This window comes from Saccoglossus kowalevskii, chromosome 11 (assembly GCF_978046115.1).
Source record: "Saccoglossus kowalevskii chromosome 11, keSacKowa6.1, whole genome shotgun sequence".
Classification (NCBI taxonomy): Eukaryota; Metazoa; Hemichordata; class Enteropneusta; family Harrimaniidae; genus Saccoglossus; species Saccoglossus kowalevskii.
This window is the reverse complement of record NC_140651.1, coordinates 18,360,976-18,505,154: the sequence shown is the minus strand read 5'-3', so window position 1 is coordinate 18,505,154 and position 144,179 is coordinate 18,360,976. Positions and strand designations below refer to the sequence as shown.

At 34.3% G+C, this 144,179-nt stretch overlaps 6 protein-coding genes across 7 annotated transcripts; 3 read left to right on the top strand and 3 right to left on the bottom strand.

The window, feature by feature from the left end:
* Positions 1-36,419: 36,419 nt before the first annotated feature.
* Positions 36,420-91,302, bottom strand: LOC100372015 (uncharacterized). 2 transcript variants are annotated; one of them, XM_085504969.1, is made up of 5 exons: positions 90,906-91,302; positions 58,488-58,762; positions 45,008-45,716; positions 42,757-43,875; positions 36,420-41,924 (listed from the first exon to the last, which is right to left on the bottom strand). In XM_085504969.1, exons 1-5 carry the CDS (start codon positions 91,174-91,176, stop codon positions 39,586-39,588), a joined length of 4,713 nt encoding a protein of 1,570 aa, XP_085361095.1. In that variant the 5' UTR covers positions 91,177-91,302; the 3' UTR covers positions 36,420-39,585. The 2 variants fall into 2 exon arrangements, with proteins under 2 accessions (XP_085361095.1, XP_085361096.1); XM_085504970.1 differs by having other exon boundaries at positions 45,008-45,686.
* A 2,099-nt stretch (positions 91,303-93,401) lies between these two features.
* On the bottom strand, positions 93,402-95,667 carry LOC100371864 (uncharacterized). Its single transcript, XM_002733607.4, has 2 exons — positions 95,497-95,667; positions 93,402-95,130 (listed from the first exon to the last, which is right to left on the bottom strand). The coding sequence occupies exons 1-2, from the start codon at positions 95,578-95,580 to the stop codon at positions 94,174-94,176; spliced, it is 1,041 nt and encodes a 346-aa protein (XP_002733653.2). The 5' UTR covers positions 95,581-95,667; the 3' UTR covers positions 93,402-94,173.
* Positions 95,668-95,961: 294 nt separating this feature from the next.
* On the top strand, positions 95,962-98,207 carry LOC144349938 (ubiquitin-conjugating enzyme E2 D4-like). The gene is made up of 5 exons (XM_078008278.2): positions 95,962-96,140; positions 96,429-96,553; positions 96,845-96,875; positions 97,008-97,035; positions 97,400-98,207. The coding sequence occupies exons 1-5, from the start codon at positions 96,112-96,114 to the stop codon at positions 97,646-97,648; spliced, it is 462 nt and encodes a 153-aa protein (XP_077864404.1). The 5' UTR covers positions 95,962-96,111; the 3' UTR covers positions 97,649-98,207.
* A 3,461-nt stretch (positions 98,208-101,668) lies between these two features.
* LOC146736259 (uncharacterized) lies at positions 101,669-106,944 on the top strand. Its single transcript, XM_085504973.1, has 3 exons — positions 101,669-101,879; positions 102,220-102,277; positions 103,211-106,944. Exons 1-3 carry the CDS (start codon positions 101,873-101,875, stop codon positions 104,121-104,123), a joined length of 978 nt encoding a protein of 325 aa, XP_085361099.1. The 5' UTR covers positions 101,669-101,872; the 3' UTR covers positions 104,124-106,944.
* Positions 106,945-108,665: 1,721 nt separating this feature from the next.
* Positions 108,666-123,383, bottom strand: LOC102802223 (tRNA-splicing ligase complex subunit ASW-like). Its single transcript, XM_006815053.3, has 4 exons — positions 123,235-123,383; positions 122,022-122,224; positions 116,261-116,693; positions 108,666-111,927 (listed from the first exon to the last, which is right to left on the bottom strand). Exons 1-4 carry the CDS (start codon positions 123,325-123,327, stop codon positions 111,850-111,852), a joined length of 807 nt encoding a protein of 268 aa, XP_006815116.2. The 5' UTR covers positions 123,328-123,383; the 3' UTR covers positions 108,666-111,849.
* A 244-nt stretch (positions 123,384-123,627) lies between these two features.
* LOC100371714 (proteasome assembly chaperone 1-like) lies at positions 123,628-141,262 on the top strand. The gene is made up of 6 exons (XM_002733606.4): positions 123,628-123,885; positions 130,314-130,423; positions 130,936-131,147; positions 132,785-132,974; positions 134,027-134,163; positions 138,844-141,262. The coding sequence occupies exons 1-6, from the start codon at positions 123,791-123,793 to the stop codon at positions 138,916-138,918; spliced, it is 819 nt and encodes a 272-aa protein (XP_002733652.1). The 5' UTR covers positions 123,628-123,790; the 3' UTR covers positions 138,919-141,262.
* Positions 141,263-144,179: the final 2,917 nt, after the last annotated feature.

The window sequence follows — 144,179 nt, the reverse complement described above, 5'->3', positions numbered from 1 at the left end:
TACCAATATATGACAGCAGCCCGAAGACAATGTTTAGTTCACTGTTTTCAATCATCTGTAGATTGTCTGCAATCCTACATGTAAAAAAACTTATTACATATAATATGGAGGTGTGTATCATAAAATCTACACATGATCGGTTGGTATTGTACCGCGAATACGTGTAATTAATATTTCCTTCATACATGAAGTTGGTCTTTTATATCAATTATCTTAATTAAATCGATAAATCTATGCATAAAACCGGGTAACATATATTCATAACTACAATCAATCACTTGTCAACGTGAAAATATTTGTCATAGGCCGGCATCATATACATTTCATCATATTCATTTATTCAACATTTGTATTGCGGATTCTGAAATTCGAAACTCGTTTAATCGACGCCGAGCAGCCTATTATTCCTCATTTCCGAATACTGCAAACGAAATTCCATGTTCAAAATAATACGAATGAAAACGTGGCATCTTTTAAATATATTGTTGTATGATACATGTTCTTGAATACGCTAGAATATGATTACTTGTGAACTAAACCATGCTATAATTGTAACACACGCCCAAGTATTAATGAACCGATGATATTTCCATATTACGCATGTGGATTATATTACAGGTCAGCAGTGGTGAAGAGATTGCCGTTTTGTCGTTTAAACCATGTGTTTTATGTTGTGATATATGTGAATTAGTTTGCTTGTACAATTTATCAATATAGATATTATGGACTATGTGCAAGTAACATGATGAGTTCACAAACACGTAATGTAACGTACAAACTCCTTGAACGTGAATCTATATCAGTGATATTCAACACAGATGCATGTGTACAATTAACATCATAATCACGGCATGTACACCCTCCTGGACAAAGGAACTCTGAAATATATTGACAAGAAATGATTAATGTCAGACTACAGTCAGCGTTGTTTGCATAGTTGTCTTCGTCGAAAGTATCAGGATTGTATTAACTCACCGCAATATAATTCGTCATCGCCATTCTTACACTGACGCACATCATCGCATATATGTGAAGGGGACACAAATATATTGCTGTGTTTACACTTGTAAGTACCATTTACATATAATGTAGAGTTATCCCCTAAAACACAATTTGAAAACTTAATATTGATTAAAATTTGATTAGGATCTAGATTAGAACAGTCCGAAATAATTTGTGTTATTACAATGTTAAATCGCTCATTTGCATCAACTTGCCACAGTTTATTTCATCCTCGCCATAAGGACAGTTGTTTTCTCCATTGCATCTAAGATAGGTTGGGATGCAATAGCTGTCCGGGCATTTGTATGTGTGTGTTGGACACGTGTATCGGTCTGTAGAACGTAAACAAAATTATGTTAATATATGACTCTTTTCAGGACACATGACATCATCCTTTAAATGTTCATCTTGAGCTCTATGTATATTCTTTGAAAATGAATTGTCTAGGTAATGTGATTATTATTTACACTGTAATAACATTTATATTATACAAATGAATACATACGACAACTCTCCAAATGTGTTGTGTCTCTACAACCAATCTGGTATCCAAGCTCATCAACATCATATAAACACCACCTATTTATATCAATGCATGCACCATTTTTACAGCGCAATTGATTTTTGGAACATGATATCTTGTATTCTACAAAAAAACGTAACTAATGACACGACATTTTTAATAATTGACCTGACAGCCAAAATAGCTTCGTTTCGAGTGTTGCCCGAATGCACGAAAATATCTTATATACGTCCGAGTTACACATGTAAAACTGTATCAACGCATTTGGACTAGCGTTTTTAAAGAAGGAATCAACATTAACATTTTTTAACAAAATCATCACAAAATGAAAAATCGAACAAGGTCAATCCAAGGTACAAGATTTAAATAAAAAGCCAAAAATATCATTTCATTTACTAAAAATGACAAGATACCGTAACAAAATGAACAAAGTATAAAATCAATTGAACTGGTAGTTTTCAAAAAGAATGTGGAAATGTAGTTTTTGATGGACGTATGACGTATAGACAGCTGAAGAACGGACGTCGACGGACAATCACCCAGTTATTGCAAATGTTTTAATTATCCATAATAATTTTTAAATTGTGACTTTCGAAGTGGAATAACCAAGGAAGCACATAACAAGGCAGAGAAGTCACAACATGTTTGAGATTATAAATAATGTTCCATATTAAAGTTTCATAATGTCTGTTTATAGTTGAAAATATTAAAGGAGTTCCGACCAGAAACCGAATGGTTATTAAAATAAGAAGGTATTTAAAGAGTTACCCGGTTCATTGTTATATGGCTGACGTTTATATTGTTGAACATTTCCGAGGCCAGACGTAATGAGTGCCAATAATTATTGGTCTCTGAATCCGTCCAATCTCTGACTGACTTGACTTTTTTGTAAAGTATATATGTTGAAATGACACTAATAATATTGTCTCGTTTATATTCAACTTCCGGTTTTCCAAATAATAATGTGTGGAAATCATGGAAACAATTATGCTTTATTATATAGTGTAACAAACTTTTGAATTTAATGAATAATTTTACATTACCGCAGTTAGCCTCATCGGGAGCGGTTTCCCTTTCGCAGTAAACGCAGTCAGTTGCGCCATCACATTTCAATGAAGATGGTATGCATGTTTCATCAAGGCATCTAACTGCATTACACGTGTCTACAATAAAATGATAGTCATAATTAGTCTATTCGAGGTACATAGGCCACCGGCCTTTAAGTGAAGAAAAATAGCTAATAAATGCAATATATATATATGGCTAACTGGTTGACCGACAAATGAATGGCAGGTCACATGTACAATCAAGCCTAACTGCTGAAGTACGTTTCCTTGTTGCATTGAAGATAGAAGTAGGGATGCGTCGTTTAGGCTAATAGATGATTTACGTAGTAAACAACAGTTATTTGTAAAACTGTATAATTCAAAATGTGCGTGTAAGATATAAAATACATTTCGTGGGCCTCAAAACACAATAATAATATAATAATAATATTTGAAATATTTCAATACATTATTTTTGCATGTTTGGATCTTTAGAATAAGATTATTAATTTTGTGATACTTATTTTGCTTTAACGTCTGGGAGAATAAATTGTGATTGCACGCATACTACTGATTCAGTATTTGATTCACTTACTGTTTTCTGTACAACTCTTTTCGTCACTACCATCATAACAGTCCTTTACCATATCACACTGCTTATTTGAGTCAATGCATTGACCGCTGTCACACTGAAAACTTCCAGTCCTGTTTCTACAGGCACGATGATCTTTACAGAATACAACAATACAATTAATATGTTTAACATAAAGAAGATTATTGAATCACATAACAAGAAACTTTTCAATATTCCCATGTTTATTTAAATCACTCACCACAGTTTTTCTCGTCAGACAAGTCTTTGCAATCATCAATTATGTCGCAGTATTTTGAAAAGGGAATGCATTTAGTCTCATCGCATTGAAACCCTTTACACGTCCCTGAAATACGATAAAACGAATCATTTATGAGATTTCCATCTGGACCCTAGAACATAAAGTTTTTTATAGGTTTCACTGTAACATATCGTAGATAGAATGAACCGGCTATAAAAATCAATCAGTTTATTTTTGTGAATATTTCTTGATAGGTCCTACATACCACATTCTAATTCATCGCTACCATCAGTGCAATCAATTTCCAAATCACACACGTCTGATAAATGAACACATTCCCCGCTACTACATTGAAATAAGCTTCTGGGACAGAGATAGTAATCTACATAGAATGTTACACAAATATATCTTTATGAATAATGTATTGTTATTATATATCATGCGGTTTTCATTTAGGTCAATAACACTCGTTTTATTTAGTACACTGCACGAGTAGTGATCACTGTGTTAAATACACACATCATAATGTAATCTATGATATACTGCAAGCCAATTTTCATGTTGTGCTATGTTATTTCAAAATACACACGTGCATACGTGACACTAATTTGTTTTAAAATAAGAGAATAATTATAGTGTATAAATAAAGTTCAATATCTTCAATACTCGTTATGAAGTAAATATTTTAGTTTTGCCACTGAGTTAAGGTCACACAATCTAACCTGGTTTGGATATACTGAGACCGGTATTTGAATATAATAACGGCGATGCTGTAAATGAAAATATTTTATTCGTAATATTATTATTTACAATGTCTGTATAATATAACTATGCATGACAACATGAAGTATTAATTCAATACTGTTTGTAAATAAAAATTAATTTTAAAAATAATAATTTTGATCTATATCAAAGATACCTGGAACGCCCGTGTGGAAATATATAATAACACGAAGAGCAGATACTATTATTTCGTTTTAAAAATTCAAAATATCAACAGAAATCTGAATAGAATGTTTTGAGTCATTATGATACATTGGTTATCACTGTATGAACAAGTAAAAGACCAACTGACCAGGGTAATAACGTGTAAGCGTGATTGAACATAATAAATGAGTATTCGATACTATATAAACTATGATATTAATATAGAATAAATGAGATGGTTACAATTTTCTCCACTTACCACGACTTTCAGGTTTGTTGGCAGGTTTCTTACAAATAAATCGATCAGTTATATGGATGTCACACATTGTATCATGCCAGTGTGCCGAGGAATATAAATTGGTTAAATATATCGCCACGCAGTTTCCATATTGTCCACTGTCAGGTTGATAACTAAAATACAGTGAAAGAAAGCATATCAAATATTTGTTTCGAAACAATACATCTGCACACAAAAATAGTGCATTACATTAATCATATCCAATGTATACTAAAATAGAAATAATAGGTCTAACTGGGAAAAGTCCACGGACAAAAAACGCTGTACAAGAGACGCAAACAATACAACACAAACACAGACAAGTCAGTGAAAGATGACATATGAACCACAAGGTATACAGCCATGAAGTGATGTCAGATGTTTCAAAAAGAAGAGCACATCCTGCTCCATATGTGGCACCCGCCATATATCGATCTAAGTCTTATTTATGTAGTGGTCTTCTTCCTACATGGGACAAATGATATCACAAATTCTCTGTTTAACAGTATGATTATATTTTCTCACAAGCTCCTGATACCTGCCAAAAAATCTTTTGAATGTCCTGGCAAGATACTCTCTAGAGAAGCCGTGCTCTTAATGCTTGAAATAGAGAAGTCTATGGCGCTTCATAAATTCAGTATATGTGCTACATGCTCTAGCATAGCCAACAAGTTGTAAAATGTGGAATGTTACTGGAAATGTGTGGAAAATTAATGATGGCAAAATTAAAATCATCTCTTTTGTCTTATGGTCTAGTAGAGATGTGAGTCAAATTCTAGATAAATGTCAAATAATGATACAGAATTATTTGATTCTATTGTTTCTTTTATTTCTAGCTTGGGTGGATATATCCTAGACAGATAATCAATGAAAGTAGGTTTGTTTGATAGTACATCATCTATGTACTTGAACGTCAAATTAGCCTTTTTGTGATTTTTATCTTTTAACAATTTTTTAAGAAATTTTGCTTTATATAAATAATAAATAAATCATCCAACAAGGGTACACAATGTTCCATTGGAATGCCGCCAATGGTTTGTTGAAAGATATGTCCCCCTAACTCTACACATATGTTGTCAAATAAGAATCCAAGCATACTAACATAACTATACTCTGTATAGAATGTCTTTGCATCAGTTTAGTTGTTGACAAAATAAGTGCATTTGTAGCCTAACTCTTTGATAATACATAGTTGTGTGTTTTTATTTTGATATAATCACTAAAGCTAGAACTCTTCTACTACATACCCTTCAATGTCCCAATCAGTATATCTCATTGTTTGATGGTCCGTCCATTTGTATAGCCCTTCAGTGTCGGCATCAGTTAGACCTAGATTTACAGAACAAACAAATGCTAGATTTAAAAATCTCTTATAATAAACATACCCAAATTGAAATTGTCAACCATTACCCATTAGTCTATGAAAACAAAACACAGGAATATATATATGACAAATCATAGTTACATATAACTCTTATGACTAAACACAACGAGTCATATATCAAAGAATTGATGTCATGAGTGTAACACATGTACAACCTATGTAAGTCAATGACATATGTCTGTCAGATGCCATAGCATGTATGAACTCTGATTCCTCTCTGGATAAGACACTAGTCAAATGTGCACTCTGAACTTGACATGTGTCTTCTGCTTCATTCCATGATATATCGTGTCCTACTTCATAAAGTCGGTAGCATGAACCATCGAATAGCTCCCAGAATGGATTACAGAATATACCTGAAATAATAATACTGTAGAAGTCGAAAAACTAATATGTCAGTACAGTGGACTTGAGCCACTATGTAGTATTTGGTAATGTAATGAGACCCTGATTCTTCCAACCATCAAAACAAACAGTTTTCTAGTACAATTCGTTGCATTACCTGCACTATCTGTTAACTCAAATGTTATTTTTTTGAATTTATATACAGCAATGAATCCTTTGCTATCGTCATCATAAATATCTGACAGAAATATGATATACAGGTGATTGAAGTCCGAGAGAATTGGAATCGTCGGATAATGTCCGTTGCAGTATCGACCACGTCGTTTTCCCTCTATAGACTGGCCACTGTACACCTCAACGTAATCACTGTTACATGCGTATTGACTTCGGCCAATGTCAAATTCCTTGAATGTCAGTTCAATATATGAACCATGAGGTGATTCCAAAATCCACGAACATAGGTAAGCTTTTTGGTATGATGTTGGATAATCTATTGTTGAAATAATTCCATATGGATGGTTGCACAATAATTTCATTGGGCATATTCTACTGATATCGTCACATTTGATCACATCTGAATAAACACAGGTAAAATAATAGATAAAATATATTAACAAACAAGATACGCTTTTGATGGTGAAGGCCATTCTCCGTATTGCAAGCAAAATTTAATTTTAAAAGTTTTATAAAACATAGTCTTTATTGAAAAAAATATGCTCAATATGCCAAATAATATTCCTTTTCAATTTATTAATATATAATTAGACTACATTTTATTTATGGTCGAGGAAAAAGTGACATATATTTGCTGATTTGAGCCGAAATACTACATATAGTTGCAACTACGTGAACATAATATGTATATCCAAAGATGTCACTAGTAATAGTTTGTGTTCCTTACCGTCTAATAGACGTATGTAATAATCCCATTGACGAGCCTCTCTCAGCTGATACATCGTACCGTTCATCCAGTGTGTGATATTTCCGAAAATACAATAGTTTTTCACGGTGGAATATGACATGTATCGACATAAAAATGTTGGTTCCTCGAAACACAAATGTAAACATTCTTGTAGAGACACATATAAATAATGTCTTGGCAATGTGTCATCACTTTCCAGATGAAACATATTGCTTCTCTTGAAAAATGTAGACGATATACTACCTTCAAAAAGAATATATATTGTATACTTTATCAATATTTTAAACCTTGTTCTTGTCATTAATTTACATGTATGTCAATGGTGAACTTATTAGTTCAACAACTACAATAGTAAGTATGTTAATTTAAAATTGACAACCACAAGATATATGATTATGCCTAATAAGATATTGAGTTAGCATGAAGTTATTTTGTGATGCATGAATATGTACGCGAGAACATGGCGTTATTTTATTAGTACGTAAGTTCTTCAAATATCAAAATTCTTAACAACTTCTAATCTATTTTGAAACTTGTACAATGATTGGTTAATCTGGCGTTCCATTCTGACCATACGTGAATATTTACAGACGCGCTCTCGTTGCTGTGTTTGTTATATTGTAAGCAACGAAAATACCTACCGAAAATTAAAACAGAAAACTAGTCAAAACAAGCACAATGCAGCCTTTTTCTTGAGATATTGGGCGTCGTCATGTATATTTTAACATTGACATCAATCACGAAATGGAAAATCTATTCCAATCTAGACACGGAATTCAGAGAGTACGTGTCTGGCGGGATATTTTCAAATTTGCTTCGTTTTCAGGCGATCCAGGTTTTTGATGCATTAAAAGCTACACAATTTGCTGATTATTATTTTTGACTTGGTTTTGCCTTTATGTTTAGGTTTTAGCTTGGTTTTGACATTTTTTCAATTAGAATATTATAATAAATAATACAGCAAAACCTATGTAATAATTTATTTTAATGAATTGAATGACGTAATCGCTACACGTCATTCAATAAAAACAAGTTGAATTTTCACCCACAATTCAAAGGCTCGACTCTTAATCAGATCTCCCTTGATGGCATGGAGATGTGTGTGTGGTATGCCATATCAGCCAAAAATTAACCTTACCGTTACGCAGTTTAACAGGTCCATATATTTCAATTAATCCTCCAACAAGAACATCTGTTGTACGAAAAGGCCGTATGAAATCTAATACGATGGAGGCGGCTTGAATTGTTGGACATAGCGAGGTGAAGCTTATGGAGCTGACGCCACGGGAAACAATGACCTGAGCAGTGATTACATACAAAGAATAAGTACTTCTGTGATTCATTACCTATACTCAAACAATATAATTGAAAGTTGTATCATCATTTACAAATATAATCACGATTGAATTCATAACCACGCTGGTCCATATATACAATTGGTCTGCTATATGTAAATCCGTCCATTTATGATGAAATTGTTTTCGCGTATCTGTTAATCGACTTAATTAGCTGATTACGAGTGAATTGCTGTGTTATGTCTGTCACCGTTTAGGCCATGTGAAGTTTTGAACGGAACTCGACTCAGTGATTTGGAACTAATTACGAGATAACCGTAGCTATTCGGACTATTAATTCTGACAGTTGGTATTCGTAGTTATTAATGTAGTGAACGATTAATCAAAAGATATGACGTATTCAGTACTTAGTGTGATTGGCTTTATGATTGAAGGTTACACCCTAGAGTCTTTTTACTGTTTTGTAATTGGTTAGAGTTTTGAAAATGAATAAAGAGAGTTTGAGTTGGTCTTGGCGAGTACAGCACGACAGACGCAGTCCAGTCCTGGACTTGGGCTAGTCTTGGGACAGCTTTGCGATGGTCTTGGGGACTTTTCCCCAGGGCGATGTGTCTTATAGAGTGCTCGACTGTCCGACTAAGACGAGAGTTGAAACGTATTTCGTTGTGTGTGTCTTATTTGACTGTATAGCTTAAATGACTTTCCTGATCCCGTACCTCAAGGGGACGCGATAGAGAGACGAGACGAGATTCCCCCCTGGCACGTGTGAAGAACCCCAGAGAGAAGAATCCCCCCCCTGATACATTATTGAAAAATCGCCCCGCTACTTGAAAATCACAGTAACAACAATTATTCAATTAAAAACCAAGAGAAATAAAACGGCAAACAGTCGAATGTATGCACCCCAGTGAGCTGACGATGAGGCTTTGGGTGGGTTATTATAGTTATGATGCACAAAACAACTTAAAAATATTGTGCTACACGTACAATGAGGATTTGAAAGTTAAATCCACAGAAATTGCTTGACATAAACACGGAGATCTTTAACTTAATTTAACGTAACGTGACATTGAGTTGAAATACCTTTTAATTTAAAATTTAAATTAATACTATTGTTGTTTAAGAGTTAAATAAAATTAAAATGGTATAGATAAGCATATTGTTTTGCATTTATGAATTATCATCATCACCGGGTACCGGTTTTGGGGTGGTTTTAATCGTCAGTTGATCAACAGTACCTTCACCCGGTTTGTTTCTACTATACGATATAGTATAACTTGTATATAGTACTCGAGATTCTGTCATCGTTTTTAATATCCAAATTATATGAATAGTTTTTATACATTCTTGAGTATTACAAATAATAATACTTCGTATACAAATATTTTGTTTATTCCAAATAGTGTTTCATATAAATATTATAGTGCGTTTAACAACTAGTTGGAGGGAGTCAGTGACTACATATTCGTTAAAGACTACTCCCCCAACTCTAAATATTTTAAACATGTAGAATTTTTCAAAGTGGAAAAATCTGACTCTTTCTCGAATAAAACTGTGCACTCGTAATCGTGAACACACACACTGTTACGACTCGTCAAGACCTGACGAGCTTCCCGGAGCACCAAGTTATTGACGTTATAGGACATATTTTTATAGATCCATTGGTAAGGCTGTTTCAACCAAATTTCCAAATTCTTGCCTCGTCATAGACCATTTGAATGTGAAAGGTATATCGCATTTATCGCAAATTATGATTAAGTCAACCGCATTATAGACCGAACCATGACCATTTTTGTATGGGATTTATGGGCGAGATTGTACTTAAATGTTTTCTCTTTCTTTTGTATTTTATAATTCATTAGTGCCATATATTTACTTTATGATAAATCAAAATTTCGACACTCCGAATTACAGCACCTCCCCATAACGTTATTTGTAGAGATCCCACGAGTGTAACTCATGCATACCCACGGTATACGTTCAATTTCATTAGCATAATGTATGGCAAAGCAGACGAGTGAAGTCTTACAAATTGTATAATAATTTATCAGTTATCTTTTGTTGTAGAAATAGCAGACCTTGAGGTTTACGTGGAGATTTACATATCACCTTGGAAATTATCCGTCGAATCCAATACGCTCGAATTTCAATCGTCTGTTTATTACATATCTGTCAGATAATTATATATGATTCTTTACCCGATGAAGGAGAATTGTTCGTTGAAGCGAACTTACTTGTTTTTCTGCCAACTTAAGTGAGTCTAATGAAGTTTTCCCGTAATAAAGTCGGTATCTGTGTACATTAGCATAAATTTCTTCTGGGCCGTCGTTTATGTAAGTGATGCTTATCCCAGTGATATGAATAGACTCTGCAAATTGGACTGTCAGTCTGGGACTGGGATCGGTCGGTTCTGCAGCCCAGCCATACAGTCCATATGGCGGATGATAATCCGATATAACAAGGTGTTTCTTATATGATTTCCATAGATATTTACCAACATACACAGATGAAGCCAAGATTGTCGGGTTTATTCTTCCATCGACAAGTCCATATGGAAAATGTTCTGAAGAGCAGGTAGAGTCTTTGAATAAATAAATAAATAAATAAATAAATAAATAAATAAACAAATAAATAAATAAATAAATAAATAAATAAATAAATAAACAAATAAATAAATAAATAAATAAATAAATAAATAAATAAATAAATAAATAAATAAATAAATAAATAAATAAATGTGCCCTTTCAATTGGGAATTAAATTTAAATTGTTAAAGAAAATTGTTCAATTGATGAACAGGGGTACTCCTTCCACTTTCAAACTATCAATACATTGTCTACCAATTCCTTCACTCTAAAACCTCTCTCACACGCATATGCGAATGTAACAGTGTCGATCCCATTTCAATCATCTCGCTTACTTGATTTCACAGTTGAATCCCCTCGCTACTCACCACTATCTCTATTAAGTAAAATGGTTTAACTGACCAGTCACAAGATCTCTTCAACACAACAATGCCATAAAATAAAATCGCTGATGCAATGGAGGAAACAGCCATTGAATCTAGCGAAAATCATAGAGCTACCATCTCAAATGTCTTAACATATTCTGATATTAGTGAATCAACAATATCAAACGCAAATATCAAAACTTTCTTGTTCTTTTGAATCGTAAAATCTTGTAAACTACCACAATACCCAGCAGTTTAACACGTCTGTTAAAACACGTATGCACCGACTCATTACAAAAATAGCTAATCTAATCGGGTAACTTTATCGCTAATTTTTTAATCTCACTTTCATGATGGCAAACTCAATCATGCACAACGTACAATGTTAATGATTTCCGGGATGCCCTTAAAAGTACATTGTTTTGCATTATCTTAAGCGTGACCATTCCTGAAACCGATTCTCTTATCGCGAAAACAAAATATTTGGCGATTGGCGCAGCACGGGCATTTTTCACATGGCACTGCTAATCGCGACTGCGTGGTTTTATTGTGCCGCTCATTTTTAAATTGATGATAACCATATTCACATAATAAATTTCTATGCACCCATTAATGGTGGTGAGCGCATTGAATAATTTAAGTGAACTAAATAATGATGGACGGTACTACTGAATCTGACATGAAACGTAATACGAACCTGACATTCGCATTGCAAATCCGAAGAATTAATTGTCAACCGAGGCGACGCCGAACCTGTTTCCATTTCAGTGTCAATGTATTTTGCATCTTCAAGGAATTAATTGAATCAGTTATATCAACGTCTTTGTTGTGTCAGGATAATTTAAATTAGTAAATTCATTCACTTGTTGGGAGTTTGTTGTAGAGGTACTTTGAACACAATTGTTTTCATCAAATACATTTGCATATCCATAGTTTCAGAGTTTGGGCACGTTTTGGTGTGTATGCCGCTTTATATAACACAACACGACGAAACGTAAATATTGTACGTCTGACCTTGAAGAGTGATTTGTAATAAACCATTGATATTGAAATATTTGTAATGTACATAAACCTGGCGGAAAAAAGACATGCACCGCGCTCATCCCACGGCCGCATTTAGCTAAGGCGTCCGTAATGAAAATTGCCAGGAAACATGGGGACATTTGATAAAATAATTTTCGTTGAGGGCGGACAAAAGTTTAAACAGAAACGTGAAGATCTTCAATGTCAAAGCTAGTGGCGTAAACCATGTCGACTTGTGTAACCTTATTTAAAAATAGAAGGGAGGATGCCACAGTATTATTAGCGCCGAATAAAACCGCAACCGACTCCACATATGTTTCAACCGAAATACTATCAATATTTTTACATCGTACCGCATATTTTCTAGTGAGATGTTTCTGGCGATGACCTTGTGGGACGGAAGGAAGGCCTCGAAAATCACCCTCAATAACCAAATAAAAATAATAAGCTACTCATGAATAACAAAAACAACCCAGCTCATACGGTTCGGATAGAAGCACAGAGCTCTAAACCAACCAGTGTAATATTGTATTATATTGTGCTTTTTGGTTTACGGGAAAAATAAAATAAAAGACGATCATGTAGAAGTACAAAACGCCATGAAACCCCGCAGATAGAACGTTGACACCGGTTCGCACTTTAAGGGTACCCCCTGCTACATTCCAAAGGAAAATATAATAGTATTTTATTGTTTATTAAACACACCTGATATGAAGGAACAATACACGCCGTCTTTTGCATGGATAGATTCTTCTCGTCCATCTGCACTGATAACTGCATATGCTCCAGTTGCAGTTCCTCTAAAACTTAATATATCACTTGATAATTTCCGACGAACTCCACTTTCAGTCCAAAAAAATTCATCATCGCTTATTCCAAACCAATATGCATCTCTGACCGTTTTAAATGGCGCCAGTGTTGCATCCAATCTTGAACATACGGTTTTGGCTTCTTTGAAATTAAATTGTCCTTGAACTGGAAACGCGATGGCTGCAATCACATTTAAAGTAAAACAGTCATACGCAACGTATGTGACGCCTTTGCAGCACCATTTTCCTCGTCGTTCGCCTTATATAGTTCACTCGAATTAAAATATTAATTGTGTTATTTTCTGTCATATAAAATTAACCGATGTGAAGGCGATGAATAACTTTATCTTTATATGAAAATAGCATACGGATGGGAATACAATAGTCCTACTTAACTGTAGAGGAAAAAAAGTGATATATATATATATATATATATATATATATATATATATATATATATATATATATATATATATATATATATATATATATATATCATATAAACAGACTATTATAACTATTATAACTCATTGGATACTACAATATATTCTTACCTGTTTCGCACTTACTTCCACTAAAACCGATTGCACATACACAAGTATGTTTGTCATATAATTGTACACATGTTCCCCCATTGTTGCAGTTAACATCGAGACACAGGTCATTCGTATGATGAACTGTGGAAATAGAAAAATGGTGACACATTCCATGCGAGATAATAAGTTATTAAGAGTAATTGTAACAATGTGTTGAGGTAACATTGTCCATTATATTTTGATTGTTGTATTGTATATGCATACAACAAATATATGAAAACTCGTTTTAGTTTAGTTTGCTGGGGTAACACACATATACATTATTAGTTACTGTACACGATATATGCGGAATGAGATGATGTCGGTTATCATGTTGGAAAACAACTCGAGTAACGACAAATGAAGTTCGTTTTCCTGTATTATGATGCTACTAGTATCAAGTAGACTGATATGAAGCACAAGCAGTAAGAACAGAACAAAAAAATTAAAGACATTTTAGTAAGTTGAGCTGAAATGTAACAATGAGAAGAAATACATTTACAAGTAGAATATCTCACCACAATATTCTCCAGGATTTCCTATGTTGCATTTACCCAGCATCAAGACATTATTTGAAACGAAATAACACGCAACGCTTTCTGTCATAAAGTGGCAAAAGTTGTGTTCATATCCCATTTGTCGTATGACAGGTATTTGGTCAGCCATACCAGCCAATTCAAACAGGTTTTCCCAGTTTAAACACGGTTCGCCGCTGCTAGTTGTATTCACAGACCCATGGTAGTCCTCTGCATTTTCAAGAAGGTAACACTCATCCACCCCACCTGTTGGAATAAACAACAACTTGCATAATTGACAATGATTTTTTGTTATATTCAGTCGTCGTCGACGTTTCTCAACTTCGACTCGCTCGGACAAAACACTTACTTACTTACTTACTAAACTCATCCCACACAAATGCACTCGCCATATCCAATGACATTTATGGTACTTTGCTAGCACCAGCAATATTTACAGTATCCTGCTGGCACTCACCATCTCCAGCAACATTTACAGTACCATGTTGGCACTCACCACCTCCAACAACAGGTTGCTGACCCTTCCAACCTTCTGTGACATAACCATCAGTATTCCAATAGATGTTTAATATCACTTTATTGGGGATTCTTTTATTATATGTACTGTTAAAAAAGTGAAGATTCTGTATGAATATTTCATTGAACATTATATTTTATTGCACACATAAACAATTGTCCTAATAAATAAGTCATCTCAGTCAAAGTACATAATTTCCTGGCTAAGTATAATGTTCTTAAGTCCAATTTCTGTGTTCTAGGCTTTGTGAGTTCTTCCATCACGTCAGGATCATTCTGCCAAACATAACCCTTTCTTGAGACATCATGGAGTGAGTGTTTCCCATCTGCAAGAACAATATATTCTCATTGAGTTTTAATTGTTGTGACTGCAACATCACACCCCTCCATGTGAGCTGGTAATAGTCAGATAAGTATTGACATTCAGCACAAGCTACGACAACATGGTTTGGTCAATGTAGCAATATTTGCATATATTATGCTTTTTGGACTAGATACGGCTTTTCAGCACGAGGTCGTGCGGCGGGAGCACCCTAGCTGGCGAGAGTGCATTTCCCATAGTGTTACGCGGTCGGGCAATACAAGGTGTATGGTAAATAACAGAACCTAATGTCACATGATCAGACTTGGGAAGCTGAATTATATTAGACATTCTTTTGAATTGGCACTGCATATCAAACTAAGCACTCCTATTCTAGACAGTCATTACTGCAATAAAACATGTGTATGTTCTGTATTTGAAATGTAGTTAGGCATTGCCAGTCATTATGCCATATCAGAGCATCACAAAAATGCCAGATTTCTCGAATTTAGACAATTATATCAACCAAATAAAATCTGCACGACTAAATCATAGGAAACAAGTCATTGTCAATGACACGTCCCCGTTCCGTTCATATTTGAGTGACATATACATTCAAAGCAGATCATGACCAAAATGCACCTGCATATGTACAACACATTGTGCTAAATCTGAACAAAATCCATCCATGCATGACTGAGATCCGGTTCTGGAATTGTGAAAATACGTGATTTTGATGCATTTTCGGCCTTAAAATGGCCATCATTCCGCTATTGTTAAGCAGATCATGAAACAAATGCACATATCTATTTGTGACATGATGTACCATGTGTGTGTGAAGTTTGAACTTGATCAATCCAGACATGTCTTGGATACGGATCCAGAACTGAATTCTTTAACAAAATGGCCGCCAGTCGGCCATTTCGAACTTGATCCGAAAAAAAGACGTGCATCAAGGTCCTATTATGTTTAATGTATGTACCAAATTTGAACAAAATCCATCCATGCATAACTGAGATACGGGTCCGAAATGGTGAAAATGTGCGATTTCAATGCATTTTCGGCCTTAAAGCGGCCCCCATTTGGCTATCGTTAATGAGATCATGAAACAAATGCACATACATATTTGTGACATGATGTACCTTGTGTGTGTGAAGTTTGAACTTGATCAATCCAGACATGTCTCGGATACGGATCCAGAACTGAATTCTTTAAAACAAAATGACCGCCAGTCGGCTATTTCGAACTTGATCCGAAAAAAAAAATGACGTGCATCAAGGTCCTATTATGTTTAATGTATGTACCAAATTTGAATGAAATCCGTCCATGCATAACTGAGATCCGGGTCCGGAATGGTGAAAATGTGCGATTTCAATGCATTTTCGGCCTTAAAGCGGCCGCCATTTGGCTATCGTTAATGAGATCATGAAACAAATGCACATACATATTTGTGACATGATGTACCTTGTGTGTGTGAAGTTTGAACTCGATCAATCCAAGCATGTCTCAGATACGGATCCAGAACTGAATTCTTTAAAACAAAATGGCCGCCAGTCGGCCATTTCGAACCCGATCCAAAAAAAATGACGTGCATCAAGGTCCTATTATGTTTAATGTATGTACCAAATTTGAACAAAATCCGTCCATGCATAACTGAGATCCGGGTCCGGAATGGTGAAATGTGCGATTTTGATGCATTTTCGGCCTTAAAATGGCCGCTATTCGGCTATCGTTAATCGGATCATGAAAAAAATGCATGTGCATATGTCCCATATAATGTGTGATGTATGAGTGAAGTTTGAACTTAATCGGTCCATGCATGTTCGAGATATAGGTGATCACGGACGCACGGACGCACGGACGGACGCACACAGGGCAAAACATAAGTCCCCGTTTTCGGACTGCGTCCGAACGGGGACTAAAAATATCATGAAAAATAATTGAAGGGAAAACAAAAATTGTGCAAAGTTTTTCTTTCCATCGACCTACTAGGTTCGTTATGTGAGGCTAGGCGATTATGTGCTGTACGCGAGCGTCGATTTGAGACACACACGCAGTACATGTTTACTTTGATTTGACATGATATTTTCCATGCCGTTTATTCAATACTATTTACAGAGTTTCTAATGGGCCACTTGTTAAGTTTTCATGAAACTTCGTTATTTGTTTTGAACCAAAAAAGCTTTTTTTTTAATCCAGAGCACTTCTTATCAACAGCTTCTATATTAGTCGTCACCTGAAAAGTATGTCATTAAAAGCCCAGCAAAATGTCATCACCAAATTAGTCGCATTTTTAATGTGATAAATTAATTACAACTATTCATGAAATAAATATTTTACGTTGAGTATAAAACGAAACAATACATCGGTCAGAGGAAATGTCCAGCACGAGTCGTCAACTGAAACTAGAACCATTAATGATCGTCACTGCATGGCGTTCGAGTCCATCCAACCAGATAAACATAATTATCCGTGACACTACCAACAAAATACATCACTAAAATGAAAGTGTGCATGTTGTTGATACGATTTCCTGCGTTTATGAAGTGAGACATTAAAAATGATAGTCATCGCCAAACTAATGATGAATCATCATAAAAAACACCACAATTATTACTTCATCAGTGCAATCTTACAAAACACAATCATACAGAAACCAACAATATTTCAAAAAAATAAGATAACTCACCATGAAATTGAACACAGTTCTGAAGATGTTGTGCTTCAAATAAATACGTTTGGCAAATCGAGTCAAATCATAATGGCACTGTTTGTAATATCATCACTTCCATCCGGCTTACCGCTGGTCAGTGCACGCGTTGTCTCAGCAGCTGGACGGATGGCTGACCATGTTTTTGACACGTGATGTTTACATCTTGCGATGACCACGACCCTGTATCGACTTCACCTAATTCTGTTCGTGCCTGGTACAACAAAACTACTGGGCATTCGTAGAAGATTTTTTGGTCTTTGCATTCAACATTATATTGACGAGGAAGTACAGCTAGACCATGTTTCCCAGCGATTTAAACACAATATTTAGTCGTTGACATATGACAAATTGCCATCCATGTTGTTTTGCATAAAATAGCATCCTCATAAGTAGCAGATGGTGTCTGCCACCAATGAGCGGTTTTTAGAACAACTACTATATAATTTCCGAAACGCGTTTGAAAACTATGTATTTCCCCAAAGCTAAAGCTTTGAGAATAATTATTTTTACAATTTTACAATATGTATTGTAGGCGATAGACTATTTATATATTCTTAACAGTAATTTAAATGTAGCTGAGACATACCGTCTTTCTTTCTAGTCAGTAGTCGAACACACTGGACAAAGATGTCATCCTCAAATTCAATTTTGAATACACCAGGGTTCTGATAAAATGGCCTTTCGCTTGCGGTTACTGACCACCATTTGTTCATTACACATTGCTGTGTATTCCAATCAGTGTCAAAATTCCCAGGAGAAAAATCCGTTGAAGGTGACAAAAAGGGAAGAGTGATAGTTGCAGCGACGTGACCTGTCATATTGTACACACCATTCTCTGGGTAACGCCCGTCATTGATCGCCCATGGGTGCCGTACCCATCCTAATACTATTCTGTTAATTGCAGCATTATAAATACCTGAAATGTGACATAACATATTTGTATTACATATGTGTATCTGAATTAAATTGTATTATAGTTATTATTATTAACGAAACGAACATAAATACTTACTGACGGTTGATTTTTTATAACAAGTAATATTGTACGTATCCCAACAACAGTCATTGTCCATGCAAGTCAAATATGTTACTGGCCATATGTTACACGATGTCCGTTGATCTGGTGTCACCCAACAAGGTGATCCTGTAAATGTGTCAATAATTGTTGTTATTTAAGAATTTGTCATATAACTGGGGTATACCTAATGAATATTATAATATCAAAAAAAATTGTTCATAACGTATTACCTTGGTGTGGTGATATACTCATAATCCCAGTTATGTATTGGAACGAAGACAAAACAGTTATCACAACATATAATCGAATTACCATTTTCTTATTATTAGGCAGGATTGGTGATTTGAATTCCTTTCTACGAATATATAAACTATAGAATATGTAAATTAAAACAAGTACATTTCTATTTATCACGAGAAAAACATTATTATTTAGAATATCTAATTGATATTTAATTATGAATTACGTAGTTCGAACCTGCCCATCTCATAGGCATCTACTGTTTGGTACTAAAAACCCTTCGTTTGTGCCTAAAACAGAATAAACCAGTTCAAATTTTTAACCAAATCGCTTGCTTTCCGTCGTGTTGGCAACTCTTTTAATTATGTCATGTAATTTTCCACAACTATTGGAATTATAGAATGACCCATAAGTGGCAAAGATAAATTATATGTGCGCATGCGCTACAATAATGTATCCATTAATATAATAGTAAATAAAGGGGCTACTTGTAGCAGTTGATTGAGATCAGAATATCATCCATCTCTGACCAAAATAGTGTATGCTGTTTTTCACAATATGAACGTGAGTGTGAGCTCATATTTGAATAAATATTTTTTGCAACAATGTGCCTGTTATTTTTATTGACAGTTAACTTACTTCTCTAACCAACCAGTCTAAATTCTAAATTCAAAAATTGTGGGCACTCGCCTGTGCAATTGTCACCGACATAAACAACGACTATATTAAAGACTGAAAGAAAAAGTTTATCATATCCCACCTCATATTTACTGTTTTTATTATTTGTATTATTAATATAATTACTGTCAGTCGACTTGAATCTTGCATAACCATTATAATTAAATTCCAGCCTGAATGTTAAATTTCAGAAATTCTGTGCAACCAATATATGAGTTCTCAACTTTTAAGACAAATCCATACAATTGTTATAGACTCAGTCGCCACATTAGTCAAAATATAAAGATAAACAACGAATGAAGTTGAAATCTTTACTTCTTTCAAAATTGTTTGTCATGAAAATCATTATATCTTTAACCCAATAATCGAGCAAAATTAAACAAGTTTCAGAAATCAAATAATTAAATTTAGAGGCCAAAGAATAATGGCATATGTTTCGTGTTGCCTATTATCTATCTGTACATACCTACAACATCAAAACTACTGGGTACCGAGGTATTATCGAGCCCTCGGCTACAAATTTACTATTTGTACTATTGTTGTTACCTGCGTCTTAACCAACAATTCTGTCCGTGAAATTGTTATCGACTTCACAAAATAATTTAACAAAATTTAAAGCAAAAAAAATGAAATTCGACAGAATTGTTAGCCGTAGAAATCAATATACCTATAACCTAATAGTCAAACAAAATGTCAGAAGTCAAGCAATGAGATAAATAATTCATTTCTTATTTGCGATGCTGAATACTTCTGCAGTTGCTCAAAGTATACTGCGGTATGTTTCGTGCTCCCTATTATTAATCTGTTCATACACAAAACAGAACAACAAATGAAATTGTACGGTGGTTTACTATGAAACAAAATCTTCATATAATAACATAATATTCAAGCAAAACTAAACAAGTTTCAAAAACCAAACAATGAGTGTACCTAGTAATCATTATTATCTAATCTACTAGGATATAATATAACTTACTGAATTCATTTCTTACTTGCAATCTGAATATGTGACCAGTGTCCCAAATATAATGACATGTGTTTCGTATTGCCTATTATTTATCTGTACATACGTACAACATCAAAAGAACTAGTTGCCATGGTATTATCGAGTACTAGGGTAATAATTTACTATTTGTGTTTTACTAATTTACTAATTGTTTTACTGTCAGTAAACTTGCTTCTAAACTGACAATTTTGTCATAATTCAAAAGTTATGGCCAAACTTCCGTGCAATTGTTTTCGATTTCACAAGCTCATTCATAAAAACATGAAGCAGAAAAACAAATAAAATTTTACAGTAGTTTACTATGCAAATAATTGTACACATAAACGAATATTCGGCAAAATTAAACAAGTTTGAAAAATCAAACAATGAGATTGAGTGTACTTAGTAAACATTATTACTTAATCTACTAGGATACGATATAACTTAGTGAATTAAGTTCATATTTGGAATGCTGAATGCGTCTGCGGTTGTCCAAAATATAATGATATGTGTTTCGTATTGCCTATTATTTAATCTGCACATACGTACAAAATCAAATTTAGTAGTTGCCATGGTATTATCAAGCCCTAGGCTCAAATTTTAATATTTGTATTTTACTAATTTACCAATTTCTTTTACTGTCAGTAAACTTGCTTCTTAACTAACAATTTTGTATAAACGCAAAAATTGTGGGCATCCATCCGTGCAATTGTTCTCGATTTCGCTAGTTCGTTCATCGTAACCTAAAGCAGAAAAACAAATAAACTTTTACAGTAGTTTACTGTGAAAAATAATTCTACATGTAACCTACCATTCAAGCAAAATTAACAAGTTACAGAAATCAAACAATGAGATTGAGTGTACTTAGTAAACATTATAACTTAATCTTCTAGGATACAATATAATTTACTGAATTCATTTCTTACTTGGAATGCTGAATACGTCTGCAGTTATTCAAAATATAATGACATATGTTTCGTATTGCCTATTATTTATCTGTACATACGTACAACATCAAAACTACTAGTTGACATTTTACTATTTGTGTTTTACTAATTTACCAATTGCTTTTGCTGTTAGTAAACTTGCTTCTTAAATAACAATTTTGTCTAAATTCAAGAATTATGGGCACCCATTCGTGCAATTGTTCTCGATTTCACGAGTTCATTCAGCGAAACCTAAAGCAGAAAAAAATAAACTTTATAGTAGTTTACTGCGAAAATAATTCAACATATAACCTAATATTCAAGCAAAATTAAACAAGTTTTAGAATTCAAACAATGAGATTTCATTTACCGATTAAACATTATAACTTAATCTTCTAGGATACAATATAACTCAGTGAATTAATTCCTTACTTGCAATGCTGAATACGTCTGCAGTTGTCTAAAATATAATGACATGTGTTTCGTATTACATATTATTTATCTATACATACGTACAACATCAAAACTACTAGTTGCCATGGTATTATTGAGCCTTAGGGTAAAATTTTAATATTTGTGTTTTACTAATTTACTAATTGTTTTTACTGTCAGTAAACTTGCTTCTCAACTATCAATTTTGTTATAATTGAAAAATTTTGGGCAACCTTCCGTGCAATTGTTCTCGATTTCACAAGTCTATTCATCGGAACCTATAAGCAGAAATTTTTTTTTACAGTAGTTTACTGTGAAAATAATTCAACATATAATCTAAAATTCAAGCAAAATTAAAAAAGTTTCAGAAATTAAACAACGAGATTGAGTGTACCTAGTAAACATAATTACTTAATCTACTGGAATAGAATATAACTCAGTGAATTAATTTCTAAATTGGAATGCTGAATACGTCTGCAGTTGTACAAAATATAATGACATGTGTTTCGTATTGCCTATTATTTAATGTACATACGTACAACATCAAAGCTACTAGTTGCCATGGTATTATCGAGCCTCCCTAGGGTAACATATTAAATATTTGTGTTTTACTAATTGTTTTTACTTGGAATGCTGAATACGTCTGCAGTTATTCAAAATATAATGACATATGTTTCGTATTGCCTGTTATTTATCTGTACATACGTACAACATCAAAACTACTAGTTGACATTTTACTATTTGTGTTTTACTAATTCACCAATTGCTTTTACTGTTAGTAAACTTGCTTCTTAAATAACAATTTTGTCTAAATTCAAAAATTGTAGACATCAATCCATGTCATTGTTCCCGATTTCACAAGCTCATTTTCAAAATCTAAAGCAGAAAAACAAACACAATTTTACAGTAGTTTACTTTTAAAAATAGTTATACTTATAAACGAATATTCAGCTAAATTAAACAAGTTTCAGAAACAAGCAATGAGTTTGAGTGTACCTAGTAAACATTATTACTTAGTCTACTAGAATACAATATAACTTAATGAATTCATTTCTTACTTGCAATGCTGAATACGTCTGCAGTTGTCAAAAATATAATGACATGTGTTTCGTATTGCCCATTATTTATCTGTACATACGTACAACATCAAATTTACTAGTTGCCATGGTATTATCGAGTCCTAGGGTCAAATATTAATATTTGTGTTTTACTATTTGTTTTTACTGTCAGTAAACTTGCTTCTTAACTAAAAAAATTGTATAAATTCAACAATTGTGGGCATCCATCCATGTAATTGTTCTCGATTTCACAAGTTCATTCATCGAAACCTAAAGCAGAAAAACAAATAAAATTTTACAGTAGTTTACTGTGAAAAATAATTCTACATATAACCTAATATTCAAGCAAAATTAAACAAGTTTCAGAAATCAAACAATGAGATTGAGTGTACCTACTCATTATTACTTATTCTACTAGGATACAATATAACTTAGTGAATTCATTTCTTACTTGCAATGTTGAATACGTCTGTAGTTGTCCAAAATAAAATGACATGTGTTTCGTATTGCCTATTACTCATCTGTACATACGTACAACATCAAAACTACTAGTTGCCATGGTATTATTGCGCCCTAGGTTACACATTTACTATTTGTCTTTTACTAATTTACTAATTGTTTTACTGCCAGTAAAACTTGCTTCTCAACTAACAATTTTGTTATAATTGAAACATTTTGGGCAACCTTCCGTGCAATTGCTCTCGATTTCACAAGTTCAATTATCGAAAACAAAAGCAGAAGAACAAATACTTTCACGGTAATTTCCTGTGGAAATAATACTACGTATAACCTAATATTCAAGCTAAATTAAACAAGTTTCAGAAATCAAACAATAAGTTTGAGTGTATCTAGTAAACAGTATTACTTAATCTACTAGGATACCATATAACTTAGTGAATTCATTTCTTACTTGCAATGCTGAATACGTCTGCAGTTGTCGAAAATATAATGACATGTGTTTCGTATTGCCTATTATTTATCTGCACATACGTACAATATAAAAACTACTAGTTGCCATGGTATTATCGAGCCCTAGCGTGAAATTTAAATATTTGTGTTTTACTAATTTACTAATTGTTGTTACTGTTAGTAAACTTGCTTCTTAACTAACAATGATGTTTAAATTCAAGAATTATGGGCATCCATTCGTGCAATTGTTCTCGATTTCACAAGTTCATTCATCGAAACCTAAAGCATAAAAAAATAAACTTTATAGTAGTATACTGTGAAAATAATTCAACATATAACCTAATTAATTCCTTACTTGCAATGCTGAATACGTCTGCAGTTGTCTAAAATATAATGATATGTGTTTCGAATTACCTGTTATTTATCTATACATACGTACAACATCAAAACTACTAGTTGCCATGGTATTATTGAGCCTTAGGGTAAAATTTTAATATTTGTGTTTTACTAATTCACTATTTGTTTTTACTGTCAGTAAACTTGCTTCTCAACTAACAATATTGTTATAATTGAAAAATTTTGGGCAACCTTCCGTGCAATTGTTCTCGATTTCACAAGTCTATTCATCGGAACCTAAAGCAGAATTTTTTTACAGTAGTTTACTGTGATAATAATTCAACATATAACCTAAAATTCAAGCAAAATTAAACAAGTTTCAGAAATCAAACAACGAGATTGAGTGTACCTAGTAAACATAATTACTTAATCTACTGGAATAGAATATAACTCAGTGAATTAATTTCTTAATTGGAATGCTGAATACGTCTGCAGTTGTACAAAATATAATGACATGTGTTTCGTATTGCCTATTATTTAATGTGCATACGAACAACATCAAAGCTACTAGTTGCCATGGTATTATCGAGCCCCCTAGGGTAACATATTAAATATTTGTGTTTTACTAATTGTTTTTACTGTCAGTAAACTTGCTTCTTAACTAACAATTTTGTCTAAATTCAAAAATTGTAGGCATCAATCCATGTCACTGTTCCCGATTTCACAAGCTCATTTTCAAAATCTAAAGCAGAAAAACAAACACAATTTTACAGTAGTTTAATTTTAAAAATAGTTATACTTATAAACGAATATTCAGCAAAATTAAACTTGTTTTAGAAACAAGCAATGAGTTTGAGTGTACCTAGTAAACATTATTACTTAGTCTACTAGAATACAATATAACTTAATGAATTCATTTCTTACTTGCAATGCTGAATACGTCTGCAGTTGTCAAAAATATAATGACATGTGTTTCGTATTGCCAATTATTTCTCTGTACATACGTAAAACATCAAATTTACTAGTTGCCATGGTATTATCGAGTCCTAGGGTCAAATATTAATATTTGTGTTTTACTAATTGTTTTTACTGTCAGTAAACTTGCTTCTTAACTAAAAAAAAATGTATAAATTCAACAATTGTGGGCATCCATCCATGTAATTGTTCTCGATTTCACAAGTTCATTCATCGAAACCTAAAGCAGAAAAACAAATAAACGTTTACAGTAGTTTACTGTGAAAAATAATTCTACATATAACCTAATATTCAAGCTAAATTAAACAAGTTTCAGAAATCAAACAATAAGTTTGAGTGTACCTAGTAAACATTATTACTTAATCTACTAGGATACCATATAACTTAGTGAATTAATTTCTTACTTGCAATGCTGAATACGTCTGCAGTTGTCGAAAATATAATGACATGTGTTTCTTATTGCCTATCATTTATCTGCACATACGTACAATATAAAAACTACTAGTTGCCATGGTATTATCGAGCCCTAGCGTGAAATTTAAATATTTGTGTTTTACTAATTTACTAATTGTTGTTACTGTTAGTAAACTTGCTTCTTAACTAACAATGATGTTTAAATTCAAGAATTATGGGCATCCATTCGTGCAATTGTTCTCGATTTCACAAGTTCATTCATCGAAACCTAAAGCATAAAAAAATAAACTTTATAGTAGTATACTGTGAAAATAATTCAACATATAACCTAATTAATTCCTTACTTGCAATGCTGAATACGTCTGCAGTTGTCTAAAATATAATGATATGTGTTTCGAATTACCTGTTATTTATCTATACATACGTACAACATCAAAACTACTAGTTGCCATGGTATTATTGAGCCTTAGGGTAAAATTTTAATATTTGTGTTTTACTAATTCACTATTTGTTTTTACTGTCAGTAAACTTGCTTCTCAACTAACAATATTGTTATAATTGAAAAATTTTGGGCAACCTTCCGTGCAATTGTTCTCGATTTCACAAGTCTATTCATCGGAACCTAAAGCAGATTTTTTTTACAGTAGTTTACTGTGAAAATAATTCAACATATAATCTAAAATTCAAGCAAAATTAAACAAGTTTCGGAAATCAAACAACGAGATTGAGTGTACCTAGTAAACATAATTACTTAATCTACTGGAATAGAATATAACTCAGTGAATTAATTTCTTAATTGGAATGCTGAATACGTCTGCAGTTGTACAAAATATAATGACATGTGTTTCGTATTGCCTATTATTTAATGTACATACGAACAACATCAAAGCTACTAGTTGCCATGGTATTATCGAGCCCCCCTAGGGTAACATATTAAATATTTGTGTTTTACTAATTGTTTTTACTGTCAGTAAACTTGCTTCTTAACTAACAATTTTGTCTAAATTCAAAAATTGTTGTCATCAATCCATGTCATTGTTCCCGATTTCACAAGCTCATTTTCAAAATCTAAAGCAGAAAAACAAACACAATTTTACAGTAGTTTACTTTTAAAAATAGTTATACTTATAAACGAATATTCAGCAAAATTAAACAAGTTTCAGAAACAAGCAATGAGTTTGAGTGTACCAAGTAAACATTATTACTTAATCTACTAGAATACAATATAACTTAATGAATTCATTTCTTACTTGCAATGCTGAATACGTCTGCAGTTGTCGAAAATATAATGACATGTGTTTCGTATTGCCTATTACTCATCTGTACATACGTACAACATCAAAACTACTAGTTGCCATGGTATTATTGCGCCCTAGGTTACACATTTACTATTTGTCTTTTACTAATTTACTAATTGTTTTACTGCCAGTAAAACTTGCTTCTCAACTAACAATTTTGTTATAATTGAAAAATTTTGGGCAACCTTCCGTGCAATTGTTCTCGATTTCACAAGTTCAATTATCGAAAACAAAAGCAGAAGAACAAATTCTTTCACGGTAATTTCCCGTGGAAATAATACTACGTATAACCTAATATTCAAGCTAAATTAAACAAGTTTCAGAAATCAAACAATAAGTTTGAGTGTACCTAGTAAACATTATTACTTAATCTACTAGGATACTATAGAACTTAGTGAATTCATTTCTTACTTGCAATGCTGAATACGTCTGCAGTTGTCGAAAATATAATGACATGTGTTTCTTATTGCCTATCATTTATCTGCACATACGTACAATATAAAAACTACTAGTTGCCATGGTATTATCGAGCCCTAGCGTAAAATTTTAATATTTGTGTTTTACTAATTTACTAATTGTTGTTACTGTTAGTAAACTTGCTTCTTAACTAACAATTATCTCTAAATTCAAGAATTATGGGCATCCATTCGTGCAATTGTTCTCGATTTCACAAGTTCATTCATCGAAACCTAAAGCATAAAAAATAAACTTTAAAGTAGTTTACTGTGAAAATAATTCAACATATAACCTAATTAATTCCTTACTTGCAATGCTGAATACGTCTGAAGTTGTCTAAAATATAATGACATGTGTTTCGTATTACCTATTATTTATCTATACATACGTACAACATCAAAACTACTAGTTGCCATGGTATTATTGAGCCTTAGGGTAAAATTTTAATATTTGTGTTTTACTAATTCACTATTTGTTTTTACTGTCAGTAAACTTGCTTCTCAACTAACAATATTGTTATAATTGAAAAATTTTGGGCAACCTTCCGTGCAATTGTTCTCGATTTCACAAGTCTATTCATCGGAACCTAAAGCAGAATTTTTTTTACAGTAGTTTACTGTGAAAATAATTCAACATATAACCTAAAATTCAAGCAAAATTAAACAAGTTTCAAAAATCAAACAACGAGATTGAGTGTACCTAGTAAACATAATTACTTAATCTACTGGAATAGAATATAACTCAGTGAATTAATTTCTTAATTGGAATGCTGAATACGTCTGCAGTTGTACAAAATATAATGACATGTGTTTCGTATTGCCTATTATTTAATGTACATACAAACAACATCAAAGCTACTAGTTGCCATGGTATTATCGAGCCCTAGGGTAAAATTTTTATATTTGTGTTTTACTAATTGTTTTTACTGTCAGTAAACTTGCTTCTTAACTAACAATTTTGTCTAAATTCAACAATTGTGGGCATCCATCCATGTAATTGTTCTCGATTTCACAAGTTCATTCATCGAAACCTAAAGCAGAAAAACAAATAAACTTTAACAGTAGTTTACTGTGAAAAATAATTCTACATATAACCTAATATTCAAGCAAAATTAAACAAGTTTCAGAAATCAAACAATGAGATTGAGTGTACCTACTCATTATTACTTATTCTACTAGGATACAATATAACTTAGTGAATTCATTTCTTACTTGCAATGTTGAATACGTCTGTAGTTGTCCAAAATAAAATGACATGTGTTTCGTATTGCCTATTACTCATCTGTACATACGTACAACATCAAAACTACTAGTTGCCATGGTATTATTGCGCCCTAGGTTACACATTTACTATTTGTCTTTTACTAATTTACTAATTGTTTTACTGCCAGTAAAACTTGCTTCTCAACTAACAATTTTGTTATAATTGAAAAATTTTGGGCAACCTTCCGTGCAATTGTTCTCGATTTCACAAGTTCAATTATCGAAAACAAAAGCAGAAGAACAAATACTTTCACGGTAATTTCCTGTGGAAATAATACTACGTATAACCTAATATTCAAGCTAAATTAAACAAGTTTCAGAAATCAAACAATAAGTTTGAGTGTACCAAGTAAACATTATTACTTAATCTACTAGGATACCATATAACTTAGTGAATTCATTTCTTACTTGCAATGCTGAATACGTCTGCAGTTGTCGAAAATATAATGACATGTGTTTCGTATTGCCAATTATTTATCTGCACATACGTACAATATAAAAACTACTAGTTGCCATGGTATTATCGAGCCCTAGCGTAAAATTTTAATATTTGTGTTTTACTAATTTACTAATTGTTGTTACTGTTAGTAAACTTGCTTCTTAACTAACAATTATGTCTAAATTCAAGAATTATGGGCATCCATTCGTGCAATTGTTCTCGATTTCACAAGTTCATTCATCGAAAAGTAAAGCATAAAAAAATAAACTTTATAGTTGTATACTGTGAAAATAATTCAACATATAACCTAATTAATTCCTTACTTGCAATGCTGAATACGTCTGCAGTTGTCTAAAATATAATGACATGTGTTTCGAATTACCTATTATTTATCTATACATACGTACAACATCAAAACTACTAGTTGCCATGGTATTATTGAGCCTTAGGGTAAAATTTTAATATTTGTGTTTTACTAATTCACTATTTGTTTTTACTGTCAGTAAACTTGCTTCTCAACTAACAATATTGTTATAATTGAAAAATTTTGGGCAACCTTCCGTGCAATTGTTCTCGATTTCACAAGTCTATTCATCGGAACCTAAAGCAGAATTTTTTTTACAGTAGTTTACTGTGAAAATAATTCAACATATGACCTAAAATTCAAGAAAATTAAACAAGTTTCAGAAATCAAACAACGAGATTGAGTGTACCTAGTAAACACAATTACTTAATCTACTGGAATAGAATATAACTCAGTGAATTAATTTCTTAATTGGAATGCTGAATACGTCTGCAGTTGTACAAAATATAATGACATGTGTTTTGTATTGCCTATTATTTAATGTACATACGAACAACATCAAAGCTACTAGTTGCCATGGTATTATCGAGCCCCCCCTAGGGTAGCATATTAAATATTTGTGTTTTACTAATTGTTTTTACTGTCAGTAAACTTGCTTCTTAACTAACAATTTTGTCTAAATTCAAAAATTGTAGACATCAATCCATGTCATTGTTCCCGATTTCACAAGCTCATTTTCAAAATCTAAAGCAGAAAAACAAACACAATTTTACAGTAGTTTACTTTTAAAAATAGTTATACTTATAAACGAATATTCAGCAAAATTAAACAAGTTTCAGAAACAAGCAATGAGTTTGAGTGTACCAAGTAAACATTATTACTTAATCTACTAGAATACAATATAACTTAATGAATTCATTTCTTACTTGCAATGCTGAATACGTCTGCAGTTGTCGAAAATATAATGACATGTGTTTCGTATTGCCCATTATTTATCTGTACATACGTACAACATCAAATTTACTAGTTGCCATGGTATTATCAAGTCCTAGGGTCAAATATTAATATTTGTGTTTTACTAATTGTTTTTACTGTCAGTAAACTTGCTTCTTAACTAAAAAAATTGTATAAATTCAACAATTGTGAGCATCCATCCATGTAATTGTTCTCGATTTCACAAGTTCATTCATCGAAACCTAAAGCAGAAAAACAAATAAACGTTTACAGTAGTTTACTGTGAAAAATAATTCTACATATAACCTAATATTCAAGCAAAATTAAACAAGTTTCAGAAATCAAACAATGAGATTGAGTGTACCTACTCATTATTACTTATTCTACTAGGATACAATATAACTTAGTGAATTCATTTCTTACTTGCAATGCTGAATACGTCGGTAGTTGTCCAAAATAAAATGACATGTGTTTCGTATTGCCCATTATTTATCTGTACATACGTACAACATCAAATTTACTAGTTGCCATCGTATTATCGAGTCTTAGGGTCAAATATTAATATTTGTGTTTTACTATTTGTTTTTACTGTCAGTAAACTTGCTTCTTAACTAAAAAATTGTATAAATTCAACAATTGTGGGCATCCATCCATGTAATTGTTCTCGATTTCACAAGTTCATTCATCGAAACCTAAAGCAGAAAAACAAATAAACGTTTAGAGTAGTTTACTGTGAAAAATAATTCTACATATAACCTAATATTCAAGCAAAATTAAACAAGTTTCAGAAATCAAACAATAAGATTGAGTGTACCTACTCATTATTACTTATTCTACTAGGATACAAAATAACTTAGTGAATTCATTTCTTACTTGCAATGTTGAATACGTCTGTAGTTGTCCAAAATAAAATGACATGTGTTTCGTATTGCCTATTACTCATCTGTACATACGTACAACATCAAAACTACTAGTTGCCATGGTATTATTGCGCCCTAGGTTACACATTTACTATTTGTCTTTTACTAATTTACTAATTGTTTTACTGCCAGTAAAACTTGCTTCTCAACTAACAATTTTGTTATAATTGAAAAATTTTGGGCAACCTTCCGTGCAATTGTTCTCGATTTCACAAGTTCAATTATCGAAAACAAAAGCAGAAGAACAAATACTTTCACGGTAATTTCCCGTGGAAATAATACTACGTATAACCTAATATTCAAGCTAAATTAAACAAGTTTCAGAAATCAAACAATAAGTTTGAGTGTACCTAGTAAACATTATTACTTAATCTACTAGGATACTATAGAACTTAGTGAATTCATTTCTTACTTGCAATGCTGAATACGTCTGCAGTTGTCGAAAATATAATGACATGTGTTTCTTATTGCCTATCATTTATCTGCACATACGTACAATATAAAAACTACTAGTTGCCATGGTATTATCGAGCCCTAGCGTAAAATTTTAATATTTGTGTTTTACTAATTTACTAATTGTTGTTACTGTTAGTAAACTTGCTTCTTAACTAACAATTATCTCTAAATTCAAGAATTATGGGCATCCATTCGTGCAATTGTTCTCGATTTCACAAGTTCATTCATCGAAACCTAAAGCATAAAAAAATAAACTTTAAAGTAGTTTACTGTGAAAATAATTCAACATATAACCTAATTAATTCCTTACTTGCAATGCTGAATACGTCTGCAGTTGTCTAAAATATAATGACATGTGTTTCGTATTACCTATTATTTATCTATACATACGTACAACATCAAAACTACTAGTTGCCATGGTATTATTGAGCCTTAGGGTAAAATTTTAATATTTGTGTTTTACTAATTCACTATTTGTTTTTACTGTCAGTAAACTTGCTTCTCAACTAACAATTTTGTTATAATTGAAAAATTTTGGGCAACCTTCCGTGCAATTGTTCTCGGTTTCACAAGTCTATTCATCGGAACCTAAAGCAGAATTTTTTTTACAGTAGTTTACTGTAAAAATAATTCAACATATAACCTAAAATTCAAGCAAAATTAAACAAGTTTCAGAAATCAAACAACGAGATTGAGTGTACCTAGTAAACATAATTACTTAATCTACTGGAATAGAATATAACTCAGTGAATTAATTTCTTAATTGGAATGCTGAATACGTCTGCAGTTGTACAAAATATAATGACATGTGTTTCGTATTGCCTATTATTTAATGTACATACGAACAACATCAAAGCTACTAGTTGCCATGGTATTATCGAGCCCTAGGGTAAAATTTTTATATTTGTGTTTTACTAATTGTTTTTACTGTCAATAAACTTGCTTCTTAACTAACAATTTTGTCTAAATTCAACAATTGTGGGCATCCATCCATGTAATTGTTCTCGATTTCACAATGTCATTCATCGAAACCTAAAGCAGAAAAACAAATAAACTTTTACAGTAGTTTACTGTGAAAAATAATTCTACATATAACCTAATATTCAAGCAAAATTAAACAAGTTTCAGAAATCAAACAATGAGATTGAGTGTACCTACTCATTATTACTTATTCTACTAGGATACAATATAACTTAGTGAATTCATTTCTTACTTGCAATGTTGAATACGTCTGTAGTTGTCCAAAATAAAATGACATGTGTTTCGTATTGCCTATTACTCATCTGTACATACGTACAACATCAAAACTACTAGTTGCCATGGTATTATTGCGCCCTAGGTTACACATTTACTATTTGTCTTTTACTAATTTACTAATAGTTTTACTGCCAGTAAAACTTGCTTCTCAACTAACAATTTTGTTATAATTGAAAAATTTTGGGCAACCTTCCGTGCAATTGCTCTCGATTTCACAAGTTCAATTATCGAAAACAAAAGCAGAAGAACAAATACTTTCACGGTAATTTCCTGTGGAAATAATACTACGTATAACCTAATATTCAAGCTAAATTAAACAAGTTTCAGAAATCAAACAATAAGTTTGAGTGTACCAAGTAAACATTATTACTTAATCTACTAGGATACCATATAACTTAATGAATTCATTTCTTACTTGCAATGCTGAATACGTCTGCAGTTGTCGAAAATATAATGACATGTGTTTCGTATTGCCTATTTATCTGCACATACGTACAATATAAAAACTACTAGTTGCCATGGTATTATCGAGCCCTAGCGTAAAATTTTAATATTTGTGTTTTACTAATTTACTAATTGTTGTTACTGTTAGTAAACTTGCTTCTTAACTAACAATTATGTCTAAATTCAAGAATTATGGGCATCCATTCGTGCAATTGTTCTCGATTTCACAAGTTCATTCATCGAAACCTAAAGCATAAAAAAATAAACTTTATAGTTGTATACTGTGAAAATAATTCAACATATAACCTAATTAATTCCTTACTTGCAATGCTGAATACGTCTGCAGTTGTCTAAAATATAATAACATGTGTTTCGAATTACCTATTATTTATCTATACATACGTACAACATCAAAACTACTAGTTGCCATGGTATTATTGAGCCTTAGGGTAAAATTTTAATATTTGTGTTTTACTAATTCACTATTTGTTTTTACTGTCAGTAAACTTGCTTCTCAACTAACAATATTGTTATAATTGAAAAATTTTGGGCAACCTTCCGTGCAATTGTTCTCGATTTCACAAGTCTATTCATCGGAACCTAAAGCAGAATTTTTTTTACAGTAGTTTACTGTGAAAATAATTCAACATATAACCTAAAATTCAAGCAAAATTAAACAAGTTTCAGAAATCAAACAACGAGATTGAGTGTACCTAGTAAACATAATTACTTAATCTACTGGAATAGAATATAACTCAGTGAATTAATTTCTTAATTGGAATGCTGAATACGTCTGCAGTTGTACAAAATATAATGACATGTGTTTCGTATTGCCTATTATTTAATGTACATACGAACAACATCAAAGCTACTAGTTGCCATGGTATTATCGAGCCCCCCTAGGGTAACATATTAAATATTTGTGTTTTACTAATTGTTTTTACTGTCAGTAAACTTGCTTCTTAACTAACAATTTTGTCTAAATTCAAAAATTGTAGGCATCAATCCATGTCATTGTTCCCGATTTCACAAGCTCATTTTCAAAATCTAAAGCAGAAAAACAAACACAATTTTACAGTAGTTTACTTTTAAAAATAGTTATACTTATAAACGAATATTCAGCAAAATTAAACAAGTTTCAGAAACAAGCAATGAGTTTGAGTGTACCAAGTAAACATTATTACTTAATCTACTAGAATACAATATAACTTAATGAATTAATTTCTTACTTGCAATGCTGAATACGTCTGCAGTTGTCGAAAATATGACATGTGTTTCGTATTGCCCATTATTTATCTGTACATACGTACAACATCAAATTTACTAGTTGCCATGGTATTATCGAGTCCTAGGGTCAAATATTAATATTTGTGTTTTACTAATTGTTTTTACTGTCAGTAAACTTGCTTCTTAACTAAAAAAATTGTATAAATTCAACAATTGTGGGCATCCATCCATGTAATTGTTCTCGATTTCACAAGTTCATTCATCGAAACCTAAAGCAGAAAAACAAATAAACGTTTACAGTAGTTTACTGTGAAAAATAATTCTACATATAACCTAATATTCAAGCAAAATTAAACAAGTTTCAGAAATCAAACGAGATTGAGTGTACCTAGTAAACATAATTACTTAATCTACTAGAATACAATATAACTCAGTGAATTAATTTCTTAATTGGAATGCTGCATACATCTGCAGTTGTCCAAAATATAATGACATGTGTTTCGTATTGCCTATTATTTATCTGTACATACGTACAACATCAAAAGAACTAGTTGTCATGGTATTATCGAGCGCTAGGGTAATAATTTACTATTTGTGTTTTACTAATTTACTAATTGTTTTACTGTCAGTAAACTTGCTTTTTAACTAACAATTTTGTCTAAATTCAAAAATTGTAGTTTTGATGTTGTACGTATATTGCTTAATATGCATTTTTTATGCATTGTTTTTGATTTGATAACTTTGAACTAAACAGATTTTCTATTAGCTTCAGATCTTGACCAAAGTTTGGCACCCAGTTCATAGGAGTGCTTATATTAATTTTCTGACATCTTGTTTTCTGTAAAGTGTTTATTGGTAGGTTTGCAAATGTGTATCAGACTGTGCAAAAAACTCTCTCTGCGTTGGTTTTGAAATCCAGTATTCCCATGGGATTTGGGAGATACATTACCAATGATATTGATACAAGATAAATGATTTGTTTCATTGAACACATACAACAATGCATATTTCCACTGAGATCAGTGACCTTTGAATGTGCATCACCACAATAACAATAAACGATGACAGAAATTTTTGCCTTAATATACCTTTCATCTTTGATGGTACTGGCAAGGTAAAAATCAGACTAAGGGCATTCAAGGTGTGTAAATATGAAATATCAGAGCAATCAAGCTAACTATTTTTAAGAAGTCGAAGATATTACTTTTTACCAAAAATAGTCATCAAAATTTGAAGATATGTCGAAATGAACAAATCTGAGAGGTCCATCCAAGATGCATGTACACCAAGGTACTACCTTCCATGGTACACCAATGCAAATGGCTAATTGTATTAATATGCAGATTGTAAACTGACATTAATTTAAGCTCACAAGCATGCAGTCAGTACTTGCATATCATCATCTCCCAATGCTTACAGTACAAGAATATAATGACAAGTTATTACGGTAATAATTTTTTTTTAAAAAAACTTGTTTTAATTATTGATATGTACCAATGCAATTACAACTTCAAGAAAAATAGATTCTGTTACATAAATAGTCTTGGAGATTATAAGACAACAACACAATTAATTACTAGATAAATTAACTCTGCGAAAAACTATTATTTTCTAAAAACTATAAAAGATCTAATTATTTTCTATAAAAACAATGGCAGTGTTTTCAATTAATTGGCAAAACATTGTACGGAATAGTCAGGCACAACTGGGTTTCTTTATTTGAAGAACAGGGGTTAACTATTAACTTGATGATAGATTGAACTTTCCCCTGATACAACTGATAAAATATTCATTTAATTTTTACAAGAACATCTGCATTTATGATATGTTTTCAGATTCCAAATACTCATTGCATAGTCTTCAGGATTGCATATGTATTCCCTAACAAATGAGCAGCCATTTTTAATTTTTTTCAAAATCTGAGTCATCATATGGTGTTAATATGAATATCAATTAGATCATTTGCATCTTGTGTCAAAGGTCAACAACACTTGTTTACTCACAGTTCAGTTACTATTATATCAATAAAAACATTTCAGATTAAATCAGTTTTTTTTCTAAAATAATGCTGGACATTCATGTTAGCAATATCTTAGAAATAAAAGCAACACTGCTAAGTATGAACATAATTATAGTCTTGAGGGGGGATGAAATATTCTATTTTTACATATAATCTTCCATCTCTGTGGTTAAATTTTAAAGCACCAATTTTGGCAGCTGATTTTGGTATATCATTGGGCATTTAACAGTGCACCATTGAAGATATATATCAGTGTTTAGAGCTCCATTAGGTTCATAGATAGTGCACCACTAAAGATGGCAATATATCAGTGACCAGGTATATACGAGTTTAGCTCCATTAGGTTCATAGGCAGTGCACCACTAAAGATGGCAATATATCAGTGCCCAGGTATATACGAGTTTAGCTCTATTAGGCTCATATGCAGTGCACACTAAAGATAGCAATATATCAGTGACAAGGTATATATCAGTGTTTAGCTCTTTTAGATTAATAGACAGTGCACCACTAAAGATAGCACTATATCAGTGACCAGGTATATATCAGTGTTTAGCTCTATTAGGCTCATATGCAGTGCACACTAAAGATAGCAATATATCAGTGACAAGGTATATATCAGTGTTTAGCTGTTTTAGATTCATAGACAGTGCACCATTAAAGATAGCACTATATCAGTGACCAGGTGTATATCAGTGTTTAGCTCTATTAGGTTCATAGGCAGTGCACCACTAAAGATAGCAATATATCAGTGACAAGGTATATATCAGTGTTTAGCTCTTTTAGATTAATAGACAGTGCACCACTAAAGATAGCACTATATCAGTGACCAGGTATATATCAGTGTTTAGCTCTATTAGGTTCATAGACAGTGCACCACTAAAGATAGCAATATATCAGTGACAAGGTATATATCAGTGTTTAGCTCTTTTAGATTAATAGACAGTGCACCACTAAAGATAGCACTATATCACAAACAAGGTAAATGTCAGTGTTTAGCTCTATTAGGTTCATAGATAGTGCACCACTAAAGATAGCAATATATCAAAGACCAGGTATATATGAGTGTTTAGCTCTATTAAGTTCATAGATGTTGTATATAATGTATTGGGTTATTACAGATATGTGCTCAGGAAAATAATCTGATCGAAAAGAGTGAGTTTGGTATTAAAAAAAACAAAACATAAGTTTTACATGTACTTCTATTAGAGATGTGCCATATAGCAAATGTGTTATGAGGGTAGCAGTAACTACCATAAAGTAACAAAACAAACATGATATAATACACAGGAACAAAATAAAAACAGAAATAAAGACCATACCCTGTAAGAAAAGTGTTTTGTTTCAATTAAAACTTGTGTAGCTAAAAAGGATCGAATCTATCGAAAAATATATAAGCAAACACTCGATATAAAACCATCACTGCGAACAGAAACTGACGATATATATATACAGACAGTATTGGTCATACACCTACTAATATACAAAAAAAATTTCTTCCACTGATATGATTTCCATCAAAGAAATTCCCCACTCTCCTCCAGAATATTTTATTAAAATACTTTAAATAGATTATTTGCATTGTATCAACAAGTTTAATAGTTTGGTAGTCCAAAAAGATGTGTATACAGTCACTAGTTAAAACTCAACTAGCTTCCGAATGAATTTTTTAAGATATTGGGGGAATTAAACCATATGGCTGGGACAAAAGTACACAAAAGACATGCCATTTGGGCAAATGCAACAGAAATATTTTTTCTAAAATCCACCTTCACAAGATGTCGTCTAGTAAAGGAAGATAAATTCTGCTGAAATTACTGGCATATATTAAGTACACAATTACTTCATAGTTTTAATTTTAGTACTGGATTACAGTTTTACACATGATACGATGTAACTTTGTTCATGCAGATTTTTCAAAATATTTCATTCAGAGAATTTTTGTGTTAATAAATTAAGGGCAATTTCAGTGCTTAAAAACCTTTTGACCAGTCTTTCACTTTTTACAATTTATTACTATACACGGCTGAAATAAAATCAATGTCTATTGTTAAGCGTAAGATGAAATTTTAAAGAAAAAAAATTAAAATAAACGAATAAAATTGTCTTTGAAAATAACAATTATTGCCATAAAGCTTTTGAGAAATTGCAAAGTATGCCCTCTAGTGTTGAGAGTAGCTTTAGAGTAAAAACAGCGCCCTCAACCAGCAAATATATTTCCAAAGAGTTGTTTTGTTTTTCAACACAGACCAGCAATGTTAAGTAAAATAAAATGAACAAATTTTGTTATATATTCACTAAGCACCCTCTAGTGGTAGGGCCTCACACAATATACAAACATCTTTCTGAAATCTAATGGTTTCTCCATCTGAAAGCATTTTTAAGTTTAACAAAATATCACTTTTGTCCTTTATATACTACAAAATTTGCATAAAATTTGCAAGGTTGAAACTGTTATCATTATTATACTCTACATTTACATTAAAATCACAACACATATCTCCGTGGAGTTTCACCATAACCCTAATCCGCTGCATTATGTACATTAATCTGTCACAATATTTTACTATTTACAAGAAAATGGCCAACAAATGTTGTCAGTACTACTGCCAGTCATCACTTGTATACCCATGTTCACTGCCATGGCTGCTTGCTACAGAATTCCTTTTGACAGATGTTTTCATTGACGACAAAATAGATAACATATTCCCAGGATTCTCATCCGTTCTTACAGATGACCCGCTATTTCTGCGAGTCACCATGGTTCGTTCCATTTCAGTAATTGCATCGGAACGATTTGCCGACACAGGGGCTTTTTCACTGATTTCTTGCATGAGGTTGTTGCGCGACAATGGAGTTGGATTGCTTGGTGCTTGTTGCATTTGTTGAGAAGCCCCATGGCCATTCTGACCTCTGACTCGCTGAGCGTGCATCACACTTCTCAGATCAGATATGGTAACCATTTTATCAGCTCTGGGGACAGGAGGACTCTGGGAACCCTCTGACAAGTCTGAGCCGCTACTATGCGAGGTGTCGCTAGGCGACAACTCTGCACTGCTTGGACGGGCTACATTTGTGTTTATATACAATGCACTCATGGCAGACTCTGTAGCATGACTAAACTTATTATGTTCTTTCAGCAACGCTTTAAAATCTTCCATCCTTGTTTGTGGTTTTCCTGAGATAAGGTTCACTTTGACCGGCATGTTATCAACATATGCTATATCAGAGAATGTTATGCTTCTGGTTGTGCTCACAGAGCAGGAGGAATTCAAAGAACTGTTTGAACCCCATTGTCCCGACGCCCCAAGCGACATTCTAGGAAATGTACCTGAATCAGATTTCACTTTCATCTTACGCTTTGAGGCATGAATTTTCGAAAACAAGTCGTTTGAATTTTTTCTCTCACTAGATTGCCGTTTAAGAATTGATTTTGGTTGAGAATTAAATCTGCTTTTCATCGGATCTTTCAGAATGGATACAGGTTCTTCTTGAATAGGACTGACAGCATTCCCCACTGAATAGGCATGTGTGAGGTCAACATAAGCTTTGCGAGAAGGATGTCTGCCTGGAGCACCATTTTGAGTTGTCATAATTGGCGGTGTTGTGTTGTCTTCAACCATTGTCAACAACTGCACATTACGAGATGAAACCGAAGCCTGTACTGATGGCTCATCGGTGAAACTACTATATGATGAGGGAAACACAGAGTCTGTAGTATCAGAGTATTCCTTTTGAAGAGTACTGCTAGTTCTAGGAATCCATGGCATAAAATAGACAGACTTGTCCTCAAAATCACCGCTGTTTCTGTCACCTGGAATGCCAATGTTTGCAGTATTCTTTGTAGGTGTTCTGATCGGCTGGTTAATTTGTCCATCAGACTCGGGTGGTGAAATTACTCTGGTTATACTTTTTGGTTCATCTGGAGTACGCGTCCTCCGCAAACTTCCATAGATGTCAAGCGAGTTGCGTTTTTTTGAATTGTTAGTTCTTGAGTAAGGCCACGTTGTTGTGGATATATCTAAGGATTGTGGTCGCTGCTTCTTTCCCTTGTCCACAGCTTTTTCTTTCTTATCAGCACTGCTCCTCAAATTACTAAAAAAAGAGAGTTTGGCGGCTTTGTAACTTTCAGGATATACACTAAGGCCATTGCTATTTTCAGAGTGATTTTTATTCTCACAATTATCTGGTGACTCCATGTCCGCTGCCTGCTTTGTTGAGATGAAAGTACTACAGGAGTTGTTTTCATTGGGATCTTCAAGTGCATATGTGGACACACTGGCGACATCATCCATGCTGATATTTGATGTATTACTGTCTTGGATCCATGAAAAACTGTTGGAATCAGAATTGTTTGGAGTTGTCAGACTTGGAGTGACAACAGACGTGGTATTTAATGCATTCATTGGTGAGGCACTTGTATTTGTAATGTTTTGCGAGTGTGGCCGCGTTGTTTTCATATTGCTTAATGAGGTAGTAGTCTTAGCAGTCGATTTCTCGATATCACTGCTTTGATCTGCTGACTCTTCAAAGCCAAAAAATGCAGCACGTGCGGATTTCATTTTGTCACGAGAATAGCTTTTCATTGGCGGACTCTCGATATTATTATTTTGTTGTAGGGAAATGTTCTGAATCTTATGCTCCAGGACGTTGTTGGAGAAAACAGATGTTGGTGGGTGTTCAGAGGTTGGTGTATTCTCCCCGTCATCTGGCACATCACTGGTATTGCCCCCTCCCTCAGTGCTATTGGATGTTGACATCACTTTCTCACTGAAGGAGCTGTCAGCGGATGAAGTTCCTTGGAAACACAGCGTATACAATCCAGAATGCATTGGTGATGACACATCTGCTGTGTCAGATTCACACTCTGAAGATAGCGTGGAATTCAATGTTGAGTTGGAACCTTTAGTTACACCACTTGGTAAGTTATCTCGAGAATGGGCTGAAAAGAACAATAATGTATATTACTAAAATAATACTAATAATTCCTTCAGCATTGCACTGTAAGCCATAGGACCTTTGTGCCAAAATACTCTTTACACAGTAAAAAAGTTTATTGTGAACAAACAAATAGAAACAACATGTACAACGCATGCAATGAAAAAGTTTATGAAGTACTTATTTCAGCTTTCGTCTTAAAGGCTCAACAAAAATTACCTAAATTCGTAATATCTTTGAGAGATTGTGATACATGTATCAGTTTTTGTTGAGTGGGGAATTTGTGATAGATCAATATGTGACCTGTGTGAATGTATTTCATACTGGAAACGTACTGTAGTTTATTTTTTGGCATCTTTCCATTATTTTACATCAATTTTGACCAAGACATGTAGACAATGGACAATTAAGTCCATTTGGTCCAAAATTAAAAAAAAATGTTTTAAATGTTGCACCAAATTCAAGTTTCATCAAAATCTAATGAATGGCTCTCGAGATATCAGTGGAACAGTCATAGAACAGCTAAAATTTGCTAATTATCATGTAAATCAGGTAATTAATATGCATGGATTTCAAACAAAATCTAATCAAATCTGCACATTAGCCCAAAGCATCTACACACCAAGTTTCATTAAAAACAGACATACGGTTCTTGAGATATCAGTGGAACAGACAGACACACATATACACATACACATACACACACACATACAGACAGGGTAACTGCAAAGACTCCCATTGTGTTCGCACACAGGAGTAAAAAAATGTGGGTATTCAAAAGGTTAATAGATGAAATATGCGAGTAATGTTTTTCACAGGATTGAGATGACACTTACCATTATTACCTATTTCTGGTGATGAAAAGTTTGGAGATGAAGAGGATGAGGACATCATCATTTTCTTATCAGGAGAGAAACTATCTCGTCTTACAGGTGGAGGCGGAGCTGTTGACTTGTTACCAACTTTCACCTGAGCTTTATAGTCTTTTATACCGCAGTCCAATCGCATAGACGTGTAATATCCATCTGTGTCTACTGAGTAGACGGATGAATCAGATTCGTGATATTCTGGTGCGTTACTACCGAGATAATACTCTAAGTCTATGCTACTGACATCGCTGCTGGCACCATCAGTTGTTACACTGTCTGTTAAGTCTGAAGCGTTATCTGTAAGGCTATCAGTAACGCTACCACCTGTCAGGGTGTCTGCCATACTTTCTGCCACACTATTTGTCAAGGTGTCTGTTGTACTTTCTGTTATGCTATTAGTCAGTGTGCATGAACTAGTCATGCTATCAGTCACAGACGTTACTGATTCGTCGTCCATCATAGGAAAGTCGTATAACTTTTTGTTCTGAGTGTTTTCCTTGGCGACCATTTGGAGCCATGTTTCCGTATCAATGGCCGTAAAGCTACTTTTCACAGGGGAGAATTCACTGGTGGGTGTATTAAGAACAGACGATGTGGGTGTGTTATCAGCTGTGTCATTATTAAGTGTACTATCAGAATCTGATCGCACAATTTCTGTAGACCGTGAAGATGTTGTTTGAACATCGGAATCAGTTGTTTGGGCATCTGAATCTAAAGATACCGCCGAATCAGACGGTGAGTTTGATGATGTTCTTGCAATTTCCAGTAACTGCTCTGAGTTGATCGAGTTCCTGGTGCTGTCAGTGCCACTCCAGTTCCCGGAACTGGAGCGCCTCTCCTCTTTACTCATAGAGGGCTTTGTAGTCCTTAGCTTGACAGCCGTAATAAATTCCCCAGATAATGCTGCGGTAACCGCATCAATTTTGTCAGAAGAATCCTTTTCTCTATCAACTGGCTCAACATTATCATTTTTCGGAGTTTGAACATCGTCAGGTTCATGTGTTATTGGAGTAAACTCCAAAGAACGTGGTCTTCGTCGGGCTGATGAAGCAACCCATTGTTTATCTAGCGCACTTTCTGAAGATGCTGAAATGACAAAAACATTGATTTATTAAAAACTCAAACAGAAACCTAAATATACTTACCATAAACAGGGTCACCACATGAACACATAATTAGACAAAATAAATATTCTTGCTGTAATTGATTCAAAAAAGAATATTTTAAATAACTTTCATAAAATGAACAAAAAGCAAGAATGAAAATACAGTAAAGCTATAAAAAACTTGTTGCTATGTTGGAAGTTTGAAGGTACATGTATAATATTAAAATAAACCATTCAAATTAATTTTTCACATTGTTGTGTGTAATAGGTTTGACAGTGTTGTGAATTTATTTCATTGACACCTCTCTAAGTTGCGCCTCAGTAAGTCGTGATTTTGGCTAAGTCGCAGGTAGTTAAAATCCTATTTTTAAATGCGAGTCCACTATTTGTGGGTGGTTAAAAATAAAGAAAAGCTGAGAATTTTTTTTTTCAAAGTTGACCAAAAGACTGAACAGAAAATGTGCAAAACTCCATAAAGCTGTGATGTTTTTCAATAAAGCAAACGTACTATAAATAAACCCATGTGTGCTTTTCAGTCATTTTCAATGCTTGACCCCCCCCCCCCCTTTCATGAGCCCCTCGGTAAGCTACAACCCCCGATATGTCATGGTTATTCCTTGGATCTCAACACCCGCAACTTAGAAAGGGGTCACTGTATAATATATTAATGCTTAATTTGTTTTTATAACAATATTTTTGTAACATAATTTTAATTTAAATGAGAGAATACCTTGTAGCATTTTATCCAAGGAATCTGTACATATTATAATTACAGACAAAATTACCCCTATTACCATCATGTGAGTATGCAAACATTCATTGGAAAAGTGACGCAGGATGTCAAGTATAAACCCATAACTTCCAACATAACAAAATATCCACCAAATACGTTACGCACAGAAAACTAAAATGCGCCGAGAGCATGTAATGACATTATCATTATTATTATTAATATTATTATTATAACTATAATTATTATCAATGTAACAGCCTAGGATGCATTATTGATATAGCAAAGCATGCTTGAAAAATATTAATTGACGTTTGCAAGACAACTATCAGAATGAGGTTACTTAATCAGCGCACTAGGTACTGCTAAGGTTAACTACTAACCTGGCGTAGCTAGTGATGAGGAAGTAACGCTATTGCTTCTAACTACAACATTTCTCCAGAACACGTCATCAGCCATGGCGGTGGTGATTGGTGCGTCAGCGTAATGCAATGGACTGTGCGAAACATTACCTGGACCATGCGAGGTTGCAAGTGTTAATTCAGAGTTCATACTTGGCAGTGAGTCGTTAATAGTTCTATCGTCTATGGATATTCGTGACACATCAGGTAAGCTAATTGGTGCAGCAGCATATGCTGAATGAATGCGGCGTCTGTCAATACTGCCATAAAAAGCAGCACGACGAAATGGATAGTCTGATTGGTCGGTGAAGCTGGATGTGGAAGAATCCAGACCCAGACGATCCCAAGACATATTAAGTTTCATCATGTCCGAAAATCCAGAAATTGTACACCGACGTTTGCGGTAGCTTCTGCGATTTTTCCCCCTGCGTAGGTATTTCACATCCGATAACTGAAGCGATCGTCGAAAGCTAACCATGCGATCAAAACCAGTACCTGTAGTGTCTATTGATATAACCGAGGACGGCATAACATTTCGCCTTATAACCTCTTCTGGTGTTGGTAGCGGGCTTTTCGCACGCCTTCGCAACTGCTCTTCCAGTAGGTCTCCATCAGAATGAGGTCTCCCTGCTTTAGGTGTTCCAGCAAATCTTCCAGCTCTCTGTTTAGGTGGAGGTATCCGAGCAGTAGGCTGCAAAAATTACAAAATATTTAGTATTAATAAACAAACATAAAAAATATGAACAAAAATCCCCTTTCCAGTAACTCATATTAATGATTACATAGACCATACTAAAAATAGTAATTAATATAGTATATTAATTAGCTAGTAAATATTACAGTGACGTAATGAGAAGTGGTACTGAAAATAAGGTCCATAACGAAAGATCAAGACATTCCCTTCCCACACAGTGCTACAATTGTGAACAAAGATTTAAATTTACATAAATTTGAGAGTTGTAAAACTAATCTAACATTAAACTCTAAAGAAACTGTTGATAATGATTGATTAAACAGGAGCAAGGTACTCCTGGATAAAAGGGGAGGTAGACAGAAAAGGGCATTGATTTTGTCAAAATTTCAGTTAAATTATTCAACTCCCTGTGGTAATGTCCAAATAAAATTAAATTGATACACTTATCAATTGGCATAAGGAAGTATGGCTTAGGGATGACGTCAAAAGATCGATGTCGGATAAAAAACTTATTTCCTTTAGTTTGGGGGTGGGGGTTTTGACCTCAAAAAGTTTCTATCCTACAAAAACGATTTTATTTTTTAATGAAGTCAAAACAGTCTTGGAGTATTTGTAGTTTGTTTTTTTTCTATCCGATCATGGACAGAAATAACCGAAAAGCGAAAAAAACAGAAAAACTGTTTGGTTCGAGTGTAAATCTGCGTCAAAATCGGATGCATTTGTAAAAAAATTTTTACACCCACCCGACAACCAACTGCTATGCTATACTACTGTCCAATTATCAATTTGTATTTAATGGTGAATGTAGTCTGACGCCATGACCAATATTTGTCAATTAAGTTTCAGTGGGGGGGTAGGGGGTTTGGAAAAAAACTAAAGGAATTAAGTTTTTTATCCGACATCGATCTTTTGACGTCGTCCCTTAATGTAGTAAAATGACCAGAAAATATTTTTTTTATTGTTCTGGAAATACAAGTAACATCAAGTAATACTATGGTAGATTCGTGAATACTGAAACAGTAACGTGCATTTTTCTACGGGCACTTCTACAGAAAATAATACACTACAAATCAACTACAGTAGAGATTGTATGGAATTCACTTGAAATACATGTATGAATGTTAGAATATTGAGTGAACAAGTTTTTGGCATTCAGTTATCTCAGTATGTGTTCATACATGTATGTGAACTAAAGATGTTTAAGAGAGAAACCGTAACAAACCAGACACCAGTATTACTATAAGTACATACCTAATGTAATTACAGTGATACATGCCTGTAATTATAGTAATATAAACACAAAATGATACATGAACACAATACAAGAACATACATGTGTATATGTACAATAACATAAAAAAACCGTGATACATGAACATAAAAACAAAACAGTGTAATAAAAGAACATAATACAAACACATAGACCAAGCATAATACATAAGACAAGTGTATTACAAGAATAGAACACAAGCATAACACAAGCACTTAAACATAATACAAGAACATAGACCAAGCATACATGTACACATGTGTATATACAATAACATAAAAAAACCGTGATACATGAACATAAAAACAAGAGTGTAATAAGAGAACATAATACAAGAACATAGACCAAGCATAATACATAAAACAAGTGTATGACAAGAACAGAACAAAAACATAACACAAGCATTTAAACATAATATAAGAACAAAGACAAGTAAAATATGACATACTGTGAAATAATTTATTTTCACTGGAATTAATTTTCACTGAAAAGACTTTTTGGGTATTTTGCATGGAAATTATTTTCACTGATTTTTGGCGAGTTGAATGTAAAATCTAGGAAAAAAGGTAAATTCGATGGATTTTATTTTTACTGAATTACTCCTTATAGTGAAAATAAATTCTAAGCGAAAAAAAAGTATTTTACAGGAGTGTACAAGAACAAAAGTGGAATACAAGAACATAAAACATAATACAACATACCACAAACATAATACAAGAACATTGACATGGAACATGATACATAAACATACATAATACAAGAGCAAATTATGCATACTAAAGTAGTGTGGTAATCTAGTTACCAAGAGTATGATAATGAAATTAATATTATAAAGATAAGACCTGAGATTTTAATTGTTAGTCGATAAGATGAAATAGAACATTAGTAAAGCAATCATCCATACATACATGCATGTACAACAAAATGTAATGACATATTTAAACAATGCTGGGTATGTGTCTGTTACACTCTTGCTTTCCATGTACTGTAAATTATTTTCACTTAGAATTAATTTTCTCTATTTTCTCTGAAGAAATGATTCAGTGAAAATAAAATCCAGTGAATATACCTTTTTTTCCTATATTTTACATTCAACTCGTCAAAAGTCAGTGAAAATAAATAAATAAATTCCATACAAAATGCCCAAAAAGTTTTTTCAGCAAAAGTATTCTACAATACATCATACAAATTGATACACCATGTATGTGCATGACTTCAATAGTAGTATTCTGGTTATCTTACCGTAATATTGAAAATATGCTTTGTAATATAATCAAGCAAATTTTCTTAAAATTTTATTTTATGAAGTTGGTCAGAGAATTTAAATTAGATACAATATCTACTGAGAAATTCTTTGAAATTAGTGAAAAAAGTTTTGACAGGAAGCCAATGCTATACATAAGATTCCTTTATACATCAATAAATATGTTTCTGACCATCAAGACAAAAAGTGATCATGCTGAGTCAGGAACAGGACACCCGAGTTCCAAACGAAAACATAACAAACCATGTTTAGTATCCTTTCTCACATACATTGTACATCTGTGTATAGTTTTAGTAAACAGGAATTTTCACATCGCGGAAGCAAGAGTGAACACAGGGAAATATACAGTGAGATGTGTGTATGATATGTATGTAAATTGATGAAACATATGTACCTACCAAGTAATATGCAAACATGCATAGACATCACGCATGCACATGATATATCAACGTGTTTAGTATATATGAAATATGCAAATGAAAAAAAAAAATATCAGTCAGAACACAATGTATATATCGTATAGCATATGTTAGTTGGGAAATCATGGTAATGTTGATTAATGACTTTGATTAAATTATAATTATTGTAGTAGGCAGCATGCTATATGGGTGAAGATTTACTACCGTATATACTTCATCACTAGATAGCATTCAATTAATTAATTAATTAATTAATTAAATGGATGAATAAAACAGACACAAGTGATCAATCATCATAATATTTTCATCAGGTGACAGTACAATGTGAAATGCACTCCTAATAAGCAGATGATGTACACTGCTGCCATGGTTACAACCTACAGTTCAACCCATGACAACTGTTGCTGAGGAAACAATGTTAGAATAATTCTATATATTCTGTCCACACCAAATGTGACATGAGAAATGATGACTCATCGCCATCATGCAGTGAAGACTGAAAACAAACAACAAAACACTGTCACTGTACACACTGTGTTGCAATATGGGTAGAATGAGTAAAAATAGACAATCAAATATTTATCTGGATCACCTGAAAGACGAATGTATGGTCAGCAATAAACTATTTATATTTATCACTGAAAATGACAAAACTTTCTTCATTAAAAAAATGCATCAGATAGATTTGATATCAGACACACGATTTGAGTCAAAATCTGTGGTGGTTAAAAAAAGTAGCAACCTGTCTTGGGAATACAAGGAAAAATAATTTTTATAGATATATACTAATGCTATATGATGGTGATAATAACCACATCCAGTGTGATACTACAGAGCCGCAAAGCATCATGGGCATGGCAGTGTGTCTGTGTGAATTGTGATACATACAATTGATATTATAATTAAACTGACAATAAAGAGAAGCATGAATGAAAAATTAAAGATTAAAGAGAATTTGATATGTCAGGTGTACATTTACACATGGTACAGCTGTGAATGGTACTGTATTTGCTGTATTAAAAAATAAGATCTCCAACAGAAGTCCATGTACTTGAACAATTTACTTATTTCGTGTACGCCACTAATAGAGTAAATATGGTATTGTGTAAAATGTTGATCCTCTTGTGAATACATTAACAATTGATCGCACAGTACAGCCATGAGTGCGAGTACATTTTCCCCCTATCAGAAATATATGTCCAGTGTTCATCCCGGGATACAAATAGCATGGTGATACCACAGTCAGCTGGCGCACACGTGATAATAAAATAAATACGATATTTACTATATGGGGGCCGCCATCTTGAATGACGCATAAAACTAAATAAGAGACAAGTTGTGAAACGCGTTTTTCAGATTCCTACAAATCAGGGCAAAAATACCAATCTTTCACAAAAATACGGTCCGTTGGGGTCATATTAAGCCAACCGATAACAAAATTCGGCCGAATTCGGCGTTTTTGTGTGGAAAAATCCCTTGCATACGAACACCTAATTACGCGAAGAACATAGAACACTAAGCCGGGGTATTTGAAACTAAAAATTGGCATTCCAGCACAGCAGCCAATCAGCGATGGCCTAACGCTTAAATGACAATTTCGGTTTCAAATACCCCGAGGCTTAGTGTTCCATGTTCTTCGCGTAATTAGGTGTTCGTATGCAAGGGATTTTTCCACACAAAAACGACGAATTCTGCCGAATTTTGTTATCGGTTGGCTTAATATAACCCCAACGGACCGTATTTTTGTGAAAGATTGGTATTTTTGTTCTGATTTGTAGGAATCTGAAAAACGCGTTTCACAACTTGTCTCTTATTTTAGTTTCATGCGTCATTCAAGATGGCGGCCCCCATATAGTAAATATCGCATTTATTTTATTATATCAGATGTGCGCCAGCTGACTGTGGGTGATACCACCACAGTGATTCAAATTTCTGTAGAGAACACTGCATGTCGATTTTTGAATGACTATAATGAATATACATGTAGTGAACAATTAATTGCATAGGACAGATCTACTTCCAAAATAACCAAACATTACGTGTGCAACTCTACTGGAGATGTTGCTTCTAATAACTAGATATGGTTCACATGTCTCTATCATTACTTGAAAAGTATATATTTATTATAAAGTTGAAAGTTGTTTTTTTAGCATAGCGCCCTCATTCACAATGTATTTGGTAGACAATACAAAATAAAAAACACTGGTTTTAAGAACTGAGTTGCTGGCATTGAAGGAGATAGTTGAAAAAATAAATAAATTAATAAACAAACCAGCATAGCCAAGGTTTTTTTTTTTTGTTTTTATCAGTTTTTGTCTGTTTTATATTCTGTAAAGCAATATATGTAAAGAATGTATTTATTTTTTGCAAAATAAAAAAAATATTTATAAAAAAAAAAAATTTGATAGACAATGTCATACATACATCATACTTCAGCTAATAAAAATAAAAATGCTTGAATATTTACTGACAAAATATTGTATCCAATGGCACCATAATAATTAAGATCAACATGTGTATGGTATTTCAGAATTTATGAAAATAATTTAAATATTTATTGTTATGAGTATTAAAATTATACATTTATTTTTCATAATTTATTTTTCAATCTTAACAATAACCACATGTTAGTATCACAAATTATTTTACTAGAATAAATTAACATTAACGGAAGAAATTGAAAAATTGATAATGCTACAGCACAAACAAAATTGGCACAGAAAATTCCCCATCAAAACATTAATACCATCACGTAAGAAAAAATAATTTAAAATATAATAATTGCGAAAGATGATACACAATATAGATTCAGAGTATCATGATTAATTGTGTATTTATGATTATGAAAATACTAGTATTCTACCAATGCAAAGCAGTATTATTTGATGAATGTACAACACATTGTATTTCAATATTAAAATACTTTCAGCAGGAATCTCAATACTAAAATACTTAAAGTGCTTTGTTATGTTCAAAATTGATAGTAAGGGAAATAGCTATTCAATCTAAATAGAAGTAATGGGAAAAACGTGGCAGAGGTAATTTTGTTTTATTTTTAGCCAGATTTCTTGTCAGTGCATGAATATCAACAGTCTAAAGAATGGATTAAATTGGAGACAGCATGTGTCTATGCAAACCTTTGTAGTTGGTGAAATTGACATCATAAAAGGATCTTGTTGGTTAATAAGGTTAATAATTTATTCACTGATATTGATCATTATTCATATTTCCACATCGATATGCAAATGAGCAAGAAAATATAATTCATTCTGTTTATTTGGTTTTTGTGAAGTATACCATGAGATACATCTATACAAGTGAAAATACAGACACCACATTATTTGAGAAAACAAACTTCCATACCCAAAGAATGCTAGGGCGAGGCTATGGCATTCTGTCAATTTATTAACCAGGACTATGGCGAATACTATTTTATGAACACTACTGAATTTACTATTTAAATGTTCTGAATACATTTAAAATATTATATTTATTCGTTACCACTGTTTAACATTTTCAAAGCATCTAACTTTATTATCAGTTATTTTCAATTCATCAAAAAAAAATTCAAGAAAAGTTGTCACATTTAAAAGCATTTAATAAACTACCAACTATATTAATCAACTAGGGACTGGTTTCAAGAATGTCTGATAGTTGTGTCATAACCACACTGCAACCATATCAAACATGGACATCCTGCTTTCTGAGTAGACAGGGTTTCCACCGATTACACACACTACATACAGAACAGGAAAGTACAATAACCATTGTGTCAACCCACCCTTTGTATTTTACTAAATTTATATTCTACCGGTACTTCTAGCCATCGTAATTACAATGGTGTAAAATACTTAGTATTTAACTTATCAGAAGGATAAATCTAAGTATCGTCAGATTTAGTCGATATTTTTTTTTCACAATACTGAATTATGGTGATTATCGAATCTGAGATTAGCTAAACAAAAGAAAGAATTTCAGAAAATGTTTAAAATGTGATTGACAAGCTGCTTCTGACATAACAACTGTCTCCCTATCGACCATGTTGATGACTGCTTTTGTTGTTGCTGTGGACACTTTCAAGTATGGAGAGTCGAATTATAACACAAAATTTATGGCTATCTCGTCAGGTACAATGAAAAGACATTGCAATTAGAACATTTACAAACATAACTCATAATTGCAAAATCATACCTTTGAAGGCAAAAAAACAATTCACACTGTATATTATCCACATCACTCAATAATTTGCAACCAGAGAACCAGAAATAACAGTTGCACCCTCAACCTAATCAATTTTTCTTTTAACGAAACAGCCATCATTTGTCAAGCATGTGAGTGCCTTTTAGTCCTTTGACTGCTATAATTAATTCTGCCAATATTTTGGTTGAAATATAATCCCACTTTTTTATCTCTATTTTTTGGTAATTTTTTTTAGATTTCCCACTGGCTGCCAGTGATTATTGCATTTGCTGAAAAAGTAATTTATTTTTTGAAAGGTGTTGACAGGGTTGAACACAAAGCAAGTTAGATTTGTATTCTGGGAAAAAAAAAATTCACTAGTCCATCAAGAGCTGAATATGAGATAGAACAATCATACAGTTTAAAGGGACCAATAGTCTTGCAGTCCCATTGTGATAATTTCAGCTAGCTTAGGTAGTCTGAAAAGGCACACCTAGATTCATACCAGTATTTTTTTTTTCTTTCAATTGTGGAGAATGTCCTCATTTCAGTTTAAGGGACCAATAATCTTGCAGTCCCATTGTGATAATTTCAGCTAGCTTAGGTAGTCTCAAAAAGGCACACCTAGATTCATACCAGTATTTTTTTTTTACTTTCAATTGTGGAGAATGTCCTCATTTCGTCTGATAATTTTTTTTTTTAAAGAGCTGTTTTATTTTACATCTTCAAATAACACTGCCCAGATTGATTTAAAGTTTAAATTAAAAAACTTAACGCTAGAATGGAGTATTTTACTTTAATAAAACAAGACATTCAAGATCTGCAGTGGGTGTGGCAGACATTAGAATCCTATCACCCATATCCTTGTCAATAATAATACCGTATTCATTCTATTAGTAGCACACATCCAGCAGCAATTGCAATTATTGTAACGCCTAATCATGAAAATATGACGTATTCTGACCATAACCATTCTGAAAATTCTGCATTTCCAGTAGAGCAAATACAGTAACATACTTAATATGCAACGTTTAGATCGGATTTTTCCCTCGCAATTCAATGCTTGTTTAAGAAACTTAGGTGGGTTGAATTTCGTGGGTCAAGTTACCTGAGATAATAAATATTACACAAGTCACTGTAGTTTGACCTACAATTTGTCAGAGAGGTAATTAAATGAGTTTGTGTCTCATAATTTCATTGTTCTATTTTATTGCCGAAACACCTGACAGATCCAAAATAAAAGAATTTTATCACCAACATGAGCTGTTTGTGTTGATAAATAAAAACATCTTGTAACTATACATGGGTATCTGCATGTAATATGGTGGTTATGCATGAAAAACGGTAATTGCATAGTTTGTTTACCTCTTACTGAGGTCCAAAGTCAGATACTGTAGAATACTTTATTTTCGCTTGGAATTTATTTTCGCTATTTTCGCTGAAGGGATGATTCTGTTTAGATTTTAATAAACTCAAATAAATATGTTTTGTTGGAACAATACCATCTCATTATTTTCTGGACAAATATATCATCTCAAATGTATGAGTTGGTGATCCGTAAAAAAATAATCCAATCTTATACGAAGGTCATTTAGGTGGTGGTTGCTATACACAGGTTTTCATAGGTGCACGTGACAAAATTTATTATACTGTGAAATACTTTATTTTAGCTGGAATTAATTTTCACTTAAAGTCCTCTTACAGTGTTTTGTATGAGATTTATTTTCACTGATTTTTAGTTAGTTGAATGTAAAATATAAGAAAAATGGTATATTCGCTGGATTTTATTTTCACTGAATTATTACTTCAGCGAAAACAGCAATAATTACTTCCAAGCGAAAATAACGTATTTTACTGTAGTTCACTGGATTTAGTTCTGAAAAGAAAATATAAAGAGTATACATCCAACACAGCATGTCTATAACGAGTTAGTGATGCTTAAAAGTGAAACAAACTGCTGGTTACAGTCCTAGTCTAGAAACCAATAAAATGAAAGCACAAAAGTTTAGACCACTGTAGATAACTGTATTTTCACGATGAATTCTAGCTATAATTCTATAGTAACCTCCCACTTCTGAACCCATGTATTCTACAATAATAAAGTTATTATATTTGCTCTATTAGAAGCACATTTTCAACAGCCCGAGTCTAGAAACCAATAAAATAAAAGCACAGAAGATTAGACTACTGCACATTGAATTATAGCTATAATGAGGTATGTAAATGTGTCGAAATGGGCGTAGTGCGAGTGGTTAGTGCTAGTAGCACTAATCCGAAATAGTACTAGATCTAGTGCTAAAATGGCACTAGATCTAGCGCTAAAATGGCACTAGATCTAGTGCTAAAATGGCACTAGATCTAGTGCTAATATGTACATAGTGCGAGTGGCATTGATATCGCATTGTCAACGACGTCAATACATCCCGTAATTGTCCGAAAATGAATTAATATTTATGTAAATTGTTGTATCTTTCATTCATTGGAAATGTGCTGCAGTGGGAAAATTGAGAATGTACATGAATGTCATTGTCCACGTTTGTCGTAATCACGGTTACTAAAAGAGACCTTTGAAACAACGCGATCGGCCGGGAAACTAGCTCCACGGACAGTGAAACTGCAGATCAAACTTCGCAATTTTTACAAATTGTGAATAGATACACTGTATGAAATCGTATTGTGTGGAAGTTTGTGTTTTCAGCTTCGGTGGATATAAACTTGTAACTTGTATGTAAATGGGGGAATTCAGCGTTGATTTTTTTTAAATCGCTGACGTGCCGTTTTATTTCTAGTCGGCGCCACATTTAATGAAAATAGATCTTCAATGAAATTATGATGCCATATATGAACTAAATAAAAAAATTGTATACTCCTAGTCTAAGTCCCGGGTCCCTGTAAAACTCGGTGGATTTTGTGTGTACGGCGACCTGTGAATGGGCATGTAGCTCAGTACCGCTGGGAACCAGACAGAAAATGAACCGTTGTCTGGTTGTCATGACATTGACCTTTGCGGACATAATCAACCAATGATAAAAGTGGATTCACACAATCCTGTTGTTACATTGTACCAAGGAGCATAGACCTTAGAATGTCTATGCAAGGAGGTACTAACGGAAGCAGCGACAACCCCTCTCAAGTGGCCATTTAAGCCTCTTAACTGACTTATTCCCCTTTGTTTCAACCCAAGTTAATCCTGACAAGGACACTGTCAAGCTCATCTTTACACAAGTAACCAGTTAGCGGAATATGATATAACCTCGCCGATTTTTTAACATGACCATATAATATATGTCTAGACACTTCCTCAGCAATAGTATTTTTAGGAGTCCTATTATTTGTTCTAGACTCTCGAAATTTTGTTCTTGTTACAGTTGCTAATAATTAAAACATGCGAAATCTGTGAAGTTACAAGTTAGTCTGTTGAATTTCCGGTTGTGAAATGCGTATTTTAACCCTTCACAGCTAAACAAACCCAGTGCGCATACGTGATGACCGTAGTTTTGTATAGCGGCGATTTTTCGGCAGTTTTTAAATATTTTGGCGTAATTTTTTAGACATTTCAATCTTTCCGGACGCCTAAAATAGTCTATTTAAGCACCGTCCCTCAACACGGACGGTGATTTAAATTTTTATTCAAGAGCGTGTTTATTGTTACAAGCGTGAATGGGTAAGCTTCGTTTGGACAAAGAGCTGCTATCACTGTAAACAATATTAAATTATTCTTCTGATGCTCAGTTCATCTTTTGAAAACAACTATTTTTTGACTTGAAAAAAAAAATCATGCCATTTTCCCATCAAAATCCTAGCCAAAATATCGTACTACAACATCGGCAAATCTCTTCCGCGTTGCGTTCAACCTATTTAAATGAGCTATGGTGATTTGAACACATGGGCATCCTTCAGCATTTTGATTGGTTCATTAGCGATTTGACCTATTAGCTCAACTCATGCAAAAGAAACATGGCGGATACCCATACAGCATCGAACGTTTATATGCGATCGGAATCATTTGCTTACGATGAAACTAAGTGAATTTTATTTGAATTTCATAACAATTCAACGAATTTATTTTTTGTGCATTATTATAATCACTACTGAATAATATTCAACAATTGTGAGACGCAGCATGACCGGATTGCGCAACCATAATCATTTGCTACTACGCAATGCAGTTGTGTTCGTTTTTATTTGAAACTTCGTTGAGAATATACTTTCGTTACCAATAAAATAAAAACAAATGTATTTGAAAAATGACACTGGGCGATATTGTAATGAAATTGCAGGCGGTCTACTTTTTAATTCAACAAGAATTATTAATTATTATTGTTAACTCTGCAATAGTTTCTTTCGTCTTAGGTGGCCCAACTGACGGTGTTGAAAGTCTGCGTAGTTAGATACTTCAATGATGAAAATGGAAGTCCCCAAAAAATATTTGATGATTATTTTTTGAAATTCTGAGCCCAAAATAAGTGCCCACCAGCCGTGAAATCCCCAGGGAGATTTTCGGATGGCTAATTTACGACGGCATATAAAGAAAGTATTATTATGGATATCTCGCGTATATTGCCGATGTTTTATACTGTTTGTAGTTTGAATATGAAAGTGGTTGTTGATGCCCCTCCTATTATTCGACGTCGTTGACAATGCGATAACAATGCCACTCGCACTGTGCACATTTTAGCACTAGATCTAGTGCCATTTTAGCACTAGATCTAGTGCCATTTTAGCACTAGATCTAGTACTTTTTCGGATTAGTGCTACTAGCACTAACCACTCGCACTACGCCCATTTCGACACATTTACATACATGCTATAATTCTATAGTAACCTCCCACTTCTGGACCTATGTATTCTGCAATAATAAAATTATTGTATTTGCTCTATTAGAAGCGTGTCTCCAACAGAATCAAATACAAAACAATAACTGCATAACACACCTGTAATGTGTTCGCATACACTTTTAATAGAACAAATACTGTAGTGTATGTTACAAAGGTATACGAAGGCCTTATACCTGGCTTGTCTGAACAAAACATGTTGAAAATGCCTTGGTCTCATTGTTGCGAAAATTTAAGGGCACCAAAGCAGTCAGGTCGTGACCTCCGTGAATTGAATTTGAACCCTTTTTCTATGGATATAACAATTCAGATTACTGACAATGAAACATAGCATCTCTTCTTCTTTTATGAGGTACAAGTTCACACATTGTATGTATACAGTATTCTCTACATGTAATAGGACAAGATGTGGTGAAGTGGACAGCTCAAATAATACTGTAAAACACATTGAAATAGCTACATGGCATTTTAGCAAATTTTCCTGAATGGACAAATTAGCATAATATTAATTTAGCTAAAGTGTCAACAATCTCATTGTGAAAATATACTTTATTTTAAATTAGCGACATCTTTAATTAGCAATATTAAAGATTAGCTAAATTAGCTAAAATAACATACTAGCTAAAAGACATGTTTTACAGTATTGACTGATCTGACAGATAAACAGTATGTGAATTGTGATTTCGTTTAAACCAATCACTGTACAGTATCTAGTGAAGATCGGAAATGACAATGTGGAACATGAATTAGCAAGTGCAATGTTAAACTTTTCACAAGAAGCACAACTGGATGGATACTCACCCTAAAAATTGCCAAATCATCTCTATCCCTTGACTCATTGTGGAACTCTTCAAAGGTTGGAAACTTGGAATAGAAAGCAGCGCTGTCTCTCCCATCATTACGATATTCATCAAACTGTTTGAGCTCCACGCATACATTGCCGGTGTCTTTCGCAGCGCTGTAATAAGCGTTAACATACTCAGGACGTTCTTCTCTTGTGAAATGATTCTTCTCATGAAGGATATAGGTTGTAAAATGATTGGTTTTCAAACTGAACTGATCTAAATTAGAAACCGCTGAAGGATAAAAACAAATAGTAGACTGTATTAGAAAACGATGTCATACTAAAACCAGGTGTAAGAAATGTATACTATATATGTAGACTATATACGAACAATTTTTCATTCAATGTAATGAATTTAGTAAATATAATGCATCTAAGACAATATAAAATCCTAAAAGAAAGATTTGGTTTAGTTTTTACTAGCGGCATTGATTTTTGACAATCTTTCAAATCAAGCTACAAATGTTTATGTACATGTTGGTCCATGCATGTGAAGGATTGGTGAAGCAATGTAAGTTTTGTTGGTCTAAATGACAAACAAAAAGGATAATTTTACTTCAATCTCATTTAGCGTACTTTGTTTAGAAATTTAACTGGGTATGTCTTCCTTTCTCTGTTGCTAAACTGTGGTTATTCTCTCTAAATTTAGACATTTTGTTTGTTTTTATTTGGCGTTAAATTGTTTTTGAACTCTGTGTACATTCTCAATTTTGAATTTTCTTTCTTTATAAATGATACATGAAAAATGTAAAGAACTAGCAGGTAGTAACAAGAAACTTTTTCATTATAATTTTGTTTCTGTTTATACTTGATATGGTTAAAAATAAGGATATAGTTTCACATAGCATTATAATAGCTCCATACATTATCATCGTATACATGCAACTATCCCATTATGATAAAAATATCACTCCTCAAGTTACACATAGGAATATGACAGACAACTATTTTGGTGTTGCTGGTTATCCAAACTATGGTGATAGAACAACCAGACAGTAGAAAGATGATAGCTCTAAAAATAGCAAGCATGCCACAATCTAACTAAATTACGTGTATGTCTTCATGTATACATATCACAGGCTCCATATAGAATCTATGGTTGTGCATGTATACAAATGTATCGAGGAAAACCTCTTCAATTCAATCTATTCAATTTCAACTCAAGGTCTATTCAATTGCGTTTTTGTAACCAATATGAAAAAAAAAGGAATTAAACAAAATATTGGAAAACTGCACAAACATGGTAGTAGTAGAAAAATCAGAAAAAGAATGTTTTAATCATACAGGTGCAGCTTTGAATGTACACATAAATTGTGGTATTAGCCAGGAGAATACATTTGACTAACATAGCTACATGGATAACAGTGCACAGCAGGATGCCCATACAAGTTACATGTGAAGGCCATGTCTCAGTACTGTACATAAATGTAAGATGTCAACACACCCACAAAACACACCCATTATGTCCTTCAAAAATTAGCTATGAATGTGGGCCACACAGGATTAAATTAAATTGAAAAGCAGCATGTAGAGTTACTTCTGTGAAGTCAATCAGAACTCAATGACATGGTCCAATGAATGGATGTCAATGATGAAATAGATACCCCATATAGCATAACATTTCAATACATATGATGTACAAGTACAGGTACATGTGTCCTGCTGGTACATGTACATGTAAATCTATTTACAGTATTATAATAAAACATGCAGGTTTAAATTTCTGCATATGGTTATTTTTTTTCTTTTAATTAAAAAAATTGTTGTGTGTCAGACAATTGTTCTGAACATTGAATGTCTCTCCTGGAAATTCACAAGTGCCGGTGCTGACATATAGTGCAATTTGCCACAGAAACCATATTGATGTTTGGAACTACATGTACATGACAGGGCTGACCATCTTCCTATCATAATAGCATTTTAATGCACTATCCTGGCATCAACCAGGCCCGACTGAACACAAGCACCTGTGGCCCTTAACCAAGGCTCCCAAAAATCGCATTTGTTAGTCAATGAATCTCGACCAGTGGATTCCCATTGAGACTTTGGCACACTTCCTGAGGGTTCGACCCTATTTTTTAATGTTCCACACAATCTAGTAAATTTGAACTTAGTCTGCACATGGTTATGATAAACTCAGTTATACAGTGTGTGATATGCCAGTGTACAAATACACAAAACACTGCTGCAAAGCCACATAGACCAATTACCTATTGTTGTTAGTAAGACCAAACGTATGACTTGTACATATACAAGTAGCTCATAGTATGAATATTTTTTCTATAATTTTTAAAGCAAGCACAAGTTAGGAATTATTTAATGGTATCAGAAGTAATAATTTGGCTGTGATTATAGTATAGTATAGTATAGTGATTTTTGATATACGGATAAATAAAACGAAATTACATTAACGGATATAACTGATACTAGTAACCTTTACTATGGAAACCTTAGCATGCTGTAGGCAGGCTAGTCACACTGGTTCTCACTACAAGAGGTTACGATCCCCCCTGCCAAATGCTAAGGAAAACTGAAACGTATATATACATATTTACATGATATATTGTCCACCTATGCGGATCTGTTGGTGCAAGGTTTTTATGACCGTATGCTCTTACTGACGTCAACCAAACATTTTATGTGGGAAGTTGGCACCCAAGGCTGACAGGTACTAGTATACAATGTAGTATATTTTATTTGACTCAAATTAATGAATTGGAAATACATTAACCATGGTCAATAATCATACACAAAAAAACAACAACAACAACACAATAACAAGAAATACAGATATTAAAAAATACAATAAAATGTTAAAACAGATAACACTAACAACTATTAGGTATTACATTGTAAAATTGTGTTAATAAACTTTCCTAGATTATTGGCAATGAAACTGTCTTTTATTCCCATAATATGCACAAACATATCTTCTTTTGGTAATTTTAAAATATTATCATTGTATAATGATAGAGTATTCCAAAAGTAGCTACGTGCCTTTACAATTTCATCCAGTTTGCAGTCAAAAAGAGCATGCATTTCATCATTTATAAAACAATGAACTTGTCTAAAACATTTTAGTCTGGTTACCTTCCTATTATTTTGCAAGTTCTGAGTGGGTCAAAGGACCCACGAAAAAAATAGGGAGGTAACCAGGCTAGATGTGTTTCAAATTTGAAAGTATAAATTCAACAGAGATGAGAACTGAAGTATGAACTGGTGAAGATGTTTGGTGTCCAGACATGGTTCAGTTTTGATACATATTATGTATGATACATGTATTTTCTTTTTCACAACACAGTCTAAAAGTTGAGTAATTGAATTCCTACAAAAAATACACTTCTATAAAGCATATACAGAGAATAATTCTCATGCGAAAGTACTGAAGGGGGCCCTCAATCGATTGATTGTAGAGAGCATGACCATGAACCTCATTTCAATCTAAAAATAGCATCATGATTAGATTCCATTATTTCATAGTTTCACTATGGTGATACAGTTAAATGTTTTGATAAATGGATTTCATTCAGAATACTAAAATATAGTATATTTAATAGAATCATTCACCATGTCAAAGTAATGTACTGTATTGACTCTATTAGTAGCACTTAGCTTAATGACACAGGTGTGTCTATGGTCAAAATAAATCTTAGTTATTTTTTATGATCCAGTATACAAATAATTCAATTTTTGGTGGATGTGAGCTTTTATTGAAGATCTACAACTAATAGAACTAATACAATATATGTACATGTACTTTGAGGGTTACATATATAATGCATTTTTTCAACAGATTCAAACAAATTTAAATAATTTTAATCCTGAGAGTAATGTCCATATTTTAATTGTTTTGAAAAAACAAGTCGTCACGAAGGAATGTTCATTTGAAAACACTGGGTACCATGGCAACAACATTTTTATAATCATAATCATCAGTCATGCTGTCAATGAATAAAAAAATTTGTGTGTGAAAAAAAAAAAAAACAAAAAAAAATAGTTGTTTCAATTTAACCCGCATGACAAATTTGATTACTATAAATGCATTGGGAAGCTAAGCTTCTTTCTGTTGCCATGGAGATACCATTTTTAATTGTTCAATGCATGCTGGTTTGATGCCTATTAATGAAGCAAATTTTATTACTTTGTCTTCAAGTCTTATCACTGCAACATTACTTTTAATTGTTTCACCACCAATTCCATCTTTTCATCACAAATTAACTTTAATTCAGAAGATTAGGACAAAAATAGCTGAAAAATTACTCCAATTTTGTGTTGGCTCCAAAATTTAAGGTTCATTTCCAGAAATATTGAAGAATATAAGAAAAATTGCAGACAAATTTGGGCAAGAAAGTCTAGTGGTGAAAAGGTTTAAGAATTTAGCAGTAAAGATAGAAATACCATAGCGTACATTTGTCATTCATTACTTTTTATCTGCCTTAAAGATCAGCAGAACAACCCTTATGTGTCCTGGCATAATGTTGACCTGACCCTATTATTGATTTTGCAGTCTTTACAACATGGATAATTTATGAACGACAGTCGTCGTTGAAAATGGTCAATTATTGATTTCAAACGAAATAACTCATTTACGTCAATATCTGGCAGTAAGGATAGGTCAGGTTAAAAACTATTTTCCCTCAAATCCCCCAAAACCCTCCCCCCCCTGTATATGAAATAGTTCACCCCTAAGCTTTAATAAATCTCATATTCGTGATAACAAATGTTTTGTTGGTTAATAATCATTACACGCATCCATTCAGTGTTGATGGATTGCATGTAAAATGATATTATACTGCACAAGTTAATATGTGTCTGCAAAGCAAATATTGGCATCCAGTAAAATATTGTGTACACAAGAAGCAATACAGAATTTTATCACAGTAAATGGCCACATATTTTGTGAAATTACAGTATTCAACAGATTTATCTATAGTCATTTAATGTCTATAAAGACAAGTACTTTTTTTTCTCGTTGCTTGGCAATAATTACATCAGTTGGCACTCTTTTTTACCACACTTTGAATTCATTTGTTTAAATTTTTATATTTGTTGGATTAAATAGAACAGAAACAAGTTAATGTGGTTCAAATATGCAAAATGTGGCTGAATGGCAGCCATTTTGTTTTTCAAAAAACACGCAAGTTATCTTTTTCATAGACACCTGCATGTCTGTTGATTTCATGATATTTAGTCACAATTATTTCACATATTTTGTCCTAATTTATGAAGAAGAAAAAACATTGATTTTCCATAAAATGATATTTAATATAATCATGAAATTGCTCACACAGTCTATCTTTTCCTCCTGGATTGAAATGTTAAACCAAATACTAAATTTACCATTATGGGTTTAGAAGTAGTAATACCCAGATGTTTGGGATGTTTATCAGTGTCAGTCGTTCATATATAATATCTACAATTCATGTCCACATTTAAATATATTGTTGAACAAAATAACTAAAACCATAATACCGGTACTGTGAAATATTTTATTTTAGCTGGTGTTTTGTATGTAATTTATTTTGACTGATTTTTGGAAAAAAGTAATATTCGCTGGATTTTATTTTCACTGAATCATTACTTCAGCGAAAATTAATTCCAAGTGAAAATAAAGTATTTTACAGTAATAAAATGTAGCAGGTGAACATTAGTTGAACTAAATAGTACATTTTTGTTTATTAATCACATTTCAGGTTTCACATACAAAAGATGCAATAGTAAATAAACTAGCATGACCCATATAGATTACAACACATGTTACTAAAAACAGATACACAAGCTGGTTACAAGCTTTGTATGTGATATGCTCCATAGATTGTAGTGGTCCTGATTTAATAAGAATTTGTATTTCGTCTAAATACATACAGCTTTATTGTCAATCATGATATTTAAAAGATTGTTTACACACTTCACATTGACTCTCCAAATATAGCAAAATTATAGATTTTATGACAGCATGGGAAAAACAATCACAGCATATAATGCAGATTAATTTTTACCTTCAATTGATTTTTGCTATTTTTTTTTAAGAGGTATTAAATCAAAAATTAAGTCCTGTTGACATATTAAGCCTGATGGTTTGCATATCATTAATGACAAATCAGCAAAAAATTTACAAAGGTCAATAAAAATAAATTCTAAAATAATCAACACAATCTACAATTCTGACTCCCTTATTAAAATATTTGAACCAATCTGGTATAAACTCAGTACAAATGTTATGAACACATACACTTTCAATGTTGTTACAATAATGACTGATATTGGCGCCAACCAAAACGCCAGTAATCGCGATTTCACAACAATGTACATGTTTCATGCATTGAATTTAAATAATGCAAGTAGTTTCGAGTCACAAAACCCAATCGGCTTTAACCAACAAACTGTTGTAACGGCCACATTCACCGATGACATAGTGTGTTTTTTTTAGCCATTTATCCTATACTTTGCAAGTAGGTACGCTATTTACGTCTTTTGTTGTGGCGAGCGAAACAACATCTTTTCATGTCAATGATGCAGAGATTAATCCTTCCCAGAGGTCACAGTTCAACCTCAGTAGTTAACTACTGTGAGAAACAGATTACCTAAATGAAAACTCAGGGAAAGTATTTAAAAGAAAGTATCACACAAAATACATCAAGACAAAGAAACGTCTAGAAGACAAAGAACACTTCAACTTTCAGGGCTACTAGGAAAAGTTCATCATGGAAAGTATAATAATGTGTATTTAAACTTGTTTACACTTCATAATATAAGTAAACAAACCATAGAATTTAAAATGTTTACAGTTTTACTAAATTTTATTATTTGATTATTTTTATTATTATTATTATAGAGGACCTTTTAAATTATTTGATTTCATAATTGAACCAACACTTGTACATAAATTGATGTTTTGGGCTAAAAACTTAATATTTTGGCAACAAGCTTTCCAGTCTGGTAGAACCTGAGATAGAGAGAGAACCAATGTCATTGTCAAATGACTGCACATGTAATATGCAAACGTTGGAGTGTGCGTGCCCATATATGGAAGCACCATGACCATATATGCACATCATGTGACCATATATGCACATTACTGCATACTAAACTAAGACTACAAACTGACTCATTACTTCCTTTAAAATGGTGACAATTCACAGGGTCATTGAAGAAACTTGTGTCTTTAAATTTGCTATTGTGGAGTCACGCACGAGTACAAGTACTCAGTATTTGCATCGTTGAACCACAACAAATACACTGATGGTGTTTTTAGAATATTAAAGCCACTGGTCAAAGAACTCTCTGTGAGGGATAGGCAAATTATGTTGTGGATCAAAAGGGTTTTAATCAGGTGTTTATGGGTTTACAAAGAAAATATTACAGGCTATACAGTATGCATCGTCTTAAAGCTAATAATATTATTCTTGCCACATACCTACTGTTTATGTCATGATGGGGTTTTAATCAGGTGTCTATGGGTTTACAAAGGAAATATTACAGGCTATACAGTATGCATCGTCTTAAAGCTAATAATATTCTTGCCACATACCTACTGTTTATGTCATAATGGGGTTTTAATCAGGTGTCTATGGGTTTACAAAGGAAATATTACAGGCTATACAGTATGCATCGTCTTAAAGCTAATAATATAATAATTATTCTTGCCACATACCTACTGTTTATGTCATGATGGGGTTTTAATCAGGTGTCTATGGGTTTACAAAAAAAATATTATAGGCTATACAGTATGCATCGTCTTAAAGCTAATAATATAATAATTATTCTTGCCACATACCTACTGTTTATGTCATGATGGGGTTTTAATCAGGTGTCTATGGGTTTACAAAGGAAATATTACAGGCTATACAGTATGCATCGTCTTAAAGCTAATAATATTATTCTTGCCACATACCTACTGTTTATGTCATAATGGGGTTTTAATCAGGTGTCTATGGGTTTACAAAGGAAATATTACAGGCTATACAGTATGCATCGTCTTAAAGCTAATAATATAATAATTATTCTTGCCACATACCTACTGTTTATGTCATGATGGGGTTTTAATCAGGTGTCTATGGGTTTACAAAAGAAATATTATAGGCTATACAGTATGCATCGTCTTAAAGCTAATAATATAATAATTATTCTTGCCACATACCTACTGTTTATGTCATGATGGGGTTTTAATCAGGTGTCTATGGGTTTACAAAGGAAATATTACAGGCTATACAGTATGCATCGTCTTAAAGCTAATAATATTATTCTTGCCACATACCTATTGTTTATGTCATAATGGGGTTTTAATCAGGTGTCTATGGGTTTACAAAGGAAATATTACAGGCTATACAGTATGCAACGTCTTAAAGCTAATAATATAATAATTATTCTTGCCACATACCTACTGTTTATGTCATGATGGGGTTTTAATCAGGTGTCTATGGGTTTACAAAGGAAATATTACAGGCTATACAGTATGCATTGTCTTAAAGCTAATAATATTATTCTTGCCACATACCTACTGTTTATGTCATGATGGGGTTTTAATAAGGTGTCTATGGGTTTACAAAGGAAATATTACAGGCTATACAGTATGCATTGTCTTAAAGCTAATAATATTATTCTTGCCACATACCTACTGTTTATGTCTTGATGGGGTTTTAATCAGGTGTCTATGGGTTTACAAAGGAAATATTACAGGCTATACAGTATGCATTGTCTTAAAGCTAATAATATTATTCTTGCCACATACCTACTGTTTATGTCATGATGGGGTTTCTACAGGTTTCAACATACATGAAATGAAATTTAAACTAATGCAAGACCATATTTTGAAAATTTTGCATAAAAATTCAAGTATTTAAGATTTAAGATTAGTGCTGAAGTTAGCAGATTTCGTGAACAATTTGGAGCGGTAAATATTTCTCTGTAGTCCTACAACATGTATTTGTTCGCAAAATGTTGTCATTACAAATGCTGCACAACCATGAAATCCCAAACATTACAAATTATAAGCTTTACAGCATTCTCTTTGTGTACCAGATATGTCTTGTGAATTTGTTTTTATTTTCTCTAATTTCAACAGTAAATTTGAATACTGTAGAATACTTTATTTTCGCTTGGAATTTATTTTCGCTAAAGGGATGATTCCGTGAAAATAAAATCCAGCGAATATACTTTTTTTCCTATATTTCACATTAAACTCATCAAAAATCAGTGAAAATAAATTCCATACAAAATGCCCAAAAAGTCTTTTCAGCGAAAATTAATTCCAGCGAAAATAAAGTATTCCACAGTAACCTGGAAAGTATTAGATAATGTTTGCAAATTCATAGTTTTCATGACTTTGATCATTATTTTGATTGATATACCAATTAAATTAAATTAGTTGTAAAAATCTATAACAAATTGCAGTTGTATTGTATCAAAACAGGAAATTGTCAAAACTGTCAGATAAACAATATACGGTAGATACATACATAATTATTTGGATTGGTATCAAAGCAGTGAGTTAATGAATAACTTCATGCAATTTTTATGTTTTTTTATTTATCAAACAACAATGAAGTCGTCTGTTACACCACAATACAATGTACACTTGAAATGCTAGTGTTAATCAGCCACTACTTGGCCACGTCATTTGTTACGAATGCGAGTTGAAAATAACCGCCAGTGGGCAGGTACAATCAACAATCTTTTGCCACATCTACGATATCTGTGTAGGGCAAAGTTAGCAAAGAAACATAGAAGAAAGCGTGTATTGTACACCTTTTAACTCTGAAATTTCTTCCCATGACCCTCACGTCCATACTCTATAATTATGATGCATAAATATCGCGCGACAGCAAATGAAAAGAACAAGCTATAGAACTATATGACTTTAATTTTTCTACAAAACTCATTAATGATGTCAAAGGGAAACGCAACTATCAAAGCAAACATTTTATTCAGAGACCAAACAATTGCACATGCAAAAGGGTCATAGTGGTCCCTTGTCTTGGACAGCATGAAAGTTCAAATACCCAGAGGCAATCTAACGTTTCAATGCAGAATTTCAAAAAACCTGACACCGACCGATGAGAGAAGACATGTACAGCAAGTAATGGGAAGAGCAGAGAAATGACTCACTTAAGGAAAACACATCAAAATGTGATAACAAATAACAGTTTAAATATTACAGCCATACCAAAAGGTACCAACAAAATAGGATGTAACTGTGGACTGATTCATACATATGTACGAATGTAGTGATAATAAAAACACATTGTGAAGTAAAATTAGTGTGGCTCTGAATGCATTTTGAAATAAATATACTCTAAAATATTTTATTTTAGCTGGAATTTATTTTCGCTGAATAGACTTTTTTGGGTGTTTTGTATGGATTTTATTTTCACTGATTGTTGACGAGTTGAATGTAAAATATAGGAAAAAAGGTATATTCGCTGGATTTAATTTCACTGAATCATTCCTTCAGCGAAAATAGTGAAAATTAATTCCAAGTGAAAATAAAGTATTCCACAGTATGAATCTATGTGCAAATTGGATCAAAATCTGAATTACATGTATTTGTAGGAAACTCATACATGTATATGTACAATAAACAGTTGGTGACATTATATACACTTAGAATTATCAAAACTAGTAGTGTGGCATATCTAAATTATCACCACCTTACCTGAATGACATACTGGGATATGCACAAGTCTGGGAACAATTGAAATAGAGAGAATACAGGATCTATTATATTTTTACACTGTTGCATGTACTTGGCAGCCTTAATTTTTAGACAGGATTCCACTCAGACAACTGGTAATCATATGATGTAATAAAAACAAATTGGAAATTTCAATGGGTGTGGTATACATGAGGGTGGGTGTGGTATACCAGAGAGACAATTTTTTTGTAAATTTTGGAAAAATTAAGTCAATGAAAAACTTTGTAACAGTGAAAATTCATCTCGCTCCCACGACAGAGTGTTTATATAGTGTTTGCGAGATTTTGTTTTCACGAATGCCGCAAAATCCTGAAATCAAAACTTTTAGCAGTGAAAATTGAAAGGTTTAGTCGGATTATGTTCATATCCACACACCTCTATCATACTCCATAACTTAAGCATCGGGGGATGAAAAGCCATGGTAACTGTTTTTGATGGTACAATGTATATTTTGTTCTGAAATTATCAAAAACAGACAAAAATGTCATTTTTTTCGTCTAATTTATAATTACAATTTTGTTATATGGATGTTCAGATGTAGGAGAACAAATTCACATCTGACATACTTGCTCTACTAGAAGCCCATCTCCAATAGAAACACATATAAACCCAAAAAGTCACATTTGTTGTATACTGAATCATTAAAATACATTTTTTTGACCATAAAAACACTTATGTTTTCAAGCAAGTATATGCGTTATTGATAGAACAAATATGATGTAGTCAAGGCAGATGTACATTGTATGTATTAATTAATATCAAGATATTCTAAGATAAGAGTATGCAACACTGTATGTACAGTGTTATACAATGAAGATCTGATCAAAGTGAACATCGAACATATCTCTAAACCAATGGCATTTCAGATCACTTGTTGATTGAAGAGTTTCTGTTTTATACACCAACGAAAAAATTCACAGACTCACTCATTTGTATTTCTAGATATGTACGTTTGTATGGCATTTGCTAACCACCTCGCAATGTGCATAATATAGAATTTGATAGTACATATAACAAAAGCCAGAAACATAGAATGGATACACCGGAAATGAGGACTACATAATGAACACTGAGTGAGTACACACATTGTCACATGTAAAATATGTACATTTATATGTAAATTACACTACAATTCTATTGGGTGCCTCCCCGCCAGCTACACTACATAAGAGAGTATCACAGCAAAGAAAGTCTCCCCGGTGAGTGAGTGATGGGGTTTCAAACTAACAACGTGTCACTATCAATCACGCAAGACATTCAATAAATGCATTGGGTATGGGGGACCTTAGATATGGCTTTGTTGCTGTAGTTAATAAAACGCCATTGTCTGCCAACAAGATGGTTGCAATAACAGAGAATGGGGATTTCTGACCCTTGCTACAGCTGTGGAAAACAGGTCGTACACAATACCAGCTAAACAGACCGGGTCAATTTATATGTTAGGCACTGGCATAAGGGTCGTTGCAGGTGATCACAAAGGTATGGAAAGTGACACTAGTATGTTACTGTGAAGTAATTTATTTCCACTTGGAATTTGTTTTCACTATTTTTGTTGAGGAGAGGAATCAACAAAAATAAAATCCAGATAAATACCTTTTATTTCTATATTTTTCATTCAACTCATCAAAAATAAGTGAAAACAAAACAATCAAATGTCTAAAACAGAAATAAAATTCAGAGAAAATAATGTACTTTACAATAGGTGTTACCAAGAATACGACTACATTGTATAGACATAATTGGATACAGTGTCAAAGAGGTTCTATTAAGTGTTAAATTGTAACTTAATCTGTATTTCCTGATGTATTTTTATAATAGGACACATATCAAATGAAGCATGTATAAAAGTTACGAACAGTTGACATGCAAGTTTCAACATTTATTATGTTTCACTTCTGCATGTCTTCTACAATGTTGTCGGAATTGAGTGTTTGTATAGGACACGTTAGATACTAGTATAGCGAACAGTGAACTGTTTTAATTTTGACAAATCAACAGTCAGTGAAAATATAAAAAAATATTGTAGCAATAAGAATTTATTTCTCTGGGGTAATACAACACAAAGTGTCAGTGACTTTTACAAAATTTTGTCAATGCGAAAATTCCTAACAGCAAAAATTAAGTGGTTAACAGTAGTTGAAGCGGCAGGGTCGTCACCTGCGCACGCACAGGAATTGAGTCCCTATCGACGATAACAACACACGCTGAAAACGCAAAGGCTCATGGGTAGGTGCTTGTTTGTAAACATTGACTCGCTATGGCCATCTGACACATGCGGTTTAACTTAATACATTTGTGTACCTCTTATGCAACAATGACGATTCTAAAGTTGGGACATATACTGTATATGATGCATGACTGTGTAGAGGTCATGTCAGTCTTAAATGGCACACCATTTAACCTGCCATTGTTTATAATAATTTATTAGTCTATTGTTTCTATAATAGATTACATTCAAGTAACCAAGAATTGTTATGATGTTCATCTTAAATCAGAGAAATATGCATTGTTCCAATCTGTGAAAACATATGCAATTATTACTACAGTACACACAGCTGTTAAAACGACTCATGTCACTTAATAAATTATCAGTTCATACATAAATGAATGTTAATTTTGAATAAAAACTTTGAAGTGAATTCAGGCGGTGGTTATCGCGCCGCGCACGTGGAACATTTATGTTGATAAATATTTCCCACAATCCAATGCATTCTTCTAATAAAATCATGAGTACAAGTTTGACCTGTTTGCGTCTTGCACTAATTACCACTGGTGACCCCTTTGATACCATCCAATCACCTAAAAAAAATACCCAATTGAAGATTTATAACATGTCAGTTTGTACTCACTGGACTGCGAAACAGTCAAAGTCGCCATCTTTGTTTATATGAAAGCTGTATCCTGCACATGTGTGGCACGAAGACCTGGTCACCACTGCCCTTAAAAGATGTGCCTACTCAGGTACAAAAAAGTTTTTGTTCAATTTCCTTTTTAAAAGCAATGGTGATGCACATTTCTATTTTAAGTTTATTTTTGTTTAAAAAATCGCATAAAAATAATTTGCTTTAATTTTTCATAAAAAGTTTTTTTTTTTTTTTTTGTCTTTTCTTAAATTGAGGAAATACCTGTGATGACCAGAAACCTGGATATATAACCAGACAATGACAAAAGTTTGCGTAAATGACACCCTAGAATGAACTGTGTTTGAAAAGATAAAAAGATTTATAGCAACAAGCAGCTTACGCTTGATCCAAAATTTAAACATCGTAGAGTACAAGCCCAATTCTATTTTCAGACTTGTTATATATCCCACACAAAGACGACATTGAGTATCTCACACCTGCATACACGACACAAATAGTTGCGATAATTTCAAACACCCAGAGAATTTTAAACCTTTTCGTCACTGTAGTAAAAAATGCAGTCTGTAGCCGATCACACCCTGTTGCCATGAGAAGCGTTCTTAGCAAGTCAACGTGAAGTGAAGTGGAGGTTAAGAGCCAGTAATGGATACCAGGTGGGGACTACTTTAATGAATGTAATATTAACACCAATATTATTCAAGTCTTGAACAACAACATACTACTCATGTATGTTCTTCTTTTCTAAACGTATGCCATAAGCAGTGATTATGAAAAATGGGAATCTCCACCAATAGGAACATGCATGATTTGATTAAAATAAAAATATCAAACATTTAAATGATTATAGTATGTATGGCCATGTAATATGTGACATACTGTATACCACATGAAGTCTGGAATCCAGCCATTCCAAGTGAACTCAAGGCCGGTCTGGTGAATCACTATGTAACTACATAATTGCCACAGAATTCTGTGTTACCAGTATTAGTGATTGGCTGTCTCCATGACTTCAGTACATTACCATGGGAACCCACATGTGCAGACTTCTCTGTAGGTAATGCCAGCCCACAGCCCCCATACCGATTCACTCGTCTTTTATTCATAGATTTTTCAAAATCTTACGATCATATACGGCATCTAGTCTACCACATGCAGACATATTTAAATGATATTTACAAAATATTTGGGTCAGAAGTTTTTTTGCGAATAACTAAGAATTTTTGTAGATTCGGTTGCAATGAGTTTACAGCCTTCTAGTGTGTCATCAGAACCAAGTCACCATAAATTTGACAACTGCAGTTTCAAATTGCAACCTTCTTAATTTAATAAAACTTGATGAGAAGCATTTCCAATAGAATTGGTATGCAATAAGCAAACTTTAAACATGGATTATTTCCCACTTCTGAGGTTCAAAATTAGTTCATGGCTCACGGAGGGATAACAACCTCCAGCATTCTTAAAATGAAGGGAAACAAGATAATACAACAAAGTGTGTTATTTTATTAGATAATCCAACTTGACCGATACTCTTTCATGAACGAATGAGTTACTTTTATGCTTGCTTTGGAAATGTAATACATGTGTATCTTTAACTCTCTCATGTGGTTTTTGATAATACATTTATTTTCAACGAAAACACCTAACATCATGCAATAGACATTTCCATTCTTAATAATGTGCATATTTCCATGCTGAATAATGTGTACATATCCATGCTTAATAATGTGCATATTTCCATGCTTAATAATGTGTACATATCCATGCTTAATAATGTGCATATTTCCATGCTTAATAATGTGTACATTTCTATGCTTAATAATGTGCATATTTCTATGCTTAATAATGTGCACATTTCCATGCTTAATAATGTGCACATTTCCATTCTTAAAAATGTGCATATTTCCATTCTTAAAAATGTGCACATTTCCATTCTTAATAATGTGCACAATTCTATTCTTAAAAATGTGCATATTTCCATTCTTAAAAATGTGCATATTTCCATGCTTAATAATGTACACATTTCCATTCTTAAAAATGTGCATATTTCCATGCTTAATAATGTGCACATTTCCATTCTTAATAATGTGCATATTCCCATTCTTAATAATGTGCATATTTCCATGCTTAATAATGTGCACATTTCCATTCTTAAAAATGTGCATATTTCCATTCTTAAAAATGTGCATATTTCAATGCTTAATAATGTGTACATTTGGAAATGGTTAATTAATTTGGCTTCAGTACAGTGAATGTATCTCAACACCATATCCCTCTTTGGAAGATCAACATTTTAACATTGAACTATAAAGAAAGAAATTCAAGTTGATTTTTACAGCAGATGTTTGGTTCGCACCTTTCATGCATTATGCGAGATCTCGCAGCGACCGAAAAATCACCTATTGTATGTAAGAGTATGTGCATCATACTGTAGACTTGCTTTAAGCCATAGTATGATAGAAATGTATGGCACACTACAGCTTCTAAAATTAAAGAGGGCTATGTTACTGAGACAAGTACTAGGCATCTCCAATGACTCCATGAAAGTCAAAATAAAGTGGACTACCAATACATAATACTTAAGTGCACACCGCCAGATATTTGATCTCCACAACAACAACCTGCCAGCAAAACAACATCGAGCTGTAGCTAGGCTTGCATAGCTATTAATACTGAGCTATCTTGTATCACACAGCCCACACATAATGCCGACTACCAGGGCACTCAACAATCTTGCAAATTAAATCTCTCAGCTCAGATCATGCATGCAGCACATAGGCACTAAGGGGACACTTTATGGCTTATGGTTATCTTGGTTGTCCTGCTAAAACAACAGCAGTGTGTTTTTCAAAGCTAAGTACCAGTAAAGACAGCAACATTTTCTGGCATGCAGCAAGCACTACTATAAAATACTTAATTTTCGTTATTTTCGCTAAAGTAATGATTCTATGAAAACATTCCGCGAATATACTTTTTTTCGTATATTTTACATTCAACTTGTCAAAAATCAGTGAAAATAAAATCCATACAAAACACCCAAAAAGGCTTTTCAATGAAAGTTAATTTCAGCTAAATAAAGTTTTTTACAGTATGTGTTATTATCCACATGTATTATTAAATTTTGCATGACATGAAACCAGACTCAAACTTTATCTAGTATCTGATTTACGTACTTATCAATATCAAATGACATTAAACAACAATTCAGGCTACAAACCACATACAGGACACATATTCATGAGGTTATCACCTGATATCATTTGTTCTAGAACTGGTTGATAACAGAGACAGTAGCAACCAGCTCTATCAATAAGTGATATCAGATAATAAGTATTAATCACATGACCAACTTTAAGTGTCAAAAAGTCAGATAAATCATATTTTCACAGAGCTACATTGTATACTCACAAATCATATGCTAATTTGTCCAATAATAACAGAAATAATACCTTTTTATTCAAAACGAAAGTTATTATCATGTGTCTTGTGCGTGATTATTTATTATCCAGTCGGAAGTTCATATCGTGACAATAAATAATAGTATTGACGCAAGACTTGTTTTTAAACATGCTTAAACTAATGATGAATATTATGAATACTGTGACATTTATCTTACCATATAAGCTTGTGACATTACACACTAAACATTACAACTGTGAATGACATGCACCACAGTCATGTGATAGTATAAATAACAATTCAGTCAAAATTGTGGTCAATCAGAAAAAAAAAACCTGTCCTCAGCAAATTGCTAAGAGAATAATTGGATGATGTTGCTAAAAAGATTAACAAGCAGTTATTTTAGGGATGAATAACACTTCATTAAGGTGTTCACGCTGTGCAAGGATTTCAAGGAATCTCAAGACAAACTAGGACAAAGAGATATAATTCACTTAAAGATACTTGATATTGTTTGCTGAAGCATTAAAGTTAGAGTCTGCTGCTTATGTAGGTATTTAAAATATTACAAGACGACCAGGACTGTCTCCATATTGTTATACATATGAATAGAAACACTAAATCTATCAGCAGTCAACACTTACTGTGCTAGTCCTTGTTGTGGTCCTGTGGTTAATTACCATTCACCCAACCAATATGCACTCTTGGTATTTTATGTCAAGAAGTATATGGTTCTCTTAGCAAAGATAAAAGTGAAATTGACTATAACCTAATGGTTCAATGGTAGCTATTGGGAATACAATGGATATATCCATTGGTAGAACCTGGGTTTGTGGGTAGAAACCTTGGTAGAAACTGGGTTTGTGGGTAGACCCAATGGTAGAAACTGTTTTAGTGGATAGACCCCTTGGTAGAGGCTGGGTCAGTGTGTAGACCCCATGGTAGAAGCTGTGATTGTGGGTAGACCCCATGGTAGAAGCTGTGATTGTGGGTAGACCCCTTGGTAGAAACTGGGTTTGTGGGTAGACTCAATGGTAGAAGCTGTTTTAGTGGATAGACCCCTTGGTAGAGGCTGGGTTAGTGTGTAGACCCCATGGTAGAAGCTGTGATTGTGGGTAGACCCCTTGGTAGAAACTGGGTTTGTGGGTAGACTCAATGGTAGAAGCTGTTTTAGTGGATAGACCCCTTGGTAGAGGCTGGGTTAGTGTGTAGACCCCATGGTAGAAGCTGTGATTGTGGGTAGACCCCTTGGTAGAAACTGGGTTTGTGGGTAGACCCAATGGTAGAAACTGTTTTAGTTGATAGACCTCTTGGTAGAGGCTGGGTTAGTGTGTAGACCCCATGGTAGAAGCTGTGATTGTGGGTAGACCCCTTGGTAGAAACTGGGTTTGTGGGTAGACTCTATGGTAGAAGCTGTGTTAGTGGGTAGACCCCTTGGTAGAAACTGTTTTAGTCGCTACACCCCATTGTTGAAACTGGGTTTGTGGGTAGACCCCATTATAGAAGCTGTCTTAGTGGGTAGACCCCATGGTAGAGGCTGGGTTAGTGGGTAGACTCCTTGGTAGAAGCTGTGTTAGTGGGTAGACCCCTTGGTAGAAATTGGGTTTATGGGTGGACCACATTGTAGAAGCTGTGTTAGCGGGTAGACCAAATAGTAGAAACTGGATTAGTGGGTAGACCCATGGTAGAAGCTGTGTTTGTGGATAGACCCCTTGGTAGAAGCTGGGTTAGTGGGTAGACCCCATGGTTGAAAACTGAGTTCGTTGGTAGAACCCTTGGTAGAAGCAGTGTTCGAGGGTAGAACCCTTGGTAGAAAGTGTGTTAGTGGGTAGACCCATAGTAGAAACTGGGTTAGGCCTAAAAAAAAAAGGTGTGTTTCAGGTAACGAGCTAGAAAAAAATAGGTAGGGTAGGTCAGATTTCTTTTTTTTTTTATTAATCTTTTTTTTTTGCATTCAAACAATTTCGACAAGTTGAAATACAATTTGCTGAAAAAACATAATTAGCATGAATATATCTGGGTCTTTATTCAATACCCAAATATTAATTGAATTTATATTTTGAGATGATAAATCTTTATATTGGTCAAAATTGCTCACATGGGCAACTGATATTAGTTACATTTGTAGTTTCAAATTAATGACACCACCAAGATATCAAGTATCATACTCAATGGATCTTGTTGATCTCAGAATTCAAAAACAGCCATTGAGGACAATTGTTGATATCTAGTTCAACTGAGGCCAACTAAATAGAATGTGAAAAAAGACAAGTTTCAAAGATGTTCAAGTTTTATTCAAGTTTCCATGTTCAATGTTCATTTATTTATAGGGTCTCGTGCAGCATGGGAGATACCCTTCACTGGTGCATGCAGCTCATCTTTCCTTGATACAAAATGTATACCTGCTGCATTCTTCACGTCTGTAAACAAATATTAAATTGACCTACAACTTGCAAGTGTGTTGTTTTTAGGATATAAAAAATATATAATTATGCTATTCTAATTTTTTACAGTTGTATAAAATCAATTAAAAAAAGACTATTTATAACATTTATTGCTATAAAACACACCGTTTTTACATTAAAATAAAGTTTGCAAATAATTCCCGGAATAACGAAGCCTACTTAATCTTATAATTGGACAAAATAATTTGTAGGCACTTTATATTAAAATTTAATGGATTGTCAAATTCAGTTACAAATTAAAAGTAACTCGTTTATATTTCCTGAATACAGGTAAAAAATAAATACCGAACGTTATTTATAAGAGCGCCATAGTTTATACACGTACTTTGAGGTTTTGATCAATGGTAGAGACTTTTTCTTAGTCGAAGCAGACATCAGTACTTAGAATGGATTTTTCGTCTCTGGCGATGCGGGTTCTGTGCATTTATCAAGTCCCGAACACATCGTGCTGTCCGGCTCAGGGACACAAGTGAACTTTATAAATTTAGTCTCAAATGAATTGACAACGCTCGGCACGGGCGATTTGAACATCGAGTCCGTGTTTCCGATTTTTGTTCACGGCCCACGTTCGTTCTCTGCTAACGCAAACTCACAGAACGATTGTCCCGTACATGCGTACAAATCTTCTAAATCCTCAAAAGTTTCAGTTGTTAGAGGAATAAACGACCTCGATGTCCGAACATTGTACTTTGAACATACATTTTTTATTTTATTATTTTATTATTATTTTATTCCACTTGCACTGGAGGTGGCAATTTTGGAATCTAAAAATAGGTAAAATGGTGGCACGTGATGTGGTATGCGATCGCTGATTGGCTAAAAGACGCATCATCGACCACACATTTCCAAACACCATCGGAAGTCGGGACGAGACGAGACGTCATCATCAAATAGCAAGTTTTTTTGTTTTTTTTAATTTAAACTGTGTAATAAATTAAAATCTTATATATGTTGAAAAAAAAATTAGGATCAGGACGTATTTTTAGGTAGGGTCGGGTTACCGGAAACACACCACTTTTTTTTTTATTTTAGGCCTTAGTGGGTAGACCCCTTGTTAGAAGCTGGGATAGTGGGTAGACCCCTTAGTAGAGGTTGGGTTAGTGGGTAGTCCCTATGGTAGAAACTGTGTTAGTGGGTAGACCCCTTGGTAGAAACTGGGTTTGTGGGTAGACTCTATGGTAGAAGCTGGGTTAGTGGGTAGACTCCATTGCAGAAGCTGTGTTAGTGGGTAGACCCCATGGTAGAAACTGGGTTTGTGGGTAGACTCTATGGTAGATGCTGGGTTAGTGGGTAGACTCCATGGTAGAAGCTGTTTTAGTGGGTAGACCCCTTGGTAGAAACTGGGTTTGTTGGTAGAACCCTTAGTAGAAGCAGTGTTAGCGTGTAGACCCCTTGGTAGAAGATGTGTGTGTGGTTAGACCCCTTGTTAGAGGCTGGGTTAGTGGGTAGACCCCTTAGTAGAGGTTGGGTTAGTGGGTAGTCCCTATGGTAGAAGCTGTGTTAGTGGGTAGACCCCTTGGTAGAAACTGGGTTTGTGGGTAGACTCTATGGTAGAAGCTGGGTTAGTGGGTAGACTCCATTGCAGAAGCTGTGTTAGTGGGTAGACCCCATGGTAAAAACTGGGTTTGTGGGTAGACTCCTTGGTAGAAGCTGTTGGTAGCAGCTGGGTAAACTCAAATTAGTAACTTTAAACATGCATTACTCCTCAATCCACAGAATCCTTCACATAATATTGGAAACATTACAGCATGACAGATTGGTATGAATGAACAAATGACTACATTTAGAAACCATTTATTGTTGTAGGGGCTACATTGTATTTCAAAATATTGTAAAGGCGTGGTTAATGTGATATTAACAACAATACAAATAACTAAAAAGTGTAACATACAATCCGTTTTAATCACCCTTGTCAAAATCATAGAAATGATCCAGCTGCTTATTTTTGATTGGCTTAGACTTAAAGAAGACAGAGCATAGTTGATTAATAAAGTACATAATTTAATAACAAGTGTTATTATATCAATTTACACACCACAACATATCGGGATTGACAATATGTTGATGTTGTTGCTTTATTCAGGCCTGTTTATGGACACAAGTGGGTAGCGGTAACTGACAGACTGCATTGAGGGACGTGTCATATGACAAGCAGGTTAAAGACACCACAAGCCATACAACCAATAACAGTCTAAGCTTTCACTCATTGCATACGTCAAACTGTTGTCACAAAGGATCAACTCCCAAAGTTTAAACAGAATGACAGAAATCGAAAACACAGCAGCCCTTGTAACTGAGTAATTCGACAAGTTGTTGTGGTTGAGTTCAGGACAATAACTGAAACGACACACACAGTAACTATGTCTGTGAACGATATCTAAAACACCACGTAACAAAACAAAAAAGACATTAGGTCAAACTGGTGCGAAGCGTCGCGGCTGTTTGGAGCCAGGCACACTGGACTGTGACTGATGGGTCAGAAATTGTCACATTACCATTAAATAATCTCAGACAACTCAACATGTTGAATCACTTGGGTAATGGTCTGATTGAGAAGTCTTCACTAATGACCAGCTTGGTATTCAAACGTAGAGCAGTGTATTTCATTTAAAATGTTCAAATTTAGTAAGTATACTATCTTTTTAGAGAGGTTTACCTGTATCAGGTCCTTGGTATTTAGTTTTGACATGGTTTCACTACATCAAGTCCTTTGGTGTTCAGTTTAGACAGGCTTCACTATATCAGTCAGGTCCGTTGGTGTTCAGTTTAGACAGGTTTCACTACATCAAGTCCTTTGCTGTTCAGTTTAGACAGGCTTCACTATATCAGTCAGTCCCTTTGGTGTACAGTTTAGACAGGTTTTGCTATATCAGTCTGTGGTGTTCAGTTTGGACAGGCTTCACTATATCAGTCAGGTCTGTTGGTGTTCAGTTTAGACAGGTTTCACTACATCAAGTCCTTTGCTGTTCAGTTTAGACAGGCTTCACTATATCAGTCAGTCCCTTTGGTGTACAGTTTAGACAGGTTTTGCTATATCAGTCTGTGGCGTTCAGTTTGGACAGGCTTCACTATATCAGTCGTATTGGTGTTCAGTTTAGACAGGTTTAACTAAATCAGTCTCTGGTGTTCAGTTTAGACAGGCTTCACTATATCAGTCTCTTTGGTGTTCAGTTTAGATATGCTTCACTATATCAGTCTCTTTGTTGTTCAGTTTAGACAGGCTTCACTATATATCAGTTTCTTTGGTGTTCAGTTTAGTCAGGTTTTACTATATCAGTCTCTGGTGTTCAGTTTAGACAGGCTTTACTTATATATCAGTCTTGTTGGTGTTCAGTTTAGACAGGCTTCACTATATCAGTCTCTCTGGTGTTCAGTTTAGACAGGCTTCACTATATCAGTCTCTCTGGTGTTCAGTTATATAGCCGGATTTCACTGCATCATACAAGGGTAATCGTATAAGTAAAGCCTAGATTTTAAACTGTAACTTTGTCCGAGATGTAGACCACATGTCCTGTCAGATATCAGCATGATGCCATCCTCTGATGTTACAATAAACTATTACGACCTTTACATGATTGTAACAAGACTCTGCATACCATCAACCTTAGCCAGGGTATTGTTTTCCACCATAATACTCTACATACAAGTATGTGGTCTAAAAGCTACCCAGGCAAAGTTTCTGTTCGACAGAAATAGCTGACAATTTTTACAATTACCAAAAACAGAAATAGCAACAGAAAATAGACAGGATGTGAAAACAAAGAGTCTGTTGTAACTATCCAAATGCAAAAAATGTTACTTGTTCATAGTTTCATGTGAGTGTTGGGCCAAACCAACAGAAGTCACTGTTAATCAAAGACAGAGTCTGAAAATGGTGAAGAACGTTTGTTTTTTTATACACTGTCATCTCAGCAATAGGTTTATTTGAAGCTGCAGAAAAAAAAGTTTGACTTTCCAATTTCCAGGTCGGAAAGGCTTGTGTAAATGCAGGGAAGATAATAATCAGCCAGTCATTCTGTGTGTATTAGTAAGCAAATAACACCGAATAAACGGCAAGGTAAAGACTATGTCTAATTATAGTAAATACGTACTGCGTGCGTGACTCGAACCGGCGTTCGCGTACGGCACCTAATTAATTCTGTGTGTATTGGTGTTTTAAGTGAGAAAATTTACCATCATGAAAACAGTTTTTTTTTTTTTTTTTGTAAAACCTACACATTTCAAATAATTTATATTTGGTGTGATAATATACAATACTACATGTACGTCGCTAATACTAGGTTGTTTTTTTTAAACTAATTATCAACTTGTTGAGCCACTTCATAAATTAAATGAAAAATCAAAAATATTGTTAGATTTGTGTAGGGCACTGACGTGTGTTACCAGGGATTGAAATAGAATTTTTTCCCTGCATGCGTAGTGTGCTTGTTGAATTTGAAATTTACCTGCACTAACATGTTGTGAAATGCACTACTTTTAAAGTTTAAATAAAATTTACGGGTTCTCGATTGATGCGATCACGAAAGAATTGTTTTTTTTTAGTTGTTTCACAATGTTGGTTGAACTTAAATTTAGGCTTAGTGAATATAATGAGAAAATTTTATTTCTACATGCACAGCGTGCACATTATATTTTGAGTTTATTTACACTAGCTAATAATCTATGTGCATAGTGCAGTGTGCACCAGGGTATTTCGATTCCTGGTTACACACTATCAAGCATTATGTTTCCTATTCTTAATTCAAATTTGTGATGGGTGATGACATGCTTTAGAGAGGATGATATTTTCATAGAAAATCTATGTTTTGAATCTAAATAAAATGTGCCATTTGCGACTAGCGAAGCAATAGCTGAATCCAGTAGCTTCTAGAATCACTCCAAAACTGTCCATCTTATTTAATTAATATTACGCGATGGACTGGCTATCCATTAAAGCAATATTAAATATATTCAGAGAAATATATATATATTTTTTAAACTTAATGATTTGGTATCAATAGTTTTTAACCATCAATACTAAACTACTATAAACAACTTCATGCATTGAAAATCACAAAATTTTCTAACACTGAAACTTCCTCTGGGGCTACAACACAAAGACTTTCTTAAAATTTTGTCTTCACGAATACCATTAAATACAGAAATTGCGAATATTTCCAACAGCAAAAATTAAAAGGTTTACAGCATGTGTGTCCAATAAACTATCAAATATGCAATACAAGTAGATTAACTGTCAACTTTTGAGCATGTGTTCAGATAGCCTTCAATTTAATTAATTGTTTGTGCCAAACTGTTATCAGAAGTGTGAACACTGACAAGATGAATTAGGTGTGAATTTAATGTACAGAGTTATGTGTTTTACCATATTTGCATAATACTGTTGAATACTTTATTTTCGCTGAAATGACTTTTTGGGTGTTTTGTATGGCATTTATTTTCACGGATTTTTGTCAAGTTTAATGTAAAATATAGGAAAAAAGGTATATTCACTGGATTTTATTTTCACTGAATCATTCCTTTAGCGAAAATTAATTCCAAGCGAAAATAAATTATTTTACAGTAGCCATTTATTACTTTGCTGGAGGTTATACACATGGACATTCCGTACATACAAATGTAGGTAAGCAAAGTTGAAAACTAATTCCCCGACTACTTTCAAGAACATTGAATTGCAAACCATATCAACATGGGTTATTATGTGCATGTTGTACAAACAAAGAAATCCGAATTTAAAAAAAAAAAGCAAAAAAGTTTGTTTTGTTTTGATTGAGAGATACCTACAAACAGGAACATTTAATTTTCAATTTGTAGTACACTTTGAATTGTCCTTAACAGGGAAGCAGCACTTTTGTCAGGTTGCAACATTACTATTATCTGCCCAAGGTAAACAGAATAAAGACTGCAATCTGCTGGTCATTGCCATAGCGATCGGGAACCTTGATTTTAGCTTATCTCTATAATCAATTATGTGCAAATCAGCAAACTGTAGTACTGTTCAGACCTTGGTGAGTTAATAAAGTAAATGATATACTAGTAACCCACCAGGTTTAATAACTACTACATTAATAAAATATTACTTTGTTAACTGTTTAGAAACTTGTGTTATTGTGTACAGATAAAGTTTAGAAATAGAAATGAATATGACCATTGGGTATATGCATAATTATCAATCCAAATCAATAGGGACCAAAACCTCATGGTGCAACAAGGACAAGGACAAGGATAATGTTGCTTGAAATGTGAACAATGATACACAAGCATGGGTTGGATCCAGTGTTCCCTCTAAGCCTTATTTTCGCTCAATTTTCTCAGATTCAATTGTAGTTTCTCAGTGAAATTTTGTCTTTTGAGAAACTTTCCATGCATTTTGTATGCAGAAAAAACATTTCAAGGGGAAAATGGGCAAATTTTCACAGTATTCTCAGAATTCAAAAAAGTTAAAGGGAACAGTGGTTGGATCTGAAGGTGTCTTAGAGCTGCACAAACAATTTCTCCCAAAAGAATATAAAGAAAATAAACAAAGCAGTGATAGTATAACTCAAGTATTTTTTTTACTGGTATACTTGGTTACATGTAACTTGTATCACATTCTTTGGCCACTGGAGAGAAACATTTTATCCTGCAATGTTTTATTCTGAATGCCACCATATGTGTATGTGCGTCATTCCGAGTGGGAGTAGAAATACAAACTAAAAATTCATTGATGGAATTTGCCAATACAAATAAGGTCAATGCTGATATATTCCTGGCAAGGTATTGTCATTAGCTTTTAGCCCCATGGCATAATTGAATTGAACATGATTTTTTCAAAATAAAAGTGGCCACTTTTTTTTTCAGTAATTTGCTTTGAAAACGACCTAATATAATTGTTATTAAATTTAGACAGCACTAACACAGGAAACTGCATTTGCAAAGAAGGAAGTGGGTAAATAATAAATAACATGCATAATTACCATGAGTTATTTTAATTCTGATATTTAATTTTTTTTTTTAATTTAAACCGATTGCCAGTCTACCTACCACACATGACTAGTTCCACCATCTGCCTTTGCTGCAGACTCTGTGTCTGCAATAAGACTACACATCATAAAACAAAATGATGGCCAATTTAGTCTGTCCTCATACATACTGGTAGACACAGGGTTAAAGCATGGGTCACCACCATAAATCAAGTACCCCTATTAAAATAATTACTATAAAGAGCATAAACCAATATAGCACAATGTTGTGTCCTTCAAGGCAACACCAATAGTAAAATTAATTAATGGGGTTTTTATGCATTTTAAACATGAAAGCCTCACATATACGGCCATGCAACAAAAGCTTTCTCCTTATATATACATGTATACTAAAAATAATACATGAATTCATAAAAAAAAACATCTGTTGACCACCTTTCTCAATTGTCCTATAAGCCTATTCCTCATTAACAATAGGTTTAAAAGATACATAATGAAAAAAGTATAAAAACAAGGAAATATTTTTATTATTAGCTTTTATTTCACTGAAAATAACGGTTTAAAGCAGCAGTTAGGAAGTACATGTTTATGTCAACAGTTTACTTTACTTACATTGTATACAGAAAACCATTATTGAACAAGACAACTGTACAACAACTGTACTTTACCTATTTAAATTTTTTTTTATGTTAATTCTGCAAAATCTACTTGACACACGAATAAATAAGATGCACTTCGACTGTGAGTAGACAGTTACGATGTAGCATGTAAAAACTAGAAAAACATGAACATGAAATACTGCTACATTTTTTTAATAGGAGTCATCACCTGCGCATGCGTCAGATGGCCATAGGGTGTCATTGTTTACAAACAAGCGGCTACCCATAAACTTTTGCGTTTTTAGCGTGTGTTATTGTCGCGTGTGTTGTTATTGTCGCATGCACAGGTGACAACTCTCCTGCTTTAAAGTATAAAATATACTTTTGGGAAAAAAAAATAAACAAAATGCAATGACTCAACCAGGAGAAGAATGTAATGACTTGAATTAACCTTTTGAACAACATTTTTCGAGAATTTTTTTTCTAAATTTGGACAAAAATGAACATAATTCCTAATTACAGGCATTAATCACAATTTTTGACAGACGAATATGGGAAACATGTGTTTTTTTTGTCAAAGGCGACAAAAGTTGACTTTGGGTTCAAAAGTAAAGTAAACATTAATACTCCAAGATTAACTGCTAAGTATACCCATCATTTAGCAAAGTATGTGATAATAATGTCTTCCACACATGTCCACAGTGTCAACAGGAATTTCATCTCAAATTTCCATGAAAAAATAAAATTATAAGGACATACTTAAGGTCTATTAGATTAATATACAGAAAGAAAAAAAATCAATGCATGGATTTCTCCTCATAGCTACTCAAACATATGAGAGACTTTACTACATTGCTTGATTTTCGCTATTGCATGCATTTTCAGAATTTGGAGATTTTAGCGCATTCATGAAAAACAGTTTCGTGAATTTTGCAAAAATTTGTCTCACTAAATACAGTATTCAGAATGCACTTCTTGCATGTGGATGAGAAAAGAAAATTTATTGGTTTCCTTCATCCAGATGGCTATTCTCCCAAGCTGTTGCCAAAGAAAATGCCACTTTTTAAACTCTTTTTAGTATATCACTTGAATGACAAAACCAAGCAGGGGAGGAGACACAGTTATGAATATATTATTGAGTGAAGCCAACGTGAAAATTTAGTAGCAATCATGTGTACCACTTATCCACCGCTTCCTACCAACTGCTGATTGGTTAATAGACTAATGGCAGCAGTGAGAAATGAACTATCCTGTCATGCCATGGACTAGATCAGTATTACAGCTGTTAGCATGTTTATTAGGATTATCTTTTAGGTAAGGGGTAAGCTTATAATATGCAAATTAGTAGCAAGGATGTGAACACTGTAAATTACCATATAGTCTATAAAGTCAATGAATGTGTACATGTAGCTCACATAGGCCTTATTTATAAAAATTATTGTCGTTTGCAAATATCTGCAACAGATATAAACCACATGCAGTAGGAACTACAAGAATCATAAACAATCTCTGTGAATAATATAAACTAATGCTACATTTGTATGAGCCCAAAGTTAGTCTTAGGATCAGATTACCATATTATTTTAAAGTGACATTGCTTCCATCTATGAGTATTGTGTCTTCAAGACTTCCAGATAAAGTAATCCAAACTAACAAACATTGTAACAAGTGTGATTCAACCAACCCACCAGGACTAACAAAGTGGTCAAGTACATAGAGATAAGCTAAATAACCAATATGACTTTAAGTAATTAATGCAAGTACAAGGCCCAATTAGTACAGTTATGTTGAAGAAAGAGATTAGACCAAACAGTTCAGTTGCACATTAAATATGACTGACTGATCTTCAAGGTGATATTCACTGAACTGTTTAACACACATCCGAAGGGACCCTGATAAATCAAAAGTAAGGTCACCTTAAAATTCAAATGTTTCTCTAAAAGAAGGCCTAACAGAAACAAGATACAATAAAGAAAGTAGCCTGCCATCTGTCAGTGATAGTTAAATCATTTTTGGATTTTTCATGGGAATTTACCATGTTATAATATATTTTGTTACTGTAATGACTGTACAAGTTTTAGCAGACTGTATGAATTCAAAACATCCCACATATACTGGTAAATTTTGCAAAGTAGACTACTGTACCTTGAATAGGGCATTACAATTGTATTAATAGTACAATAAGGTTTCATTTACAGTAAAATTTGGAACAATTTATAATTCTTTCAAAATATACCATTAAATTAATTACATTTTTTTATGTGTTTTATCAAATCAATGAAATGAAATTAAGAAAGCAACTCCGCTAGGATATATCAAGTTTGCAAACTTAAATATGGGAACGGCAGGTTTTATGCGGACAATAGAAATTACCGACACTACAGTGGGCATTCAAACAAAGGCAAGACAGGACTCGGCTATTGTACTGCATATAAACACACTCGAACAAGAAAAGAAGAATTTTTGTTAAAAAAGAACAACCACTTGCCCCACTCCTAATCATATTGGGTTCCTGGTTTCCATACTTTGTGCAAATGTAGGCCACTTACGATTGCTACTCCAAGACAGTTTTCCTCTCCTTTGATTAGAAAAACTTAATGTACCAGTAATTTATGTTCACTCACAGTTAAGTGGTCTCAAGACAAATGTCTTGGTCAAGGTCAATATTCAGGACTTTTTCCCAAAGGGTGGACCATACAATGCCCTTTGTACCAACTATTTAAGTATCTAAAGAATTTGTTGTAGGCATGAAACATTTACTGATCTCACTATGTCTGATTAATATGAGTTTAGATTATATTCTGATATGGTTGGTCTAATAGTTCATACGATTTACTCCTCGCTAGATAATAGAAATTATCACTGGATAGAAATTCTTATATTTCTAAATTTATAGAAAAAAAAAAGGAAAATGTATGTAAAATGCAGCAAGTTCTCTGACATGAGACATTTCCCATGTTTTTTGCTGTCAAGAGACAAAGTGTCGCCCAAAAATATGAAAAAAAAAATCACAATTTATAAATTATGTAAAATTTTATTCAAACCAGTTTTCAGATTGAAAATTTGAGTACACAATCACCACTATATAGGGAATAAAATACTCAATGTCTTCTTAAGTTCCACTTAGATGGGTAATTGTCTCAGAATTTCTAAACTGTAGAAACAATACATGCCCACATATTTATCACTGTAAAATGACCATTTTCACTGGCTTTAAATTTCGCTGATTTACCATTTCAGGCATATTCAGTGGGTTTTAAATTCACAGTTTCATCATTTAGATAATGTGTTCTATGCTAAATTTTACATATTCACTTGGTTTTAATTTAGTTCATTTTTTAGCCAGCGAAATAAGCAAAATTAAAACCCAGTGAATAATTAATCCTTTTACAGTACAATGTAGCTAGCATGCCTACACATATTACCATTCTGAGAAATCTCAGAGAATTCTCAATATAATTTTGTAGAGAATTCTGTTCATGGCAAGCCTTATATAATTATGAATTTAATTATTAAAGGAAATGCTTTTTTTACCAATATCACCAGGTTGTATTTTTTGGCCTGTCCTTATGATGCATGCAGAGAGATTGAAACATCCTAGAATTATCAATTATATTTTGCTGGCAAACATATGGTATTCGCAAGACATGCGCACTGGAAACCAGGGTGTAAGGATATGGAAACATTTGATGAAGGTGAACACAAGGTCAGACATTACACAAGTAAATTTCAGACATAAATATTAAAAAGTTCACAAACCAACCTCAAAATTTACTCCTATTTTGAAAATACAATGTAGCGCGATATTCATATGCAATCAAGCCAAGCCTCTCCCTAAGAATTTTAATCATTATAGCTAGGTTTTATTTTTATTCATTTTGCTGATAGCTCGTAGAAATTAATATATATTTCTATGTTTATAGAAGAAAATAAAAAGAAAAAAGCTTGTAGAACATTCCGCAGATATAATGAGCATTTGTTAGTATTTTCGTCATTTTTTTTCAAACTTTCCAACTACGTGATTTACCGTAATAGAACAATATTCTCAAGCCAACTTCCTCTTAACTTTGTACAACTTTGCACATTGAAAAAGGAATTAAACTAAAGACAAGTGAACCATACAATACATTGTTTTCATCTCAGTGAAATTAAAACCATATACCAGCCACAATTATAATACTGGCCATTATTATAAATAATTTTTTTTTGTACTTGCATGTGTATTGCAATATCATAACATCTAAATTACTACAATACGATCTTATATCTCCTCGCTCGATTAAAAACACTCAAAAATAGTTTAAAGTTCACCAGTATTTTTAGTTCCACCAGTGGATGTTGTGGTTTTATTAGACATAGACATTAGGAACATCAGGGGGTAAAAACTACATATACAGACAGCATTGTCAGTGTCACATTCATGCTTTGCAACAGTGACTACATTGATTCGTCTGTTTAGCTGTAATGTCATAGGCCAGTGAGCTGCCGCTGACAGCCACCAGCACAGCATATCAAAACAAGCAGTGACTGCGTTTGTTAACAGTTCCATTGTGCCACAGTACATACGAAGTCTTCTATGAAGTCCTCACAGGCAAGACTCGTTGCTTATTGTGGCTGACTGCACTCACTTGCCTGCATGGTCTCAAAACTGTAGAACTGACTAGGTATGGTCTATCAGCATCAACAGGTCAACCCTGTCTTATTTTAAATCACAACAGATGAGATCTGCCAGCTATACGATCCAGTTCATCTAGTTTAACCCTAAACCTACTATTATTGGCTGTCCAGTATTTTAATTATCAGTTATATGGGAAATTAAAACAATAGTTTTGTTGTTGAAAAAGCAATTAATCGCTACCAGCTTTTCCTATGACACGTGCACAAGACTTCCTGGGTTGTCACAATGCCTTTTATAGTTTTATTCGTGGAACATTATCATTTAATTGGATGTGAATTGGGGCGTTAAAAATACAGAGTTTGGACTGTGTGCTCGACTGCCTACATGTGTTATTTTAAGCAACTCAAAATAAATGTCAGCTATTATTAGTGTAAATAACTCTACGATTACTTTTCACGGACACGAAGAAGCGATATATTGTACGTACATAAAGGCATGTGTTCTATGTTTTAAAAGTTGATAATAAAAACGAAAGTTACTCATCGCAAATATGAAATATTTTCATGATGTAAGCCACCAATTAAATCAAACCCAATCCCAAAAGACGTGGATATTTTTTTTCAATATTTAATGTTGTTGTAGAGTACATTTGAAATCGGTAATTCTTTTATTGTGAAATTTCAAAGGCTGACCTGAGGTGTCCGTTTTTTAAATGCACTGCGGGAACAGATTGCGGTATTTTGCGATCAATAGATCGCGTAAATTTTTAAAAAATACTTACGAACTTTCACAGATTTTGCGTCCATACACTTGACAAGATCTTCTAAATTTGTCACTCGCGAATGTAGTCGGGCAGATCGGTGTTGGATTAATTTAGCCTCACTTGTAATATCATCAAATATCGCAACCGCATGTTTTGATAGACTGGAGAGCTGATGCAGAACTCCACACAGTGTGTTATTGGTCACGGCTTCTAGCTCATTGCTTATTGACTTGTCCAGCGGTTTCTTGCTCAAAGCGACCGGCAATACTTTCCTTTTAACGAACGGCATCGTGAATATACGTGGAACGACACGATCATTTGCGATTTTCAATTAAAACAGCGCACCTGAGTTTCAACACTTCCATGTACGCGACCGACGCCATTTTGTGCTATGACCACATAGCGCCAACCGGCCCCGCTCTTACCGTTACCGGAAGTCCTCCCGTTTAACCGTAACAGATTTCTTACAATTATGTGACTATTTCCATCTAGATATGTTTTGTTAATTTTTAAGCATATCATAATGTTAAAAATATATTTCTAGAATCATCTATGAAAAATATTTTCCCAGAATCATGATGTAATAATTTTGAAGTCTTTGATATTGAAGGGAGGCTGGCAGCAAGTGTAACTGCTAAGTTTAACCGCTCCCCAACAAAGCGTGTGAATGGAAAACAAGCCATTTATTAAAACTTACGATTTGCATAAATTTACATAAGTAAACAACCAATCAACCTGCACATGCAAAAAACAAGAACACCCTCAATGATACACTTTGACTGTCATTGAGCGGTCCACTCATTTGAAGCGTACAATGAACCAACTGTGGGCGGTTTTTATTTGTTGAGTGGGAGTCAGTGTTCTCGGAAGAGAACAACTTTGCGGAAAACGTATCAGAATTAAACAACCGACTTCAAAACAGGACTTTTGCTTTAAAAAGTGAATGCGTTGTACACATAAAGTGGCAGCCATGTTAATGAATGGGGAACAGGTTTTGAGAACGTATGTACACGGCTGTTGTGAGCGTACATATCAAGTTACTACAACCCTTTTCTATTGTCTATTCAAGAATTTATGTGGTTGCAAATGGTTCACCGACTATCTAGGCGTTATGCCAAATCTGAAAGGACCCATCTTGTATTACATAATTTTAGATGAAATCCCAGCGCCATCCTGATATACGACCTTCTCAAATGAAATGTTTACGATTAATGAAACGCCCCAGCTCTTCACAACTTGCCGTATCATATCATTCTGTCTGTGGATGAGCCTGTTATACAGCAAAGTAGAATATAGTCACGGGAAACGGAATTAAATATCACCTTTCCAGGCAAATAGGATCGGTTTCAAGTCGATTTTTAAAATGTTGATCACCAATATATGAGAATGCGTCATATGGTCGAAAGGAGCAAACTTCCGCTATAAGGTCCGTTACGTATCGAATTCGTGATCGCTTGTTTATGTTAGCGAATTGACATAAATTCACTCAAACGCCACCGGAAATTGCAATACAATGACTGTTTTAATAGTGTGTTTAGATGACTGGCGTTATAATAAAATATATACAGAATTGAAATTTACAAATGCGTCGTCCAAAATCGCACTCGATGTAAACCTCAGACTTATAGTAATCAGGGACTGTCAACTCCCACTGCAACGTTTTCTCCTATTAATGCATATAACTGATGAATTTGGCATCTAGAAACATTGAAACATTTCTTTCTAAGGTTTATGGTGTATAGGTGTAGCGTCATATTTTTGTGGGAAAATAAAATATGTAATTTTTATTATTTCAGACTAATAAAACCGTACATGTGATTGTTTGTCTATTGATTTATTTTTTTTCATGCACTCTTCTATTTCCCATACATATTTTAAGATGATGTGCGCCCTCGCACGATGAGGCGCTGTTACTCTCGATAGAGGGCGTATGCAAAAGAAATGTAGAATGCCTGCAATTTGCGGTCGTCTCAGAACACCGTGAAAATTCTTCAGCGGCCTGAGCTTTCGTTTACCCACGCACGTTTTATGGTGCTAGTGTTTGACACACATACTCGAAAAAAAGAAGCATTTGTTAACTAGTAGTAAAACTAGAAGATAAATATCGTCACTCCCGGAATTTGTTTGATTTTTAAATCATGCTCAAACGAAACCGACATCAAATATTTATCATGTCATATGATATTTAACAAATGTTATGGAAAAGGGAACGTGACATGGGCGTGTCAGGTCCAAAACTTTATTTGCACATAAATTCAAGTCGGAGGTGCTCTTGCCAAATTACGACCATTCATTTATGTTTTCGTCAATTTTGTGAATTTCAACAACTGATTGCAAACGAAACTATGATTACGCAATGAATCGCACAGTTATGGAATACGTTGGATTTGGAAAATCTCTAGTTCATGTAAGAGGGTAGAACGTGCGTATTTGTAGACTAACGATCAACATTGATCTATGTACGCATGCGTTATGCCTGCTTAACAATGGCGTCACAAAATACAAAAAAACGTGTTGTTGTTCTAATATACATGTATTTCATTGATAATGTAAGTACAGGTTTTCGTGTAAATGCATAACTCAAAGTAGACACCCACATATTTGAGTTTACGAAGTAATTCAAACAATCAATTCATCGGGGCTTCCAAAAACATACAATTGATTGGGAGACGGCTTTATCAAGAAAACGAGTCTCGCCGACCACAATACATTTATACAAAACCATAGTTATCCTTACTATACGAGATCACATATGTATGTTCTTGCAAAATTGCTTGTTAACAAATTGTGAATTTGCAAAAACTTGCAATTTCCTATGATAAAAAAAGAACTCGGCTAATGGTAAGTACCTTTAAAACAGTTTTCGTAAACTTACAATTTCCCATGATATAAAAGAACCCGGCTAATGGTAAGTACCTTTTAAAAAGTATTAAAAAGGATCATAATATGTTCGATCCACCCACAGGGGATAGAACTAATCAATGCATTATTACCGCTGTCAGGTGATATGTAATCAGGATTACGTGACTGTCGGTGGTTGTCCATTTGTTATCTGGGAGATGTAAAGTCCGGTACATCAGCATGACGACATTTTTGAATTCGTATCCCCCAATATTTCCTATTATCTTTTGCTTATCAATTTCAACACCCCCAAAAAAATCCGATAGCTGATTCGAATCCTAGGTAGTCTAATGCGTTGTCCTGAATACAATAGATGTGAAGAGTGTGGGTCACCCCAGATGACTGTGAAGTCCGAGTAATGTACTGCTCGCTGGTGAGTGTCACTCTAATCTGAGCCAGGTATCTTTGTCTGGATGGCAGCAATAGTACACTTAGTGTTGTACGATCCACACTGGTAACTACCTTTAGCATCAGGTTTTGTCAGACAGATGAAGCAGAATTTCTTCCCACAGAAGCATACCATATGCTTACAGGCTTTGTCGTGTTCAATCAGCATGCCACATGAAGGACAAGCACGACGAGAAGGACAATTGGGGACGCCCACGATGGTCTTCTTGGGGCATGTACGGAGAATCTTCAGACGCGGGTCTTCACCACTGCAGCTGCTATTGCCGCAGTTGGAAATGCTGCCTTTAGTCTTCCATTCATGCAAACAAAACCAGCAGAATTCGAACGTTTTGCTGCGTTTATGAGTGCATATGGCGCATATACAGCGTAAATTCTTTTTGTCAATGCGCTCACAAAGCGTCTTGCATTGTGGACATTCTTGGATTCCCTGAGCTTTGCGAAGGAAGTTTGTAGCTATCTTAGTTTCAAATTCCTTTTTCTCTGCGGGGGTGAGGACCGCCAATCGCCTGACGTCCACGTACGCCCACTCCTCATTACAGTACGACGTGTAATCGTTGCTAACGTAGGGGCACAGAAAACGGAATTTCCCACTAGTCAACAGGCTTCTACAAAATGCAGTAAGAGATTCTGGCCCGATTGCATGGCCGCATGGCATCTTGGCTCGCTTGTTTTCTGGATCATCATCCCAAGTAATCATGTCCGGCGCATCTGTAAGCTCTACGTCTTCGTCCAACTGCTTGGCATGCTCTTCGGTCGACCCACCCCGTAGACGTTGAACAACAAACAGCGTTGAGTTGTTTTCTATATAATAATCGTACAGGTGCTTGCCTTGGCCTGCTTGTAGTTGTTTTGACCCATACACCACTCGTTGTTCTTCAACAGGTAGTCTGTTCTTGTCCTTGATTTTCCTAAGAAGGTCATCCACAGTTGCATCCTGAAAAGAGCCCGTGTTCTATGTCAGTACACACTGTTTATTTAGTATTAGAGTTCGGAGAGAGGACTATGGGGGTGTTCGGGTGGGGTGCTCATATCATAAATCTGAATTAGAAGGGGCGTATTCAAATTGTCACATAAAACATGTATATATAGATACAAATCATTGAATGTTACCCAGGATTGGATTGCCTACCATACTAAGGGTTAGAAGAATTCTATAGACTAGGGAACCAGGTGAGCAGAGAATCAAAACTCATGCGAACCCAGAATAATTCAATTTACCGTGGACACTGAAATCGAGTACGGGCAGAATTTAGAGACACCTGGTTCCGGGTTTTCCGCCCCAATATATACACATGATTACCTTATGGATATCCACAGTTACCGTCTTCCCTTCAACCCCATTTATAAACAACTGCCAGAGATTTGGATCACGGGGTTCAGACATGTTGATGTGATGAGAACGGTGAAATCAACAATAAAGGTATATAGCGTCGACTGCGTCCAGATCAGTGACGCACATGTTAAAACTCTTGTCCTTATATAGGAGTCTAGAGTGTTCGGGTACCTACTTGTGCAAACAACAGGTGCTTCTTCCGCCTTTTAAAATAGTTAGAGAATTTCGACATGGTAGTTTAAAACTAATAATTACTGTAAGTTTAGATTCTTAATATAGTTATAATACGATTCAAAAACCGTTTTAGGTGCACACTGTTACAGAAGAGTCATTATCGAATATCACGCAATAAGGCGTATTGATATACGAGTCCTACAGGTGATTACGCCATTAAATTAAAAACACATTACGTATATTCCATATTTAGACGTACGGGGAAAACACAACTGCCTGCCATATGCGGAACAATATACATAGTTATAAACTACATTTGACGCGTTCATATAACAATTTAGTCGCGTTTTATATGTCCTTATATGTACTACGATATATACATACTAGTAAGAGTATTGAGACGTCAGAATGAGCTTGAGTAAGCAGTTAACTGGCAGGTAACTATTATATTCTCTCGGCATACTGACCATTGCAATTGTCGTCATTACGGGTAACTATAAAGCAAATTATAGTACGTAGCATGCCTTCGAAATGATGATTCGTAAAAGCGGTATGTTATTGCTTAATAATTGTCTTTGACTACAAGTTTATTGGCAAAGCAATGAAGTATGTCAAGCATATATGAATGCACAGTGAGAAATGTACTATATGTATATCTTTCACGCCCAGTCCGTGTTAACATAATAAATAACATAACCTGACCCAGAAGATGTTTTATCACGCAGATTACAAAAGGAGCTGACCTTAGTGCAGAAAAGCCCACCGTGCGGTATCAAAGTCCAGCTACTATCAGATAATCTTTATTTATGGAACGCAGAAATACCTGGTCCTAAGCAATCACTGTATAAAGGTAATTTGGCACACTCATCATCTGACCACTAATTTTTAAAGTTGCCACAAAGTTTAAAAACTAATCTTTAATAATTGGAAAACTTATTTCGTGTTTTGAAATCGATGATATTACATTTAGGTACTCAAATTGTGTGAAATATCGATTTTTAATAAATAGGCAAAAGAAAAAAAATATTGTTTGCATACACAATCTGAACATTCTAAGAATCCCAAGCCTGGGAAACGTCGCGTTTTTGATGATTACAATGCTAATTATGCAAAGAGTAATGTCCAATTTGATTTCTTTCAGGAGGAAAATTCAAAGTACAGATATCATTTCCGTATCCTTTAATTACACATTTTGTTTGTCATGTGACACATGTTCTGTTACCACTCCAAGATTACAAATAAATTTACACAGACATTCAATATACAAATTATACGAATTATTGTTTCTTTAACCTTATTTATAGAGATAACTACCCGATGGCGCCACCACTGGTGAGTCTTGCACATTTTTTCCTACAACAAACATCCAATCATGTGTTACCCGTGTTACATGTATACCATATACTGTAAAAAAGCATTAATTTTTAATATTTGATATTTGAGCATTTAACCTATTCACGAGAATTTTGATTTTTTATTTGACTATCGGTGAATCTAGTAAATGTAAAACCCGTTGAATAATTAATGCCCGTCTCTACAGTGCAGTGATGAAAAATATGAAACTTTTGTTTTGATAAGCAGGACATTTTCATGTATGTATAATTCTTTCAGAATTCAACGTTCACCGTGCGTGGTTCATGAAAACATGAGAATATGTAATATTACTTAATAACAATGGTATTGATTGTGTTTATAGGTCCACTTTCTGACCCCGATCTACCACCTGAACGTGAGTCAGAATGGAGGGCAGGTCTGTCTCGGATTGTTGAATAATGACACATGGGTTGCCAGTGGAAACATGGAACAGGTGCCCAATGCTTTATTTTCAATACTCATCAAACCGGAAGAAGATAATGCATTCGACCACGAAATACTTAATAATTACCACCATTTCAGGTGGACATATGATGACAGAGCCAGAGAAAGTGCCAGAAAAGCCAAATGAGCATTCTAATAGAAACTATGAGATGATCACAAATTATTCATTTTTTTTAAAAGAGGAAAATTTAATGATGTACCCCAGAAAACAGGAAACGCATGTCTGAGACAAAATATACGCAAACTGTCCTTGTGTAACATGTTTTTCAATGCTTATGTTTTAATTTCAATCAGGCTTGGACACACTCGTAACGCTTTTATACAGATCGCATGTTCTATATTGATAGTTTCTATTTCGTAAAAATGACGTAAATATGTCAAACAATGTCGCTCAAATATGTGCTCGTCATCTAAAATACAGTTTATTAGTATATCTTTTAAACGACTACTGGTCAAAACGATATCGACGTTTACGGCATTTACGCCATAGAGGGCGCGATTTAAATGAATGGTGGATTTCAATCTCTTTATTTCGAAATTGTTACTGATAATCTAACGTAACTGACCGGCATATTTCTTTACAGATTATAATCATTATCTTGAGGGCAACTTCCCTAATTCTTTTTTTTTATACCTATTTGTGAAACAAATATTTTGGATGCAATAAATACTCCCAAAGCTGTTAATTACATTTCTCATTCCTTGACCCACATTGTCAATATTTCAAGGTACTTTTCCTGATCCCCTGAAAATAACAAAAAAAAAATAGTCCGATTTATAAAAAAACGGTGCAGCTATGGAAGTAATAATTACAGACCTATATCAGTTTTCCCACTTCCAGCAAAATCTTTGAAATTATACAAGTAATTAATAAACAATTATCTTGACAAGAAAAATATACTCCTAGACAGACAGTTCTACTATAGCACAAAACTTGCCCTAGCTGACCTTGTGGCTGACACAGCTGATAACACGGACAAGGGCCATGTCATTTTTGGAGTATTCATATACCTTCAAGAAGCATTTGTTACCATAACACCCTTCTCCATAAACTAGAACACTATGGAATAAGGGGATTGCTTTTAATACTCTTTAACAACTCAGTAAATTCTCAGTAACCGCCTACAATCGGTTACTATTGTTAATACAATTAAATGTGGACACCACATTTTAATTGTATAAAGGAGCAAATGGACTGCAAAGTAGTGGCAAAGTACTGCAAAGTAGTGGCAAAATACTGCAAAGTAGTTGCAAAATACAGCAAAGTAGTGGCAAAGTACTGCAAAGTAGTGGCAAAGTACTGCAAAGTAGTGGCAAAGTACTGAAAAGTAGTGGCAAAGTACTGAAAAGTAGTGGCAAAGTACAGCAAAGTAGTGGCAAAGTACTGCAAAGTAGTGGCAAAGTACTGAAAAGTAGTGGCAAAGTACTGAAAAGTAGTGGCAAAGTACTGCAAAGTAGTGGCAAAGTATGGAAAAGTCGTGGCAAAGTACTGCAAAATAGTGGCAAAGTACTGCAAAGTAGTGGCAAAGTAGTGGCAAAGTACTACAAAGTAGTGGCAAAGTACTGAAAAGTAGTGGCAAAGTAGTAGCAAAATACTGCAAAATAGTGGCAAAGTACTGAAAAGTAGTGGCAAAGTACTGCAAAATAGTGGCAAAGTACTGCAAAGTAGTGGCAAAGTAGTGGCAAAGTACTGCAAAGTAGTGGCAAAGTACTGAAAAGTAGTGGCAAAGTAGTAGCAAAATACTGCAATGTAGTGGCAAAGTACTGAAAAGTAGTGGCAAAGTACTGAAAAGTAGTGGCAAAGTACAGCAAAGTAGTGGCAAAGTACTGCAAAGTAGTGGCAAAGTACTGAAAAGTAGTGGCAAAGTACTGCAAAGTAGTGGAAAAGTACTGCAAAATAGTGGCAAAGTATGGAAAAGTCGTGGCAAAGTACGGAAAAGTAGTGGCAAAGTACTGAAAAGTAGTGGCAAAGTACTGCGAAGTATAGGCAAAAGTACTGAAAAATAGAGGCAAATTACTGAAAAGTAGTGGCAAAGTACTGAAAAGTTTGGCAAAGTGGGGCAAAGGACTGCGAAGTCGTGGCAAAGTACTGCAAAGTCGTGGCAAAGTACTGCAAACGTGGCAAAGTACTGCAAAGTAGTGGCAAAGTACGGTAAAGTACTGAAAAGTAGTGGCAAAGTACTGAAAAGTAGTGGCAAAGTACTGCAAAGTAGTGGCAAAGTACTGAAAGGTAGTGGCAAAGTACTGCAAAGTAGTGGCAAAGTAGTGGCAAAGTACTGCAAAGTAGTGGCAAAGTACGGCAAAGTACTGAAAAGTAGTGGCAAAGTACTGCAAAGTAGTGGCTAAGTACTGAAAAGTAGTGGCAAAGTACTGAAAAGTAGTGGCAAAGTACTGCAAAATAGTGGCAAGGTACTGAAAAGTAGTGGCAAAGTACTGCAAAATAGTGGCAAAGTACTGCAAAGTAGTGGCAAAGTAGTGGCAAAGTACTGCAAAGTAGTGGCAAAGTACTGAAAAGTAGTGGCAAAGTACTGCAAAGTAGTGGCAAAGTACTGAAACGTAGTGGCAAAGTACTGCAAAGTACTGTAAAGTAGTGGCAAAGTACTGCAAAGTAGTGGCAAAGTACTGAAACGTAGTGGCAAAGTACTGAAACATAGTGGCAAAGTACTGCAAAGTAGTGGCAAAGTAGTGGCAAAGTACTGCAAAGTAGTGACAAAGTACGGCAAAGTACTGAAAAGTAGTGGCAAAGTACTGCAAAGTAGTGGCTAAGTACTGAAAAGTAGTGGCAAAGTACTGCAAAGTACTGAAAAGTAGTGGCAAAGTACTGCAAAATAGTGGCAAAGTACTGCAAAGTAGTGGCAAAGTAGTGGCAAAGTACTGCAAAGTAGTGGCAAAGTACTGCAAAGTAGTGGCAAAGTAGTAGCAAAATACTGCAAAGTAGTGGCAAAGTACTGAAAAGTAGTGGCAAAGTACTGAAAAGTAGTGGCAAAGTACAGCAAAGTAGTGGCAAAGTACTGCAAAGTAGTAGCAAAGTACTGAAAAGTAGTGGCAAAGTACTGCAAAGTAGTGGAAAAGTACTGCAAAATAGTGGCAAAGTATGGAAAAGTCGTGGCAAAGTACGGAAAAGTAGTGGCAAAGTACTGAAAAGTAGTGGCAAAGTACTGCGAAGTATAGGCAAAAGTACTGAAAAGTAGAGGCAAATTACTGAAAAGTAGTGGCAAAGTACTGAAAAGTTTGGCAAAGTGGGGCAAAGGACTGCAAAGTCGTGGCAAAGTACTGCAAAGTCGTGGCAAAGTACTGCAAACGTGGCAAAGTACTGCAAAGTAGTGGCAAAGTACGGTAAAGTACTGAAAAGTAGTGGCAAAGTACTGAAAAGTAGTGGCAAAGTACTGCAAAGTAGTGGCAAAGTAGTGGCAAAGTACTGCAAAGTAGTGGCAAAGTACGGCAAAGTACTGAAAAGTAGTGGCAAAGTACTGCAAAGTAGTGGCTAAGTACTGAAAAGTAGTGGCAAAGTACTGAAAAGTAGTGGCAAAGTACTGCAAAATAGTGGCAAAGTACTGAAAAGTAGTGGCAAAGTACTGCAAAATAGTGGCAAAGTACTGCAAAGTAGTGGCAAAGTAGTGGCAAAGTACTGCAAAGTAGTGGCAAAGAACTGAAAAGTAGTGGCAAAGTACTGCAAAGTAGTGGCAAAGTACTGAAACGTAGTGGCAAAGTACTGCAAAGTACTGTAAAGTAGTGGCAAAGTACTGCAAAGTAGTGGCAAAGTACTGAAACGTAGTGGCAAAGTACTTTAAAGTAGTGGCAAAATACGGTAAAGTACTGCAAGTAGTGGCAAAGTAGTGGCAAAGTACTGAAAAGTAGAGGCAAAGTACTGAAAAGTAGTGGCAAAGTACGGCAAAGTAGTGGCAAAGTACTGAAAAGTAGTGGCAAAGTACTGCAAAGTCACGGGGTGGCTGGAAGAGGGTGGGTGCATTTACATTTTCTTGAATGAGCCAACAAGTGTATAGCTTGCAAATTTTTAAGAAAACCTTTCGACCACTCTATGTATTCAAATAGTCGACCCCTAAAACATTTTTAGAAGAGCTCCGAATCTAATCTGACCCTGACTGATACTCTGTCCGTTACTCTGCCCACTTCTAGGAATCGCACTGAATGAGCGTGTGCGCCCTCTCGTGACGTATCCAAGAAACAATGACGCGTCAAACTTTCGAACGATTCGAATGCTGTTTTGTCTAAATATAATCGAAGTTCTAGTCACATTTCAATCCACGCTGCAGAGCAAAGGTTAAGCATCTACTTCACAGTTCCCCAGTAAATTTAGATATACTATTCTGCAAAAGGCGACGGTTACGAAATGGCTGGTAAGTCTTTTTCCATTTAACTGTACACGAGGAGCCACAGGTTTAATACCATGTACGTGAACGAATATATTAATTATTCGTACGACATCACAGCATATTGATACCTACGTTATATTTGACAAATTGTTTAAGTTTGCAATTCGTATTTACTAGTATATAGTAACGATAAAACAAGCGCGTTGTACCGAACCAACAAGAACTATAACTATGTAATTAAAATAAGAATATACATAACGATATGTTATTCGTGACATTTCGCGAATGTTGTGTGTGAAGACTATGATAACTATATAAGTGTAAGACTATAATGACATATGATAATTATGTTATAATTTTACAGAAAACTTCTCTTTGTGTTATGCTCCGTCAACTGATTCTATGGATCTCAGGGTAACACTGTAAGGGACGACGTCAAAAGATCGATGTAGGATAAAAAACTTAATTCCTTTAGTTTTTTCCAAACCCCCCTACCCCCCACTGAAACTTAATTGATAAATATTGGTCATGGCGTCAGACTAAATTCACCATTCAATACAAATTGATAATCGAACAGTAGTATTGCATAGCAGTTGGTTGTTGGGTGGGTGTAAAAAGATTTTACAAATGCACCTCATTTGAAGTTGACGCACAGATTTACACTCGAACCAAACCATTTTTCTGTTTTTTTCCCTTTTCGGTTATTTCTGTCCATGATTGGTTAGAAAAAAAAAAGAACTACAAATACTCCAAGATTTTTTTGACTTCATTAAAAAATAAAATCGTTTTTGTAGGATGGAAACTTTTTGAGGTCAAAACCCCCCACCCCCAAACTAAAGGAAATAAGTTTTTTATCCGACATCGATCTTTTGACGTCGTCCCTAAGTATATATTATACTTGTTTAAGTCATTTCTCAATTCGGTGATGTGTCTAGTGTCAAGTTCAACATTCCCGGTTTCCGTTGTCTCAATTCACAAAACGCATTAGTTAGCAAAAACATACATGTCATATATTACTGAATCTCGCTATTTTCGTTGATAAATGAACTCTGCTAAATTAAATGCACGTGACAATAGAAATAACAATACAACTCATTGTTTCCCCGCTAAGTTCTTGAACTTGAAACAAAGGGAAATTGCTCAAAATAGTGAAATTAATATCAGTGAAAATATCTGATTTTACAGTATATGAACCAGTTACCGTTTTAATAAATTAGTGTATCCAAATCAATCTTCTAAACCTTTTATTACGTTTGAAATATATTATAGAGAATAATTATTATATATTGCCAAATATTAATATGATGTAGTTTTCTGTTTTTAATTCACCATCTTTTCTGCTTTCTTATTTCCAGAGAGCAGGCAACAAATATTGAATTATTCTGGAGTGATGTTATCATACGAAAAATCACTAGTGCTCAACTAGCGTATCTTGCGGAAATGCAAACACAAAATCCGCCGATGATTTGCGCAAATCAAGACGGTGAAGACTTATGTGTTGATGATGACGAATTGTTGATTCCCGGTGTTAACTCAGACAGTCATAGTGGTCAAACTGCCGTATTCACAGAGAAGGAGGCGAGCATCAGCCTGACCATTGTTGATATGTCTATTGCTATAGCTAAGCAGCAATTTGCCCGAGAAGAATTCGCAAAAAGATCAGATATTGAGGTGAATGTTGATCCTTTCGTCAAGCATTACTTAGAGGAAATCGTCGCTAGTGCCGTACTGGTTTATTTTGGCGTAGGCATTGAGAACAGAAACGGTGCAACAAAGGCTATGGATCCCTTGCTATCAGAAACAATGGATGTGGATTCAAATCAAATTGACAGTCATTCTAAGTGTTCAATAAGAATAATCGACGATATTTGTGCATCTGGTGACAATAATGTTATAAACACCGAGAACTGTCCATCTTCTTTTACACAAAGAGGCGACTTTAACCGCGATACAGATGCAGTGCCGATTATAAATCACCAGAACAGAGAAATAAAAGTATCAAAGTCCAGGACCAGCTCTTTTTTGAAATTATTCAGAAAGAAATGTAAAAGTTCTAATGGCGTGAATCGCGCTGGATCCTTCGAAAGCAACGGCGTGTTTGGCACTATCGGTCACTCTGAGTCCAAGACGATTGGCCCTGGACGTCAAGAACGTACTGGGCTTAGCGATCAGGAACGAAATAACAAATTGTCAAATGAGAAAGTCAACTGGTTCAAAAAACTGAAACGGCGGCTTTCTTTAAAAAAACGACGATCTCAGATGCGATAATATCAGTTACTATTTAATTGATTAACAAATTTAAATTTATTGTTTATTGTCTTTTAGGCCACAGGCCCATATGACTATACATAACAAAAAAATAAAAGAATACACAAGCACTGGAGAATGTACAGAAATTGTAAAATACATATATATATAACAAAATTATTATACCGATAGTACCGAAAACTCCCTTCTAAGGTTGAATGCTTTATGTAGAAATTTACCAAGATTACGTAGTACCTTTGCTGATTTTGAGCGCATTAGACTGTAATATTTTTCTGGATTGGGAAGATGCCAAAAATACTCAGGAATTAACTGTTTTCGCATAGAGTGAAATAATGGGCAAATAAGAACAAAATGGTATTCGTCCTCTACATTAGATAAACAAAACTCGCATATTCTTTCATCAATTTCCAACCCTGTATAGCGCCCCTCTTCAATGCGCAATCTATGACTAGGACAGCGAATACGTGCTAGAGCATGTCTGTGTTTAGCCTCTGTGACTACAAAAAGATATCTTTCTGGTTCAAGCATTGTTTTAAGATTACAATATGACCTTAGTTTGGCAGTGCAACATATTTCACTGTACCAATCCTGCCTATGAATATCAATTACCCGCTGCTTGAACTGTACCAAGAACAGGTTTACATCCCCCACGCCCTTACCCCAGACCATTCGTCCCGGTGTTATCGCTATCGCCACACGAGACTCCAGCTTGTCTCCTATACAATTTGACTGCGCACATCCAGAAAGTAGATGTAGCTGTGATTGGTGGAATACTAATGAGTTGAGTGTCAATCAAACGCCCACGCTATCTTTAGTAAACAAAGTCACGTGACACGCGCCATTTTAGTTTTGATTAGTTCATCGGATTGGAGTGTCGGTGCTCGCCATCCATAAATCAAATCAAAATGATTTCTAAGGAAATTGTCGCTAAGTACATTTGAAGTGCGGTCATCATTGCAAATTGAATGTGAGAAAGTTATGGAACGTCGTTTTGAACTTGAACGTGGTCGGGCAGGCGATTTCAAGGCAGCACGCTTAACCTTTCGTTCACAGGTTGGGAGATATTAGAATGACTGACAATTTCACGCCACTGTTTTACATTATTGGCGGATTTTTCTGCGCTATCAATCTTTCTCTTACAAACTAGACATAGATGAGACGACAGAGTCGCTCCTTTCACAACGTCGCACTGGATCAAATTGGAAAGACGATTTCCATAAGTTATCCCTCCTGCTTTTCCTGGCTTGAATAAATTCACACACGACTTTAACTGTCCACAAACTCGAAGACTACACGAACACAGTCTACAATAGTCGTCCGCAACAATATGTATGTATTTCTTCGGTGTACTGATGCACGAATGCACCGTGACACGGTGTTTCTCGGGTGTCGCCATCGCTGAGAATGCCGCCGGCGCAATTTTTCACCCTACTCCGATTCTGTTTTGCAACATTTTATCAATATTCCCTTTGACAAAATCGCCGACAAAAGCACCGCTTTGCTGATCTTTTGTTCTATAATTCTTAATGCAAACACCGACCCTAGTAGTAATTAGAGGGGAAGACGTGTAGTGGCGTGAAGCTAGGCGATTAGGTGCCGTACGCGAGCGCCGGTTCGAGTCACGCACGCAGTACGTATTTACTATAATTAGACATAGTCTTTACCTTGCCGTTTATTCGGTGTTATTTGCTTACTTTACTTCCTATGTCGACAGCAACTATGAGTTTAAAAATTATTTCTCAGTACTTATTCACTGTTAAAATGCTGTACCATTACTTTCACCATCCTACTACAGCCAGATCTGAAGGCCTTTGCCGCATTCTGGCCATGCTGTGTGGCGCGTATCGCGTGGACGGGTTTCACGTTCTCTGCACGTAATAAGCTCGGTTATTAAGCATCCTTTTTTGGGGATGCCCGGTGGCCGAGGGGAAGACGTGTAGTGGCGTGAAGCTAGGCGATTAGGTGCCGTACGCGAGCGCCGGTTCGAGTCACGCACGCAGTACGTATTTACTATAATTAGACATAGTCTTTACCTTGCCGTTTATTCGGTGTTATTTGCTTAGTAATTAGTAACGTCGCCTAGTACATATGAACGGTCGTCATTGCAAATCGAACATCCTTTTGAAATTTGGACGTCGGGCAGGCGATTTCAAGGCACCGCACTTAAATATTAGCAACATATTGTTCTGAGCGGTTGTTTATTCTCTTTCAAACGAGACATAAATGTGACGACATAGTCGATCCCTTATCCACCGCTAAGAATGCCGCAATGTTTCGTTCGTTTTGCAACATGCCACAAATCGTCGAAAAAAAACACCACTTCGACGGAAGCTTGCGTAATAAGGGGGTTAAAACAAGAAAACAAATGCCATGTTTAATACATATCGACCTGTTTTACTTGCGAAAGATAACGGAACATGAACTCGTTTCGTGCGACTTCGGAACCCGAAGGAACACACCAACAACGTTGAATTTACCCGCTATCTTCCAAATATGGTATATTAATTTATTCAGTTGTTTATTTAGAGTGACGTCCGCGGTCGAATACGATTGGCTATCGATGTCAGTGCAAAGGTCATATGAATATTAAAATTAAGTGGGCGGAAGGAAAATTGTATAGGAGACAAGCTGGAGTCTCGTGTGGCGATAGCGATAACACCGGGACGAATGGTCTGGGGTACCACGCCCTGGGATATCCAAACCATACCAGAGCCGTACATATGAAGTATAATTGATTAACATTTATATATGAAAATGTGTTAATTTCTATGTTATTGGGTGACACATAAATCACAAATAAATACTTTGAACTGTTGCAATTACAGAATGAGGCTATGTGGTTTCTATATCTTGTTTTAAATTCGTTTCCAAGCCCGCTTTCGCTGGTTTCGTTGTCTATTCGCGTAACTTTCGCTTGATATACAACGTCAGACTATAAAGACTTCCCGTCAAGTTGACATAGTTCATTTACTTTACTAATGTCGAATATGATATGGCGTTGGAACACCATTAATTTAAATAAATTCGCCGTCAGTTAACCATTTTTACTCTAATCTGAAAAACAAAATGCTATACATCAATGTTTTAAAACGTCCAATCTATGCACCAACAGAATTCATCCACACACGACAGAGTTCTTAATATTAAAATGGTTACCATTCGACTAACTTGAATCCTATAGTTAAACAAATACATATGCAAGTACATATACGCTTGAAAACGATTGGTCAAGACATGTCAGAGATACAGCTCCAGAACACATTTTAAAGACAAAATGACTGCCATTTTGATTTAGATCTGAAACTATGTCCAACGTTTGTATCAAGTTTTAACAAAATCTGTACAAGACCGAGCTATGGTTCCGGATGACTGAAAAACTTTAATTTTTTAACATTAAAACAGCCACCATTTGGGCATCTCAAATCAGATCATAGAATGAATGGATGTACATAAGTATCTAGAGTTGTATAAGGTGATACGGTGTGTGTGTGTGAAGTTTGAATGTGAACAGCCGAGGCACATCCGACATACAGGTCCGGACAGACGGACTGACAGATGCATGTACCAAGTTCAATCTAGTCCTTGTTTTCAGGCTACATCAGAGTGAGTGGTCGCCAGAATTTAAAAATAAAATCTTTAAAATCCACCCAACCCAATTTCTATGCATGTCTTTTAGTCCATTTAATTAATCATTATTGAATGAATGAAAGAACAAATGAACACATAACTGAATACAAGGCATGGTGTCATTGTAGGTGCAGTATAGACCACTAGAAGGTATTCACTCAATGGTGTATTTTTTGAATAGCATTAGGTAATCATTTTCAATTTCATACACAATTGAATTTGTCATGATTGACAAATAAACCTTAGAATATTGTACACAATACTGCAACCCAAATGATTTGGTTTGTTCTGTAAAAGTACCAGTTCAAATTTCTGATATACAGTGGTCTGAATAATGTATTCATGTGTCAGTTAGATGTACTATTGTGGTTGAATCTTCTACTGAGAGTATCGCATACAACTTATTTACCACTTCCATGTCACTGAGAATGTTCTAGAACCGTACTGTGTCTGGGTGGAATATTCTAGATTTTTTTTAGAAACTGGTTGAATAGGTAATAGAACACTGTAGGAGGCAATAGAAGGTAATGGAACATTCTAGAAATTTATAGTAAATTCCAGACTCATTATGTATGCTGATGTAATGGTCTATTTATAGACAGTGTGGGTATATATAGGGGAGTTGTTCAGCACTGAGATCAGATCGGAGATCTCGTTGAATTGTATTGGAGTTTAAGTATCTAGTTATTAGAGTAGTGGAGTTTTACCACGTTATTGTACTTGATGTTTGCAGAGTATAATAATACCAGTACCAGTTGAAACCTCATCTGTTGGCTCCGTGTTCGTATTTTATCATCGCCGCCAGGGAAGTCTTTCTGTTACTGTTGCCATTTTGGTATTTGAACCATCACACCTGTACTATACCAATTACGGTAATATTACGTTGCGTGTGACAGAGAGAAACACCCACAGACATGACTACTAAAATCTTTTTATTCTCCCTTCTACAGTTTAAAACAAATAGTTAAATTAATAAAAATCAAATACAAATGATGCAAATCTGTTTGTTTTTTTACAATTTTACACATGATCATGAAAAAAAATATCTACTTTTAATCAGATCAGACAGCATGGCATCCACAGACCCTTATGTCCAGTGAAAACATAAATACCATCAGATAGTGCAAGTACCTGGAAATAAAGTAACTGCGATTCCCCTCACCTAGAGAACTTCAATCAGGGACTTTACCTTTGCTACAAAATTAAAAGATTCTTATTAAAAATACTGGTTTTCTTTCAGAATAATTCCAACATTATTTAATTGATACTGCAGCTATCCATAATGACAAATTATATAAAAACCCAAGACAGGGCAACACAGAATATTCATGCGTTACTAATTTCTCAATTTTTGCTTGTTCAAAAAAATGAAAACGTAAGAATATTTAATGGCATCATAAAAGTTCATCGATATTTCAAAACATATAAATTAGGTCATCTTCCTTAACACTCATAAAAGCAAAAAGGGATTTTTCAGAATGGGACAGTAACTTATGATTATTCACCTGTTCTCACAGGGATTTTACCTAGAAAACATATCCTCTTATCTATGATGTTTAACATATTCATATATTTGAGAATTTGACAGCACTCACTAATGAATTGACAGTAGAGATGTAAACGCATCGTCTTACCCCCCCCCCCCCCACCATATTTGAAAGGTGTTTAGATAGGCGAGGAATTTGACAATGTTGGGGGAAAAAAACAGGAAGAAAAGAAAATAAATTCTAAATTCACTAACACAAGGAAAATATTGATGCAAGGAGAGTTACCTTATCTGCCCTATTAACAGTGTAGTAAGCAAATAACACCGAATAAACGGCAAGGTAAAGACTATGTCTAATTATAGTAAATAGGTACTGCGTGCGTGACTCGAACCGGCGCTCGCGTACGGCACCTAATCGCCTAGCTTCACGCCACTACACGTCTTCCCCTCGTATTTACTATAATTAGACATAGTCTTTACCTTGCCATTTATTCGGTGTTATTTGCTTACTTTACTTCCTATGTCGACAGCAACTATGAGTTTAAAACTATTAACAGTGTGTATGTTAATGTAAATTACAGAGTTGCTTCTGAGGTCAAAATACCAATAGGTAATGTATAAATGATACAATGAATGTGATTTTTATTTTACATGTACTTCTACTGAAGAAGCTAATAAAGCAAATATTGTACTTATTTGAAAGATGAACAGACGCAAGTATTATTTATAGCCCCCCCCCTCCATCAATGAAATAAGCTCATTGCTGTATCAAGCATATGCACATGTCCCATAACATTATGTTAATATCAGAGAACATCATTACACAAACTATGTCATGCAAGAATATAAGTGTTGATGCTTGTACAAAAAAAAAAGTTTTGTTAATTACAAATGTTCCACTTTTCATACAGGTGGGGCTGTTGTAAATTTAATCAATTACGCCACATCATAATTTATCAACAGCTGCACAAGTCGATTCGTTTGTGAATTTTTGTTAATCAGTTACATTAAAATCAGTTCAATTCATTAACAATATATGAGCCAAATAAATATGTACAAATATACAAAATGTATGATAGAAATTCAGCAGACACTTAATTAGATGATTTATATTTAAATTGATTCATTAAAATAAATGTTATGTGTAGTTTCATGACAGAGTGAAATGAAATGACACTTTGAATACCGTAAAATCTGTTTTAGAAGCCGCATCCCTAATAGAAGTCGCACCTATTCTTTTTAAACATTTGAGAACCAAAAATTCATTGTTTCTCATAAGTGTAGATGCTCTAATAGAAGCCGCATCCTATCTGTTGCATTGTACTATTTTAATAGAAGCCGCGGCTTCTAATACAGATTTTACAGTACAAGTACATATCTGATATTGTATTGTCACGATTTATCATGCAAGTGAATTCCACCATTTTGCCTTGCACATTTTAATGTGTCGTCAGTATAGTGTTTTCGCTAGAAAAGTTACGTTTATTAAAAAGATAGGATCATGATTATGTGCACATAGCAGCATTTTTAATCAGATACATATATTTGGCGGCCATTGAATAAACAATGTTCCAGTTGATCATATATTTCTGACCTTTTCATGAGTCATATTAAATGTCATACTAACACAAGAACCCAAAGTTTAATAAATACAATCTTATATAAACTGCCTGAAAGTTCAATGCATATTATGAGCATTTACAATGTACAAGTTAACCATGTCATTAAAATAGGACTCAAAAAAACAATTCAACCTTTGAATGATCTCCAAATGATGGTGTTTGAGCCCAGTTTTGTTTTCACATCTGTTTTCATGGGTGTTATGTAATTGTAACACTACTGCTGATGGCCCAAGGAAATTTAAACTCTTCCATTTTAAAGGAAATATCAAGCCAAACAACATAATGACCCCCTCAAGAAAAAGCTCCACAAATGTAGGAGAATGCCATTTCTCAATTTCTGACAACAGATTCTATGATGTCATAATTTACCCATAATCCTTTGCTGAAGAATCAAGATGGCACCCTACATAAATTGATGAAAAAATGAATATCTAGAAAATGAAAAGTGATATAAAAAAACTATAAATTTCATGTTCTTACATTTGCCGGGCTCTTTTAATCTGCGAGTATTATGTTGTTAGCCTTGACTTTCCCTTTAAGTATAACATAACAGGTTCCCATCTGTTTTTCTGTTATACCTGGGTTACGCCGGCATAAAAGAACACAAAAAACAGATGTGAACACACAAAGAGTTGCTGCTACAAACCTTATCGCGAAGTGATTTCACTTGCAATAACACAATGAGGTTCCAAAAGACAGAATGAACATACACTCCATGATGCAACCCCCAGGGTTTTAGGCCTCTCCCACATGAAACTGTGAGGACGCCAGACTTATTATCTATTGCAGATAATGTCAACGTTGTATGTACAATCTGAATCTCCATTGTTGGATATTAACATTACAAGTTCAGGAACACAAAACATATAGTGTAATGAGAGTTCTGTTGAAAATGTCACTGTTGTGTTCTTACAAGAGTTTATGAAAATACTGTTTCTTTGCCTGGAGTTACTCAGTATGCATATTCTAATGATTTATTATGTGAAGCCAATCAAGGCCATGTTATCTTCCTAATGTTTGCCTTCTTTGAGGGTGACGGGGATTCCGATGAAGATGTATCTGTTGAGATCTGTAATTAATCAATAAAACAAAGTCATTTATCATAACTGTCAGGTTCTTATATCATATTTAATATACTGTGAAATGCTTTATTTTAGCTGGAATTAATTTTCGCTGAAAAGAGTTTTGGGGTGTTTTGTATTGAATTTATTTTCACTGATTTTTGATGAGTTGAATGTAAAATATAGGAAAAAAGGTACTGTATATTTGGTCGATTTAATTTTCACTGAATCATTCCTTCAGCGAAATTAATTCCAAGCGAAAAAAATAAAGTATTTTACAGTACTAGAAATGCATCTCCAATAAAAACAAGAATGACAACTGAAAAGCTTACTTAAGTATTACACCTTAAAGTGCCTGTGCAATGCCCACCCACACGCTTCCCATTTTAGATCTGTGCCCCACTAAAGTGGGCAATTACTGATTTTTTTGCTGAAAATGATTACTCATATCCAAGTAAATTTGAGATATTTCCCGTGCTGTAGCCACGCCCACCTATCCTGAAACGGTCGACTGTTTCCGGATTTCCGACTCTCGCCGAAAGTGCGCCACCAAATACAAAAATATGAGAGGAAGAGCCATACCCCTGGGCCGTACTTTTATATCACTGTGTCATTAAACGTACAACTGTACTTTTATACGATATACATTTTTTAATTGGAGTTTCTTTATTTTATTTTTGAGAGAGCGAATTTTTAGAAGTTGTTTTCACAACAAACTTTTATGATGGTTAAACGTTGTGTTGTGGGCGGTTGCAGTAATGCGTATAGACATAGTGTAAGTATTTCCATGTTTCCAATCGATCCGAAGGTGCGAAATCGGTGGACGAAAGCCGTGAAAATAACGAGAAAAGGTTGGGGTGGACTTCCTCGTAACAGCGTCATATGCAGTGTCCACTTCACCTCATATTTTTTTTTTTTTTAAAAACTGTCCTTGTCCATGACAAAACAACTAGGTTTTAACAAGAAACGCCGACAATACAAAACGTTTTTGAAAAAATAGATTCCGGACCAGCCCATGATCACTGAGACGGATTTCAGAAGGAAGAGAGACGTCGAGTATGTGTTTCAAATGATTTGATTTTTTTGCAATCCTGATTATCGCTTTATAGAGACCACCCGTGTTATGTAAAAAGGTAGCAGTAATTTTAATAATGACACGAAAACGAAGCGTCGGACAAACAGGAAATTACGCAGCCCTCAGGCTGTTTTAATTTTCGCAGGCTGTGTCTGAATTGTGCGGTTATTGGTGTTGAATGTCGAATTCACACCTTTGTTGCCTTTACTTGCAGCTTGATCGGCGTAATAATTTACGGAATAAGAATCCGGGCTTGAGCTGTCAAAGTATTTTTTTAATATGATGTCACAATCATGAAAATCATGCTAAATCCACTCTGAATTTGTCTGTATGCGAGTCGTTCTCAATAATTTTTTGTTATCCAATTAAACGCCGCCATTCACGCACTTGTCCCCCTCATGACCCAACGCGTTCACCCATTACAACGCGGCAGTCATTTATTCAGTGACTGTGTTTTGTCCTTTTTTAACAATTATTTCTCTATTTTATAAATCAATAGTGTCTAGTAACCTGCTAAATAACAAGACGATTCAGCCGTCAAATTTGATTTTGTCCAATGCCGGAGTCCAGCGACAGTGTACAAACGTGCTCCGGTGACGGTGACGACCACGGTGACTAGCGACACCAGACCGTACATATTTCGCATCTGACTCAACCCCATGCAACAAACATGATACTATGTGTTCATTATGGTCCATTCTTCCTCGACGAACAAGTACACAAGTGGCAATTTAGTCAAAGAGGAGAAAACAGCACAAGAAATTTGCCTTATTTACACGTATCGGCAATGCAAGCTGCCCAGCGACTTCCTCTTCTGACGTCACAAGGGGAATTTCTGTATGTAAATGAGAAGCTAATGAGGAGCCTCGTTTTAAAATACACAAAAATAAAGTTTCCGTAGACTGAGTTAAAAACACATTTTTTTCACTTAAAAAAATTATTTATGCTTAGAAACATAAAAATTAATAATATTTATGTATCAATGGATAATTTTAGGCGTGAAAATAGCAGCCATTTCACAGGCACTTTAAGTATTACTTAATACTAATTTCGCAACTACATGTATAATAAAATACTTTTCAAGATATCAGCTGTATCACAGTATGACTTTAGAGCATAGTTAGTTGCACCATGAGAAAGTTCTGTGTATCAATGAAATGTCACAAGCCATGCATTGCACAGTCCCTGTTATCAAATTTATAATATATAGTATTGTTTATAGTAATATAGCTGGAATATAACCATGTCAGGAATATGATTTTTTTAACATTAAAATGATTGACATTTGTATCTGATCGTCAAACAAGTACATGTACTTGTCCATACTGCGAGATATTGCTCTGGAACAGCATTCAAAATCAGCCATTTTGAATACATGTATATATATAATATGATGTATAACTAATATATAAAATTTGAATATAATCAGTCAAAGCATTTAAGAGATATGGCTCTAGAAGCCCAATCATTAAAACAAAATGACCAACAGTCAGCCATTTTGAATCCAATTTGAAAAAAAAAATGACGTGCATTAGGAACCCGTAATGTCTAATGTATGTACCAAGTTTGAACGAAATCCATACATAAATGCCAGAAATGCTTGATATTTGATGATTTTTTAGCACAAAAATGGCCACCATTTGGCCATTTTAAATAGAATCATCAAACCAATAAATCTGTCTATCTATGACATGATGTATAATGAATATTTAAAATTTAACATAATCAGTGAAAGTAAGTCAGAAATATGGTACGAGAACCACATTCATTAAAACAAAATGGCTGCCAACGAAATCCATACATAAATGCCAGAAATGCTTGATATTTGATGATTTTTTAGCACAAAAATGGCCACCATTTGGCCATTTTAAATAGAATCATCAAACCAATAAATCTGTCTATCTATGACATGATGTATAATGAATATTTAAAATTTAACATAATCAGTGAAAGTAAGTCAGAAATATGGTACGAGAACCACATTCATTAAAACAAAATGGCTGCCAACGAAATCCATACATAAATGCCAGAAATGCTTGATATTTGATGATTTTTTAGCACAAAAATGGCCACCATTTGGCCATTTTAAATAGAATCATCAAACCAATAAATCTGTCTATCTATGACATGATGTATAATGAATATTTAAAATTTAACATAATCAGTGAAAGTAAGTCAGAAATATGGTACGAGAACCACATTCATTAAAACAAAATGGCTGCCAGTCGGCCATTTTGAATCTTATCTGAAAAACAAAATTATTTGCATCAAGGTCCCATAATGTCTAATGAATATACCAAGTTTGAACAAAATCCATTTGTAAACAGCCGAGAAATGCTTGATTTTTAGGATTTTTTAGCACACAAATGGCAGCCATTCGGCCATCTTGAATCAGATCGTGAAACAAATTGATGTGCATATGTATAGTATCATGTACGATGTATGTATGAAGTTTGATTGTGATTGGTCCAGGCACTTCTAAGATACAGGTCCGGACGGACGCACGGACACACGGAGGTCAAAACATAAGTCCCCGGACATAAGTCCGGACAGACGGACGGACGCACGCACAGACACACGCACGCACGGACACACGCACGCACGAACAGGGACTAAAAATGGCTTAGCGGCATACTAGCTTATACTACAACTGTACTGACGTTCATTATGTATTTTATGACAATCTGTATTAATTAACCTTTTTACCATCAGACTTTCTTACATCAATAGATGTTTATTCCAAACAAGCAAAAAAAGTAAGTCTTAACAACACAAAATATATATGAGCAAAAATACATGTATATACAAATAGAATAGGGGTCGAAAATAGTTGCGATTAGCAACTAATTGAGTCCAGCCACTGTGCTGTAAATCACAGATTACAAGATATTAACTGGGCGTTATGTTCACTTTAACATAAATAGAAAATAAGAATTGTAGTGAGACAGTGGAAGTGCAAGGAATGCAATTTAATAAAATATTATTTTTTATAATTTTTAAGTTGGAAATTATGTATAAGTTTATACCGGGTAGGTAATTTTTGTATTCTTGCCCAAATTTTTCTGCACATTTTGCTTGTATTCTTCTTCTCTGTAAATGAACCATAATTTTCGAGCAAACAGACCAAATTTTTGGTTTTTACTCAATTAAGTTATTTTTGTTCCAATCTTCAGAAGGAAGTGTAGCCTATAAACTGGACTATTTTGTGATAAAAAGAGGGAAACTGGAGGTAAAAAGGTTAACATTATGTCACTAGAAAACTATACCTGATTACTTCCTGTCGATGGTGATGTTATTTTCAAAACTTTTTTCTTTTTTGTAACAGTTTCTTCACAAGTGGAGCTTTTTTCGGTTGAAGGTGGTCGTTTCAACGACACTTTCTTACATTCAGGACTTTTATCGGAACTGCTTTTACACTTACTGCTCCCCGTGCTTGAGTCTGATTCAGAGTTTGTGTTCGTGGATGAGAATTCACTGCTGTCTGATTTTGTTGTTTTTGAACTTATTTTTGTTTTGTTTAATTTCACAACTTCAGGGGTAATGCTACTTGATGGATTAGAGACTATTTTTGATGGATTCAGTTTAACAACAGTTTTGTTCTTATTAATGACCACAGGTGGCGGCTTTAGTCTCATTTCTGAAGGTGATGTTCTGACATCAGCTGATGTAATCAATCCCCCGGAGTGACCAAATGCTTTCCTGCAATAAAGAAATATAATAATATGAAGACATTTAAATACTTTTGTACAATAATCATTACATGGTTTAAAATAGTTGGTGTAATTTCAGATTTTGTACGCCCAAATAAAAAGTTTTTTTGTTTCTTTTTGAAAAAGACAATGTTGTCGTTGATTTAAATGAAGTGAAAGATCATTTCGTAACTCTTTTACTGAATGGTAGATACCATGGTTAATATAACTTTAAAATATTACTATAACCTTGGGTACTACCGTTAAAATCCTATTATAAACCGCGGTGTATATTACAATGTATCAAATAAAAAATTGGGATCAACAGCTTAAGTTTGGGGTGCGGTAGATATAATGTACATATTGCAATCACTAAATGGGCGTGGTCATTTGTTTCCCACATCACTTGCACAAAACAAACAATACACCGCACAATCTTTTGAATATAAGCGTAACAATTTAGATGTCAGGGAAGAGTGATAAGCCTCACGTCACAAAAAAACTGTTCACATGAAAAAAAATAATACTCAGTTTAATGTAATATGCATTTATTTTTTTAATTTTCTTCGTAACGGAAAGTATATTCTGACAGGAGTTTCAAATAAAAACAAACATTAATGCATTGCTTAGTAGAAAATGATCATGGTATGGCACTAAAAAAGTACATTGTACGGTACCGTGGGTACGGTAACGCAATCCGGCCATGCTTCGGCTCACAAGTGAATAACTTACTTGTTTTCGAACTGTTGAAATTGTTGATTATTACTGAGTAGTGATTATAATAACGCACGAAAAATAAATTCGTTGAATTGTTATCAAATGCAAGTAAAATTCAACTTAGTTTCACCGTAAGCGAATTATTTCGGTCACATGTAAACGATCGATGCGACACGACTTCCGCTATGTAGTTTGAATGCACACGAAACATTACTTGACCGGGTAGGTCAAGTCGCTAGTTAACCAATCGAAATGCTGGATGGTGTCCACGTGTTCAAATTACCTTAGTTCATTTAAATATGTTAATGACAAGTCACCGACTTCATAGTGAACGAAACCCGGAAGAGATTTACCGATAATGTAGTGCGATCTTTTGGCTTTGATTTCCATGGGAAAACAACATGACTTTTTTTTAAATAAAGAAATTAGTTGTTTTCGAAAGATAAACTGAGCATTGAAAAAGAATTTAACAGTTTTTCGGTGAGAACAGCTCATTGTCGAAAACTTGCGACACACGGACGTATTCATAAGGAGTATTGACAAAAGTTGTCACAAGACAAAAGCAGTTTCACTGCATGTTTGACATCCTAACACTACTGAACAATAAAGAGGTGTGAATATTTTTAGGCACGTTGTCGAAGCAAATGAATAGGATTAGAAACAATGTACCAGCTGGTTGAAACAAAGTTGGTCACAGTCTTGTTGAATTTGGGGTGCGGTTAGCAATAGGTACTTTTCATGTTTTCAATTTTTGTTGAGAACTCTTTAACACTGAAGCCGAAATCGGGGGTGCAGTTACTATTAGGTATGCAGTTTATAATAGGATTTTAACGGTACCAATTTTTTTATGCAATGATGTGAGAAGTTTATAAAAACTTTATCAGCAATATATATTGATATATATGTGAAAACAAAAGATTTGTGACAGTTGTCATAGCGGGTGTGATTTTGCATGGGTGGTTTTTTAAAGTTACTGAGCTGCTATCACTTTGCGATTCATTACAGTGTCGATTTTGAACTTCTGTGGACATCACACACAGTCAGCTGTACATTTACATTCACCTGACTGAGATGAATTCTTCTAATTGGCTGAAGTATGTAAGGTGTAGGTAGAGCTGTTTTTTTCATGATACAAATGTGGCTGATTCAACAAGATTGCGTTCAGCAGAATGAGTCATCGATTTCGTCTACAGAACTGTTGTGCCATATAAGTGAGCGTTTTGGAATGTCTGGACATTTTACTGCTATACACTACAGAGAATATGCTAGATGGCTGGAAGTTGAACTGAAATGCAGCTTTTTCACTGATTCTGAGAGAAATTGGAACATACCGTCATGGTGTTTTCATTGAATGGAGTTGATCTACACCAAGATTAGTGTTAGAGTTGTGTGTATAATAGATGTTGTTTTTGACCATCACAGAAGAATCATGCACCCTGCACTACCGTCTTGGTTACCTCAATTGGAATTGTCCCTTATCACCATGGTACTAAGGCACTCAATGAGTGACCAGAGGTCAGGGTTTATTATTTGATAGGCAATCTCCAATCTTGTCAGCAGTTGAATCAATTTTGCCACAATTTACAGTACCGTAAAAACCCGCAAATAAGCGCCACCCTCAATTAAGAGCCACTCAGTGAAAATTTGTTACATTTGACCCTCCATTAAGAGCCACCAAGAGTTGAGTGGTTTTGTCAATAAGAACCCTGAAATAAGCGCCAGCCGCCCGGTTGTTTACAATCAGGCAGACACCGAGCTTGTCGTGCCTCACTTCCACCCTGCATTGTTTATTGCCCCACAGAAGGTGTGAGACAAATAAAGATTATCCCCATAATTTGCCTGATGTCCTGTGTAATTGAGAATGGAAGAATGATAGACGAAAGAAATGCACTGAGAGCGTGAATGTGACTGTCAACTTGTCCATTTTATATTTCTGACCACACAATCGACCAATTCACAAACTATTCAGTAGTAACTACTAGTATGTTTTTTGCCGAAACACCGAAGGACACGTTGAGATATTCATTGTCAATGTTGTCTTTATAACCAAGTAAATAACGTCACGATTTTAGAACGCCTTTATCGGAAAATCGGAGGTATCGAAAATGCATTCTCACAGACGGACCGGAACAGGAAGTCAGCAGAAAACAAAAGATTTTTTCCTTAGCGTGGGGGAAATTTGGTTAGCGTGGGGGGAAACAGAGGTGTTAATCCGGAACGTTTGAGGGATTGTGACGTAGCTCCGACTGTGAGAATGTAATGATTACGCAGCCCACTCTTGCTGATCGTGATTTTGGGTTATTTTTTGCATTTCATTTGAGACGTTCGTTTTGGGGTGATTCGAGACCAAATGTTCAGGGAAGTAACAAAATAACTGGCATTAGTTTGGAGAGGACTCTCGTGCCGAAAATAATCAAAATCGAAGTCGAATGGATTAGTTCCACAAAATTGCGCGATCAACTTGTCTTACAGCAAAGTGAAGTCTACGTGACCCGCCTGACCCAAATATTTAAATTAGCTATTTGTGAGAATTGAAAATAATCTGAACTTGTACCAATCAGAAAATGCCTTGTAACAGGCCTGGGCTTTCATGAATGATTTCGTCTCTCCGATTGGTCACAGGAAATTATTTTTAATACATGTAATTGTTACTTTCTCGGTATCGTCTCGTATTTGGTTATATAGGAGTGGGGCTATAGTTTGACCCTGTTTGCGTGGACTGTGAAGTACGTGAATATCATTAACATATCATTATAAGCTGGCTTGATTATGAAACAGGAAATATAAACCAAAGCTGTACTGTCAGACGTCTAGCGCAATTAAAACAATGCCCAAGTACCCAAGCTGTAAAAATCTATAGAAAAACGTGTTTTTATTTATTATTTTTGCCATAAATACAAGTGATTGGGCATCATTTTTTTCATTCGTTCCATGCTTGCTTTGCAAGTATGTCTTCTCCTGTCGCTGCGTGTCAGATAGCTGCAGTTCTGTAGCTCGCTTGGTTTCGCTGTCGGTTATTTTGTTCGTCGTGGTGTTAACGCGAAACCAGGGAGCTACAGTTTCATCCTATGCGAGTTACCATATTTTACCGACCTGAAATCAGGTCGGGCCGTAACAGCCGTTTTTTTTTCATTATTTTCGCCTCAAGTTTCTACTTTTCTACTGTCGATGGGTTCCGAAACTATTTCATCAATTATTTTGAGGGCGATTGTTCGAAATTGGTCGTTTTCACGACGAAAATCGCGGAAAACTACAGCGAAATCCCCGCGTTTGCCGCCATCTTGAATAAGTTATCGTGACGTCACAAGGCGTCAGTTTTCCAATTTCACGCAGTTTTCGTCGTGAAAACGACCAATTTCGAACAATCGCCCTCAAAATAATTGATGAAATAGTTTCGGAACCCATCGACAGTAGAAAAGTAGAAACTTGAGGCGAAAATAATGAAAAAAAACGGCTGTTACGGCCCGACCTGATTTCAGGTCGGTAAAATATGGTAACTCGCATAGGATGAAACTGTAGCTCCCTGGTTTCGCGTTAACACCACGACGAACAAAATAACCGACAGCGAAACCAAGCGAGCTACAGAACTGCAGCTACGTGTCAGATCAATTCTATCCGAAACTATTTTATATCGTCACCAAATCAACCACCACGCCCGCCACAGCCACGCAAGTTATTCCCAGTTTTCAAGAAAAAAGTTTGCCGTACCAAACTTGGTAAACAATTGTACAACGGAAGTACAAGTGATTCGAGTGTTGGGTCAGACACTGAGAGTGCTACCAAATCAGACTTCAGGCATCGCTACGCATTGTCAGTGACACGTGACTTCAGGCATTGCTACACATTGTCGATGAAATGTCGAATCGTCATATTTATTTGACTTTTGTTATTCCCATAACAGTATTTTTACAGAATAAATTAATTGCAATGATACATCATTAATAATTACTTGTCTGTTTTGGTTGTGTGTGTGTTTGCCTATCCCCTTCCCTATTTCACAATGAAAAAGTTTGATAACCCTGGTTTAAGAGCCACTGGCTACAAAGTTGTCAACATGTTACCTCAAATAAGCACCACCCAGAAATGAAAGTGTTACTAAGTGGCTCTTATTTGAGGGTTTTTACGGTAGTTTCCTTTCCAATGCGACTTTATTTCACTTTTTGATAATAGAGGAGTAAAAACTGCAAATAACTGATTTGCAGCAAGTCGGAATAGATCTTCATAATGTACGTTTTGTGAGACATGTTTTACTAGTCCCATTGTTGCCACTAATGGGCAATTATTTGTTTTCGAATTTAGATATGCTGCACCCCTGAAAGACTTGATAACTTCTTCAAGACTTCTGTTCTTACCACTGACTAGCATTGCTAAGGCTGATGACCTTTTGATCAATGCATGTTATTGTTTTAAATTTGTACAAGATATGACTGACACTTGTAAACAAAGCAATAAACATGACAGACTGAATTTCAAACATCACAAAAAGAGAGCAAGCATAATCAAGCGTCACGATACCGTGATACTTCAGATGCCTGGTGGAAACAATGGAGGTTCACAAAATGTGTCGCTTTAATATTTTCCAGTGTTTTTATCACGATTTAGTTCGAGTAATATACCTTACCGCTTTGCTGGTGAAGGGCCAACATTCTTTAAATATTTTTCGACATCATTGACTTTTCTTTTCTTGGGCCTCAACTTAGCCATCATTTTTCCCCATCTATTATCTCTAAATTGCCTCTGTGGTAATGGAAGTACAGTACGGTAGAATATCTCAACCAAATCCTCTTTAGTCATCTCACCAGGATGGTCAATACGAACACTTCTCTGTAAAAATAGTCACCAGTTTTATTAATTGTAACCATGCAGGGCTCCATGTACATGTAGCTGTGGGTCTATAGCTCTTCGTGTCTCTGCGTTTTTGTATTTTTGTTATGCAGCCAGTTTAATTCCTCCTGGGGAATTTTATGTGTTCTCAATAAACTAACTATGTAGTATTTTAGTAATTTCTGGTACATTTGGTATACTTGAAGTTGTTTATTTTTGAAAATTGTGCATGTCTGTGTCGATAAAATCCAAATATCTGAAAACAACTTTCAGGAATCTGAATATAAGAATTCTATCCAGAAAACTAAATGCTAGGTAACCACTACTACACAATGTACATGTATATATACAATCTGTTATTTTACCAAAGCATGGAATATGATATGCATATGATGATAATAATTGCTATATTGAAATTATATCCATTTGCTGTTATGGTATTTATTAAAGAAGAAGATTCAATTATTTTTCACGTCAATGTAGCATTGCGAGAAAATATCGGTTGCAGCAGCATAAATATGCGTCGCTGACGACTGTTTGCATTCAATTCATTTATTACAACAGCATACATTGTACAACCATATACTGTGAAATACTTCATTTTCGCTGGAATTAATTTTTGCTGAAAAGGGTTTTTGGGTGTTTTGTATGGAATTCATCTTCACTGATTTTGATTAGTTGAATGTGAAATATAGGAAAGAAAGGATATTCGCTGGATTTTATTTTCACGGAATCGACCCTTCCGCGAAAATAGCGAACATAAATTCTAAGCGAAAATAAAGTAATCTTCAGTATATCTGCACTTCCTTCCATTGCCATGTCATACATGTAATAGTATGAATCAGTTGTATGTTATTTTAAATTCACCCCCGAGGGTGTGATTTTGGTTGGGCTCCCTGTGTAGTGACTGAAAGTCAACGAAATTATTCACTTCTTTACAGACAAGATATTACAATTTGAAGCGTACACGACTTGAATACATTATTCTGAATGTGATCATCTGTATTTACCTGTCTTAGAAGCTTCACAATGGTTGATTTACTTAGCGTTTCTGGATGCAGGAGATCCACAGCATCAACGTCCATGCTTTCCTTTGCCATCATTTCGACACAGCCGACAAGAATATCATTTGCCAACCGATTCGTATCATTAGTAGATTTGAAAATAAATCAGAGCGTGTATTGAAATTAATTAAAACAAAATAACGAGTACCTGTTTAGAAATATTATTAACACCTTTCTCATCAGGATTCAATGAATTATTAGTCGCATAACACTGTTTTATCCGTTTTAAAGATATCTTGGCAGAATTCGAATATTTACTATTACGAATACTGAAGTACTCTTGTAAACCAGCTTGGTTGTTTGTAATTTATCACCACCGGTAATTTATTGATGAAAACACAATGGTAAAGTTTGTCGGGTATTGATAACTTCGTTACTGTATACAAGAATATATACCAACGCAACTGTCTTGCCACCTTGAAATTTCGTTCAGAAAAACAGCAATATTGCCATAAAGTGTGATTTTTGCAATGACCCCTGACCCTTCCATGTGCTTTTCAAAATGGCGACATTCTTTGGCGAAATTGTGACTTTTCCATCGCGAGCAGTTGACGAAGAAGAAGATGACGATGACGTTGATCAAGTGACAGCAATTTGGTAAGGAACAAACTATGCGAAATGGGGTTTATATTTAGACTGCTGGGTAACTAATATTTTCAAATGTCTTGTACTATTCAGTTTGTAAACCCAGTGCCGGCAGATGACAAGACGAAATTACCCCTTCCCCCTTACCCTAATTTTAAACCTCGCCCTCCAGCCCATAATTCAGTTACATGTATCTCTCCAGATAACTACATGTATAAGTGTTCTCATGAGGGGCATATGCATACAATTTAATATTTTGAGGATCAATAGAGGGTATCTGTCGGGTTAAAGTTAGAATTTGAGTTGGTATTTTTCGGAAAGTCTTTCCCTTGATATTGACTAACATTGATTGTTACTGATTTTGTGGCCGTCAGTCACCCAAATGTACGAATAATATAGCCCCGCATATATAGACTGTGTTTTTAGTATCATAATACGGACAGGCAACCCCCAGACATTGTTTATTGTTTGTCTCAATCAACACAGTACTGTAGATAGGGCTATGAACAATAATGATGTAGTTATACAAATGTATGTCTCCTAAAATATAGAGTTTATTACTGAATTTTCTGTGGATATAGTATGGTAAATGGGGAAAAAAATAAATAAAAATTACCCAAAAAAAATCTCTAAATCACATTTGGTTCTCTCTACAGTTAATTTTATTAACGTAAATGCTGGTCACAATGCTGGTGTATACGTGTATAAGGATTTCATTTAGTATTTTGACAGGACTAATATGTTTGTGCTTGTTTGGTAAAAGGATAGACTGATATGATATTTTTGTGATACAGAAAATTGTATGTACCAAATACTTCCTTGATGATTAAGGTTAATAATGAAAAAACAATAGATTACATACATGTAGGTAATCGAAACAGAAAGAAACAAGTCAAAATTAATAAAATACCGTAAAACCTTCAACACTTTATTTAGCAGATTTCTGTGCTTTATTGGCTTCAAAACTTTCAACCCACAGAATTGTGTTTTAAATTTTTCTTTTTGGACCATTGGTTCTACTCTCATTTAGGCTTTAATTATTGAAAACAAAAACTATTGAACTTGACAGTACATGGTGTTAGGAACACTGGGAAAATCAAAACATCACACAAACGCTCATCAAAATCTTTAAGGTAGAGATGCAGGTTCGTGGGCACTTGGAAGTGAATTTTCTTTTTTTTTGCTTTTTATTATCCAAACAGTCTTGGCTATAAACTGTTAAAATTTCACAGCATTATGAATAGTGGAACATACTCAAAAGACGATTTTAAAATATAGAAAACTGGTACAAACATTCTCTCTTTTGAATGCTTAGCAAGATTTAGCAAGGCTGTACATAATAATCAAATAGAAACATGGTGAGAAAAAGAAATGACGGGATATCCATATTATGCACTATATTTAACTTTTTACAAAACGATAATAGGTTTAAATTTGGAACTGTCACAGCCATTTTAATTATGAGCATTAGCAAACTTCTTACTGAGTGAATGGTTATAAATGCAAATTATCCATTATCTCCACTTGTGTTTTTCAGTTTACCATGGAAGTTCAAATCTAAATAGTTCGCACAATTCTTGTTTATTTTGAGTGAAACTTTCACACAACGTTTATCAGTTGTTTATTAACAAAGGGGCGTCCAGGCGTATATATAGTATGTTTTGTTTTCATATTACAAAGTTGTCAAGCAGGATGTGTGCCCTATAGTCAATCCCGGTCAGTATTTCACACTTCGAATGTCATTGTCCGAGAATGCAAAGATTTAAAAATAAGCCCAGACGTCCTTTTGTTCGTAGAGACATTGTCAAAATAGTGTGAAAATGTCAAGACAAACTGACAAAAACTGTGGGAGCTAATTAATTTTCAATCTCTCTGACTAACCAGAAAACAGGAACGGAGATGATGGCCGTTTTATGAAAGTGACGTTAATCGTCCACAAAAATGGCTATTGCATCACAACGACATGCCAAAATCCATCATACACCGATTATTGTTGATGTTCAATCGTCAGATAAAAAAATAAAATAAAAATATTTACAATTCTAGAGAAACGCACATAAAATAGTCCGCGGAGTCAAAACCTTACGTGAAAACTGTCATGGCTTTGTGTTATCTTTTCCACTTACGGAGGGGCACAATGGATTACGTAAAGCCGATGAGATATTCATACAGTTATACAAACATAGCGATTCCCAATGGGTGGGTTGAGTCTAAATTTACCTTTCCTCAAACCTTTAAAAAATACTCTGTATGACGTAGTTTTTCACGATCTCTGGTGAAATGGACCTTGCGAAGTTAGACGGCCAGGTTGAAATGGGCCGTTATATTTTGCTACACAATGGCTATTCACAGTTTTTGTACTCAATCGCTCAAACGCCGGTGAGAAAAAGTCGAAATGGAGGACAACTATTGTAAATCGAAACAGGTTTCATTCAACTACGAGCAGACGCGATGGGTCGATAAAAATTAAAACGAACCCTGACCTCTGGAAATACCTCATTCATAGTGTGCTATAGTACCAGAGGTTGTTGAGCACGGCCGTACAACGTACTTTGCGACACCGCTACAGATGCATGCTAGCTGACAATGGCGTTTCCGATTAAGGTAACCAAGATGGCATCGCAGAGTGTGTGATTTTTCCGCGATGTTTAAAAACAGCATCTCGTTGCCGATGTTTCTGTAATTTTCGGGGTATTTTTTTTATTTTTAAGTAACCGAGCATTTCACGTTTGTGTATTTTGCCACTGAAAGTTAGTTATCGATGACAGCACAGCAATGGTCTGAATGGTGTTTTACCACTACTACATCGCAATGCTATCAGCACGGTGGTCGTTATAGCGAAACGACAAATGTATAATTAGTCAGTTTTATAATGCCTTCAGAGAAAAAAATGCGTGAAAAAAAAATATTGAACAGTACTCCACTGGAAGCTGCCAGGCTAGAAGTTGTCGACATGTTGTGAGATAAGGGTGAAAATGTTTACTTATCATTTACAACTGTATGTTTTTTTGTATTCCGCTTGCATGCTGGAAGCGGTTACGTCTTGTCTTTTTTTTTGTAGTTTGCAAGACTAGTTGGTAGCGCTTGAGGTAAGTTAAACAGGGCCGTGGACAGGAAGTTACACATCGCCGCGCCATAACTGAGGCCAGCAACTCATTTGCATATAAAATCAACAGTGACTTGTCAATCAAAGAGCAACATAAACAAACTTTTGGGACTTTTAATCACATACCCGTGCCTCGATTCTCTATATTTTAAAATCCATTTTTGGGCATGTTCTAGCATTGACAATGCTCCGAAATTTCAACGCTATCTAGCCAAGACTGTCTGGGTAAGAAAAGCAAAAAAAAAAAAAAAAAATCCACTCCGAGTGCCCAGGAACATGCATCTATACCTTAAACACCTTCTGATGCATTCTGAAAGAAAATTTCAATATTAACAAAGTTATAGTACAGTTTTTGTATGACCCATTGGCATTGATTTTGCTGCATGTTTTTTTTTAAAAAGGAAAATCAGGTACTGACAGCTTTCATGATAATAATAAATGAAATGTAAGTTTCTAAACACTTTTCAAATCTAATAGTATTTAAAAGTCATAAGATTTTAGTAGTAAATACTGTGATCACAGTGATTCAAATCAGCTACATGTACACATTTTCTTATGCATGTGGGGATGGTATAAGGTACAGTAATGAAATAGAGAATAAATTGTCAATATTCAGTGTTCAATGTCATGAATGAGTCATCCATTTTGCATAATCCAGTGTTCTCCACAATCTAAAATACTGTAAAATGCTTTATTTTCGCTTGGAATTCATTTCCGCTATTTTTGGTGATGGAACGATACAGTGAAAATAAAAATCGAGTGAATATACCTTTTTAGTCCCCGTTCGGACACAGTCCGAAAACGAGGACTTATGTTTTGACCTCTGTGTGTCCGTGCGTCCGTCCGGACCTGTATCTTAGAAGTGCCTGGACCAATCACAATCAAACTTCATACATACATCGTACATGATACTACATGTATACATATGCACATCAATTTGTTTCACGATCTGATTCAAGATGGCCGAATGGCTGCCATTTGTGTGCTAAAAAATCCTAAAAATCAAGCATTTCTCGGCTGTTTACAGATGGATTTTGTTCAAACTTGGTATATACATTAGACTTTATGGGACCTTGATGCAAATAATTATGTTTTTCAGATAAAATTCAAAATGGCCAACTGGCGGCCATTTTGTTTTAATGAATGTGGCTCTTGTACCATATCACTGACTTGCTTTCACTGATTATATTCAAATTTTAAATATTCATTATACATGATGTCATAGATAGACAGATATATTTGTTTGACGATTCTATTCAAAATGGCCAAATGGTGGCCATTTTTGTGTTAAAAAATCATCAAATATCAAGCATTTCTAGCATTTATGGATGGATTTCGTTCAAACTTGGTACATATATTAGACATTACAGGTTCCTGATGCACATCATTTATTTTTCAGATCGGATTCAAAATGGCTGTCTGGCGGCCATTTTGTTTTAATGAATGGGCTTCTAGACCCATATCTCCGACTTGTTTTGAGTGATTATATTCAAATTTTAAATATTCATTATACATCATGTCATAGATAAACAGATATATTGGTTTGACGATCCTATTCAAAATGCCTGAATGGTATTTATTTTTGTGCTAAAAAATCATCATATATCAAGCATTTATGGATGGATTTCGTTCAAACTTGGTACATACATGAGACGGGTTCCTGATGCACGTCATTTTATTTTTCAGATTGGATTCAAAATGGTTGACTGACGGCCATTTTGCTTTAATGATCAGGGTTCTAGAGCCATATCTCTTAAATGCTTTGACTGATTATATTAAAATTTTATATATTCATTATACATCATGTTATATATATACATGTATTCAAAATGGCTGATTTTGAATGCTGTTCCAGAGCAATATCTCTGAATATGGACAAGTACTTTTTTGATGATCAGATACAATTGTCAATCATTTTAATGTTAAAACATCATATTCCTGACATAGTTATATTCCAGCTATATTACTATAAACAAAACTATATATCTTAAATTTGATAACGGGGACTGTGCCATGCATGGATTGTTTTTTATATTTTACATTCAACTTGTCAAAAATCAGTGAAAATAAATTTCATACAAAACACCCAAAATGTCTTTTCAGCGAAAAATTAATTCCAGTTAAAATAATTAAAAGCATATATTTGTATATTAATTAATTTGCATATCATTTACATACACACTAAGTTATTCACTATTCTTTTTTTCACGTTGCTTTTGGTGATTTACACATTCTCAAAATATTCTGCATCCATAAAATGCAATGCATTCGATTTACGAATAACAAAACATAGTTGAGTTATAATGTAGAAAATATACCTTGATGCATGATCAATGCATGTCATTTTGTTTCTCATATCAGATTTAAAATGGCCGACTTGGGCAATTTTGTTTTAATGAATGCAGTTTTAGTGCCATGTCTCTGCCATGCTTTGACTGATTATATTAAGATTTTATATATTCATTATAGATTATGTCATAGATGTACAGATATATTTGTTTGACTATCTAATTTAAAGTGGCCAAGTGGCGGCCATTTTAGTGCTAAAAAATCATCAAAAATAAAGCATTTCTAGCATTGTGGAACCAGATCTTGGTCGTTTATGAATGGATTTTGTTCAAACATAGAACATACATATGACATTATGGGTCCCTGATGCATGTCATTTTATTTTTTTTTCAAATCTGATTCAAAATGGCTGACTGGCGACCATTTTGTTTCAATGAATGTAGTTCTGGAGCCGTATCTTTGACATGATTCGACTGATTATGTTGAAAATTTATATATTCATTCATGTTATAGATATACAGATGTATTCAAAATAGACAACTGGTGGCTATTTTGTTTTAATTAATGCTGTTCCATGCTCAATATGATCAAGTACTCATTTGACGATCAGATACAAGATGACTGAATTTCAATCATTTCAGTGTTAAAAAATCACCATAATCAAGCATCAGCTTCTGGATCAATACTTCAATATTACTATTAACAAAATTATATATCTTAAGTTTGATAACTAACAGGGACTGTGCCATGCATGGCTTGTTTCATATTATTTTTGCTCAATTATGATACTATGCAGTTACAGCACATGTAATCAAAATTGACAAAATTGAGTGTGACATCTACATATGTATAATCTATTCATCTAGTGTATTCTGATTGGAATCTATCCTTTTCTAGTTCCAGTTCTATGTCTATAAATTATATTTTACATGTATGTACTAAATTACATTGCTTTGTGTGTTTGTTAATTTAAAATAATTCACTAAGTTTGTGTTTCTTCAATGCCGTAAGGTTTACTATTGACATTTTTTCATCAATCTCACAGTCAGCCAGTCCTGCGATGGTGTCCAGAAATTAGATTGGAAATTTCCAAATCTCCAGATAAAACTATCAGTTGTAAAACATTGATTGTGGCTGTGGGTCCCGTAGCTACTGGTAAGTATGCAATACTGAGAGGGATGTGTAAAATAAAGGTACGATTACTGAATGAAACTTTCAGCAGTTGGGGCTCATGTTTTTGATTTTGCTAATTGTGCCTTGTGATCATATCTACACACTATTTAATAGTTTTAATTGGATATGGATTGAACAAAATCATAACAATTTGTTCATGGTAGTTTAGTGCTTCTACAAACTTCAGGTTGAGTTTCAGGTTTGGAAGATCATGGAAACATGTTCTATGCTCTAAACTGGTGATCATTTTTGTGGAAAATTGAGTAAACATTTGAACTTCACTCACTTATCACTCTCCCAGTCTATACAGCTTTGAAGACGTTTTTAACGAATAGCTCCCCTAATCACTCCCATTGCTGTGTTTGGGAGAGACTTTAAGACATCTTTTAAAAGGCCATCACTTACTTCTATTGTTACAGCATTACTCTGAATGCTTACTGGTCTTTAATTATCAAGAATGTTTATTCTAACTTATCTTTGTTTAAATTCACCAGGCTTTATTGAGTCGTACGTACTGAGTAAAGACGATGACACCCTTGGTGTGGTAGTGAGTGGCATGAAACAAACCGATGGTAACAGTTTCTCACAAACAATGCATACAGATAAATCATGCTTCATCTATAGACTTAGGCAGCATCGTGACATAGTGGTGTGTCAGTGTAATAGCAAAGTCTCAGCAGAGCAGGCATTTATTTGGACACAACAGGTAAGTTTTTTAAGTCCCTGATCGAAAACAAGGACTTGTGTTGTGACCTTTATGTGTCTGTATGTCTGTCAGTGCATCTCCACCAGTATCTCTAACATGCCTGGTCCGTGCACATTCAAACTTCAAAAATGTATTAAATACATGTTTGTATGTACAGTATCACGATTTGAATCAACATGACTGAATGACAGTCATTTTTGTGCTAGAAATTCATGAAGTATTTCTGCCATTCTGGAACTGGATCTCAGTTTCGTATGGATGGATTTTGTTCAAACTTGATACAAACATCTGACATTATCGGACATGAGTGTAAGTTATTTTGTTTCTCATTTAGTATCCAAAATGGCAGCCTAGTGACCATTTTGTTTTGATAAATTTGGTTCTATATTCCAGACTTTTCCCAGAACAAACATATTCAGACTTTATATACATCATACACCATGTTACACATTTGCACATATATTTATTTTGCAATAGCTGTATAGTGGCCATTGTAATAATGTTGAAAATTCATCAAAATCAGGTATTTCTGCAATTCTGAACCAGGATTTCGAAATGTTCAAATTTATATGATACATCATGTTGCACTTATTTACTTATTTGGTTATCCGTTTCACAATGACTGAATTGCGATTGTTTTTAATTTTAAAATCTAGATCTCAGTCATGCATAGAGGGATTTTATCCAGACTTGTTATGCACGCTGAATTTTATGAGATCTGAATGAATGTCATGTTGTGTGTCAACATCAGGCTCAAAATGGTCATCTGGTGGCCATGTATGACATGGTGTGAAAAGTGTTACATAAAACATATTTATCATTGATATATCATCAATGTGTACATAGAATCCTATTGGATGTATTTGCTAAGATTGATGATTGCTCAATATATTCAAATTCAGCCAAAACCAATATAATAAGTGAATTTATATGGATATTTGAATCATCATGCAATGCATTACCATGAAATTAATATTCATTATAAATTATTTCTTTGTCTCATCTAACATATTTGATGAATGTATTTTATTCATTTAAAACGCTGAGGCAGAGTCTTGTAGATATTTAACTATCATGTGTTCAACCGCTAAGCATGCTGGGGGCAAATGTTCTATATGTGAAAATCAATGAATAATCTCATAGGTAGTGCTTGGAGATCAATGAATAGTCTTATTAGTATTTGCCTAGCATCAGCATTCAATTTCAAGTTCTTCCTTTTGGTCTCTGCAAGATAGAATAACACTCCACACACTAGTATCGGATATATTCCATATGTTTGAGCTAATGAATATTCATTCAAAATTTCCTGGCAGGATCTCGTGTATATTCGGCAAACTTACCAACAGTGATCTAGCTCGTGTTACTATCTGGTTTAACATGTACATTGTATTGTCTTTATTGATGAACATTAACTTTGATAAATTTATCAATATTGACAATATGTTTGATATAAAGATTATCATACCATATTGACACTGAGAGACATAACAGTAGATAAGAGCAGAGTGAAAACCATTGGTAATTTTATTGGCCTAAGCACAAAAAAAAAAAAACAATTGAGTATTCACCTGGTCAATACATTGACACATATTTTGTAGATCACTCACTAATAGTTGTTTCTGTCATACATGTAACAGGTATTTTCAAATATAAAACAGTCATCACAAGTGATTATCTTATCATCGTTACAAGTCACTGAGTACAAATCCCACTCACGGAACCACACAACACCATTCTTGAACTGCCTGTGTAGTAGTACATTGAAAACCAAACCAGTATGTCCATATCTTTCACAACCCAACACTGTTGCTGATCTCCCAGCTGCAAGTAAGTACATATGACAACTTCAGCAGACATTTTTATTTCCTGTTTAGACAAGGTTAGAAAACATGGACTTATGGATTGACCTTTAGGTGTCCATATGTGTGTGTGTATTCACACCTGTATCCCAGACTTGCCTAGAATGATCCATTCAAATACATTGCATATGTGATTCAATATGGCTGAATGGCAGCCATTATTGTGCTAAACATTCATCAAAATCAAGCATTTTTGCCATTCCGGAATTTTATCCTTGTCATGTATAGATAAATTTTGAGTATAATTGACACATGCATTGGACAATATTTGAGCTTTATGCATGTCTTTTTTGCATTTCGATCAGATTCAAAATGGCCGACTGGTAACCATTTTTTTGTAATGACATGTCTTGTGATGACATGCCTTAAGAAAACATGTTTAAACTTTTTTTATATGCATCACACATCATGTCAAGATCTTAGACTCGTGGTGACTATGTAATGCAAAGTTTTTTTTCTGCTCATTATCAGAATTTAAAAGCTTATAGTGGGAACTGGATCAGTAGGTACACTGTATGTTGTACAAGTCTGACTTGGCATTTGTTATAGCCTGATTGACAGACTCCATGCTTTCTATTTTGTGTGTTTACTTTTGCCATTGGATTATGTAGTGGCTAATAAAACTTGGTTCAGTTTGCGCTATTGCAGATGCATTCAAATAACTGGACTTGTAAGTTTGTCAGTGATATTTTTGGCTTGAAAAGGCAATGATCGTTGTACAGCGTAATGTATTTTACATGTGTTGTATATGTCACTATGTGTCCCATATTGAACAGAACGCATTGCGGTGACCAACACATCGCCTGATGAAAGTCCTACCAAGTCAAAATGAATAGAAAATTCGTACCAGGGCTGTCATAAATTGTCACTGTGAATGCCTGCAGTTTCTTGTTGTTGCATGTGAAAGGTTCCTGATCTCATATACATACATATACCCTGCCATAACAAGGTTATGCTAATAACCACAAAAAGCATGTGCATATCATTTATATATTTACATACATTGTCTGTTTCTCTAAGTTCTAAATTACTGCCAGGTGTATGGAATTGCAGCTGTCTTATATGTGACATACTCAGACACAGCATACCTTGAAGTGGCCTCTATGAAGTCATTTTTACCGTTGCTGGATGTACAACCATTAAAAGATATTGTTAAGGTGAGTCACTTAATGTCATATATGTAATTCACTTTGAAGCAATTTCTATATAATTGCTAAAGTGTGTCTTCTTGTAGTAAAGTCTTCAAAATAAATTCTGTGACTTGGCAGTGTATTGTTTGACGAACTATTATGGCAATTTGATCGAATATGGCTGACTGGTGGCCAGTTTGGACTTCTGTAATTTTATACATGTTTAGAAATGTTTCTTGGAGATGGACAGGTTAATTTCATTCAAACTTTGTGTCATGATAATGCATATTATGTTACAGGTGCATGTCAATTTGTTTTTGAAATTTTTGAAACAAAAATGACTGACTGGCAATCGTTTTGTTTTTACCTTGCCCGTACCATCAAAGATGGAAGGGAAAGGTATATTAAGGGAAAAATTTTGTCCGGTGTTGTCGTTGTTGTTGTTGTCGTTGTCGTCGTTAATAATTGTTATTGTGTGCATAATAACTTTACTAATTCTATTCCAAACTTTATCAAACTTGGTCACCTTATTCATCAGTATAAAGTATTCCCTGAGTTTGAACAACAGATGTCCTGTATGAAAATATCATGCAAAAATTGAGAGAAAATCTGATAAAATATTTTGACTGTTTCTACTTGACTGATCACTGGTGATACACATCAAAGGTCACTGATCTCAGTGGAAATATGCATTGTTGTATGTGTTCAATGAAGCAAATGATTTATCTTGTAATAATATCCTTGGTAATGTATCTCAGAATCCCATACTGGGTTTCAAAACCAACTCATGGAGAGATTGCACAGTCTGATACACATTTGCAAACCTACTAATAAAATCTTTACAGAAAACAAGATGTCAGAAAATCAATATAAGCACTCCTATGAACTGGGTGCTTAACTTTGATCAAGATCTGAAGCTAATAGAAAATCTGTTTAGTTCAAAGTTATCAAATCAAAAACAATACATAAAAAATACATTAAAAGCAAAACATTTCATCCACATTTTAAAAAGAAAATTATTCTAAAATATATGTATTCTGTATTTGACAAACAGTTCATTCGAGAAATGAAAACTCACAGGAATATGTTTCAGCTATTAGAACAGAATGATAGAGTTTTTATAATACTAGTTTAAAAACGCACTTCAAAGATTGCAGTATTTGAAGATGTAGATTCTCAGGAGGCAACAGTACTGTTGACTTCTCTCTCCACTGGACACCAACTAACTATTTAAGTTGATTTGCATACAAAGCAGAGCTTGCAACATGATAGCTATTCATAAAGGGTGTTTTTTTACTTTTCATATAATACAGTAGTCACACAATGAGGCAGGCAGTTCATATTTGTCTCAGTGAATCATTAATTTTTGACAGACACCTGTACAAAATACTTGGACTAAAGCCAGCTAAAATTTTCTGTTATCTTGCATGTTTTATGAATCTCTTCACATCTAAATGCAGCACTTTTTTTTTGCAATGAGACATTTGTTTTTTTACTAAAATATCTGAATTACTTTGAATAAAGCTGGAAATTATGTCCCTTAAAATAATTAAACAAATAAGGCACCAATGTTTTTGTAAGATATTTACATCTTTTAAGGACATTCGGTAGACTGATTCCCCAATGTTGTTTCAACCCCAAAACTTGTTTGTATTCAAAATTAATTATGACAATGCATATTTATATTGAAACAAACTATGATAAAGGGAATTATATTATATAACAAAGGGCAAGGTCACCAGAGTTCAACTATGTTTATTCATGTTTGTGCTGTTTCCTGACTCATTACTAATGTGAGTTTTTATAAACTTCATTCACCTGTCCACAGAAAGTTTGATAGTTAACTGCCTAAAATCTGTCTCGGACATGTTGGAATTTTAATCTGTGATTGTGCTTGGACAGTCTACTGGCTGTGTGTATACAACTTTGATTCTTTACAAGGCAGTTCACTGCATACACACTTGCAGCAACAAAGTACAAGTTATTCCAGTGCTTAAACTACATTGTGGATGTCATTTCAGAATTAAAATGTCCATGTGACTTTACATTAAAGACATACATGTAGATGATTTACTACTTTTGTGTGTGTGTGTGGGGGGGGGGGGCACTGTATAAATTGTTAAACTGTCTATTACAGTTTATACATCACCATTTAATGTTCAATTGCTAAACATATAATGTATTAAGAGATAATAGTTGTACTACATCTTTGTTCTTTCGCGGTCTGATCTAATTTTCAGTAGTTTTGCATAAAGTGGTTAAAACTTGTTATTTTAGCATACATAATAAAGCTCACATTATTTGTTTGAATTCAGTATACTGCTGGCTGTCCTTGTTCGGATGCCGTCCAAAAACAGGGACTTTTACATTCACCTCGGACCTATATCTTAGGCAGTCCTGGATCGATTACATACATCATATATAATATTATACATATGCACATAAATTTGTTTTTGTGCTGAAAAATCATTAAAATCAAGCATTTCTGGCATACTGGAGTTTGATCCTTGTCATGTGTAGATAGATTTGAGCATAATTGACACATGCATGCACATCATTTTATTTTTCAGATTGGAATTCAAATTGTCCAACTGACAGCCATTTTGTTTTTAGTGAATGCGGTTCTAGTGCCATATCTCTGACATGCTTTGTGTGATTGTGTTCAAATTTTGTATATATAATATACATAATGTCATAGATGTACAGATATATTGGTTTGATGATCTGATTCAAAATGGCCGAATGGTGGCCATTTTTGTGCTAAAAAATCATCAAAAAAATCAAGCATTTTTGACATTTTATGGATGGAGCATTCTTAAATGCTTTGACTGATTATTTTATATATTTATTATACATCATGTCATAGATATACAGACTATCCGATTTAAAATGGCTGACCAATCGCCATTTTGTTTTAATTAATGCTGTTAGTACTTGTTTATTAGTACTTGTTTGACAATCACATAAAAGATGACTGAATGTCAATTATTTTAATGTTAAAAATCATCATAATCAAGCATCAGCTTCTGAATCCATATCACTGTTTATATTCAAACTATATTACTATAAATAAAACTATATATCTTAAATTTGATAACTAACTGGGACTGTGCCATGCATGGCTTGTTTGAGCTAATCCATAATTTGGCTAATTCGAGATGCAGCTAATTTAAAATGAAGTATATTCTATTTGTTGGTACTTCAGCTAATTCAAGATTCTGTTAATTCATGCATTATGTCGAATTTGCTAAAATGGCACATACATTGTATAGATGTAGTTATTTCAACATATTTTACAGTAGATATTGTAAGCTTGTGACTCAAAATGAATTATTGTCACAGTCATATTGTTTCTGATGCCATAACAACATTGCTGAGTGATATATGCACGTCTCAAGGTCTAAATGGGGTCAACCAACCTTGGCGAAGGGGGAGATGTCACACTGATACTACGGAGCATGTTGAATATCAATAGAAGATGCAATTATCTTTCAATTTATTTTTTCTATTGTGAAATTAAATTGAGGTATGGAAAATGGCAAAGCGATCTTAACAATTTAAATATGTTTATTCTGACCTAGTCTTACAGTCAGGACACAGTTAGTGGTGTGTGTCTAGTGTGTGGCATAATGTTACACAATTATTCACTGAGGCTGACCTTGTTGAATTTGTTTATACATCAACATGTGTGATTAATTTGTTCTCATTATCAGCGATTATTTAGTGAGAACGTTTAGCATGATGATCAAGTAGCCATAATTGAGTTTGATATCTATCTAATCTGTCCATACAAATTGTACATGGACTTTTCAAATAATGCAAATTTCCATGAACACTGAACCCAACTTTGTGTTTGCCTGGATTGTCGTACATACAGATGCCATTGGATGTTTGGATAAACCGAGAGATACACAAATGACTCTTCTCCAATTTACAATAGTAAATATGTGCAGTTAGATAAACAATTCACCATGGTGAATATAGAGGTATGTACAGTACCCTCTAAACAGCAAATAAGACCAGTTTTGAGACTCTCTAACATATGAAGATGCCATTTGAGACCGTATTTGAGACTGATTTAGTGAACTAAGAACTGGATGTTGGAATAGCCACTTTTTCGAGCTGAACGCATTCGCTGTCTTGGGTTTTCTAAAAGCTTGTTTTTAAAGTTAAAACATTCAAATTATGTATCCGCCAATAGCAAGTCAATGACAATTGTTTGCTTCATTTTTTAATAGTGGAGTTAATCTGTTTCTTGAACTCTGAAACAAAGCCTTTGTATATTGCAAGAGGCGTCAGAGGGTTGTCCAATCAGACTGTGAAAATTGACGGTCTCTAAAACTGGTCTCAAACGCGGTCTCGTTTCTGGTTATTGTGGCATCCAAGAGTCTCTAAATCGGTCTCAAATGGCATCTCCATCTGTTAGAGAGTCTCAAAACTGGTCTCATTTGCCGTTTAGAGGGCACCATACATATCTTGAATATAGTTTGATCTATTCAGCTCTAATCATCTAATGATCTTGAAACATGCATGGCAAATCTGTCAGCAATGTTGCTGTTTGGGTGTCCGAAACAATGTGACCACAGTGATACCTTATAATCAAATATAGCTATAGCTATAGAGGTAAGATTTGTTTTTTCTTCTCACTGAGTCATTTGAAACATTATTTTTGAATTAAAAACAGTCATCATTTTGTTTTGTTTTCAGATTAATTCAAATATTGATTTTACTTTGAAGAAGTTGGTGGAATTAAACACATCACAAAACCCATTATACCTCTGATCAATATATCAACACTACTATGCTGATTACCTTCATGTAGAATATATCAATAATTTGATGTGTAATTTCTGGACCACTTACTCCGTATTATCAGTACATTCCTGTCTTTCTTCCAACATGGTGCAACCTGTTTTCTGAAATAGCTGCAATGCGATAAATCAAGGAAGTTCACATGTGCTAAATTTGTTAAATTTGATTAAGAGGCTTAAAATAATTGGTGAATTTTCATTGCAATGTTTTTTTTTTACAATTTCACTCAAAAATTGATGGTACATGTACAAGTAAATGTAGTGACACTGTTCAACCAGTTGTTTTGATTTGTTGTAAATAAGAAGGTCTCATTTGATGTAAATTTTACATATGAAATAAAATTGCCATAGAGATTAAAAGGAAATTGTTTGAGATTCTGGAGAAAACATTGTAATGTATGATACCACAAAATCAGAAGTGTTTTGATTTTACTTAGTGATGTAATTACACTTCGTATTGTGGCTCACATCCTTATTTTTCGTACATGTTACAACATGTAGATTACGATTCTCACAAAAGATATCGATAATTTTGCCGTCTTTGTTCTATTAATAGCATACGAGTTTTATACAGTATTGATATTTCTATGGTCAAAATAAGTAATATTTTAATAATCCTGTATACAATAAATGCAATGCGTTTTTGTGTATGTGCATATATTAAAGATGTGCTTCTAATTGAACAAATATAAAAAAACATGCTGTAACACATACATACCTGGGACAGTTGTATCCACAACCACCAATTTCAAGCTTATTGGTCGGGACTTTCAATCATTTACGAACAGCAATACCTGTACATTGAAGGTTTATCAACCGTGCACTATTGCATGATACACTGTCGCTTTATTTGACTATAAAACAACATACACATTTGAATCTGAAAAAACAGAATTTCTGTCATCTTCGACAAACTTAATCGCTTAGACATAGGGGAACATACAGCTTGCACCCCCCCCCAATGCTGTCTTGGTAAACAATTTGCAGTATATGCTCAATTATGGGTATGACAAGTAAACATTTATTTATATTACCTGCACAGGAATGTATTATTTGTTACCGCACTAAACTGGTTATTCTAAGGTTGTAAAAGGTTTATGTAAGTAGCCTTCAAAATGATGTTATGCATGTGTTTGTTTTGACTGAAATAAAGAAATGGCATGAGATGTCTAAAAAAAGTAAATCGCAATTGATTCAACTCATGAACTTGTTTCAGTCACGAATCTTAAGAAAATGACATTCTTGTACTACAATATACAACTAATTATGTACTGCCTGCAATCATGAATGCTGACGTGCTAACAACATTTACAACCACGAGAGAGAAACAACACCCCAACACTAAACGGAGGTGAAGGTCCAGATCGCAGGAACAAGAAAATAATCAAAAAGATTGAGAGGAAACATTGAAACGTTCGTAATTGTTTTCCATTGGACATAATTACTTGCTGTCAGCTGGCACTTTATAAACAATACATTCTTGTAAACTTTCAATAGAAATGTTTAGTAACTCAGTGGATTACCTCAATCGATCCCGGTATCTCTCTTCTACTGATTAACTGATATTTAATAACTTTGTGTGAGGCTCTTTATGATGGTATATTTAAACTTTTCTCAGTAGACAAAGTATTTGCAACATACATTTTTTAAAGTTTTATTAAGTTTTTAAAAAGTCTATGAGTACCGAATATGATGGTAATTATATTGCCCGACAGGATTCTAAGAGATTTTCTGAATTGTCAATGTGTTGTATACTTTGCCAATTTAAATATATTAATTTGAGGGGCACTTTTGTAACATTTTCAAATCATTCTGAAATAGAAGTGGCGCGCCTACGTACCCACAACTGTATAATCGCAAAGCTTTGTTCATGATCGACAGAATTTTACTATTATTTTGTAATTATAAATCTTTCCACTTGAGCTAGGGTTCAGCTCAAAATTTGTAAGACGAGCAATGTTATCAATCAAATCACGTATGCTCATTTGGTTCACACGATGTTATAGTATTGTTTAGGATTAACAGGTTGCATGTTTAGGGTAGACATTATAAACGTATATTACAGGAATTTGATGAATTGTTTGCTAATTGTATTTAGTAGTGGTAATCAATCAACGGTAAAGTAATTGTAAATGAAATGTTTATTAATGTTTTTGAAGTTTTTATAGTATTGTTTAGGATTAACAGGTTGCATGTTTTAGGGTAGACATTATAAACGTATATTACAGGAATTTGATGAATTGTTTGCTAATTGTATTTAGTAGTGGTAATCAATCAATCAACGGTAAAGTAATTATAAATGAAATGTTTATTAATGTTTTTTGAAGACTGCATTCTTATTATGTTAGCTATGGGATCCTCCCTGTTACACGTATTTCGAAGTACATATGAATCTCATAATGTAAAACCGATTTAAACGGCGGGCTGTGATTTGCTGATAATATTTAGGAATATTGTAACCAAGTCGCATTTACTCTCACTATAATTTAAACGTAAGTAACACAGGGACTGTTAAAACAATTTAAACGAGCCAAAAATGACTACCACCAAGTTTATCATAAGATGTGTGGCTACTGTCGGAATGTTATATGCATTTCAATCACAAAATCCATATTGTATAAAGCAACCATAATCACGCCACGAGGAACTATTGTTGTTCCCCATGAGAAAGTGAAGAGTATTGGTCAAAAGTGGACACGTGATCAGCTGGTTAATATTTACATTGGTTTGTGTGTGTTACTGCAGCTATATTCCATTTTTAGAATGAAAAAATGCAATAATATTACTTCAGGTACAATACTAAACAGAACAGTGAACGGAAGAAAAAAAACACTATTTGTGAAAGAAATAATTGACATAAATGCAAATGATTCAGATGCAGAATCCCCTCTTCAAAATATAACAGAGCAAAGTAACTTGACTGATTCACAAAGGTGATTATATTGTAATTCTTCATAGTGAAGGAACACTTACCTGTGCGCGTCAACGTTTGTTGTCAACAAAAGTTTCTCTGGATATCATACATACTTCTGTCAACTTGTTGCAACTTATTGTTTGAAATGGAGACATGCTCTATTCCTGCAACAAGTTGCAGTATGTTGATGTATATCTGTCAGCTCTTATCCATGATACATGGACCTACATTTGTTGTCAACAAATGTTGCAGTTTGTTGATCAATGTATAATGGACTTTACACCAATCGATAAGTGCATCGATTGAACATATTTAGCATAGCTCAAACTTGACCCCCAAATTCAGGAATAACTGTAGCCTTTGATACAGAAACAAGCTAATGGGATCCGCAAAAAATCACAAAAAAGCCATAGCGATGTAATGTAGTTGGGATGAAAGTGTCTTTATCGTATGTGCACGTTGTTCACATTCGATTCTTTTCATGCACTACTTTTTACTAATTACTACTTTTAGTAAGATTTCTTAAGTGTGACACACACCAAACCGAACTCTCCAAGTCTGCAGTAAACAATCATGTCGTCATCTGTCTTCAATGACCTCAGTATATTCAGTATTAAGTGCACCCTCAGGTATTTGTAACATAAGTACAAATAAGTGACTCTTATCAATAGGCGCACTTTGCGCACCTGTCATCTGCAGATACGTTATATATTATATTACTTCGATCCTTAAGTAGACAATGTAATTAACCATCACTTAATGTTTTTATCTGCGGTTGAACTTTAATTGTTGATTATTTCATAAGTGACCCTGCCTGATATTGCGTGAAGATGGTTGCACAGATATGGTTTTTGGTATTCATTGCATTAACTTGGGGTGTGGTCTCTACAACTAAGACCCCGCATCAAGGTAGTTATATATTTCATTGACTTGTTTCGAAGGGTTTAGTATCGTCACTGTGCCATGGAACATACAGCAATTAAAAATAATCGAGCGGTAGAGCAAATTCGCACCCGTATTTTGAATTATGAGGTTTATTCGTGTATTTTTTAGCTGCAACGCTGGTATATATAACATTGTCTCAATCGATCTAATTAAAAACAAATATTACCATCCTCTTAAATTCGTTATGAAGATCGACAACAATTCCAGGCTTGCTTGCGAGCCACTGCAGAGAGTAATCGTTTTACTGGCACCGTTTGCGTAATTCTTTGACAAATGTTGTTCTCATTCCTCTCGTTCTTAACGTGAAATACTCTAATGTATTTCAATTCATCCGATTTAACCCGACTGTGTGTTATCAACGTTTGGGGACCACTTACCATACCTTATCATGTACCATGATTTATCATGCAGTTACCCAATGTTTGTTTAATTAAAAACATTAGTCAATGCAAGCAGATCTTTTGCCATCATGGCTGGCTATCATACATTGGTGTTTTTACACACTATTTCTTGAATTGTTATTATTTCAGATGGTTTTAGGTGTCAATCATAGCCCACGTGTGATAGAAAACCGTATATATACTAGGTGTCCGACGTCATTTTATTTTACCTTTTGGCGATTTTTCACCTAGTTATAATTAGCAATTGTATTACCACTGCTTTCCGGAAACGTAACATATAGAGATGGCTCTGAAAATAACTACATTTCTTAATCGCAATAGGATAAACTAGCAGTAATCAGTGTTCATTAACGGCGATCGTTTATGGAAATGAGCCAAGACGCTCTAAGATGTCTTGAATATGCGCTCACAAATTTATATTGCAATCACTGTGTTAATTTTAGTCGTTAGCAGCAGCGAAATGGATATATACAACAGAATATCAAATACATACAACGAGGTTTGGCGAGGAACAATTTGAGATTAGTACACTCGTTTAATAAATTTATACAAAATATATATCAAACCATATTCTTAGGAGTATGCCTCTCCATTGCGATTGGGGCTCTCTATAGTCAAAATCAGTTTCTTTATTTTACCTTCGTTTTTTGACGCCGAGATCGCTATTATGATAGTCATGATAACTGTTTGGTATATTCAAAACCAAGAACAATGAAACCACAATTATTTGCACACAATGTCACAAAATCAGTACCAATACCACATAGCGACTGTTCCGCCAAGCATATCAAAGTGAGTCACACAGTAAGTGGCTTTTGAAAACACGTCACATGGCTATTACAATGCTGCATAATACACTAGACAGCTGTCAATAGATTTTATTTGATTACATACCGAACGGGCCAATCAGTAACCAATATAAAAATAAAGATTATAATCTTTTTGAACCTCAGAATAATGATGGAATTAGTA

Excerpts from the sequence above, each read along its gene's own strand:
- LOC100372015 (XM_085504969.1), bottom strand. The coding sequence starts at position 91,176 with ATGCCGTTCGTTAAAAGGAAAGTATTGCCGGTCGCTTTGAGCAAGAAA. Across the intron at positions 45,717-58,487 it reads ATGATTTGGCAATTTTTAGG|CCTACTGCTCGGATACCTCC; the intron begins GTGAGTATCCAT and ends TAATTTTTGCAG. Across the intron at positions 41,925-42,756 it reads ACCAGAAATAGGTAATAATG|CCCATTCTCGAGATAACTTA; the intron begins GTAAGTGTCATC and ends TGTTCTTTTCAG.
- LOC100371864 (XM_002733607.4), bottom strand. The coding sequence starts at position 95,580 with ATGTCTGAACCCCGTGATCCAAATCTCTGGCAGTTGTTTATAAATGGG. Across the intron at positions 95,131-95,496 it reads TAACTGTGGATATCCATAAG|GATGCAACTGTGGATGACCT; the intron begins GTAATCATGTGT and ends GGCTCTTTTCAG.
- LOC144349938 (XM_078008278.2), top strand. The coding sequence starts at position 96,112 with ATGAGCTTGAGTAAGCAGTTAACTGGCAG. Across the intron at positions 96,141-96,428 it reads AGTAAGCAGTTAACTGGCAG|ATTACAAAAGGAGCTGACCT; the intron begins GTAACTATTATA and ends TTTATCACGCAG. Across the intron at positions 96,554-96,844 it reads TAAGCAATCACTGTATAAAG|GAGGAAAATTCAAAGTACAG; the intron begins GTAATTTGGCAC and ends GATTTCTTTCAG.
- LOC146736259 (XM_085504973.1), top strand. Across the intron at positions 102,278-103,210 it reads ATGGATCTCAGGGTAACACT|AGAGCAGGCAACAAATATTG; the intron begins GTAAGGGACGAC and ends TCTTATTTCCAG.
- LOC102802223 (XM_006815053.3), bottom strand. The coding sequence starts at position 123,327 with ATGATGGCAAAGGAAAGCATGGACGTTGATGCTGTGGATCTCCTGCAT. Across the intron at positions 122,225-123,234 it reads TTGTGAAGCTTCTAAGACAG|AGAAGTGTTCGTATTGACCA; the intron begins GTAAATACAGAT and ends CTATTTTTACAG. Across the intron at positions 111,928-116,260 it reads CATCGACAGGAAGTAATCAG|ATCTCAACAGATACATCTTC; the intron begins GTATAGTTTTCT and ends GATTAATTACAG.
- LOC100371714 (XM_002733606.4), top strand. The coding sequence starts at position 123,791 with ATGGCGACATTCTTTGGCGAAATTGTGACTTTTCCATCGCGAGCAGTT. Across the intron at positions 123,886-130,313 it reads GATCAAGTGACAGCAATTTG|TCAGCCAGTCCTGCGATGGT; the intron begins GTAAGGAACAAA and ends TCAATCTCACAG. Across the intron at positions 130,424-130,935 it reads TGTGGGTCCCGTAGCTACTG|GCTTTATTGAGTCGTACGTA; the intron begins GTAAGTATGCAA and ends TAAATTCACCAG.